This window comes from Andrographis paniculata, unplaced genomic scaffold (assembly GCF_009805555.1).
Source record: "Andrographis paniculata isolate CXL003 unplaced genomic scaffold, ASM980555v1 Contig76END, whole genome shotgun sequence".
Taxonomy (NCBI): Eukaryota; Viridiplantae; Streptophyta; class Magnoliopsida; order Lamiales; family Acanthaceae; genus Andrographis; species Andrographis paniculata.
The window spans coordinates 1,248,981-1,367,625 of NW_026137613.1; the positions used below are offsets into that span (position 1 = coordinate 1,248,981).

General features: G+C 31.0%; 10 protein-coding genes and 1 non-coding gene across 18 annotated transcripts; 4 read left to right on the plus strand and 7 right to left on the minus strand.

The window, feature by feature from the left end:
* The first annotated feature begins 5,828 nt into the window (after window positions 1-5,828).
* LOC127266532 (calmodulin-like protein 11) lies at window positions 5,829-8,588 on the plus strand. 2 transcript variants are annotated; one of them, XM_051296793.1, is made up of 4 exons: window positions 5,829-6,041; window positions 6,179-6,342; window positions 6,457-6,537; window positions 8,177-8,588. In XM_051296793.1, exons 1-4 carry the CDS (start codon window positions 5,966-5,968, stop codon window positions 8,312-8,314), a joined length of 459 nt encoding a protein of 152 aa, XP_051152750.1. In that variant the 5' UTR covers window positions 5,829-5,965; the 3' UTR covers window positions 8,315-8,588. The 2 variants fall into 2 exon arrangements, with proteins under 2 accessions (XP_051152750.1, XP_051152752.1); XM_051296795.1 differs by having other exon boundaries at window positions 5,833-6,041; window positions 6,185-6,342.
* Window positions 8,589-11,698: 3,110 nt separating this feature from the next.
* On the minus strand, window positions 11,699-12,112 carry LOC127266490 (EPIDERMAL PATTERNING FACTOR-like protein 5). The gene is made up of 2 exons (XM_051296746.1): window positions 12,007-12,112; window positions 11,699-11,922 (listed from the first exon to the last, which is right to left on the minus strand). The coding sequence occupies exons 1-2, from the start codon at window positions 12,110-12,112 to the stop codon at window positions 11,699-11,701; spliced, it is 330 nt and encodes a 109-aa protein (XP_051152703.1).
* A 13,857-nt stretch (window positions 12,113-25,969) lies between these two features.
* On the plus strand, window positions 25,970-31,436 carry LOC127266564 (heat stress transcription factor A-6b-like). Its single transcript, XM_051296840.1, has 3 exons — window positions 25,970-26,483; window positions 30,387-30,590; window positions 30,676-31,436. The coding sequence occupies exons 1-3, from the start codon at window positions 26,172-26,174 to the stop codon at window positions 31,252-31,254; spliced, it is 1,095 nt and encodes a 364-aa protein (XP_051152797.1). The 5' UTR covers window positions 25,970-26,171; the 3' UTR covers window positions 31,255-31,436.
* A 3,577-nt stretch (window positions 31,437-35,013) lies between these two features.
* LOC127266548 (VAN3-binding protein-like) lies at window positions 35,014-40,221 on the minus strand. The gene is made up of 7 exons (XM_051296816.1): window positions 39,912-40,221; window positions 39,648-39,737; window positions 38,024-38,441; window positions 36,476-36,685; window positions 35,891-35,940; window positions 35,670-35,727; window positions 35,014-35,372 (listed from the first exon to the last, which is right to left on the minus strand). Exons 1-7 carry the CDS (start codon window positions 40,116-40,118, stop codon window positions 35,152-35,154), a joined length of 1,254 nt encoding a protein of 417 aa, XP_051152773.1. The 5' UTR covers window positions 40,119-40,221; the 3' UTR covers window positions 35,014-35,151.
* Window positions 40,222-52,036: 11,815 nt separating this feature from the next.
* On the minus strand, window positions 52,037-54,556 carry LOC127266423 (uncharacterized). The gene is made up of 2 exons (XM_051296669.1): window positions 54,302-54,556; window positions 52,037-52,334 (listed from the first exon to the last, which is right to left on the minus strand). The coding sequence occupies exons 1-2, from the start codon at window positions 54,428-54,430 to the stop codon at window positions 52,233-52,235; spliced, it is 231 nt and encodes a 76-aa protein (XP_051152626.1). The 5' UTR covers window positions 54,431-54,556; the 3' UTR covers window positions 52,037-52,232.
* A 685-nt stretch (window positions 54,557-55,241) lies between these two features.
* LOC127266630 (armadillo repeat-containing protein LFR-like) lies at window positions 55,242-58,508 on the minus strand. Of its 2 annotated transcripts, none has more exons than XM_051296950.1 (8): window positions 58,293-58,508; window positions 57,708-57,877; window positions 57,490-57,629; window positions 56,908-57,167; window positions 56,304-56,409; window positions 56,080-56,218; window positions 55,781-55,908; window positions 55,242-55,669 (listed from the first exon to the last, which is right to left on the minus strand). In XM_051296950.1, the coding sequence occupies exons 1-8, from the start codon at window positions 58,498-58,500 to the stop codon at window positions 55,426-55,428; spliced, it is 1,395 nt and encodes a 464-aa protein (XP_051152907.1). In that variant the 5' UTR covers window positions 58,501-58,508; the 3' UTR covers window positions 55,242-55,425. The 2 variants fall into 2 exon arrangements, with proteins under 2 accessions (XP_051152907.1, XP_051152906.1); XM_051296949.1 differs by having other exon boundaries at window positions 55,242-55,681.
* A 1,057-nt stretch (window positions 58,509-59,565) lies between these two features.
* LOC127266625 (pentatricopeptide repeat-containing protein At3g23020) lies at window positions 59,566-62,428 on the minus strand. The gene has a single exon (XM_051296943.1). It carries the CDS (start codon window positions 62,369-62,371, stop codon window positions 59,789-59,791), a length of 2,583 nt encoding a protein of 860 aa, XP_051152900.1. The 5' UTR covers window positions 62,372-62,428; the 3' UTR covers window positions 59,566-59,788.
* A 14,833-nt stretch (window positions 62,429-77,261) lies between these two features.
* Window positions 77,262-85,942, minus strand: LOC127266533 (phosphatidate cytidylyltransferase 1-like). Of its 2 annotated transcripts, XM_051296797.1 has the most exons (13): window positions 85,780-85,942; window positions 85,562-85,650; window positions 85,071-85,283; window positions 84,047-84,300; window positions 82,651-82,802; window positions 81,400-81,541; window positions 80,071-80,227; window positions 79,775-79,822; window positions 79,598-79,684; window positions 78,524-78,652; window positions 78,337-78,393; window positions 77,667-77,750; window positions 77,262-77,578 (listed from the first exon to the last, which is right to left on the minus strand). In XM_051296797.1, exons 3-13 carry the CDS (start codon window positions 85,152-85,154, stop codon window positions 77,486-77,488), a joined length of 1,287 nt encoding a protein of 428 aa, XP_051152754.1. In that variant the 5' UTR covers window positions 85,155-85,283; window positions 85,562-85,650; window positions 85,780-85,942; the 3' UTR covers window positions 77,262-77,485. The 2 variants fall into 2 exon arrangements, with proteins under 2 accessions (XP_051152754.1, XP_051152753.1); XM_051296796.1 differs by having other exon boundaries at window positions 85,562-85,935.
* A 2,786-nt stretch (window positions 85,943-88,728) lies between these two features.
* LOC127266524 (uncharacterized) lies at window positions 88,729-97,798 on the minus strand. 2 transcript variants are annotated; one of them, XM_051296785.1, is made up of 7 exons: window positions 97,179-97,798; window positions 90,412-90,577; window positions 89,977-90,153; window positions 89,780-89,863; window positions 89,585-89,666; window positions 89,001-89,480; window positions 88,729-88,893 (listed from the first exon to the last, which is right to left on the minus strand). In XM_051296785.1, the coding sequence occupies exons 1-6, from the start codon at window positions 97,628-97,630 to the stop codon at window positions 89,002-89,004; spliced, it is 1,440 nt and encodes a 479-aa protein (XP_051152742.1). In that variant the 5' UTR covers window positions 97,631-97,798; the 3' UTR covers window positions 88,729-88,893; window position 89,001. The 2 variants fall into 2 exon arrangements, with proteins under 2 accessions (XP_051152742.1, XP_051152741.1); XM_051296784.1 differs by having other exon boundaries at window positions 88,729-89,480.
* A 4,055-nt stretch (window positions 97,799-101,853) lies between these two features.
* Window positions 101,854-106,204, plus strand: LOC127266633 (probable ribonuclease P/MRP protein subunit POP5). 4 transcript variants are annotated; one of them, XM_051296957.1, is made up of 6 exons: window positions 101,859-102,202; window positions 104,173-104,360; window positions 104,459-104,596; window positions 105,336-105,518; window positions 105,625-105,685; window positions 105,761-106,204. In XM_051296957.1, exons 2-4 carry the CDS (start codon window positions 104,183-104,185, stop codon window positions 105,482-105,484), a joined length of 465 nt encoding a protein of 154 aa, XP_051152914.1. In that variant the 5' UTR covers window positions 101,859-102,202; window positions 104,173-104,182; the 3' UTR covers window positions 105,485-105,518; window positions 105,625-105,685; window positions 105,761-106,204. The 4 variants fall into 4 exon arrangements, with proteins under 4 accessions (XP_051152915.1, XP_051152914.1, XP_051152912.1 ...); XM_051296955.1 differs by having other exon boundaries at window positions 101,860-102,202; window positions 105,602-105,685; XM_051296956.1 differs by having other exon boundaries at window positions 101,860-102,197; window positions 105,602-105,685.
* LOC127266658 (small nucleolar RNA Z102/R77) lies at window positions 102,350-102,430 on the plus strand. The gene has a single exon (XR_007842191.1). It is a non-coding gene; the product is annotated as a small nucleolar RNA Z102/R77 (small nucleolar RNA).
* Window positions 106,205-118,645: the final 12,441 nt, after the last annotated feature.

The following is a 118,645-nucleotide window of genomic DNA, read 5'->3' on the forward strand; positions in this document are numbered from 1 at the left end:
TATATATATATTTAATATTTAATATTTAAAATGGAACAAAATTATTATTATAAAAATAGTAAACACCCAAAACATGGAAACAAGCTGGCTTTGAAACCCCTCCCAATGTCCCCTCGGAATCAAACCGTACAGCTCATCTCTTAATATTTACAAAAATACTATTCCTTCCGTTCAACTGTATTTTAGGTATTTTAAAATAATAATTTATTAATAATAAATAATGATATATTTTTTTATTATTTTTTATAGGGATAATGTTGTTAGTATTTTAAATATTTTTAGTATTCTATTTGTCCTATATTTATATATTTATTTATTTTTTGTACGAAGTTTTAGAAATATTAGTATTATATTGAGATAAAGTAGAAATAAAAGTAAAAAGACTAAATTAACCCAATTAATATTGTATGATATAAAAATAATGACATTTGTGTAATATATTGTAAATTGAAAGGATATTTGTAATGTTAAGTAGATAGTACAATTACTAAGAAAAGGAAATGAATACTTTGTTATGAGACGGACTAAACTGGAAAAATTGTTGAGGGACGGAAGAAGTATTATATTTCAGTAAAATAAATATAATATGTATATCATTTTATAGATAATAGAATTTTATATAATATAAATAAATAAAAAAATATTTATTTTATTTATTTATAATTAATTTCAAATTAATTTTATAATAAATGAGAAATTATAAATACAAATAACAATATTTATATATTAAGGAGAGAAATAGAAATAAAAGAGTTTTGAATGAGTCCATAGATTTATATTTGTTAAGTATATTTAATAAAATAAATAAATTTATTAAATATAGAAAAAAATTATTTTTTTATGAAACTGACAAAAATATTAAAATGAGTCATCAGTGCCGAAATGGAGAGAATATTTATTTTAATTTTAATTTTAATGTATCAAATATCTTTTTATTTTATTTTAATTCAATTTAATTTAATTTATTTTTAAAAAGAAAAAAAGAAAAACGAAAAGAGATATACGATGGAAAAGTAGATGTGAACATAGAGATTAGGTTGAGGATAAAAATGGCCAAGAATTTAAATAAGGGTTGAAAAGTCAAAGCATGAGTTGGCTGAGGCTCTCTACTGCTACTGCTATATACACTTATTAATAATAATAATAATAATAATAAGTGACAGAAGGACACTTCCTCACTTTTGACTATTTGACTTATTATACTCACTTGTCCCATAAACTGTAGACACGATATTTTTGTAGGAATATAATTAGTAGATAATTAAAAATTTATTAGTAAAAATAATTATCGTATAACATAAATAATTATAAATTAAGATTAAGATAATTAATTAGTTTAATTAAAATTTTAAAAAAAATAAATTAAAAGTTTAAAATGAGATTAAAGTGTAATCATTTTTCAAAAAAGAAAAGTGACATAAAATGTAGGACGAACAGAAACGACAACTTGGACATGGTATATGGGACGGAGAAAGTAATATTTTTATTTGTTTCGATGTTTTGTTTTTCTTCCTAGCAACAAAACATCATTTAATTGTAATTTATGAATATATTTGTGTATTTATAAGATAATAAATAATTCCTATTTTTAAAAAATTTAGAAATATAATTGAGATAAAAAATATATATATATATATATTGAAGAAATATTAGTAAATTATATAACTCATATTCTCCAGGCATGAAATTTAAATGAATTCTGTTAAGTAGGATAATTTATAAATTAAATAATGTGATAAGAAAAAATAGTAATTTTACTTTTATTCAGAACAATTATATTAATATTATAAATCAATGATATAAATTAAATCAATGATTTTTCATGGAGAGATAATTAATTTATAGATTTTGCTTATTATTAAAAATTATTATATTCTTATGTTAAAAAATTATCACCTTACTACTTACTTTTGTTTAATTTTTATTAAGAAAATAAAATATAATTAATTTTTTTTGAATGCTATCCCATGTTATTTTTTTATATTTTAAATAAATTATACATGAAACTGATGAAGTATCTCATTTTATTAGTTAATTTATAATTGTTTATTAGTAATTATGTGTTCATTTCGTGTTTCTTAGATTAATTTCTTTTTTCTAATGTTAGATATAAATAATTTGTAATACAAAAAATAAAATTTTATGTTAAATTATTTATTTTTTATGAATGAATATACTTTATATATATATATATAATATTTATGAGGAATCATGCTGCTAAAAAAAATAAATTGGGTGAACAAATTCAAATATTTACAACAAGCTAAAATTATATGTATACACTATATTTACAAGACATACATAATTATAACATATAGACATAAGACTATTAAAATAGCATTTTAATAAATAAAAATATTGTAATAACAACAGTGACCTTTGTTATAAATAAGTATCATATGAATAATAATAATAATTAGTAATAAAGGAAATTTAGCGGATGAACTAAAAACAAAATTTGACGACCACAAGAAATATTTCAAAATATGTACCTAAACATATACTCCTTTCGTCCCAAAAATATACTCTTATTGTGTTGGACACGAGATTTAAGGAATATTGATATTATATTGGTAATTGGTAAAAAATAAGGATAAATGATTTTTTTGCCCCTGTGAGTATATTAATGTAAAAAGTAGTGACAATTGTGTAATAATAATGAAAAAATATGAATAGTTTTATGGTGATATGATTATTTATGGAAATCAGACTATTATTTTGGAACATACAAAAATGGTAATAAAACTATTGTATTGGGACGGATGGAGTACAAAATATACATAGAAACCATTCAAAAATTCTACTCATATATATCTCTATATATGTGCGTATTCATGAAAATTTTGATGCAAAACAAATTATGTGCATATTTTAAAAAGATAAATTTATTCATATTTTTTGTAGTATGTTTAATATTTTAATTTGAATTTTTTTTTTTTTTTTTTGTAAACTGTTTTATTAGTTCGGTAACTGGATCCCTTATCATTTTAGTTTCGTAAGTGGAGCCTGTCGCAAACTAGTCCCATAAGTGAAAACTTTTCGCTGTTTTAGTCCTCCGACGTCGGAGATGCCCGCGTGGCTCGCCGGAAGTGGCGGACACGTTGATTTTTTATTTTTATTTTTCATTTTTTAATTTTTTTTAAAACTTATTTTTAATTTTATTTGTATTTTTTTTATTTTTTATTTGGTCCAATTAAAAAAAATAAAAAAATGAACAAATAAAAATAAATCAACGTGTCCGCCAGGTGTCGCTGACCTGGCGGGACACCTGGCGGACACGTCACGTCCGGCGAGCCATGCGGGCGTCTCCGGCGCCGGAGGACTAAAACAGCAAAAAATTTTCACTTATGAAACTAGTTTTCGACATGCTCCACTTAGAGAACTAAAATCATAAAGAGACTCAGTTACAGGACTAAAAAAACAGTTTACTTATTTTTTTTTTAATATAATGTACGAAAAATTGTATTAATAATATATTAAAAAATATTTTGTATTAAATTATTGACGAATATAATATAAATTTTATATATATTGAGAATATTTAGAAAAAAAATTTAATTGAAAAAGAAAAATCTATGACTGTATTTAGATTTAAGATAGAACCATTTCGGTCATTCGGCACTATTTGGCTTTGGAACTTTCCATCAAATGAATTTTTTAATCAAAATATTAATATATTTAATCGGTGAAGTCACACTATTATAATATATTTTATATTAATAATAAATATATATCATATATGCCTTGTATTATTATGATTTTTTGACATTAATAATAAATAATTTTTATTTTTTTGTATTATGTAAAATTTTATTTTTACAAAAATAAGATAGTATATTGATTATACTTATATATTTCACTTTACTTTATTTTTATCAAATATATTAATCAATATTTTATTTTCATATCATCAACCTTAATAGTATCATTTATTGTAGGGTAAACTGTCTTTTTAGTCCCGTAATTGGACCCCTTATTACTTTAGTCCTGTAAGTGGAATCTGTCGTAAACTAGTTTTATAAGTGGAAATTTTTTGTTGTTTTAATCCTCCGGCATCGGAGACGCCCGCGTGGCTCGCCGGAAGCCAGGTGTCCCGCCAGGTCAGTGATACATGACGAACACGTGGATTTTATTTTTTATTTTTTATTTTTTTTAATTTTTCAATTGGACCAAATACAAAAAATTAAAAAGACAAATAAAAATAAAAATAAAATCCACGTGACACGTGGCGGACACGTCTCCGGCGAGCAACACGGGCATCTCCGGCGCTGGAGAACTAAAACAATGAAAAATTTTCACTTATAAGATTAATTTACGACAGACTTCACTTACAGGACTAAAATGATGAGGAGGTCCAATTACGGGAATAAAAAATAATTTACCCTTTTATTATATAATATTGATAATAAAAAATTATTCAAAACAATTCAAATTCAAAAAAATCTTGTCTAAACGAACTACTATTAATTTGTAAAAAAATAAAAAACATCTTTACTTTCTTATGCTTACCTTTATAAGTATTTTATTACATATCAGGAAATTATTTAAGTTTTTAATAGATTCATGGGTTATTGCTAATTTTAATTAAAAAACTTGAATATCTTGTACGGGCTGCTTTTTTTTTTTTATAATGCCAATTAATTTATATATAATTAATGTGTTCTTATGAACCATCAAATTAAGAGTGAAAAAAAAAACATTAATAGTAGTTCGTTTTAAATTATATATAAATTATTAACAAATTAAAAAACAATTCTTATGAACCCTAAAAAATACATTTAGGGTGTGTTTGTTTGGGGGTTTGGATTTTGAGTTGAGATTTGAATAGTAAAAATTTTAAATTTGAATAGTTGTATGATGTGATATAAATAGGTGTTGATGTGATGTTTTGAATGTAAAATTGATCTTTAATATAATATAAAAAATGAAAAATAAGTGTTTGATTTGATGTTCTTGGGGGAGAAAATTGGATGAATAGTGTAAACTCAATCCAATCCCCCAAACAACCAGTGTTTCTTTAGGAGAATTTGAGAAAATTGGGGTATGAATTTGATTTTTATTTGAATTTTGAGGTGGGTTTGAAATTATATGTTTGTTTTGCATTTAGGTTTGTTTTGAGTTTAGAAAGTTTTGATGTGTATTGATTTGATGATTATGAATATAATAATATAAATGTGTATTAATTTGTGTAATTAAATTATAAATTTATATTATATCTACGTATATATTTCTAATTTTTTATTTATGTGTATTATAAAAAATTTTATTCTCTAAAAATAATACTCTATCCCTCTAGCTAGAAAATATATATATATATAATTTTTTGAGACGTCCAATTACAAAGTAAACATTTCATTAAATATTTCATTCTTTTATTAAATTTTACATGTTATAAAAATTTTAATTTATATTTATAATTTAAATTAAAAAAAAATTAGAAAAAAACAAAAAAACAAAAAGCATGTCAGACGCCACCTATCCTGGTATTTGCATATACTGCTAATTTATCAATTTACTTTTTTTGTATGTTAATATTTAAATATTAATTATTATATTAAAATATAGTATAAATTTAAGAAAAATAATAAAAATATTTTTATCATTGTCTTATAGTATTAATAAAATAATATTTACATAAAAAATTATACAAATATAAAAATATTTTTAATATTAAAAATAATAACGCCAAATATAAATGGATAAATTGCCGGTGACTAGAAATAATATTTATTTTAACGCAAAACTAACAAAATGGTGGAGAAAATAATTTAAAAAAAGTTCAGGATAGGCAATTCTCTCTCTTCCTTTCTCTCTCTATATATACGTGTATACTTGAGGAAGCCTTGGCTGTCCCATTAATTCTGCATATATATATATATATATAAAGCCAGCAAGGATTGAGCTATATTTTCTCCACAGCACAGCTTTCTTTCTGTTTCTCTCTGATCAGAGATTGTGGCCGGCAATGGCGGAAACCCTAGACGAAGAGCAGATTGTTGAGTTTCAGGAAGCCTTCCGTCTCTTCGACAAAGATGGAGATGGTCAGTCTATCTATCTATCTATATATATATCACTAATCAATTTCATATCTACTCTCTCTCTCTCTCTCTCTCTCTCTATATATATATATATATATATAAAATTTGGGTGTAATCTAATGTAATGTAATGAAATTAAGGTGCAGGTTGTATTACAGTGGAGGAACTGGCGACAGTGATAAGGTCGCTGGATCAGAATCCGACAGAAGAAGAGCTCCTCGACATGATGAACGAGTTCGATTCCGACGGCAATGGAACCATCGAATTCAACGAATTCCTCAACCTCATGGCCAACAAAATCAAGGCATCTCTCTCTCTCTCTCTCTCTCTCAACCAAATTAATTACATGTTCTTTTCTTTCTTAATTTGATTGTAATTTAATTTAATTAGGGTTAGGGTTTTGTAATTTTTATTTCAGGAAACTGATGGAGAAGAAGAGCTTAAAGAGGCTTTCAAAGTATTCGACAAGGATCAAAATGGATACATCTCAGCCACTGAGGTAATTAATTTATTTTATTTTATTTTATTAATTAAATACACATTACTAGCACTCACCACTTTCATTTATTTTATTTATTTAAAAGTATATTTTATATATTAATTTATCTATTTGTGAGATTTATTGATATATATATATATATTTATTTATTTATTGTGTTAATTCAACCAACCAAATGGATCAACTCGTGGATTCACAACACCCACTTGTTACTAAAATAATATTTCAATATTCTAACTTATCGTTTTAGGGATGATTTGATTATGTGTAACCGTAAGTAATGACTTGCTTCTTACCATTCCGATTCTTTGTTTTTTTTTTAAGAATTATTCTCTCCCTCTCACGTAATTTGTTTCTATTTTTTATTTTCGTCTGTCCCACGTAATTTATTTTTTACTTTTTTTGAAAAATTGATTATACATTTTAATATATTTTCAAATTTAATTTTAAAATTTTTTTAATTTTAATTAAACTATTTAGTTATCTTAATCTTAATCTATAATTACTTTTACTAATACATTTTTTTAATTACTTACTAATTATAGTTTACCTAAATTCTTATCGAGGACGGAGGGAGTATTATTTTTATTTTTAACTTTTTCAATTTTATATTCCCTCCGTCTCACATAATTTGTCCCTGTTTTCTATTTATTTTTGTCCGTCCCACATAAATTGTCTTTTCCTTTTTTGAAAAATTGATTATACATTTTAATCATATTTTAAAATTTAATTTTAATTAAACTATTTAATTATCTTAATCTTAATCTATAATTATTTTTATTCTTTTATAAAAATATTATGTTAAATAATTATTCAATTAAAAGTATACAAAAATCTAAAAGGAAAAAAAAAAAAAAAAAGTTCTAAATAACTGCTTGTTTATTGTTCATTTATTTAATACTGTATAAAATTTATTTAAAATTTTATAATAAAAATACTTTCCAAAGATGTATTTTAATTTATTAATATCTACATTAGATATCTATTTTTATGAAAAATATAATGTATTAAATAGATCTATTTTTAATAGTTGGTTTTCAATTCATATTTATTTCATGATACATATACAGTGAAATAAATATCAATTTATTTATTTTTTATTTAATATTATCTTTTTTTTTTTTTTCCAATGCGGTTATTTAAGAAAAGGAAAAAAGAGCTAAAAATTAATTTTTTAGAAAAATATTTAAGAAAATTTAGTAAAATTCAATAATTTCTGCTAAAACAAATTAAAATCTAAAAGTATAAATCAAAAAAACTACAAAAATTTTATTATTTTTTACACTATAACATAAAAAAAAAATTGAAAAATAAGGGAGCAAAATAATAAAAAAATATATAATTTTATTGTTTTTTACACTTAAAAATTTTTTTATATTTTAGGGGTTAACTGCCCTTAGTCCTTATGTAGTTCCGTATCTGTATATATATATATATATATATATGATTTCAATGTTAGTTAGATTATGAAACTCAATATGTGAAAAAAAAAAAACCTCTAAGAGGGTTCAATGCTCCTACATAAATATATTTATCCATCCTTTGTGTATCGATTTACATATTTTCGTACCATATCGAAGTATTTTTATTTAAAATTTTTTATTTATTTTAATTTTTAATTTTGCAACGCGACTTGCAGCTTCGTCACGTGATGATGAATTTAGGGGAAAAATTAACCGACGAGGAGGTGGAACAAATGATAGGAGAGGCAGATTTGGATGGCGATGGCCAAGTGAATTACGACGAATTTGTGAAGATGATGGCGACCATGGGATAGCTCGAGAGGATCACAACTTTGAAAAATAACGATTGCAGATATTCGTCTTAGAATAATTAAAACCCGGAAGATAATTATTGATTAAGATTTAAGATTGTCGAAATTAATTTCATTTGTGTTTGCTTAGTTCTTGAAAATGTTTTTATCTAGTTTATTTCATTTCATTAGTATTGTTCAATTTGTTACAGAAATAGGTTGGGTTTAATTAATTGTTGAACAAATATTTTGTATTCTTTTATTATTATTATTATTTTTTGTCTCGATTTATTACATTCGAAGCTTTTTTAATGAAAGAAGTCAACCTTTGTTAACATAGCTATATTTGCTACTCCCTCCAATTAAATTTATCTTTTGCGTCATTGTACTTAACAGTAAAAATATTTTTATATTTGTATAATTTTTTGTACAAATATTCTTCTATTAATATTATAAGACATTAATGAAAATATTTTTGTAATTTTTTTTTTAAAATTTGTATTACATTTTGATATAATAATTAATATTTAAAGATCAACACGCAATTGGTAAATCTCTTCCGATTTGAAGGCGTTTGAGGGATTTTAACTCACAATTTTGCATTTACAAGTTCATCCTTATATAATAGAGTTGACAAAAATAAATACGGTCCGAAAATTTGATCCGAATCCAGTATAAAAAAAAAAAAAAGAAATCGTATTTGGGCTTTAAAAATAGATCCGATTTTTTTTGAGTCATGCGTGCCCCGGCACATCAATAAACCGAGCTATGTCCGCGCCCATTAAAATTGAGTTGCGTTTGACCCATCCCGATTTATTAAAATGAGAATTTAATATTTAATATTTTACATGTATATTAACTAATTAAATAATGTCTAAAATCAAAACGTGGCTTCATGGTGAAATGCTAGTTGTACTTTACATTTGTAGGTTCAATTTCATAAGATCATTTCTTACAAAACTACACAATAACTATATATATATATATATTTTGATCGAAACAAATCTGATAAAATTTAATTTGAAAACTATTTTGATAGTTATTTAATTGAAAAAGATATGTAACTTCTCTCAGAATGGATCACTTATACAATTGAAAGAAGAAGCTTTAGAAAATCCTTGTAAATGGTCATGGAACAACTTAAATTCTTAACAAGAAATTTTATTCAAATTAGCATTTTGTTAAGATAAAAAATATATAGGGTTTGTTTAGATAAGAGGTTTTTTTTTTTGTTTTTTGGGAGGCTTTTGAAAATGTAGAAGTTTAGAAAAAGTAAAAAATTAGTATTAGTTTTGATGTTTTGTGAGAGAAAAAGTGTATTTGATGTGAGTTTTTTTAAAATTGAATAATACCAAATGAGTGAAAATGTATTTTATAAATAGAGCTATGGAATCCGACGACGAAGTCTGCATTTAAAGATGTGCTCGACTAAATTCATAATGTTACAATTTTCCAATTCTACAAAGCTCATATCTGTTCAAACCCAGTACACCAGAGACGGACTCAGCCCAATATTGCATACCGTTGGCCCAGACCCACCCCTTGACCCCTCGATTCGCTGACAGGGCAGCGAGATCCCCGTAAAAATTTACCGAAATGATAAACTAAATTTAAGGCATATCAAGTATCAACACAATCAATTGAAGCTAAAATTAATCAACAATTGAATATATTCGAAAACTAGTAAGGTTTTTTTTTTGGTTGAAGATTCACAAGTATAGAATTTGTTAGAATTATAAGGATCGAACACCAATTAATTCCCAAACAAAATCACGCAAGTCTTCTTATTTTTGTCCTACATGAATGATCTTCGTATTTTCTCTACAAGGATTATCTTTTGATGATGACGATAATAGCTTGAGAATTGTCAGTCTAAAAATATTTAGGTATGTGATGGCTAACTTCTTCTTTTTTTTTTTTTTTTTCCTGATGATTTGGAAATCCGCAGCCGTTACTCGAAAGTGCGCATTGAGTAAACCCCCGGACGAACCTAATACCCTGCAAATTAATTTTTTTTTTTTTTGGCTTGTGCATTTAGAGGTTTGTATCCGTCTTTTATATAGACAATAACACAAAGAATATTCCCTTGATCGTGTGAGATTAGATTTGTATCCAAATCAATGTAGACGTAATTTGTCTGATGTTTATGCACAATTTTTTTGGATGAATTTGTCGTGTTTCATATAATCTTCTCGTTGGTTGATATTCGGATAAGCCAAAATACAAACAAAACATGGTCCAATTTTTTACTTGCTTGTTCATTTTTTTTGTTCGAATAATCCTTGTGAGCTAACACTTTTTTAGTTTGTCTACGTCATTATTCGATGAGTAACAACATAATGCACAACATTCTAACAGAATAACTATACTTCAATATTCACCAAACTAGTATTCAGTTATATCGATATACTCTAGAAATTTTCCCATGAATTCACCAAATTTGAAATTATTACAAAGCTAACTCATTCAATTTTAGAGCTATTTACGATGAAACTAAAAAAAAGAAAAAAAAAAAAAAAAAGAAGAAGTTCGACATAATTTCAAACCCACCACAATACAATATCTTCCTAGCATTCATCGTGGAGTTGGAAAATTTACGAATCATATAATACTTCTGTGTACACAACCATTCTCGATTAGTTCCTCAAATGTCGTCTTTGTTGCCCTATTCGAGTTCTTGCCTAGTCGATTTTCCGGTTGATGTATATTTACTTCTTTCAACTTGAAAATTCTAATACTTCATCTTCACTTGTTAAATTTCCTTAAATTTATTTCTATCTTCTTAATTATAATTCTTGATTTTTTTCTATATTTCAATTCTACTTTTTCACGTTGGAAAATAACTTCGAGATATATATATATATATATAATTGCATGTTGAAAATTTATCAAATTGGGAACAGAATATCAATATCAAAATCGAAATTGAAATTTTTCTTTAAAAATAAATATAAATTTATCATTTTTTTTTTAAAAAAATATATATATATATATTCATTTAAACACTTGAAATAAATACTCTAGACTTTAAGTTACAGTCTGTCCCATAACTTATTCATATAATAATTATAGCCTGCATTAATGCAACTCATTAATAACCATACCGAACCAATCAATGCATGTCACAGAAGAAATAAATTAATTATATTTATTAAAATAAAAACTATAACACACCCTCCACATAACAATAATAAGGCCCATTTTTCACACTACTCAATATAAATTGGCCAACCAGCTAAGATAACAATCTTCATCACCTAAATTGGCAAAATTTTAGAACCCAAATATATATATATATATATATAGATATAAATAAAATTAGGTTCTTATAAGTACATACATCTACACATCAATGATTTTTTTTTTTTTTTTTTTTTTTTTTATATATATATATATTCTCAAAATCATCTAAGGCATGAAGATTTGATCTCCACACTTGCACCTCCACGCTTCAGGGTAGTACTCTAGCAGCAAATCGAATCCCGGCCGGACCGGGACGCGAACGGGCGTGCATGGCGCGCACTTCCCGCACTTGGATCTACAAGTCGGCGGCGAAGATCCTATGCTGTTGATTTTTTGCCATGTTTCCATTGTCGTCTCCTCTCTCATCTTCCTGGCGCAAATCTTCCTCGCTGCGCCAAAAACTTGTTGGTAAATTTGAAAACTCGATTGATCCACGATTAATTCCTAAATTGAAAATTAAATGGTTTACTCACCGAATTGGCGACTTGGGACGAAGCCAATAGTAGTGGAGATCGATCCGAGGAGAAGAAAAGTTACGGCGGCGAAAAAAAGTGTAAAGGGGCCGCGAAGTCGAGCCATTATTTTGAGGCGACGGAGAAATTAAAGGGATTGTGACGATGGAAGAAGCTAAGGGTGAATTATAAGGGTAAGTTGAGAGATGGGAGTGAGTTGAATGATGATAATATTATTGGTAGGGTGTGAATGATGAGTGAGTTAATGAGCGAGTCGAGAGCGAGCGAAGTAGCGCGAGTCAAAGAGACATGAACATTATTACATTGTAGTAACATGGAGGGTGTGTGGTAATGAGTGTTGTTTAGATGCGGGTTTATTTAGGGAAAGTTGTCGATATGTCGAAGAATATGTACATATTTTATAAGATTTATGAGATAATTTCATGTTGTTATAGTCGTGTAATTAGCTTTAATTACTTCGTTTTTAAGTGAGAAATGTAAGTGAATAGTTGTAATTGAGGATTAGTGTGACCGAACTAAAATTTGTTACTATCGTACGGTAAACTTTAGTAAATAGTCGAAGATTTATAGGGGTAATTTGTTTAGTTATGTTTTCAATCAATTTTTTCATTGTATATTTGTAATAACTTGTTTTTTTTTCTTTTTTTTTTTTTTTTTTTTTTTTTCTAAAAAGATCATATTAAATATATATTTATATCATATTAATATATCTATTTTAATTATAAGTTTTTAAGATTAATAAAACAAGACAAACAAAAGTACTAACCATAAAGAGAATGTTACAATAAAAATCTACAAAAGTGTGTTTGGACATTGATAGAGTACAAAAGCTTTAGTCAAAAAGTTGGATTCCAACAAGATTGGAATGCTTTCTAAAAATACTAACCAAAAAAAAAAATTCTTGTATAAGGAATCTTTTTGTGATTTGCATAAAATAGAATAAAAATAGAATAAAAATAGAATCAAGAAAGAATCCGAGAAATATTATTTCAATACTGATATATATGTATAAATATATGTTGGTCACCCCTATAATATATATTGACTGGGTCAAATCAGCATCATGCTGACTTAACCGGATCAGTAGTAGATCAATGCCCAATATTATTGTTATTATATGTTTGATATTACCAAAACCACAATCTTATATCCACATTACTAATATCTAAATAATAATTTAGAAGTCTACTAATAAAAAAAAATAAAAAATTAATATTATAATTACAAGAAATGCAAATGTATACTCCAAATATATAATAACATAATCAAACAACTTTCAAGATTATAGGTGGCGTCTAAAAGCTACTATCCACAAAAGGGATTGATAATCCAAAGTTAAATTGGGAATATTTTTCCTCAATTTAACAAATTATTTAAAATAAAAAATAAATAAATTTCTTGATGAGTACTATTTTTTCAAGATGTGAGAATTTACCGTCGTTATTTCCCGAATATACGTTGAGTAAATCCTTGTGTCGAACATAATAACATGTAAATTACACCCAAAAAATAAGTTATACTATGCAAATCTATATAGCAGACAAAACCAAGATGCGTCGGGGATTTTGATAGTTTTGAACCATGTACTAGTTTTGAATAAAAACATCTTTGACACAAATCTAGCTAGAATCAAATCTATTACAATGTCTGTTTCAATTTCTCTACTATGTTGTAATTAATGTACATGGGTTGCCCCTAAATGTGAAAAATAAGAAATTATATTGCTATAAAATAATATATGTTGAGTTATAATATAATATATATTATATTATAAATATACTAAATATATGTTGGTCATCCTTATAACATATGCTCATTCGGTCAAACTCAATATTAATAATAAAAAGTGCTCTCTCCATTCAGGATGCTAATGCCATTTTTTTTTTTTTTTTAACTTTTATATAGATTAAAAAATAATGATATTTTATTTTAAAAGTGATGTATATAAAAAAATTAAAAAAATATAGTGTGATAAGTAGAAAAAAAACAGTGAAAAACTGGCTATAAGTGTTAAAAGTAAAAGTAACAAAAGTTTAAATAATTAAAATTATTTTTTATAAATAAATTATGTATAAATTTAACCAACAACTAAAAAAAAAATCTAACATAATAATAGCAGATGAAAAATATATAATTATTAATCATAAATACAAGCACAATTAAAATGATTTTTTTTAAAATAATTTGTTACTGTCAATAAATATATACTTTTTTAAAATATAAATACCTAAAGTGTAATATTTTTATATATTAAATAAAAATTTGTATAAATATATTATAAAAGAACTTGAAAATAAATCTAATTAGACCTTGCACAGTCAGACTGTAATCCCTAAATGGGCCGTCGTCCATTGGGCCTAGTGAAGCCCAATAATTGATATATACCTCAATTAAATTATTTTTCTTGTCTCGTACATTTTAATTACCGATTAATAGGTTATTCGACATTTCTAATCAAATTATATAAATTACTTATGTTTCAATAACCCTGTCCATTTGTGTGTATTTGTTACTTTCTTTTTTAAAAAAAATTATAAAATTTAATCTCATTTAAATTTTTTAATTTATAAATTATTTATATTAATTTTAATTTTTAATTATTTTTATTATACGATAATTATTTTCAATACTTTTTTAAATTCATGTATTTACACTAAAATTAGAGCCGGTAAAAACTGACCAGACACGATAACCCGACACGAACTCGACACAAAATAATTGAGTTTGGGTTAAAGATTTCAACCTGATTATGTATACGGGTTGACACGAACTTGACACGATAATAAATAGGTCGGATTAAGGTTGAGGCTCTCAACTCGAACCCGACACGACAACTCGATTATAATATATTAGTATTGATTAATATATTTATTATACATGTAAAATAATCATAATTTAATAATTTTCTCATAAATTAATTTAAACTAAGTTAAATTTTAAATAATTTAATATAATTTATGCTCAAACCAATAAAAACTAACATAACACGACAAAAAATAATTTAATTTGAATTAAAGATTTCGACTTAATTATGTATACGGGTCAACACAAGTCAACCCGAACCCGGCACGATAATAAACGGGTCAACACGAACCCGATACGATAATAAACGAGTTGAGTTATAATTGAATAATTTAACCCGTTTAAAGTATTCAACTCGACACGAATCGATCCATTAGCAGCTCTAACTAAAATAGACATCGTAGCCGCGACGGAGGAAGTATTTTTTTTCGATTAAAACCTTGAAATTTTTAATGGACTAATCAATTTTGACTTGGGCTTAAGTATCTGTCTCTTGGGTTGGGCCTTTTTCTCCATTAGACTTTGATATGTGTTGTCTTTTATTGGCTTGACTTCTACAAGGGTTTGTTTGTATCTATTTCGGTTTAGGGTTTCCTTTTTTTTTAAAAAAAAAAATTATTATTTAAATTTAATTTATAAAGTATTTTGATAAAATGATTTACGAAAAAAATATTGTATTTTTGTTATTAATATTATAATAATTATATGGTAGAAAATAAAAATAAAATGGAGGATTAGCATTAAATAAACATATCTCATTGGGTTTGAGTTTGATTTCTATTTGAATTTTAGAGTGAGTTTGAATTTACGTGTTTCTTTTGTGTTTGAGTTTGGAGAGTTTTGATATGTATTGATTTGATAGTAATGAATATAATAATATAAATGTGTATTAATTTATATAATTTGATTATAATTTTATTTTATATCTACATATATATTTATAAATTTTTATTTATTTGTATTATAAAAAAATTTATTTTATACAAAATGGCATATATATATTATATATATTTTATTGAATTATAATATTGTAAAATTTTAATTTGAATAATTAAAAAAAAGAAAAAGAAAAAAGAAAAATCAAACCACGAGGCGCTTGCAATTGTCTCAATTTATTGTCTCCCAAATTGAGACAAGCTTGGTCTGGGAGTTTTACTGTGCAAACAGTATTTCCTATATTCATATTTTTAGAAGGTGTGATGTATTAGTTTATGTACTTTCCATTTTTTTGGAATTTTATAATAAATTAAGAAATAATTTTATTATATTAATTAGTAGAAGTGTGTAATATGTATTTGATAATTTGTTATTTGATTTTATATATAAAGTAATTGTACGTAATTTAAGTTAAATTAATGTTATTTTGGTATTGATGTCTGATTATTTTTCTTAAAATAAAAAAATGAGTATGATATAGTAAAAATAGTAAAAATAGTACTTTGATTTGGAACGAAATGAGTATTATATTAGGCGGCAATTAGGGTGCTGACTGGATCAAATCAATATTATGCTGATTTGATCAAGATAGCACACTAATTTGAAATAATTAGTATTTCATCACATGATACACACCATATGATTAAGTTAGAACAATGAGCATTTTCGAGTAGCGGCTGCGGGTTCCCACGTCCTAGAAATAAAATAGTTAAAACACTAACTTGAAACAATTGGGTAAACTATTTTTTTTAGTCCAGTAACTGGATCCCCTTATCATTTTAGTCCCGTAAGTGGAGTCTGTCGCAAACTAGTCCCATAAGTGAAAAATTTTTCGCTGTTTTAGTCCTCCGGCGCCGGAGACGCCCGCGTGGCTCGCCGGAGGTGACGTGTCCGCCAGGTGTCCGGCCAGGTCAGTGACACCTGGCGGACACGTGGATTTATTTATTTTTTCAATTTTTTTTTTAATTTCTTTTAAATTAAATCAAATTAAAAATTAAAAATATATAAATAAAATTAAAAATAAATTTAAAATAAGTTTTAAAAAAATTTTAAAAAATATAAAATAAAATAAAAAAATCCACGTGTCCGCCAGGTCAGCGCCAAGTGTCGCTGACCTGGCGGACATGTCACCTCCGGCGAGCTACGCGGGTATCTCCGGCGCCGGAGAACTAAAACAACGAAAATTTTTCACTTATGGGACTAGTTTGCGACATGCTCCACTTACGGGACTAAAATGATAAGGGGATCCAGTTACGGGACTAAAAAAATAGTTTACCCTGAAACAATTTAACATTTCATCACAAGACATATAGAATATCTTGTATTATATAGAAACATGTGTTTTGTTTGTTATATTTTGTGCTGAAATCAGTATATATTGTGCTACATTGAATTATATAATATATTATGCTATATATTGTAGCAATATTTATTGTTTATGTTATATATTATATTTTATTGTATAACATCCTTATTGTGCTTTTAAAATATTTGCTTTTATATATATATATATATATAAATATACTTATTGTGCTTTTAAAATATGTGTTATTTTATATATAAATATGTGTTTCTTGGTCATATTAGCACTACGTTAATTGTTGATTTAACTCAATCAACATGATTATCGAAGCGATTATATTAATATAAATAATTTACTATTCTTATATCATATGTTATTTTTTATTATATAGTATTCCCTCCGTGTTAAATATCCTATAATATTTTTTTTTTATGTAATATTTTTAAAATAAAAAACAATTAACTATGCTTATATCATACCAATGGATTCATTTTTAAAAAAAAAATACTAAAGGAGGGGATATTTACTCCGAACATGTCTGCAAAGATGTTGGAGAGATATTATACTTTTGTTACACCGAATATATATAATGTATATATGTATTATATATGTAATTTATATTTTTTTTTTATTAAATTTTAATTTTGTAATTTTTTTAATTTGTGAAATATTGTATTTTATAAAATTATACTAATATTGAATATATTTTATTAATTTAAAACTTAAAATATATAAATTCAAATGTTTTTTTATGTTATTATATAAATCAACATTAAAAATTAATAATTAAAAATTAAAAATAACAAAAATTAAAAAATATTTAAAACGGGTTTATTTATTGTGGGTATAAAATTCAAAAAAGTATCTTGGAGATACCCACTTCTTTGAAGATGTTATTAAGAATTTACATCACTTCTCTCTAACTTTCAGAAAAGATTTTCAAAAATTTGAAACACTTGGGTGTGTTTGTTCATGGGTTTGGATTTATCATCGCTAAAACGTTTGAATTTAAATAGTTGTTTGATGTAATATAAATAAATATTAATGTGATATTTTGAATAATAAAATAAATTTTTTAATATAATATAAAAAAGAAAATTAATTGTTTGATTTGATATTTTGTGGGGAAAAAAAATCTAAATGATAAAAATATATATTTTTCTATATTTATATATATAAATATTATATATATAATATGAACCTCCCAATTATATTGGGCTCGGGCGGGCATTCCTCTGGTCAGGTCAGGACAGACTCTGGTCATACTATATTCAACTGGCATTGTTTTTTTTGTTGAGTTTGAGAAAATTTGATTTGAGTTTGATATTAAAATAATATTTGATGAAATGTTTTATAAAATAATTTTTCTTTTTCGAGAAATCGTACAATTCAAATAGTAAAATTTTAAAAAATTAGTCTAAAAAAACAGACCCAAGTCTTCAATATTGGTGAAATGGTGCTAAAATATACAATTATTAGTGTAGTACAATAGTAAAAGTGATTAAAAATACATTTGCAAGTATTTGAAGATTATAAAATACAATATATAATAATAATAATAATAATAAATAATAATAATAAGATTAGAACTGAACAAAATTCGTGTTCGTTCGTTAAGGTTTCGAGTTCGTTCGTAGTGTTTGAGCTCGGTTCGTTAAAAATTTTTGTTGTTTGAGCTCGTGTTCGTTCGTTAAGGTTTCGAGCTCGTTCGTAGTGTTCGAGTTCGGTTCGTTAAAAATTTTTATTGTTTGAGCTCGTGTTCGTGTTCGGCTCGTTTAGACTCGATTAAACCCGTTCGAATTTGTTTGTCTTATTTTTTTAAATTTATATATAAATTATAAATAAAATTTAAAATTATTTTATTTATATATTTTAAATTAATATTTTATTTATTTATAAATTATAATTTTATATGTATATATAATATTTATAATAAATATATTATTTAAATGAACGTTCGTGAATGTTCACGAACAAAGTTCGGACTCATTTGTTAATCAAACGAATCTATTTATGTTGTTCGCCTCGACTCGTTAACATTCGCAAATGAACTTTAACCAAGCCAAGTAAAGTCGAACCTAGCCGAGTTTACGAACAGCTCGATTCGTTTATCTACTCTAAATAAAATACAAACCCTTGAATTGGGACCAAGTCCACGAAAAATGATTAGGATGGTGAAATGATTCCATCAAATATGAATAGTATATGTGACGTGTCCCTTTGTTTATTCATGCTTGCATATCATTGGCCCAAATTGACCCTCACTACTACTACTACTATTATTAGTATTATTATTATTTTTCTGGTCAAAATAAAAGTTCAAATAAAAATAAACTAAAATTACAAATCGATGCCCCGATTCATTTTTTTTTTAAAAAAAATATTAAAATAATACTCTGAAAATACTATTATATATAATGTCATGTATTTAAAATATTATTTATATTTCTAAAATATGCAAATTCAAAGACAATAACACCATACCCAAATATGAAATTAAATACTCTCTCCGTCCCATTGAAAGGTTACTATTTTTCATTTTCGTCCGTTCCAATACAAGGTTATCATTTCCTAATTTAAGAATTGTACTAGCTACTTAACATAATAAATACTATTTCAACTTACAATATATTACACAAATATTATTACTTTTATATTACACCATACTAATAGGGGTATTTTTGTTTTTTTTTACTATAATCCAATATAATACTAATATTAAAAAATATACGTGTAAAAAGCAAACGTCACCCTTCCAACGAGACGGACGGAGTATATTAGCAGTACCAAACCATGAATTACATATCAAGCAATATATAGGTATAATAAAATAAAATAAAATAAAATAAAAGGCATTGATCACTTTTGTCTCGTGCACTTTCTGATACACTAATAATGTCTGGCCAACAAAATATTATTTAAAAAAATATATATTATTATTATTATGCAAATTGGGAGTGGACCACGTACACCTCTTTTTAAGGTGACACGACTTCAATAAAATAAAATAAAATAAAATATATTATTATATTACATAGGAAACCAGCCACGTATTAAATAAAAAGTTCATTTTTTTATTATATATCTGTCGAGATATTTGTAGTGTGTCTTCCCTAAAGCCTAAGATATTTTTGGAGGGAGCCTTTGCACTTTGCAGCGTGCCTTACTACACCTCACTATCATTTTATTTTATTTTATTATTTATTATTTGTTGTTGCTGTCTATTACTATTTATATATTTATTTTATTATTTTTGAACCCTTCACAATTAATATTTATTCGATAAATATATTTTTATGCAAATAATCTTCTTTCCGTTCCACATAAAATATTACTATTATTTTCTAATTTTTTTTAAAAAAATATAATTATATATTTTAATTACATTTTAAATTTCATCATTTATAATTTATAATTTTCATTATATTATGTAATTATTTTAATCTATTTACAATGATTTTTTATTGTATAATAATTTTTTTTATTAATATATTTCTTAATTATTTACTAATTATATTTTATCTAAAGTGGTCATATTATATAGAACGAAGGATCTAGAATATATTTGTATTTTATTTAAAATTATCAATATAGCATTATTTTTTCTTATAATTTATTCATTATATTTTATAAAATATTTTAATTAATATATTTTACATATTTTATTACTTATAAAATACTAATATTTGTTAATTTATATAAATATAATATAATAGAGTGAAAGATCATTATTATTCTTATAGTTGTTGTTATTATAATTATTATTGGATCTTAAATATATTGCATTGTGTTGAAAGATTTGCAATAATTGAGTGCCACTTTATTTTATTTATATAGAAATTAGACATTATTGTTCCAACGAAATTATTTTTCATGTATATTATTGAAGTTGATACATATTATTTTATTTTTTTTATGACGTGGGAATCTGCAGTCGCTACCCGAAAGTTGATACATAATAATAATAATATTATTATTATTATTATTATTATTATTATTGTTGTTGTTGAGTATATATATATATATATCAAAGGCTAATGGTTTGAAATAAAATATAAAAATAACAAAATGCAGGTGAACAAATAGAGAGTTGTTTATTTACAAATTTCTATAAAAGTATAATATAATTTTTTTACATAAATTTTAAAGTGACGTGTACTTTCTTTTTTATAGTAAAAAATATTATAATTTTGTACTAAATAAAAAAAATAAGAATATTAAATAACACGCATAAATTACGAAAATAAATAGGCGTAAATTTATTGAATGGAGGAAGTATATATTTTTATGTTATATTTTTTAAAATCAATTTTATAAAGGCACTTAATAATTTCTTGGGATATACTTTTTAATAATCTATTTATATTATCAAACATATTTCCTTATTCAAAAGATCAAAATAAGTTTTACTTTTCATTAAATTGACATATAGTTTTGTAGAAAGAAGAAAAAAAAACAAAAAATTGAATATGGTAACTATATTTATATTTTATAAAACTTTTACAAGAACTTCAAAATACATTTAACGTACAATATATTTCACATGCTAATATTACTATCGACATCGGTATGTTTGGCTAAATAAAATCTCCAATTTAAGTTGCAACCATATGAAGAAACAATAGAGATTTGTTCATTTTGAATTTATTTTTATTTTTTTACCATACAATTTCTATATTCTCTAATAATATATATATATATATATATGTATATACATTTTTTTATCACAAATAAATCTAAGCTCATATCCTCAAATTCAAGAAAATCAATTTGTGACTGTGATATCGTAGATTTAAACTTTAAAATTCTAATGTAATTTACAAAAGAAAAGAATACAAATTACATGCTTCTTCCGTCCTATAACTAAATATTCATTTGTTTTTTGCATGTAATTTTAGAAATATTAGTACCCCCTCCGTCCCAAACATAGTCCTACATTTAAGTTGGACACGGAATTTTAGGTGAAAAGTATTAAGTAGGATAATTGAGTAATTAAGTGATGTGATAGAGAGAGAAGTGTATATTTTATTTTTTTTATTAGGGTGATATGATGGGATAAAGTGTAGGGATATAGATTAAGTATAATTAATTATTTCTTAATTTAGAAATATTGCAGAGTGTTTGAGACATAACAAAAAGGAAATGTTGCACAGTATTTAGGACGGAAGGTGTATTATATTTGGATGTAGTAGGAATAAAGTAGAAATGACTAAAATAACTTTATTAGTCCGCGTGATATAAATGTAATGACATTTGTGTAATATATTATAAGTTATAAGGGTATTTGTAATGTTAGGTAGATAGTACAGTTACTAAAAAAAGAAAATAGATACTTTGTTATGAGACGGGCTAAAATAAAAAAATGAATACCTTGTTATGATACGGACGGAGTATAATTTTAATTAAATATGAAAAGAGGATGGCAATTTATTTATCAAATAATAATGACTAAATATAGAAAAATGATAATTGAAATTAGAATAATAGTAAATCCGAGTAGGTACTAGGGATGTCAACGGGGCGGGTTCGGGACAGGTTTTGCAGGCTCGGAGACCCGCCCTGCTAGAAAATATTAGGTTCCGAGACCCGCCCCGCCCCGCTTCCACCCGGCCCCAGGACCCCGCTTCCGAGACCCGCCCCTGCCGGGTTCGGGGCCAACTCGGCAAACTCGTTTTTTTAAAAAATATATAATAATAACTATTTTTTTTAACAATCGAATACTAAAACAAATAGCATTAAAAGTACAAAAAAAATCTAAAAACAATCAAATATTGATCCATAAAAATAAGATAAACAAATAAATAATATATTTTTATTATATAAATATACATATATTAGGTATAATAATTTTAAAAAATTATTTGGAGCATGCGATTAATTGAATTTTATATTTAAAATTATTTAAGTAAATAAATAATATATTTTTATTATATAAATGTACATATATATTAGTTATAACAATTTTAAAAAATATCCGACTTCGGATCCGAGTCCGGGTTGGAATGAATTTTTAGTAAAATTCGTAACCTACCCAATAAAATTCATAACCCGTCCAGAACCCAATCGGGTTTAAAATTTTAAATCCACAACCTGCCTCAAACGTATTATTTAGACCCGAATCCGCCCCATTAAAAGTGGATCCGGGTAGGTCCGGGGCTAACCCGTCCCATTTGACCTCCCTAGTAGGTACGAATATATATTATTATATTTATATTTAATATTATTTAAATTGTTTTGAATTGATTAATAAAATTAGTTATATATATATAGTGTGTGTGAGTGTGAGAGAGACAGGTTCCTTCCCAAAAGGAGAAAGAGCGTGGGGCACCTTAAAATATCTTATTGCCTATTTTGAGGCTGCAAATTCACCTTTCCACCTGTCCTTTATTCCTCTTTCTTTCAATTTTTTAGTATTGGATTTGCCACTCTATATTACTACTATTATATTTTCGAGTTTTATTTTATTTATTTTTAGTACATAAATATAATATATTTTTTTTTATAAAATAGTACTCTATCCGTCCTACTCTCTCCATCCCAGATAATATCAGATTATTACTATAAATACGAGAATTTAAATAGTGTATAATTAGTAAGTAATTAAAAAGTGTATTAGTATAAATAATTATTATATAATAAAAATAATTATATATTAAGATTGAGATAACTAAATAGTTTAATTAAAATTTTAAAAATTTTAATATATGATTAAAATGTATAATCAATTTTCCAAAAAATGAAAGGACAAATTATGTAGGACGGATGAAAATAGAAAATAAGAACAAATTATGTGGGATGAAGGGAATATTATATTAAAATTATTATTTTAAGTAAAAAATCAAAATAAAATCAAAAAAACATAAATAGGGTTTTTTTTATACTATGGTGCTTTTAATAGAAAATAAAAATATTACTTCATTCTATCATCCAATTGTGTGCTCATCTGATCGGACACAAATTTTAAGAAAAATATATAAAATTAAAAATTTTTACTTTTTGGGTAAAAAAAATAATAAATAAATGGTATTTTGTTATTAAAAAAAAATGAATATAAATTTAAATGGCAATAATAATAATAATAATAATAATAATAATAATAATAATGAATATAGATTTGGACGATGGAGGGACTACTATTTATTAATTATTTTTTTAATATTTTAAAATTATCCTTGTATATATTTTATATTAAATAATTATAATTATTTTTATTTTTATATTTAATTCAAATTTTTATTATTTGCAAACCTTTAAACCTCGCTACAAAATCCACGTGGAAACAACTTTTCTTAAAGTCAAGATCCAATTCGATATGGCCATTTATTACTTGAATTAATAGTTTGCTAGCTATGTATTAAGTATAGTAAAATCTATATATTGTTGAAATAAATAAATAAATAAATAAATAAAATGGTATGTTGAATATTTAATATAATATTTTATAAGAAAAAGTAAATAATTGATAAAATACATTTTGAAAAAAAAAAAAAAAGTTCATAAATATTATCAAAATTTTAAAATATATCTATGTAAATAGAGTCTTAAATGATCAAGGAATTCAATATTTGGCATTAAACATTTAATATTGAGCAACGAATTTTATAAATTAAGGAAGTTTTGTTTACATATATATATTTAATTTTTTTTTTGGTATTATATATTAATAATTATTTTTTTTAATATATATTACATCAAATATTTTTGTTTCTTCTACAAAATACTATGTTCATCCACACACAAAGTATACATTTACTTTGGCGCAGTGTTTAACAAATAATAGTATTTTAATTATAGTGGGTAGTTAAAAGTAGTGTAATGACATTTTTGCTCTTATTTTTTTGGTGTAAAAGTAATGATGTGATGTAAAGTAAGAGTATTTGTAGAAAAAAGTAAAGTATTTAATAAAATATTTACTTTGTAATTAGACGTCCCAAAATAGAAATATGTATACTTTCTAGCTGGACGGGGGAGTATCATATTCCCTCCTTTCAAACACCCTACAACATTTCACTTTTTGTTTGTCCAAAACTTACTGCAATATTTTCATATTTAGAAATAATTAATTATACTAATATATTTATAAATATGCATTTCCTTTTATCCCATTACATTACTTAAAGGCAAAATTGCCCATAACTCACTTGTGGTTTCGAAACTCAGCGTAAATTCCCCCTCTACTTTAAAAATTGCATGATATCCCCTTATACTTTAAAAAACGTTGCATGAAATTCCACCACCATTAAACTTTCCTCATGTGATAAGAAGATGATTTCCTATCTATATGTTTTGCATGACATGGGAGTTTTATGCAATATTTTTGAAAGTATAAGTGAGCGTCATGCAATTTTTTAAAGTAAAATGGGGATTTATGCTGAGTTTCGAAATCACAAAGTGGTTTTATGCAATATTTTTTAAAGTATAAGGGGGTACCAACCAATTTTTAAAGTAGAGAGAGAATTTATGCTGAGTTTCGAAACCGCATGGGAGTTATGGAGAATTTTGCCTTATTTAAATAACAAATAAATAAATAAATATGCATTTCTCTCCCAAATTCTATAGTATAATATTCAAATTATCTCAAATTATTGTCGTTAACACTACCCACTTAACATAATTTATCTTTTTATTTTTAAAAAATAATCATACATTTTAACCTTCATAATTTATATATATTTTTAAAATTTTAATTAATCTAATTAATTATATTAATCTTAATAATTATTTTTACGAATATATTTTTTAATTATTTACTTAAAAAAGGTTATGTGCTGGTCCAATTAGCTTCCTAACTTGGCCTACAAAAAATTAAATAAAAAACACAGTCAAATGTATGGTGTCTTATTGGGCAATAATTTAATTTCTTTTTCGACTAATAATAAGTCATAAGCCACCAACAAAAAAAACTCATATGCTCATAATCAATTCCACAAATTTACTCATAACAATTCATTTCCAAGATCCGATTTTTAATTAAATATCAATTCTTCATCTTCTTCCCTAAACCCCAATTTCTCTCCCAATCTGCAGAACTTTCCAAACCCTAATTTCAATCTCTGCAACCAATCAGAAAATTCAATTTTTAAACCCCCTCCCCATTGTTGGACAGAAGAAATTCGACAGAAAGATGAATAATTTTGGTGCAATAAAGCAGGAATATTGGGGGCAATCGAATTTGGATGAGCAGCAGCATCCGCCATTGATGACGAGCTTGAGCTTGCAGGAGATTAATCCCGCAATGGAGGTGGGGGGGCCCACGCCATTCCTGAGCAAGACTTACGAGCTGGTGGAAGATCCGGCGACGGACGACGTCGTCTCGTGGAGCAGAAACAGCAACAGTTTCGTCGTCTGGGACCCCCAGAGATTCGCCATGGATCTTCTCCCTCGCTACTTCAAGCACAACAATTTCTCAAGCTTTGTCAGGCAGCTCAACACATATGTATGTAAGCTTTTTTTTTTTTTTTTTTTTCAATTAATTATTTATTTCTTTTGTTGATATTCATTATAATATAGATTTTTGTTTTTATTAGAAAGGTAGAAAATATTTACATTTTATTTATTTCATAAAATTAATTTTTTCCATGTAGATGGTTTTCTATTAATAAAAACAAATAAAGTATTCATGGGTCCCATGTAAAATGCTCATTTTAGTTAGTTTTACATTATGTGTTTTTTTTTTAAAAAAAATAATTATGTATTTTAAATTTTATAATTTATAATTTTAATTAAATTATTTATTTATTATAATTCAATGTATAATTATTTGCATTATATTTGTACTAATATACTTATTAATTATTTACTAATTATATTTTTGAAATAATACAATATACTCCTATACAATTTTATCCAATAAATACAATATAGATATTTTTTTCTGTAATTATAATGAAATACAAAAGTCAATAGTATTGTAGTTTATGATAATTTATTGGTATTTTATTTTAATTGTAATAATTTTTTAGAGGAAAATAATATATGTATGTTTATATATATATATATATATATTTTAACAAAACAATATTTATTTCTTGCTATCTTTATATTCATGTACACATTTAAAGGTTTGTTTGATTGTGCTTGAAATTGATTTGAAATATAATGTTAATTTAAATTTTTATTCAAGTAATATTTTAATGTGATTTTTATGAAAAAAAATTATATATTTTTAATTGAATATTCCCTCCGTCTCATGTAATATGGGTGTATTACTGTAGACACGAGAATTAAGATAATTTATAATTAATAAGTAATTAAGAAGTGTATTAGTAAAAATAATTATTATTTAGTAAAAATAATTATAGATTAAGATTAAGATAAGTAAATAGTTTAATTAAAATTAAAAAAATTATAAAATTTAAAATGCGATTAAAGTGCATGATTATATTTTCAAAATAAAAAGGACAAATTATGTGGGAGACGAAAATAGAAAATAGAGACAAATTATGTGGAACGGAGCGAGTATTATATATAATGAATAGTGGTAATTTTAATCAAATGTGTATGCATATATTAGTAGTGTTGGGCCTGTCAATAAATTAATTTATATTTTTTCTATCTTGACTACGGTGTGTATTTTACCATAGACAAAGAAATCTAGAAGTAGTATAATTAGTAAATAATTAAAAATGTATTAGTGAAAATAATTATTGTATAATAATAATATATTAAAATTAAAATAATTAATTAATCTAATTAATTTTTTTTAAAAATATATAAATTAAAATAAAATGAAATTAAAGTCTATAATTTTTTTTAAAAAAAGTAGTGACAAAATAAGTTGAACAGATGAAAATAAAAAAATAATTATGGTAAGTGGGACGAATGAAATATTAATTATTTACTTAAATTATATAATATTTCCCGCGTTCACCTATAAAGTATATATTTTGAATTTTAGTTTGTCCAATTGCAAAGTAATTTTTAAAAAATAGCTTATTTATTTTTTTATACAAATATCTCTACATTATCACCACATCATTACTTTTACACTAAAAAATAAAGACAAAATTAATTTGACATTATTTTTAACTACACATTATAATTAAATACTATTATTTTTTTTAATCATGTGTCAAAAATAAAAGTATATTTTCAAATTGAACGAAAATAGTAAATTATTTATAAATAAAATATAAGATATTATATGAATTAAATTAAATCATAGAATTTGTTGTGGTTTGGTGTAAAATTAATTTGTAATAAAGATTTGATTTGAATTATTATTTCAATAGTATTTTGTGCTATGTTATGTAAAAAAATTATGTATTTTTTATTGAAAATATGTTGAATATTAGTATTTATAATTTCAAATTAAAAAAAAATACCCATAACTTTTAAATTTTCGAAATATATTTTAAATTATTTTTAATGAAATAATTTAGTATTATCTTTTTATAATATGAAATACACTGTTACTACTCCTTGAGTTCATTCCACACCATCAGACTATCTTTTACCCGACTTAATTGCATTGTATTTATCATTCTATTTACTGTACATAGCTGAATCCATATGGTCACCTTTCAAGTTCTCTATATTCCCTTCGTCTCATAATTAAATATTCATTTGTTTTTTGTACGTAGTTTTAGAAATATTAGTATTATATTGAGATATAGTATGAATAAAATAAAAATGACTAAAATATCCTTATTAGTATGTGTGATATAAAGGTAATGACATTTGTGTAATATATTGTAAGTTGTAAGAGTATTTGTAATGTTAGGTAGATATTACAGTTACTAAAAAAAGAAATGGATACTTTGTTATGAGACGAACTAAAATGAACAAATAAATATTTTGTTATGAAACGGAGGAAATATAATGTATTCGTAATTTAAATTTAAATTTAAAGTTATTTTAATTATCATAAAAATATCTTTTTTATTAGTGTTATTATAAAAAAAAATTAATTATTTTATTTTTTTTAGTAAAACTCGTGCTCAATTATATCTACATAATTTTTTGGGTAAACTATTTTTTTAATCCCGTAACTGTACCCCTTTATCATTTTAGTGTCGTAAGTGGAGCCTGTCGCAAACTAGTCCCATAAGTGAAAAATTTTCGCTGTTTTAGTCATCCGTAGCCGGAGACGCCCGTGTGGCTCGCCGGAGGCCACGTGTCCGCCAGGTCAGCGACACCCGGCAAACACGTGGATTTTATTTTATTTTATTTTAATTTTTTTAAAATTTATTTTTAATTTTATTTTCCTTTTTTTATTTTTTTATTTGATCCAATTGAAAAAAAATTAAAAAATAAAATAAAATCCACGTGTCCGCCAGGTGTCGTTGACCTGGCGAGACACGTGGAGGGCACGTGGCTTCTGGCGAGCCACGCGGGCGTCTCCGGCGCCGGAGGACTAAAACAACGAAAATTTTCCACTTGTGGGACTAGTTGGCGACAGCCTCTACTTACGAGACTAAAATGATAAGAGGTCCAGTTACGGGACTAAAAAAACAGTTTATCCTAATTTTTTATAAGAGAAGGAGTATATATATGATAGATCATTGGATTCTTTTTTATGTAAATCAGGTCATGTATGTGACACATGATAAAATTATACTTCATCCATTTCGATTTTTTTAATAAAATTTTACTTGAAGAAAGTGTTTATAATTTTTTTTTTTTTTTTTAAAGTTCCAAAGAATAAGAAAATGTCTATACTTTTAAGTATTATATAATGTCACGTAGAGAATCGTGTAAGAATTGTAGACAATAATACTTTTTTTTTTTTTTTCATAATTTTGTTAACTTTTATTATTTTTATTGTACCATAATTTTTTTTAGTAACATTTTGGGTGAATTGTTTACAGTATAAATGAACACATTCAAAATATTATATGTAGTTTACCTTTAAAGAAAAGAGGTTAAATATAAGAATGGTTATGGCGCTTATTGTGGCTAATAATTCTATACGAAAATATAACAGATAATACATGAAAATAAAATAGACAACATATGCATGTATTGTTAGCATGTATTGTCTATTTTATTTTATATGTGTATTGTATTAATATACTTTGTGTATTAAAATGTGTTATGTGAACTATTTTTATATATTGTCCGTTCAAATAATATATTTATATTTTATAAATACATAGCTTATATTTTCAATTTATATTTCATATGATGTCAGTATATATTATACATGTTGTCATTATTGTGTTGATTAATTATAGTTAACACAGAACAACAATTGTTATATATATATATATATATATGTATATATAGATAGATAGATATATTTCTAATTATGTATTTTGCATGGATAACTTTCCTTTTATTCTAGTTAATACATACAATCGTTGTCAAATATAAAGCAATTGATATGTACATTGTGAAGGGTTTTAGGAAAGTTGACCCGGACAAATGGGAGTTTGCGAACCAAGGTTTCTTGAGGGGACAAAAACATCTTTTGAAAAGTATAAGAAGAAGAAAAACATCGAATAATCCACAATCTTCTAGCCAAGGAGGCATAGAGTCGTGCGTTGAAGTTGGGACCTTCGGATTGGATACAGAGATTGAAAGATTAAGGCGCGACAGACAAGTAATTAATTTATGACCATCTTATCTAAAAATTTAAATTGATTATATATCTTTATGTTGTTTTAATTAGTTTCTCGAATGCATAGGTTTTAATGGCTGAATTGGTGAAGCTTCGACAACAACAACAAACGACTAAGTTCCACATCAATGAAATGGAGCAAAGGCTCAAAGGGACGGAGCTCAAACAACAACAAACGATGAATTTCTTGGCGAGGGCAATAAAGAACCCCACCTTCTTACAACAATTTGTTCAAAACAAGGATAGAAGAAAAGAGATCATGGACGTGCTTTCAAAGAACAAGAAGAAGAAAATAGATCATGGCTCAAGAACTTATAACACTTATAACACGGATAGTTCATACAACATTGGTATTCAAGAATTCGGGCAACTTGATGACATGAGAATGGGGGGTTTTGAAGACATTAAGGTAGAAGAATCCTTAGGGTACAGTGAGACTAGTGGATTAGATCATATGATGAACATCGAGAACCAAGTCTTGGACAAGAATTTTGATGGTAATACTGCAAAAACATTCGATGGAGGGCTTTGGGAGGACTTGACCATAAATGAAGGGATTGGAACATTCGGTTGCTTAGACGATGAATATGGTGAGTGTGTTTTGCCTCATCAATTAGGGTTCTTTAGCTCTAACCCGTCGATCTAAAGAAAAATGTTTGCTCATTCGATGAAGAACACTTAGGGATGGTTTTTATTGTCATCCAATAGGCTTTATGAAAAAGTTCTTAGGAACATTTAGAAGTCTCAAATCTCCATATTTTCCTCCTTCTTCTTCGTATTGATATTTCTATGAGCTAGCCATTTGTTATTGTCAATTTTCATTTGGTTAATTACATTTCATGTGTTTTAATTCTTTTTTTGTTATGACATATCATCTTATGTTTAATAATTTTCTTTAGATTCCAATTTATAATAAAGAAGAAGAAGAAAGAAGAAATTTGAACTTATTATATTTTTGCTCGATCAATTTTATTTTAGTTGAGCTAGTCATTGTCCCCTTGCATTTCAATTCCATTAAAGAAAAAAAAAATAAATAAAAGTAAATATATTACTAACTAGAAAATTGAATAATGGCCTTGGATATATGTTCAAAAAAGCAATCCGGAACAATAAAATTGTTGGTAATCGGTTATTAATCTATGGTTAAAATTTAATTTGTGTAAATTAAATTTTTATTTCTCAAAATTAATTAATATGTGTAAACAAATTCATAAGATATACATTTACTTTTGATACGAAAATAAAAAATGATTAGTATTTAAGTAGTGAATGATAATATTTAGTTGTGTAAAGACTTTCATATCTTTATAAAACTTGTGTAAAACAATGTAATATATGAATATAAATAAGTATAAAAATATGAGTATTTTGTAATGACTAATGAGTGATAGAGCCACATTTTTATTTTTTTTTTATGACGTGGGAACCCGTAGCCGCTACCCGAAAGTGTGCACTGGGTAAACTCCCGGTCGAATTTAATATCCTGCAAACCAGGTTCGACGGGAAAGTCACATTTATTAATATACATATATACCTTGTATTTGGTCAAACGAAAATAACAAAATATGTATTTTACATAGGAACCAAGAAAGTACATTAATGGATCAAGAAAATAATTAATTGATTGAATCATCTACTAATTGAGCTTAAATAACAACTGAGTTAACTATATGCATCATTGGGCCAAATTTTGGTCCAATACTTGGACTATAAGTATTTGCACCTTTGGAATTAATTAATTCAAGGCAAGTTAACTAATTAAGGAGAAAATTGTAAGAAATATTATCCATGTATACTCAATTATATTTTTGTCATTTATTTATCTCATTGAAAAAATACGTTCTACATATTTACAAAAGTCGCTATTTATGTTTTTTTGGCCGATATTCACACAACTGATGTCCCACGTACAGCCAAAGGATAAGGACATGAATTACGGCTATTGCAAGCGTATAGAATATATTTTTCTAGCGAGATAAACAAAGGATAAAAATGATCGGCAAATTGCTCGATTGGCAAATTGACTCTTGGGCATGTCCTCTCTTATTTATTTCCGCATTATATAATTTATACTCAAATTTTTATGTTTTCATGATCATCACCTATTATTAAAACTATGGGAAAAAAAAAAAAAAGTATTTAGAAGCTTCCATGTAAATTTTCTAGGAGATGATTGTGGTTGTTCAGTGAAATAGTTTGAAATGATGTTTTTTGATGTAAAATATAAAAAATTATGTAGATAATATAAAAATAATAAATATGAGTAATATATTAATTTTTTTGAAAAAATATTTTGAATTGAAAAAATACTTCTTTTAGATACCATTTATTTAAAAACAAAAATACAAAATGCATCGAAGTGTTGGAACTACTTATACGTCGTCACATGTTAGCCACACATGCGAATCCTGTGGAACTACTTATGTCATAATTTTGAAATTGAAGGACTAAACATGCAATGTCTACTAATGATATGGAAAAGATAAACGAATCATCGTGATTAAAAAAAAAAACTAGTCTGATTGATTGATGTTTCACTGTCGGTTGACACTATACTTTCAATTCTTTTCTAAAATATTAGTATATTATATGGACCTACTAAAAGCTCATTCAAAATCTTTTATTTCTACATTTCTCCTCAATAAATAAATAAATTTATATATATTCAAAACTTTTCATTTATTTGTCAAGTTAATTTATGTTAATTATTAATAAATATTTATATTTTATTTATTTATTTGTATTATGTAAAATTTTATTCTTTACAATATGATATTCATATTATATATTTTATTAAAATATAGTTATTAAATAATTAAATACACATTATTTTTTTTTAACATTGCAAGAACAAAATAAATAAGACTTGTTAAAGTGGTACAAATGTGTGGTTAGAAAAGTCATTGTAAGTTCGTATTTTCGAATGGGCCTGAACTCGAACTTGGCTTGCGCTCGGGATTGGGCTTGGGCTTAAGCCGGATTAGAACAAGATTGTGGGCTTATAGCTTGATAAATGCTTGGTTTGATCGATCCAAACGAGAGCCCATACATGCATTTGAATTTTGGTAAATGGAATAACAATAAAATAAAATAAACTCACAATTCAAAAATCATATATTGAATTAAGGGTGTGTTTGTTTGGGGGATTGGATTTCCAATCCACTGTTCATCCCATTTTTTCCCTCCAAAAACATCACATCAAACACCTATTTTTTATTTTTTATATTATACTAAAAATCAATTTTACATTCAAAACATCACATCAACACCCATTTATATCACATCATATAACTATTCAAATTCAAAATTTTTACTATTCAAATCCCAACTCAAAATCCAAACCCTAAACAAACACACCCTTTTGATTAAAGCTTAATTTGTTCTTATATTGCCATAGTTGATTTCAATTATCCAAACAACTATACAAATGCTTTAAGGTTCTTTTTTTTTTTTTTTTTTATCCCAATATGATGTAATCTAATCGGTTTTAATAAACATATATATATATATATATATATATAAAATTCATATAAAATATTACACTTACCAATGATTTCACCTAAACCAATAAAAATCAAAACTTTATAAACATTTCCAAAGCATGATTGGTATAATAAAGCAATTCAAGATATTATTTTTTAAAAAATCTAAAAGAAAAAGAATGTATTCTTTAAAATATAAATAAATTCATGACATTAAAGCAAAGTGCTAAAAACACATCAAATTCACTTCACTTCACTTTATATATATCCAAAACTTCAATAACTAAAGGGAAATGGTAACCCCCACTTTGTCCCAAATCTATTCCCAACTCAAAATGAGATCTCCTCAAAACTTTTTGACCAAACCACCATGTTCACAAATAATAATAATAATAATAATAATAATAAATAAATAAATAAATAATAATTTGTTTTACTCAGTATATATATTTATCTTTTTATTACTCAATTGTTATGATTCATATAAAATATTCAAAATAAAAATCAAAATAAAAAATCTAAACACATCTAGATTCAGTTCTTTGTTATATATATATTTTTTTCCAATGTTTTAACTATATAATCTCTATGATTTATTATAAAAAAGATAAGATTATCTTTACAAAATATCACATCTAACTATTATTTAAATAACAAAACACAAATATAACTACAAACCAAGCACACCTCAAATCATTTTTTTAGCACAATTCATAGCAGCTTAATGGATTGGGTCCCATCAAATTTTGTAAGCCAAGTTTCAACAAAATTAATATACTAAGATATGTGACCTCTTATAAATTATCTTGTTGCTGAAAAAAAATAATTTTTTATAATACAATAATTAATTTTTTTAAGAAAAAGAAAGGAAAGAAAAAGATCAATATAAAATAATATATTTTTATTAAAAATACAGACGGAATAGTAAAAGAATATTTGAAACCCAAACATTTTGCTCGGTTGCATGCATACAATATACATTACAAAATCTATCATAAACACTTACACTTATTACACACAAAAAATGCATATACATACATATATATATATATAGTTTTAGTTCAAATAATATTGTTGTTGTTGTTTTTATATGTTGTTGTAATGGCGAGCAACCTCGAAACCCCTTGAGTCCATATGTCATACTCCCTTAGGTTCATGCACTCGAACTCAACTACACCTCGTGCAACTGTCTTTAGCGCAAAGTATCTCCGTTGCTCGCCATCCTCCACGACTTCACGGCCAGGCCACGCCGGAATATCCTTCAACACCTCGACCACAATGTCTTCAAATTTCGACCGTGAAAAAGATTACAAATGTTGCTTTCATAAACCCCCAAATTAGAAGAAATGCTCATTAATCCTATTTTTGGTCCCTATCTTAAAATATCATACAAAATAAATTAAGTAAAAAAATTATATATATAAATGCGACCAAAGATCCTCAACCCCTATTAGAAGTTTCTCATATTTTCGAAAATATTGCACAAAATTATCATTAAAAAAATGTGAAATATATTTTAAAATATAAAAAAATGTTATGCAATTTTTAAATCACGAAAAAAAAAATAAAAATGACTTACTCTTTTTCTTTTTGGTGACTGTCCCAGCAACATGTCTACTCTTCATCTTTAGCATCACCTAATCAATTAAATTATATAAAATTATTTTATTGTGTCACACTTTAATATTCATATATATTTCCTCAAAAGCAAATTATTTTTGTAACTTTAACTTTTAATAATTCACTCCAATCTTATCAAATAATTTTTCTTCAATTATATATGAAATCTAAAAGCCTTACCTGTCCCAATTTGTTGATGTAAACTGACACTATTTTCCAATGTAAATCACCTGCACTCACCATTCATTACACCCAAATTATTATATGGGAAGAACATGTTTATTTATTTGATATATGAACAAAAATATTAAATCCTAAATTTACATAATTATTGTTTTTATTTGTGATACTCTTTTTAATGATTATTTCAGTTTTTATTTTTGATATAAATAATAGAATTTACATAATATTTTGTGAGAAAAAAAATTAATTATATTTTTACATAAAATTATGGGAATTGTATAATAAAGCAACCGGAAAGAATGTGATATTTTTTTTTAATGAATACTTAAGTTTTTGTTTTTGATATAAATAATGGAATTTACGTAATATTATGTGAGAAAAACTAAATATATTTTTACATAAAATTATGAGAATTGTATAATAAAGCACCAAAAAGAATATTAAAATAAATAGAATTCAAATATTTGTCGATTGATTTATTATTATTATTTTTTAGTATTAATATCTTATTTGAAATTGTAATTTAAGTATAGTAATCTCTCTAAGTAAATATATATTTAGGGGACTCAAAATTAAAGTTACCCTTTCGAGTTCGCTTAAGTAGCTCGCCTCCGCCGGCAAGGAGCTCTCGACTACAAATTCCAAGGAATTTTTCTCCAGAGGCAAATTTTTCGTTCAAATTGTCATTCGAGCATCCATTGTTGCTCGTCATTTTGTCTTCCAGGATAGTCGATGCAACATTGGATGCTTCCTTTAATGCCCGAGCCTTTAATGTTGCGACACCCCGAAGAGCTACAATAATTTATTTTGAGATCATTTTTATCGAAAAATTTTAATAGTTCGAACTCATCAAACGATGATTTATCTCATCTTAGAAATAATATATTCATTTTCTAATTTAGCATATATTACGAGAATGCTGTAATAAAATATTATTACAATTTACTTTTAAGATATTTTAATTAAGGGAAAACTATTTTTTTAGTATTGTAATGGACTCTTTTATCATTTTAGATTCGTAGCTATAACATATAAAAAAATTGTTTAGTATGTAATTTTTTTTTTTTACACAATCGCCGAATTATCAATTGTGCCAAAAAAATCAATTACAAGATCATTTCTATAAAAAAATTGTTTAGTATGTGATTTTTTTTTTTACACAATCGCCGAATTATCAATTGTGCAAAAAAAAAAAATCAATTACAAGATCATTTCTACACAAACTTCAATTGCGAAACTAAAATGATAAGAGAGACCATTACCGGACTAAAAATACAGTTTTCCTTTAATCAATACATTTTTGCATACTACCTATCACACATGAAATATTTCTATTTCTTAATCTAAATAAGAAAAATAAACGGATACATAAATCACTAATACACCAATCTTTCATCCAAAAGTATTTATACTTTTTTTAGTAAAAAATTATATTACATCTGTCCGGCTCTAAAGATCTAATTTACTTTTTGCGTGTTAATCTTTGAATATTAATTATTATATCAAAATGTAGTACAAATTAAAAAAAAAATTACAAAAATATTTTCATTAGTGTCTTATAATACTAATAGAAGGACATATGTACAAAAAATTATAAAAATATAAGAATATTTTTAATGATAAATACAATGATAAAAAAAGGTAAATGTGACCCTTAGAAGCTGACGAAGCGAATATCTATTAATTGTCCATTTTGTATATACTATTCTTTTCTTGTAAAATACAAAAGTACCAATTATTATCCATCAACATAAAAACACATGCCTAAAACATCAAATGAACATATTTTTAGATGACTGATAAAAAATACTCCCTTCGTCCAAGTAAAAAGTATACGTTTACTTTTGACGCGGAGTTTAAAAAATAATAGTATTTAATTATAGTGGGTAGGTAAAAGTAATGTAATGACATTTTTGTCCTTACTTTTTTTTTATAAAAGTAATGATATGATGTAAAGTAGGGATATTTGTGAAAAAAAATGGAGTATTTAATGAAATGGTTACTTTGTAATTAGACGTCCCAAAATAAAAATATGTATACTTTCTAAGTTGACGGAAAGAGTATAAAATATTATATACGGGACTAAAATTGTAAATTTTCCGACTCAATATTTAATACGAACGTACGCACCTGTAGCGGCGGCAGCCGTCAAGGTCATGATGTCGTTGGGCGACCGGACATTGACAGCCGAGGTCACCACCGAAGTCAAGTGGTCGCGCTCCGCGCCCAATCCCTCGGCCGCTTCAACGCATTGTGCGGCAACCAATGTGGCGGCAGATGCAACAGCCATGTCGGTCTTTGTAATTTGCTCGCCCTTTCCCGTCCGGGAAGACGACGCAGCCGTGGCTGCAACAATTGCGGCGACTGCGGCAGCCACGCCCGCCACAGAAATGGCGGCGTGGAGCTGCGCATTCTGCATTCTCACTTCTTCTTTCTTCTTTTCTCTCCGCTCCTTCAACCACCGCCCGACTGTTTTTCCGCTGGAGACAGTCGCGGCGGTGCAACTCTTCGATTGGTTGTTGCCGGTCGAATTGCTTAACAAACAATTCTACGACACGAGCGACGAGATAGTAAAAATAGATATTTTTGAAAGTTTTGATACTAATAATTTTTTTTTTTAAATATTTTATCACATAACTGTTTCATAGTTCAAGATATTAAATCAAGTATTAATTTTTAATTTATTATTCTTAAAACAAATCTTTAAATTTTCAAAAATCACTGTATAAATGGAGCTTTAAATTAACAATTGTCTGCAATTTTTTCAATATTCAATCTATTCGTATATATTATTCTTTTCATCCACCAAATTTGTTTTTATTTTTTTTTGTTTGTTCATTCGTTAAATTTATCGAATTACTAATTTGGCAAAGTCAAATATTCAACATTTAATTATCCTTCATTCAACACTTAATTATCATAATTATCGTTACTTTTATTATATATATTTTTTATTTTATTTAATTACTAACTAAATTTTCAAAAATACCCTAATTACTTTTTTATTTTTATTACTTTGTCAATAAAATATTTATTTTTTAAAATTATGCGCCAACTTCAAAATATACTAATTTTTGGTAGAAAAAGGGAATATATGTAATGCTTTTTTTTTTTTTGGTTAAAATAAATTGTAATTGTTTTTATTTTAAAAGGATAAAACATAAAAAATTGAATGAACTACATTGAACAAACTACTTTGCATGAGCATTTATAATTGTGTTATACTTTATAATAATGCAAAATAAATGGGTTTGTTTCCTCACCTAAATTTTTTTTTATGACATAATTCTCAATATGTATAGTATCTATATCATTTCTCTCACAAAAGTATCAACAATTCAATATAAAATTATTATTTTTTATATTATCGATATAATTTTTTATACTTGCCCAAAAAAAAATATTTCAAACACAACAAATCATGCATATTATAGTATTCATTATGCAAATATATAATAATATATTCACATGATTGCCATCAATATTCCTAATAATATTTATATGTAAATACCTTTGAATTTTGAATATTTTACTATTATTTTTAATTCAAAACATATTAAACTTTTTGTAATGTTGTTTATATATATATATATATATTGTTTGTATTTGTAAATATATTTTATAAAAATCATAGGCAATATGGGAAAAAGATTATTAAAATTATATCTTATCAGAAAAAAAAAAAAAAGAAAAAGAGGTAAACAAAATAAAGCAGAGATTTATAATAGTAACAATAAAGAAAATATAAAAGTACCTTATGATCTTCCAATATATCAGCAGAGGGGGAAACAGGAGGGCTGTCCGACAAAGATTGTCTTCCTGAAGTGCGTGGTGATACCTCGCGCTACACATGTTGTACCCGCCAAAGCAACAATTACAGTTTGACATACACAAATTACCAAATAATAATAATAATAATAATAATAATAAAACCATGTTTATTACAAGTGATTAATTCTTTACTTATTATAAACTTGATCTAAACTCGGAAAAAAAAAAAAAACTTAATTATACTTACGGATTGTGACATAATACGGTCCAAGACAAGCTTGGAAGTTTCGGAAGAAGCAAAGGAAAAGGGGTTGCCGGAGATGGGGAGGGTGGCCGGAAAGTCATCGTTTGAGGCTCGGGTGGCGGCCACATTGTGAGGAAAAGCCGGCTTAGAGACTCCGAGGGATGAAATTGTCCATGTGCGCGACAAAAACTCGATTTGACCACTCTCCATTGACAACACTAGAAGATTGTTGAGTAGGATTCTAATGGTTTTGGATTTAATATTGTATTTTTGTTCTTCTTCTTGTTCTTGTTTTTTTAGAGAGAGAAAGTACGAAAAGAAATGTGATCAATTTGAATTGCGAAATGTGTATTATTTATAAGAGGCTTTAGCCTTTGTTTGTTTACATATTTTGGAAATTTTAACTTTATTTATCTATAGTAATATTTTAAGATAATAACATATCAAATATTATACTACTATATTTTATTTTATAAAATATTATTATTCTTGAAAGTTTTCAAAATTCTTAAACTTCAAAATTTTTTATCTAAACAAATGTTTAGAGTATGTTTGTTCAGTATTTATAGTTTTAGAGATTTTTATTGTAATGTATGAGAAATTATAAAAATATTTTAGAAAATAATATTTTATGTATTTTTATTGATGTTATTGTTATGTGAATATATTTTATATTTTTATAAAATCAGATATCCTTAAAATAAAATAAGTGAGCATATTCTTATTATATTGCATCTATATAATTTTATCATTTTAGACTTTTTATCTCACTCAACAGTATCTATTTCTTGTTATAGTAAAAAGTAATTATAGATTGATACCACAATATCGTTTAATTTTTACATAAATTACAAATATATTATTATACATACAATTAATTTATACATAAAATACAAATGATAAAAATATCAAAATTATCTTACATACTATCACTCACTAATATAATATTATTATTTTTTAATTTACTATAAAACCCTCCAAAAACACTTTTGGATGGGACTGAATGAGTATTTTAATATAAAGGCATAAAATAATCTTGTATCTGGTTCATAATATAATTTAGTAAATATGGTCTTCATGCATTAAATATCCTTACAATATTTTATCAAAATTACTAGCATATCATTATTTTTATTTTAAAATAAATACAATTAACAAATACAAATAATACATTTTGTGTTAAATAATAATATGTAGATATATTGTATGAATGTACTAATTGTGTTGAATTCAATTGTAATTGTACTATTTTTTTACTATGAAATGTGCTAACTGTTTTATATTAATATAATACAAATGCTAACACATAAACGATAAGCACATATCCTAGTCAAGTAAAACACAGTCAATAATTGAATTCATACGTGTATTCATACAACACATCTATGTATTGTTATTTAACACATAATATGTTGTATTAAATAAACAATTGTATTAAATCTATTTCACTTGTGATGAATAAAATATCAACATGGTATTGATTTTTCAATCAATTTTCAAAATTCAGAACCAAACCCTAAGAATAGATATTATTTGAACTCATATATTCTTTAATATCTCTCTATCTATAATTAATAATTCATATTCATGATTCTCTCTCTATATATACAGGGAGAAGTTCAATAAAAATATTTTTATACACACTGGATTTTTTAATAGCAGTGTCTTCTTCAACTATTATGAATAAAGAGACATCTTCTTCGACTACCATAGATAAAGAGGAATTCAGAACCTAATAATAGATATGATTTGTAATCATATGATTTTAACTATCTCTATATCCGTAACTAATAAATTATATTCATAATTCTCTCTATTCACAAAGAGAGATTTCATAAACATATTTTTAAACACACAAAGGTTATTTAATGACAGTGTCTTCTTTGACTACAGTGAATAAAAAAGAATTCAGAACCATACTGATAGATATGATTTGAAATCATATATTTTAACTATCTCTATCCATAATTAATAAGTCATATTTCTAATTCTTTATATATATACACAAAGAGAGGTTTAATAAAAATATTTTAAAACACACGAGGTTCTTTAATAGCAGTGTCTTCTTCAACTATCATGAATAAAGAGAAATTCAGAACCTAAGAATATATTCTCTTCGTCTCAATTCAAAGTACTATTTTTGTCATTTTCGTTTGTCTCTCTTCAATGTATTCATTTCCTATTTTAGAAAAAATAATTATACACTAATACCAAAATATCTTTAATTTTTACTTAAATTACTAATATACCGTTACTCATACAATTCTTTTATACATAAAGTTAAATGACAAAAATATCAAAAACTCTTACATATTTCTACTAACTAATACTCCCTCCGTCCCAGGTATTATGCCAGTGTCACTGTATACACGAGAATTTAGGAGGTGTATAATTATCAAATAATTAAGAATGTATTTGTAAAATTAATTATAATATAATACAAATAATTATATATTAAAGTTAAGATAACTAATTAATTTTATAAAAATTAAAAAAATTACAAATTAAAAAATTTAAAATGTAATTAAAGTGTATAATTCTATTATATAAAAAAAATTACATAATATGTAGGACGGACTAAAATAGAAGATATCACATTATATGCGGGACTGATAGAGTAAAATACTATTATTTTTTAATATATTATAAAACTCCAAACAGCTTATTTAATTTGGGATGGAGGGAGTATATGATTTGAAATCATCTAATCTTAATTATCTCTCTATTCATAATTAATAAATTATATTTCTAATTCTCTCTTTATATACGCAGAGAGATGTTTAATAAAAATATTTTTAAAAATAGAAGGTTCTTTAATGACAATGTCTTTTTTTTACTACCAGAGATAAAAAGGCATCTTCTTGGACTACCATAGATAAAGAGGAATTCAAAACTCTAAAAAATTCCGATGGAAAAGAATTCAAGATCTTCACATTCATCGCTCATCGCAAATTTACTCAATTTAGAGGAAGAAGACAAAATCGACATAATTTAACTCCCTGAAATCGACGGAATAACCCTCGATAGAATAATTAGTTTTCTCAACATGTACACAGAAGAATCATTTCAGCAATTCACTCCCGAAAAAAAAAAAAAGATATTGTGACGATTTCTTTGTCAAATCTAATATTCATGATTTATTTGTCCTTGTCTCGACTGCAAATTATTGGAAGCTAAAAAGCTAGTAAAAGATCAGCTGAGTGATAAAAGTTTTTAAAATATAAATAATTTAACACCTAATGAGGGATACTCATGATATTCTTTTTTTTTTCTTGTTATCTTTGTTCCATGTAATTAAATTTTGACATTTGTGCTGATGTGGAATAGATCATACATATAGTATTATTTATTGATATTTTAAAGTAATTTTTATAGTTAGAATATTTATTATCAAAATTTATAAATCAACTTACTATCTTTCAAACATAACCGTCCTTTCAGATTTCAAATTAACACAACGTTCAAATTCGATGCGAAGAATTCTCTCGTTGCTCTTCAATGAAGATTGCAGCTCAACCTGTCCATCTGACAACATACAAAGTTCATTATCTATTTTATTAATTATAATTTCATAAGTAAGTTTTCGTCTCAATTTTATCTGTTTTTTTTTTTTAATCTCTATTTGATTGTGTGATTTTACGGTTGATAGACTTTCATAGGATTTTTCAATTTTGATTTCGATAATTTGATAGATGATTTGTCTTTTATTTTAGTTGAACAATAGAGTAATTTTACATACAATATCAAAAGTTTGTACATTGCCGAGAAATTTTGAGTTTTTTTTTTTTTTTTTTTTTTTTTTCTGTTGAGGAATATAAAAGAAAAAAAAATAGTGTTTTAGGTGGTTCACTATCTATATTATTTTTATTTTTTTCTTTGAGAAGAAAAAACTCAATCAATTGAGTTTTATAATTCCTTTTTTTTTTAGTTTATTTTATCAAAAAAATATAGATATTTTTGTACCGTCTGTGCTATAATTTATTTCTTGTGATTAACTTTGAGATAATATAAGTTTACAAATTGATAAGAAATAAATATTGTTTGTTGGCATTTCATATGAATTTTAAGATCCACTTGTTAGTATAATTTGATCAAGTTATTGTAATAGTAAAAGGTGCTAATCTAGTCGATATAACAACATAACTACCAAAATGAAAGTGACGATAAAAATTAGGTATTTTAATTTTAATTTTAATTTTTTATATTTGTAATTTTTTTAAAAAAAAAAAATACTTTGAGAAAGACATTGAACAGTTTGTTCTAAACAAAATTTGATGTTTTCTTAGGAAATTCCTGTAACTAATGAGAAAAGTGATGGTCAAAATATTATCTGCACAATTTTAATTATAATGATTCACTGGATAATTCAATCCCAAATGAGGATATTCCTCAAATAGGTATGGAATTAGATAATAAAAATTTGTTAGGGGAATATTATTTTGCATATACTGGAAAAAAAAAGGTTTGATGTTAGAAAAAAGCTCGACATAAAAAAATAGAAAACTTGTCGATAGATTATTTTGTTGTTGTGCTCAAGGTAACTGGAAACCCGATAAATAAGATGTTAATGTGAAAAATCCACATGTTGAAACTAGATTTTGGTGTTTAGCAAAAAAATAAAAATACATTTGAATAAAATTGAAAAGTATAAAATTGTGAAATTTATTTCAAAATGTAATCATTATTTGTCAAGAGGGGATGAAACTCACATGTTTAGATCACATAGCAAAATAATTGAAAGTTATGCTTTTGAAATTCTAATAGCAGATAGTAGGTATTCGACAAAAGTATTTCATAATTATATAATTAAGCAAGCTGGCGATTGTGATAATTTGGTATTAACTTCATAAGATTAGAAATTATTTGCGATCAAGGAGAACCACAGATATGAAAATCAGAGATACGAGTACAGTACTTGGATATTTAGAAGAAATGCATGTAAATATTCAAATTTTTTCCACTCAATTCAAGTTGACGAGAATGATACAATAGCTAATATTTTTTGGATAAATAGAAGAATGAAAGTTGATTATGCTGTTTTATTTTTTCAAATTAACACAACGTTCAAATTCGATGCGAAGAATTCTCTCGTTGCTCTTCAATGAAGATTGCAGCTCAACCTGTCCATCTGACAACATACAAAGTTCATTATCTATTTTATTAATTATAATTTCATAAGTAAGTTTTCGTCTCAATTTTATCTGTTTTTTTTTTTTTAATCTCTATTTGATTGTGTGATTTTACGGTTGATAGACTTTCATAGGATTTTTCAATTTTGATTTCGATAATTTGATAGATGATTTGTCTTTTATTTTAGTTGAACAATAGAGTAATTTTACATACAATATCAAAAGTTTGTACATTGCCGAGAAATTTTGAGGTTTTTTTTTTTTTTTTTTTTTTTTCTGTTGAGGAATATAAAAGAAAAAAAAATAGTGTTTTAGGTGGTTCACTATCTATATTATTTTTATTTTTTTCTTTGAGAAGAAAAAACTCAATCAATTGAGTTTTATAATTCCTTTTTTTTTAGTTTATTTTATCAAAAAAATATAGATATTTTTGTACCGTCTGTGCTATAATTTATTTCTTGTGATTAACTTTGAGATAATATAAGTTTACAAATTGATAAGAAATAAATATTGTTTGTTGGCATTTCATATGAATTTTAAGATCCACTTGTTAGTATAATTTGATCAAGTTATTGTAATAGTAAAAGGTGCTAATCTAGTCGATATAACAACATAACTACCAAAATGAAAGTGACGATAAAAATTAGGTATTTTAATTTTAATTTTAATTTTTTATATTTGTAATTTTTTTAAAAAAAAAAATACTTTGAGAAAGACATTGAACAGTTTGTTCTAAACAAAATTTGATGTTTTCTTAGGAAATTCCTGTAACTAATGAGAAAAGTGATGGTCAAAATATTATCTGCACAATTTTAATTATAATGATTCACTGGATAATTCAATCCCAAATGAGGATATTCCTCAAATAGGTATGGAATTAGATAATAAAAATTTGTTAGGGGAATATTATTTTGCATATACTGGAAAAAAAAAGGTTTGATGTTAGAAAAAAGCTCGACATAAAAAAAATAGAAAACTTGTCGATAGATTATTTTGTTGTTGTGCTCAAGGTAACTGGAAACCCGATAAATAAGATGTTAATGTGAAAAATCCACATGTTGAAACTAGATTTTGGTGTTTAGCAAAAAAATAAAAATACATTTGAATAAAATTGAAAAGTATAAAATTGTGAAATTTATTTCAAAATGTAATCATTATTTGTCAAGAGGGGATGAAACTCACATGTTTAGATCACATAGCAAAATAATTGAAAGTTATGCTTTTGAAATTCTAATAGCAGATAGTAGGTATTCGACAAAAGTATTTCATAATTATATAATTAAGCAAGCTGGCGATTGTGATAATTTGGTATTAACTTCATAAGATTAGAAATTATTTGCGATCAAGGAGAACCACAGATATGAAAATCAGAGATACGAGTACAGTACTTGGATATTTAGAAGAAATGCATGTAAATATTCAAATTTTTTCCACTCAATTCAAGTTGACGAGAATGATACAATAGCTAATATTTTTTGGATAAATAGAAGAATGAAAGTTGATTATGCTGTTTTTGGACATGTAGTATCTTTTGATATGATTTATAGAAAAAAATTCTGAAATCGCCCACTTGCATTATTTGTTTGTGTAAATCCTCACAAATAAACTATTTTTTTTGTTGTCCACTTTTATATGATGAAACCATGTTGGAGTGACTTTTGACATATTTGTTGTAGCATATCATATCAGGTAAAAAGTCAAATACTATTTGACTGATGAAGATGCAACAATAGCAAGAGCCTTAACTTTAAAATGGCCAGAGACATACCACATGTTATGTATTTGACATATTTATCAAAATGGTGCTAAACATTTCAGTGGAATTTATAATAAATTTAAGGGTAAATTGATTTTTTACTCCCGTAATTGGACTCCTTTATCATTTTAGTATCGTAATTGGAGCATGTCGCAAATTAGTTCTGTAAGTGGAAAATTTTCATAATTTTAGTTCTCCAACCGGAGATGCTTACGTGGCACCCACGTGGCTCTCCGGATGACACGTGTCCGTTAGGTCAGCGATACCTGGCAGACACGTGGATTCTTATTTTTCAAAAAGAAAATAATTTTCAATTTTAATTTTTTTAAAATTATTAATTTTTACAAAAAAAGACAAAATAAATAAATAAATTTTTTTTAAAAATTAAAAAAAATAAATAAAAATCCATGTGTACGCTGGTTTCACTAACCTGATGGACACGTGTCATCCGACAAGCCACATAAGCATATCCGGCGCTAGAGGACTAAAATTGCGAAAAATTTCCACTTACTAGACTAGTTTGCGATATGCTCCAGTTACGGGACTAGAGTTATAAAGAAGTCTAGTTACATGACAAAAAAATCAGTTTACCCTAAATTTAAGATTTTGCACGTGATTTTAACAAGTGTAATATGATTTTTGAAGATGTTTATTTTTTTTTTTTATAATTAAATGGAACAATATGCTTGAACAATATAATCTTTAAAATAATAATTGGTTGAAAAGATTATTCGGTAAAAAGGAAAAATGAGTCTTGGTTTATGATCGTCAATATTTTAGTGCTAATATCACTACGATACAAAGAAGAGCATGAACAATATTATTAAAAGGTACATCAATTACAAGAACAGTTTACATCAATTTTTTGAATACTTTTAAAATTTGATTGATGATCGTCGTTACAAATAATTAAAAATTGAATTTAAAGCAAATACAAATACTCATGCATCAGTTTTTCTACTTAATTATTAAAAAATACATCAAATATTTATACATTGGAACTATTTAAATGGTTTCAAAAGGAATTGTGCAATTCTTATGATTTTTTTTTTTTTTTTTTATGTTTTTAGACGATTGAAGTCGTTTCAATTTATCATGATACATCTTTTCGAAAAATAAATATCATAGTGTCACTTATGACTCTTTGAATGGCACGATACATAGTAGAAAGAATTTGAATTTTGTGAAATATTATGTTCTCATGCTTTGAAGATTTTTAGTATACATAATGTTGTTAAGATTCACATTAGGTGATGGGAGAAAAAAAAATGAAGATTGGAGATTTTCATAATACAACGATATATGACAATATGAATTATTTGGATTCTAAAGTACTGTAAAAAAATATAATACATAAATTTGTGTAATATTTCTAATCAACTTCTTACTAGAGAAGTTAGAACAAAAGAAACATATGAAATGGTAAAAAATAGTCTTAAGGAAATATATGAAAAATTAATGAAAAGTTGCACATTATAAAAACTATTTAAAAAAATAATAATTTCAAAAAAGATATTTAAAAGTGGACTAAAAAAAACTTTGGGGAAAAAAGAAAAAGTTATATGTCCGAGCCTCAGATGCAACTGAAGATGTGTTAATTTTTGACATTTCGATTTCTATACAACTATATATTATATGTTTTCTATATTTTATTGTATTATTTTTTAAAAAAATTCCAATTGCATCAAGTTAGTTTACACTATATTTGAGTATTTATATTTTTAATACTTTAATTTTTATTATATTGTTTTTTACATAAAATATCAAGGTTTTGTGCAAAATTAAATGAATTCATTTTTACCATTTGATTTTTCCGGCGAGCTACAAAATCCTATGAAATTCACGGAATTGGTTTACGTATTTATCTTTATTAATTTTTTTTGTATATTATTTGTCATCAAAATAAAATAAATTATATTGACTTGTTTATTTTTATATATCTTCAAGTTCAAACTAATCACAAGGCAAATCAACGGAATATTGAAGGTTATACATCCTCTAAATGACAAGTTATTTTGTCTATATTTTGATTGTAAAATTAAAACATAAGAATTCTTCTTTTCAAAACTGTAAACAACAATCTAAAGTATCCGTCAATATAATATTAATAATTTTTGAATTTGAAAATCAATTGTTGTTTGTTAAGAAGAATACTTACTCCATTCAGCTCTAACATTTAGATTTATTTTTTGCATGCGGATTAAAAGATATTAGTTTTTAATAGTAGTTGATAGATATAATAGTATAAAGACCAAATTACTCTTACTTTTATATATAAATGTATAATAAAGTGATTGTAAGATGGTAAATAAGTGTAAAAAGAAAAAAATATTAGGGCATCCACAACGGGAGACGCTTGTTGAGAAGCGCCTCCCACGTCATCATTTATTAAATAAAAAAAAAATTAAAACACCAATTAACATAAGGAACGGTACATTGCGAGTGTACCGTTTCTTCCAATTTTTGTGGGCCATGGTCCACTTTTTTATTCAATAAATATTAAAAATAATATTTATAATATATACTTTTTTATTTATATTTATAATAATTTGTTTTATTAAAATATTAGATTTAAATTTTATTATATGAGTTTTATTTAATATTTATTTTTTTATTAAAATAATATTGTTAATAACTATAATTTTTAATATAATATTTTTATATTTTATGTAACTTTTTAATGCATATTTTTGTAAAATATTTAATTAAATATCTATTAATTCAATTATAACATTTGTTTAATTAAAATTACATGCAATACAAATAATAAATAAAAATACATAAAAATATTCATAAATTTAAAATTAAATTTACATGACTTAATTAAATTATACACACTACAAATATTAATTGAAAATACATTAATGTACTTGATCGATCTCCGGTATTTAACGACGTTTTGAATGGTAGAGCTCCAGAGGTTAATTTTGTTATCAACAACCATCAATATAATATGGGATATTATCTTACTGATGGAATTTACCCTCCGTGGGCAACCTTTGTTCAATCGATTCGTCTCCCTCAAGGTTATAAAGCACAATTATTTGCGCAACATCAAGAAGCGGTTCGAAAAGATGTGGAACGTGCTTTTGGTGTATTACAAGCTCGGTTTGCCTTCATTAAAACTCCATCACTTATTTGGGATATTAATTTACTAGGTAAAATAATGAGAGCATGCATCATATTACATAATATGATTGTAGAAGATGAAAGGGACACTTATGTGCATTATTACGATACATCTCAATATGATCAAGTGGAGACAAATGATAACTCGAATTGGTCATACAACAACACGAGACATGCAACTATGGATCAATACCTACGGAACAGAATGCGACTCCGAGCTAGAGAAACACACCACCAGCTCAAAGCGGATTTAGTTGAACACATTTGGGAGAAATTTGGTCAATCGACTAATTAATTTATTTGAAAAATATATTGTAATATTATGTATTTTTTATTAAATTTAAGTTTGAATTTTTAATTAGTATGTGGGTGTGGAATTATTATTTTTATTTATTTTATTTATTTATGCTAAATAATTATTTTATTTTAATTAAATATTATAAGAATAAAATATAATGAAAAAATATAAGTTTATTTTATAAATAGATAAAATATTTAATGAGGTGGAAAAAGTAAAGATTTTAAGGGATTCTTTGATGTGAATGTAAAATATAGTTGGAGTTCTTCGTGACATGGCGGAGAGAGAAACTGACGTGGCACAGGAGAGAGAATGGGAAGAAACCTTGGACGGGTTTCTGTGTTGTGGATGGCCTTAATAGTCAGTGATAAGATCCACAATTACTAAAAAGTAAAATACAAACCTTTAAATTGTCTAAATAAAAATAAGTAAATATTATAAGTGAACAGAGGAAGTAATATATATCTTGATGATAATATCTAAATTGTTATATTTTAACCATAGTATTTTATATGGTTTATTGGTTATGGTAAAATGTTATTGGAGTTGTGTTCGCCATTATGAATTCCCTATATACAATATGTAAGTGTAATTTGAGTTTCAATAAAATAAAAAAAATAAAAAAAAAAAAAAAAATTGACATGATTGTGCAGTGTTGAAAAAGGAAGTTTGGGATAAACAAAATATATGATTTATGGATAGATGTATCGCACTTACATTAATTAGAGAGACAATGCCGTAATCCAACAATATGACATAAAGTAGTATACAATTAAGTGAGATGATATAATCCAAAGTGAAGTAAAAAAAGATCATCCAATCAAATTCAATAAAAATAACATATTAAGGGCAATCAAGCCAAACTAATGATAACAATTAAGCAATACAACATTCCTCTTCAACTTAAGCAATACAACAAGTACTAAATATATTTTTAGACCAAGAACTTCTAAGATCCTGACATAATTGCCAAATCATAAAAAAAGAAAACAAGGAAAAAAAAAATGGGATTTCCAAGAATAGAAAAAGAATCGTTCTTGGTCTTCTCTCTGCTTCATGAGGAGAGAGAGAAAAAGATATGTTATTTTTTTCCTTTATATATTATATTTAATATAATTTAGTGTATAATTATAATTTTTTTTTTTCATGAAGTTAATAATATAGAATTTAATATTAATTATTAAATTATTCATTAATTATTGTTTAAAATAATTTCTATTTTATTAAAAATAATATTAGAATTTAATAAAAATAAATGCATAAAAAAACTTATACTAATTTTAAATTTTACAATATTACATTCCTTAGATGACTAAAGAAATCTAACGCGCTATTCATTTTTAAAAAAACATCACATTAAATACGGTTTTTCTTTCACAAACATCAAATCAAATACTACCTCCGTCCCATTGAAAGATTACTATTTTCCATTTTCGTTCGTCCCAAAACAAGGTTACATTTTCAACTTACAATATATTACACAAATGCTATTACTTTTATATTACACCATACTAATAAGAGTATTTTTGTCTTTTTTATACTACAATCCAATATAATACTAATATTAAAAAATCTACGTGCAAAAAGCAAACTCCACCCTTGTTGCGGGACGGAGGGAGTACTAAATTTTTACTTTTTTTCAAACTTTCAAATTTTCAAAAACCTCCAAAAATCCCTATCTAAACAAATCCTAAATCTCTCACGGTGTTCTTTCCGCACAATTTTAATTGATTAATTTTGATAGAAATTATTTTAACTGAAAACAAATGATAAAATACAACAAATAATACCATATGTAGAGTCCAGCACAAGTGTCTGAACGAAAAGAGGGAATAAGAAAAGGCAATTTATCTTTCAGCCCTTTCCGGGGGCGACACAGGCTTTAAAGGGAGTTTATTTTGCGAATTATCTCCGATTCAACGACATATTATGTACAGATCAGTTTGAAAATCAGTCATATAGTTTCGACAGGATTATGAAGAAAATACCTGTAGAGAAATGGGGGCGATACATTATTGCCTGCCTCGGCTACGAGCTAATTCGCGTGCCATCTCCCTCAGTTCCTCAGGTGATTGAGGTCGTGGCCCTTCAGGTGGATACACCACGTATTGTCGCTTCATAAAAACAAATCAAATTATCAACAACTATATACATATATGGTATGGTCCATAGGCGACTCACAATCATTCAATTCATAGTTTTGAACAGATCATTTACAAGATGAAGGAAATATTAGATGTCGACTGTAGGTGTGAAATTCGAAATTCAAAACACAACGATACAAAGCAAATTTCAGTTGCAAGCATAGTTTAATAAGTTTGATTCGTCATTTCATCTTTTTTTAAGTTCATTCATGATATAACATCTTATTTAAACCAAAAATTATACTATAAAAACTCCAAAAAGAAAATCACTAAGTATACGCACCTCCAGTTTCACATAAAATCAACTTCATTCAGTTACAAAATTCAAACACATCTAAATATTGAGTTTGAACAGTTGTCGCTAACATTCATTTATAATAATGCTATGCTATCGCTTAAAGGCATTGTTTCAATTTCTACTAGAAGAAACATTTTTCCGTGCTCAGAATCATGATTATTTTGGTTAAACAAGATTTGAAAGTCTTTAATCTGACTCAATCCTTTATCAAGTTAAGCTCAACCTTGAATCAATATTTATACACATTTTTGAGCCATACAAAAATTATACAATACAAAAAAAAAGGAAGGAAAACCTTAATGAGTCTTATCAAACTGATGCGACTCATCTCGAATACTAGTGCATTTTTTTGTATACAATTACTAAATATTTAATATAATTAATGACTCGGGATAGAGCGTTATTGAGCCAAATGGAACTTCCATGGAGCTCAATCTGTTAACCAACCCCCAAAAAAATTCATGTTTGTTTGACGAATAAAATTGAAGGGTGTTTGGTTTTGGTTGTTTCGCTATTATCAAATTTTTCTCCCCCAAAACTATCAAATCTAACATCTGATTTTCTTTTAAAATATACTCCCTCCGACCATTAAAATTAGCATAATTTTGTCCGGCACGAAGATTAAGAAAAATAAATATTTTATTGAAAAAATAATAGATAATTGAGGGTATTTTTGAAAATTTAATTAGAAATTAAAGTAAATGAAGAGAGAGAAGGTAACAAAGTTAGCAATAGTTTTTGTAAACAAGTGTTGAATGGAGAGTAATAATTAAATGTTGATTTGTTTACTTTGCCAAAATTAGTAATGAGATAAATTTAGCTTGACACACTAAAAAAAAGAAAAGTAAGAATAAATTTGGCGGAGGAAGTATTAAACAAGAAATAAAATTTTCATTCAAAACATCAACTCAAATATCTATTTATATCACATGAGACTATCTCAATTCAAATTTTTACAGCATAACATACCCCAAACCCAAATACAAACACCCTAACAAATTCCACCTCCTTCGTACTGGAAACTTTTACACACACTTATACAAGATGAGGTTTTTTCATTTATTTCTCCGCCATACTACATCATAATTTAGAAATTGGTTAAGCTCCCTTGTGTTTTAGAATTCATTCTAAAGAATTGCTTAGATATTGCACAGAAACCTCTAAAAAATGAAAAATTTCGCAATATTTTTTAAAATCAGACAGAATGTCGTGCAGTTCTCAAAGTGAATGAGAAACAAAGGAGCAAATGAAATCATGATCAAATCAAACAATGAAGTTCAACTCTAATTCCAGAATAATCTAAGCCCACATATTTCACATTCAAAGGTTTGCCCTAATAATCCGAACCACGAAATCAATTCGCACATTGTTTAATGAAACCCTAGCCTCAAATCAAGCAGAATAACAATCTGCCCTAAAACCTGAGCGAATCCACCTACTATTCCACTGATCAATATTGACGTATTCCATTTCAATCATCCTTTAACAAACGCCGAACATTCAACCTCAAAAATCGAACGCTTCGATTTCGGATTGATACTCGTATCGAACACGAAAAATAAAAATTCTTCACATAAGCACAAAAGGTAAGCAGGTGTAAAAGCAACAATACTGAAAAAAAAACACAACAAATTCTTACATTTCCCATCACTTTCTGGAGATTTTTGGTGTTGCTGGCGAAGAAATACATCAGTCCAATCGGAACAGTGACATACACTGCAAATTTCGCAATTTCCAAAATTCCTTTCGATGTGCCCAACGACGACATCTCTTCGATGCTTGCTTTACCCTTCGGCAGCGGAACTTTTAGAGAGATCTGCAGATGTTGGTGAGCGCAGTGAAGAACTGAGGGACCGCCTGAAGTGAAGAAGAAACAAATGGATGGGAAGTTCGATACGTGTGTAGCTTTTGGATTATGCATATTTTGTGGGCTTATTTAAATATTAAAACTGGGCTCGATTTTAATTAGTAAAAAATTTAGGCCCAATATTAATTTGTCTAAAATTTACCTGTAACTCAGCCCAATAGGAAGTTTAAATAATAATAATAATAATAATAAAATAAAAAATCACTAACTAATCAGAGGTGGTCACAATTGGTTATGTGCAAATATCCACATATTTGATAGGAAAAATAATCGCAAACTGTATCCAACGAAAAATTCGAATAAATTTTTTATTTACAATACATTAAGAAATAATTAAAATTCTAACTAAAAAAAATAAAAAATATTTGCAAATATTTCAAATAATCGAAACCGAATTGAATATAAATTTTAAAGTATAAATATATAAATATATTCGGTTTGGTTCGGTTAACTAAATCGAAAAAAGTACAAAAAAATCAAAACCGAACAGCTATCAAATATACAGTATTTGTATACGAACCAAATTTGTTCAATTAACCGAAAATTCGATTTCGATTCCGCAATTCGAATAGGTTCGGTTTTTTCAACCACCCCTATTATATTACAAGCTAAGAGCAGCAACATTAACTCTCGAAACGACGTCTCAAAAATGTCTCCTTTCCTTCGAATAAAAATCAGCCTGTATTTGTTATATTTGATTCGACTCAGACGGTGAGGACAAATGAAACGTCTCTAAATTTGAGTGATGGAGGGAATATTTGATTCGACGAATTTGACATAATTCTAAAGCTATTAAATATATATCTGCTTAAATACAACAGCCGAGCTATCGGCACAATCTGTTAAGTCAAACACAGCTTTACATAAAACTAATGAAGCTAAGTAGTACAACTTCCTTACATGCCCCAAATACCGCGAGCAGATGCTACTTTGTTGCCCGGTCGGGAAGTCAGTTCATGTAATATCCGGGCGAAAGTATCGGCGTACCTTGTGTCCGAGAATAACATGTCCGCAAACACATTCTCGTAGGCTAACAATAGGGGCTTGTTCTGTGGCTCCGACACGAGATTCTCCAAAATCAGCGCCGCTTTCCTACAAACTTCTGGCACTGGATGCGGGGCTTTAATCACCTTTAACAACCTATCAATTGCCCTGATAAAATTAAAAAACAAAAAAAAAAAAAAAGCATTATCGATGCAAGTAAGGCTCAAGATTTTGTTGCTTGGAAAAAAAAAAAAAACTTTAACTTACCATCTCTCGCTAGCGAGTTTTAATCGACAATCCATGTTAACCTCTACTAAGTTGTATAATGCGCCGATTGCTGCGGCTTGAACATCGCCGGCTGGATAGCTCATAATATCAATAAGCCGTTTGAACATCTGCAATTCGAATCGACCCGTTGGCGAGAAATAATTTCATGAGTTATAGAGGTAAAATTTTAAGAAAACTACCAAAAGGCATAATTATTTATTCAAACATTTTGTGTCTCCCATAGATCTTCCAAGTTATCCTAATTATACACATAATACCATATAAGGGTAGAAATAGACCTGCGGAACGAATGGCAGAAGGAAAGGCTCGTTATCAGGGTTAAGGATCAAGCGACCAAGCAGATCCGCAGCTGCACAATGCCAGCTTCGGACAGCAGATCCCAGAATTCCCATGATGGCTTGCACAACACGTTTCTCTCTGAAACAGTGATTAAAATCGAAATTGGATGTTAGATCGAAATTTCCAGTAATATAATGGAGAAAAGATTAAGCAAAGGCATTACGTGATTTTGATGTATGAAGGCTTTGATGAGCTGAATGTACGAAGATCAATCAACGGACCCAAGTTCATGATTGTCTCCAGGCAATTTGTGACGAGTTCTTCATCCTCTGTTAATATTCGAGCAATTCAGAATGTTAGTAAGGAATTATGAAAGAACGAAGAAAATTACAGGAAACTAACAGAGTATCATAATCTGCTCTCTCCGAAAATTGCCTACGCCAAACATAAATTTTAAAATATATGAGCACACAAACATAATTATTTTCGTAAATAACATCATATCTCTCTTAGAAAAGTAAGAAAAATGAATAACAATCTAACAATTTTTCCACTATTACCTCAATAGAATTTAATACTGATCGTCACTTGTATATAGAACTATATCAACAATTAGTGTTGTGTGCGTGCACATATGTACGTACGTACATATATATCTATATATATTATTCTTTTACATCCTCAGAATTAAATACAAATGATATAATGCATCGTACACATAATTAACATATAACACAGTCCAATCAAAGATATCGGATGTATTGCAACGAAGTGTAATCCAAGTGCAATATTAAATTCTGGAGAATGTATTCAAAAAACTTTCAAACCTGTAATATAATCTTCTAAACACTGGAACATTGTTTCAAGACAATGACGATTTTGGCCCATTGCAATTTCATTCTCAGCCATAAACGAGAAGTTTCTAATAATATTTGAAGCAGCCACTGCACATTGCTGCTTTTCCGCTCGCCCTTCCTCGTCCAGATTGAAGAGGCCATCTTCCTCAAACCACCAACCAGAAGGGCGAGGCCTGGCAGCAGTCTTCTGTACAACAGAGACCTCCTTGTTCGCAAAACCAGAGCCACCACTATCACAGAAACATGACACGTCAACTTTCAATACCATCTCTAAGATACAAAATGTTCAGACATCCCGATGGCAGGGAAATTTTCATAAATATCCCTCTTCTTTTTTTAAAAACAAAAAAACAAATAGTGCAATTAACAAATCATAGAATTTGATTCATTTTTCTTTTGTTTTTCTTTTCGGAGGAGGGGGCGTGTTTTTTTGGAGTTCTTTTAATAAAAACACAGGTTTTTAACAAATTTCACAAATGGTATTGCAATTTATTCAAGGTATAAACATTGAATATATATAAAAAAAGAACTGAGACATAAACACATCCTTACTTAGGATGCAGGGTATCACTCGAAGTTAAGGACTCATATTCATTTCCAAACCCCGTAGCTACAGAATTGTTGCCCAGCAATCTCACCCTTGGCGCCTTTGTTAGAACCCTCGGCAGGGCAATATCACGCCAATCATCAATCTGCTCAAGTCATGAATACCTCACATTAAGAAAAATAAAACAAAAACACAGCAACAAATCAATAGAATCTCAACTTACAATCTGAAGTAGAGCATCGAGTAATCCAGGAATCTTGGCAAGAGGAGTTGAATCCCTTCGGACTTCATCTTTCTCCTTGAATGAAAGCAACGTGAGAGCGTTAAAAGCCCATGTCAACTCACTCTTCAGACCACTTTGAAGAGCCATTACTATCCTTTTGTTGTTCTGCTCTGGAATGGTTTCAGGAGAAGAAATAAAACAATAACTCATTTTCGAATACAAATCAAACTGGCCATTAAACCCACTGAAAAAACAGAAATACGTCCCCAAAATTGCATTTCATCACATATAACAGGAACTCTCTGCTGATACATTTTACTCTTCATAAATTATGAAAGTTGAAACATCCTCACATCCTCCAAACACAACAGAATAGTCATAATTTCCGACTACAGTTATTTTCGCAGTAAAAGTTAGATTCTACAGCAGAAACCCTCAAACCTGAGCAGATAAACCCTATCAGCGAGAAGAAATGCTTAGAATTTCACAAACTCTCATACATAAACAACATTACAACTCATACGCTCAAGGATCAATAATTCACAGATAATACGAGAGAAAATTCGTTTGTCAGCAGAGAATTACCGGCGAAAGCGGAGTAGACCTGCAGAGATGGACCGAAAAGAGTCGAAGGGGAAGCGGAATCTGAGGCGCCAGCAATCGAAGCTGTAACTGCTGCTGCGACGGCGCTGTTGCTTCCGCTGCCGATTGGGCGGCCACGCTTGGCCGTGGGAGGGGCGGAGCCGCCAACAGCTCCGCCCTGCTTGCTTTGGTCCCTCTCCCTCTTTTGCATCACTCACTGTAGACTCACAACTGAAATTATTTTCCTTTAAAAATAATAATTATAATAATAGTTGGGCTTAACTCTACTGAATTTGGGCCCAATTAATTTGGCAGGACGACCTATTGTTTATACATATACAAACATTTTTTTTTAAAAAAAAAAAATAGTCACATTGTCCAAAGAATAATTTTGTCTAAAACAAAAACATGTATTTTAGCTTTGTTTTAAAATTTTAAATTTAACATATTTATATCATAAAACTAAGGTTGTATTTTTTGAGGATTTTACTATGCAGGATTTTCTTTTATCTAAAAATATCAAATTAAATAATTATTTTTTTTATACTATAAATTTATTTTATATTCAAAACATCACATTAATATTTATTTATATCATATCAAACAAATATAAAAAATTAAAATGAAAAGGCTAATTTAAAATATTAGCATATATAACATTTCAAGAATTAATTCTTTTAAGCACAATAAATTATTTTAAAAAATTAATTTATCAAATACTAAAATTAACTAATTTATTTATTAAACGATTAAAAAAGTTGTTTGTCAATTTTTTTTTTATTTTCGTATGTCCCTTAACAATCTATCCATTTTTTTAGTAACTGTATTATCTGACTAACATTATAATTATAAATGTCCTGATATAGTACGGAAGGAGTATTAAAAAAAAAATATTACTCCTTCTGTCCCATAACAAAATATCAATTTTTCTATTTCAGTCCGTCCCATAACAAAAGTATTCATTTCCTTGTTTAGTAACTGTACTATCTATTTAACATTATAAATACTTTTATAACTTACAATATATTACACAAATACCATTATCTTTATATCACACATACTAATAAGGTTATTTTAGTCGTTTCTACTTTATTCCTATTATATCCCAATATAATACTCTCTCCGTCTCATAACAAAGTATCTATTTTTTCATTTTAGTCCGTCCCATAACAAAGTATCCATTTCCTTTTTTAATAACTGTACTATCTACCTAACATTACAAATACCCTTATAACTTACAATATATTACACAAATGACATTACCTTTATATCACACATACTGATAAGATTATTTTAGTCATTTCTACATTATTTCTGCTATATCCCAATATAATACTAATATTTCTAAAATTACATGCAAAACTTAATTTGGAGACGAAATGAGTACTAATATTTTTAAAACTACGTGCAAAAAGCAAATAGATATTTAATTTCGGGACGGAGGGAGTACTATTAAATAGTGTCAAAAGTTCTAATAGAACACATATGTACATGCCAATCTAACCACCCATCTCGACAACGGCGGAAAGCGTCGAAGCCCACGCGCGTAGGCCATTCTCGGCGTCCTTTCTCCGCACAACGTCGAGCATATCGACGGCACTCTTCGGCATCCCACATTTTAGTAGAATAACTCCGATCGACCGGAATGTCGACTCGTCCGGCCGCACCCGAGCCTCCATCATCTCCCGGAACGTTTCCGTCGCCTCCTTGTACCGTCCGTCCGACGCGTACAATCCGAGCACGTGATTATAGCTCAACACGTCCGTCATAAACCCAAGCTCCCGCATCTTTCTCGCCACCCGAAAAGCTTCGACGAACATCCCGTTCCTCTTGTACATACAGAGCATCATCGCGTAGGCGAACTCGTTCCCGCCGCCGTGCACCGTCAATTTTTCGAGAATCGCTTCCGCCTCCGAAACCATCGACCGCTCGCCGTAAAGATCGATCATGCAATTTGACGAGTAAACGTCGAGACCTGTCTCGAGCAAGTGGAGCGCGTCGTACGCCTCCCGTGCTTCGGTTAAGTACCCGACTTTCGTGTAGAGCTTGATCAACGACTTGCATATAACGGCGTTCCTCGCCAAGCCGTGGCTCGTCATGGCGTTTACGTAGTGCATCGCTTCTTCGACGTTCCCCGTATCGGCGAACGCATTTATTAAAACGCCGTAGACGACGATATCGGGCTTCACACTGTTACGAATCATCTCGTTGTATAATCCGACCGCCTCGTCGATATCGCCGATCTTCACGTAACTTGAGATGACAGCGCAATACGGAACACAATCGTCGACCAATCCCGACTCCTGCATTCGCCGTAGGTAAAACAATGCGTTGCTCGGAAGGTCCGCGCCGGCGAGCATTTGTACGAGGGAATTGTAGCCGCATCTATCAGGCGATAAACCATGCTTCTCCATGCTATCGAACAAGCCGCACGCCTGCTCGAATTTCTTCCCGACACCGTAAGCTTTGATCATCACGTTAAACTCGACGACCGTGAAGTTTCCCGATTCCAAACACGACTCGAAAACTTTCTCCGCTTCGAAAACGTACCCTCTTTCCCCAAAAGCGTCGACATTCGCGGAATAGCAATCGGGCGTCATACCCCCTCGACGATGAAATCGCTCGAACCATGACAACGCCGTTTCCAACATTCCGGCTTCTATATACATTCTCGTCAGAGACGATTGCGTGAACTCGTCGATCGCCATTCCCTTCGTTTCAATCTCCGAAATCAGCTCCTCGGCTTCGGCAACCATTTGCCTAATCGAAAAAGCGTACAAGAGCGTTCGATAAGTTACGACGTCGGGTTCGAGCGATAATTCCTTCATTTCCGCCAAGTATCGAGCCGCCGTTTCTATATTATCGTGCTTTGCGTGTAGCGATATGAGAATATTGTACGTTCGGGTATCGGGGGCGCATTTCGCCGCCTTCATTCTTTCCATCAACGACGCGACTTTATCCAACTCTCCATTATTACCGTACATATGTATCATCGTATTGAACGTCACCGTCGTGGGCGATACGCCGCTTCGAACCATTCTTTCGAACGTTTCGCTCGCCTGCAACACCTTCCCGCCTTTCCCGTACGTGTCGATCAACGTATTATACGTATAAGCGCTGAGACAAAAACCATCGATCGAAGCGGCATTACGGCCTTCTCTAACGGCCCCAATACGCCAATTCTTGAAAAACTCTTCGGCCATTTCGAAATTCCCGGCCGTCTTGTACATTTGAACTATGATCCCCATAGTCACCTCGTCCGGCTCCATTTCCGATCGATTCATCAAGTTTAAACACTCCATCGCCTTCTCCGGCAAACCTCCTTTGCTATAGGAGTCGATCAATGTACCGTAGGTCGAATTGATCGGTTCGATCCCTTTCTTCACCATCTCGCCGCAGAATCTCTCCAACTCCGGCCATTGCCGAGCTCTTCCGAGAATCCTCAGCATTATGTTGTAGTGAATAACGTTGAGTTCGTAGCATTCTTTCCCTTTGAACCACTCGAAAATTGACAGCGCCTTCTCCCAATTCCGCTGCTCCTTCAGCAGAATGCTCCTCTCCTTGTTGGTTAAGGTCATTTCCCATGGCTTCAACGCCTCGTCCAAGTCCTCCACCGTCTCCACCGCCGCCAGCATCGCCGGAATGCTCCCGCCGTATTTCAGCCATTTCGTCGAACACTTGGTGTGCACTTTTTCAACCTCACCTGCTGAATTCCTTTCGCCGATGCTTTGGAAGGTTTTTCGTGTAGATTTTTTCCCCGAACTAATTTGCGTCGCTTTCTTCCTCCTCGAATCGCTGTTCTGATAAAAATTGCAATCAGGTGCTTGCTCGAGAACGCCATTTTTGGTCGGAGAAAAACCGTTATTAATTTTTTCCGGACTTCCTAAGGGGCATCTGACAGAGTCGTCGCTTCGCTCCGAAATCCGGCGGCCGTTTGGGAAGCGGAGGACTTGCTTCTTATGGTTAGGTTTGGATTTGGGCGGTGGAGCGATTAAAACCCCAACTCTTGGAGGCGGCGTGGCTTTCGCGGAATTGAAGATGCCGATGCAATTGGAGTCGGAATGCTGGAGATTAACCAACATTCTTTTCTTTTTTTTTTCAGAAGTTGAGAGGAGGTCTAATGGCGGAAACGCAGAGATACTGATACATACAGCAGCGAGACGACACCCATTGCAAAGATGTACGTTTATAATAATATATTTTAATTTTTTAAATCTTAATTTATAATTTTTTCGATTATATAATAATTATTTTTAATAATACATGTATATTTCTTTAGTCATCAAATCCTAAAATTGTACTATTTGATCTTTATATTTCTTGAAAAAGAAAATTGGAATAAAATCAAAACAAGTTTCAATATAACTAAAAACAAATTAATTTTGTTCTGTAAGGGATGGTCTGGTGTAGAAGTTATATTTGTGACCGTCCCGATACTTCAGGTCATCTCCCACACATGATTCGCAAAGTGTGATTTTTCTTTAGGACTATCAAGTACGCACTTTCATAAGTACTCTCTCCATCCCAATAATAGTGTAGGATTACCGTAAATACAAAAATTTAGCACTGAGTATAATTATTAAATTATTAAGGCTTTGTTCTTTCAATAAAAATTTTCATTATATTTTTCTAAAAAAATTAATATATTAGACATATTTTTTATTTTTATATTATCTGTACATATTTTCCATATTTCATATAAAAATATCCAAATATAAAACAAACACACCTAAGAATATATTAGTAAAATTATATACAACATAATATAAATAACTATTATTGATGTAATTTTTCAACAAAAATAAAGTAAAATTCAAAGATATAGAAAATATCCTTAAACTTGATTAATTAGTGCCTGAGATTAGGAATCTCTAAACACTGTATGGTACAGAAAATAAACTGGAAAATAAAAGACTGAAATTTAAAGTGGTGATCCCCAAATCTGACTTTGCTTTGTTGAAGTTGATTGAAGATGCCTTGCCAAATGATGATCCAAATCCTTAAATATTCTTTGAAGAAACTGTACTGAAAACCGTCGCCCGAACGGTTACAACGTCTCCTTCCCAACCGTCTTCCAACCCTTCTCCTGCTGACACGTGTCCTCAGCAGACCAAAATTATCCCTATATTTCACTCTTTGAGCCGACCACAGACCTTCCGCCCTTTTGGCCCGACTTCGTCCTTCGCCCGACCTGCTTCTTCGCCCGACCTCACTTGGGCCGACCTCCGCATCAGCCGCCCTCCGTCTTTGACCGAAGACCTCCGCGTCTGTCCGTACCTCTTCCTTGCCCGACCTTCCTCTTGACAGACCTCCGCGTCTGCCCGACTTCGCCTTCTATCCGATCTACGGTTTACCCGACCTGCGGACTTCCCATCCTGATGGCTTTCCGTCTTGAGGACCTACCGACCTGAAGACCTTCCGCCCTTTAGTCTTTCCGTCCTGAGGACTTCCCGACCTGAGGGCCTCCCGACCTGCGGACTTCCCGTCCTGATGACTTTCCGTCTTGAGGACCTCCCGACCTGAAGACCTTCCGACCTGAGGTCTTTCCGTCCTGAGGACTTTCCGTCTTGAGGACCTCCCGACCTGAAGACCTTCCGACCTAAAGTCTTTCCGTCCTGTATTTTCCTTGATTTCCACATGGTGTCCTTCAGCCAGTTCAATCAACTCTATTGCCAGGCCCATTCTTCTTTTTACCTTGGGCTTTTAACCTAATTCTAAATTTCGTACGTAACAACTTGCCCGCCGCCAAGGGACTTTCAAACGCCATTTAACAATCGATGTTTGGAAGTTCATAAATCACCACCCTCTTGAAAAATTCCCTTAGCAACTGCACCAGTTACCGCAACACTCCTGATTAACTTCCTTCTCCGCAATACGAGCTTTTGTGAATCACAATCCCAAAACACTCTAACCATGGCGAATCAATACATTCCTGCCCTTCCTTTCGACGGAACCCTCCCAGAGGGCCCGTTTTCAGCCTCGAAAGTACTAACTCCGACGATCCGCCCATATTGCACTACTCCTGAAGACTCAAATCGGATGAGGGAAGTTTTGGAATCCCGAAATTCCTTGGCTATCAACAACCCTAACTACCAAGCAGTCCGCATTCGAGATAGCATCAAAACCCATCTCACAGACCCAAAAGATCCTTACCGCTCTTGGTATCGACGGGTAGCAGAACACTTCCAGGCCCAATGGCGATCTCAAAAAATCGACCAAGCAATACTATTGTCCACCATGCCGATCAATCTGCACGAGAAGGTGCTCCTAGCCATGTCTGCCTTCTGGAATGCGGAAAATGGGACTTTTCTTCTACCATCGGGCCCCTTTGGTCCAACTCTTATGGATGTGGCAATGATCGCGCATCTCCCAGTCGTGGGTGAAGACCCTGTGATGGGAGCCCTAGATGGGCAGGAGCCATCAGAAGACCATCCAGGGTGGTCTTTACAAGGTGTGAAGGAATGGGGCTGGACAAAGTTCGCAACCGATCAGCAAGGGGCTCCAGGGACCCCCGTGACCGACTGGGAGCATACTGCTTTTATCCTTTTTTGGCTTTGTAGGTACGTCATTGTTTCCCCTTCCAAATGTGTTCTTCCTTCTCATCTCGACCTGGCCATTCATATCGCGTCAGGTCGGTTCTTTTCCCTTGGCACCCTGTTTTTAGCCAATCTGTTTGAAGGCCTCACCAGGGTTAGCCTTCGTTTAACAGATAATGATAATAGAAAATTAGATACTGCCGCATCGGGTCCTTTTTGGTTTTTAGAACTTTGGTTCCGTCTTTACTTCCCCAACGCTTTCAACTTAGGATCTCCGCCCACTATGCCAATATCCGAAAAACATTTGGGATTAGCCCTCAACCGACTCTGCTCAGGACGCAATAAACTCCAATCTTCCGATCCAATAATAACCACAATTTTAACAGATACCCGCAGTAACTCTCGATTTTCTATGTATAAAAAGTATGCGGGTTATGCTCCCGACCACTTTTGGCCCTTTCCGGCACCAAATCCTCTTCCGACTCCTGAGCCTTGTCCTCATCCCACCTATCCTTTTGCCTGGGACGTTGCCCTCAAACCCAGGTCTCTTTTTAGCAGCAAAAAACTTGATAAAAAAGGGCAGAAAACTTTTTGTACCTTTAATTATGAACCTCAATTCATGGCGCGCCAGTTCGGCTGTTGCCAAGGTATCCCTGGACCCGTCGCTTGTCCGCATATAATTTTTCAAAGTCCTGACCGACGAGTCCTACCTAATTCAATCCCTTCTTATATCTCCCAGCTCACCACGTATATAATTTCCAATTCTTATATTCCTTTCCGCTCCAACCCTGAGACTGTAGATACATTCAATGAATGGTGGTCGGTTGTATGGCCCCTGATTTCCCCTGATGAGGATCGGTTGCTGAACATACTCCTTCCCCCCCAAGGATTGGTTCTAGGGGCGGCTAGACATACTAGCACTCAGCAACAAACAGCCGCCCCGGGAATCGGATCTAGTGTTCCAATGCGAAAAAGGAAAGCTTCCCAGCTGCAAACACCCCCGACCTCTGGGGCCGACCAGCAAGCTCCAGCGGACTTTGGAACTACTAGGACGTCAGCAAGGACCCGACCCCGAATATGTAATTTTTCTTAAAACCGTGAACCAATTCACTATATCTTAACTTTGATTTCACTTATTTCATTCACCAGAACCGACCTTGGTGACACCGACCACACAAACGACGCCAGCCCCAGCCGACCATTCAATCGGACCTTTGGTCCAGACCAATTTGCCAATGAGCAGTCGGGCGGAGGACCCGACGAGGAGGCAAACCCTTCCTCCCGTACCGAGGAGTGGTCGGGCCAGGCACCCGACCAGGAGGCAATCCTTACCAGCAGTGCCTATAGAACCAGTAAGTTCTCTCATCAGCAATACTTAGGATTCTAATGATCAACCTTGATATATTTAACAACAACATTCCCATGATTTTTTACAGACACCTTCACCCATCGCATCAGCAGCAGGGGTCTCTTCAGACAGTGAGGGGACTACTTCCCAGATGGGTCGACCGCCATACATGGCATCAGACTCCTCCATTTCGAAGGAAGAACCAACTGCCCCTGCCGAAGCGGACCCCCACAACAACATCCCTGCTGCTGCTGATCCCGAAACAGTCCAATCGGATGCAGCCGCGCTGGGAACCGAAAGTGCCCCAGCTGCGGCTATCCCAGTTGCTCCAGAGATCCCGGCTGCAGTGGCTCTAGATGCAGCCGCCCAACCTGCAGCCGCCCAGCCAGCAGCGGCGTTACCTCCAGCAATCGAGTGGCAGGCAGAAGAACCACCTGTGGCAGCCCAACCTCCAGAAATAGAAGAAGTTTCTTCATCCGATTCGGAGACTTCTGTGAATTTGGTAAGATTAAACCAATCCATGCCATAATGTTTCTTTCGGAAAAACACTAACTGTTTTATATACTACTTTCCATAGGGACCCAGGTCGGCACCTCAGCGACCATTCGCAGCAGCCGACGAGTCGGCTGCTGTTATACCAGCTGTCCGCCCTACTCGACCGACCTCATTGCTGCCCCCCTCACTGACAGCAGTTCGCCCAGAGGTGACACATATCTTATCTGAATAAATTTGCACCTCCCTTGGAATACTTATTGACACTGTAAGACTTGCAGGGGCCTTCGGACTTAGCTATCCTATCGACTGTTCCGGTTCCAGCGGAGGCCCAAACAACATTCACTGAGGCCATTAACCATCCCCTGTCAGAATTAAGATCCGACTTATTGGACAAACTCATTCAGACGGTTGGTGGCCTTCTTTTTTACACTCCGACGGAATCGCCAGCCGTCCCCATTCTGCATCGGCTGATGGAAAGACTTACGGAGCTCAAGACTGAAGTGTTAGTTATTGGACTCCTGTCAGCCGAAACCCCCCAGCCTGTCTTCGATCAAACAACGCTGGAGAATTCTTTGGCTAAGACCCGAGAATCCCTTCAGCAGACTACTGGAAGGCTGGGCGGTCTCCTTAGCACGAAGGCTCAAGTTGATGAATCTATTCAGAAAAAGGAGGCAGAATTGCGGGAGCTAAGGAAAGAACAGTCTACCCTGGATAAGCAAATTACCAATTAGCAGCGTCTGCTTGAGAAGTATACAAAAAACGAGGCCGAATTGGATCAAGAGCTGAAAACCCAAGCTCGATCCCAATTCATCAGAAGATATCAGACAGCTGCTAATACCAGAAGGCTATCCAGGGATGAAGTCAAATGGACACATATAAAAACTGCCCTAGGGGCACTTTTGTAACACTTCCCCCTCTGTAACAACATTTGACTTAGTAATATATTTTTCCTTCTTCTCTCAAAACAAGGATCACCTTTCAATTTCCAACTTTATAGGAACCGAAACAAACTCCTTCCTTTAAAAAACACTGTTTCTCACATTTTAAGAAACACATTCTAAGGCATATTTTGAAAACCAAAACACTTGAAGTGTTAACAAACATGGCGAATGACCGACCTCATGTTCCATCAAGCAACTGGGAAGGTGTTCTTCAACCCTTCTTTGTAGGTAATCACCCTATTGGAGGCCATGCAAAAGACTTGTTACATATACTCAAGCAACTAGACTTCAAATTCCGATTCTCCCAACGAGGTAGAAGAACCATTCATCGCGTCATCCGCCTAATGGAAAAAATCATTGAGGGGTATGAACCTCTTCGTGACATCCTTGGTCGCATTCCTGATCTCCATCATCACATGGAAATGATTGAAAATCACGCAGCAACCATACTTCCAGACCTTGGTTGGGATAATATATTTTCCAATCAACGAAAAGTCTTTTCAAGATTGCGTACCATTGTTGACCGTGAATATCAAGCCATAACAGACATGCAAGCACGTACCAATCAAGATTTAGACGAAATGCAAAGCCAATGGGAGAGGTACCGACCAGATTTGGAAGATCTTATTGAAGAAGAACCAGAACTAATATCCACTCACTGGGATGAACATTCTGATTCAGAGGCAGAAAATTTCTCACAAATACATGATGACTAACAGAAATGAACCTTTAAATAGGTTCGAACCCCATAGATGGGTTCTGAACAATATTTTGTTTCATGCAGTTTTGTTATCTGAAAAGGCAGGATAATACCTCTTCAGATATTTAGCATTAATACAATCATGTACTCTCTTACCTTCATGATTTACAATAATGAAAGCGCCATTCCCAATATCTTTTTGAATAATGTATGGTCCCTCCCAATTCGGTGACCACTTTCCCAATTGGTCAGTTTTCTTATATGTAGGAAGAATGGTCTTCCAGACTAAGTCTCCTTTTTGGAATGTCCTGTGAAGAACTTTCTTTCCGTAATTCTTTGCTCTGTTTTCACTCTGTTTCACACTTCGACTTATTGCCTGAAGTCGGCTAACATCCAAATCCTCCAACTGTTGCAACATAAGTTGTTGGTATTCTTTTGTAAGATCACCATCAGTAAATTCTGTTCGGCCAGATGATACTCGAATTTCGGCTGGTAAAACAGCATCTTGGCCAAAAGTGAGTTGGTAAGGTGAGAACCCTGTGGCCGTATTTCTGGTATTCCTATGTGCCCATAAAGCCTGAGACAATAACAAATGCCACTTTCTTGGGTTCCCTTCAACCATCTTCTTTATAATCCCAATAATAATCTTATTTGCTGCTTCCGCTTGTCCATTGGCTTGGGGATAATAAGGTGAAGAATGATGTAATCGAACACCGAATTCTGCCAAGAAACTAGAGAACTTTTCCCCTGTGAAAACCAGGCCTTGGTCGGTTGTTATAGACTGAGGAATACCATATCTGTAAATAATTTGATTCAAAACGAAGTCTATCACTTCTTTCTGATCCACATTTTTCAAAGCAACTGCTTCTACCCATTTGGTAAAGTAGTCAGTCGCGACCAATATGAAACAATGATGTTTCGATGAAGCAGGATGTATTTTACCAATAATATCCATAGCCCATGATTTAAAAGGCCATGGTTTTGCCAAGAATTGCAATTCGGTTACTGGCAAATGGTTTAAATTTCCATGTCTCTGACATTCCTGACAGCCTTTGGCAAATTGTATGCAATCTTCAAAAATCTTTGGCCAGAAAAAACCCAAACGATGAATGGCCCATCTCATATTCAGACCTGCCCGATGAGCTCCACATATCCCACCATGTACTTCTGTCATTACCTCTAGAGCTTCTTTAGACCCCAAACATTTCAAAAGTAAACCTTCAAATGATCTCTTATACAAAATTCCATTTATCAATTGAAAACGCAAAGCCTTCAATCGTGTCGCAACTGAAACACTTGCACCTGGATTCTGTAAATACGTGATAAGCTCTGTTCTCCAATCGGGCACTGTTTCACTGGTATCTTTTTGTCCGACCGTAACTAAGCCGTCGGGCTCCTGTCCGACAGTAACTACGCAGTCGGGCTCCTGTCCGACAGTCTCCTGCCCGACCATAACTTCGCAGTCGGGCTCCTGTCCGATAGCCTCCTGCCCGACCGTAACTTCGCAGTCGGGCTCCTGTCCGACAGCCTCTTGCCCGACCGTAACTTCGCAGTCGGGCTCCTGTCCGACAGCCTCTTGCCCGACCGTAACTTCGCATATTGGGTCTGTCTTTCCTTCTATGCCCGACTTGACCTCCGACCACATATCCTCCAGAATTCCTTTACAGGCCCTTTGAGCCAACCCATCAGCACGTTGGTTTTCTTTCCTCGGAATGAACTCAATTATTACTTCTGAGATTTTTGTCAGTAACCGACCCACAATATCCCTGTATCTGCGAAGATGAGGATAATTGCAAACATATTGATTGTTTACCTGGTTGATTACTAATTGAGAGTCCCCCCTTATGATTACAGACTGGACCTTCCTGGCTATTAAAGCCTCCAAACCCAAAATTAAAGCTTCATATTCTGCCGAATTATGGGTCATGGCTTCCAATCGTAGTTGTAAGTTGATCTTTTGACCGTCAGGTCCTTGCAAAAAGACCCCTGCCCCTGATTTGTTTCCAGAGGTAGAACCATCAAAGAACATCAACCATGTTCTGGTACTTATATAAGGCACACATCCGACCTGTAGATTATTCAAATATGATGAACAACTAAAGGGTCGGACACTATCACAAAGAGAATACCCGACTTGTGAGAATTCTGCTAAGAAGTCGGCTACTGCTTGTCCCTTGATTGCCCTCAAAGGGGAATGTTGAAGATCAAAAGGAGCCAATTTGATGGCCCACTTCATGAGTCTGCCCTTCATAGTAGGTCTCTGTAAAATCAATTTGATGAGATCCACCTTTGATATGACCTCAATTCTTCTGGGCAGCAAATAATGCTCGAGTTTAGTGCAAGCGAAAACCAATGAATAACACATTTTTTCTGGCATAGTGTAATTCAGTTCTGGTCCTGTAAGGGTTTTACTGAGATAGTAGATTGCCCTTTCCTTCCCGTCATCACCATCCTGTGCCAATAAACAGCTAACCACTTCATATGTATTTGCCAAATAAAGTTTGAGTGGCCGACCTTGTTTAGGAGGCATCAAGACTGGAGGGTGAACCAATGCCTGCTTGATAGCATCTAAAGCCGTCTGTTGATCGGGACCCCATTCAAAAGCATGTCTTCCAGCTTTCAACAATTTAGTAATGGGTCTGACCTTGCCAGCAGCATTAGAAATGAAACGCCTCAAATAGTTCACCTTACCCAAAAGACTTTGGATTTCTTTAACCGTCTTGGGTGGCCGACTGTCAAGAATGGCTTTAGCCTTATTGGCATCAATTTCAATTCCTCTCTCATGAACTAAAAATCCTAAAAAGCTCCCGGCTGATATTCCAAAAGCACACTTGGTTGGATTCATCTTCAACTTGTACTTCTTCATTCTTTCGAATGCCTCTTCAAGATTTTTCAAATGTTCGTTAAAACTGGAGGATTTAACAATAACATCATCAATATAAACTTCCATAGATTTGCCAATTAAATCATGAAAGATTGAATTCATGGCTCTTTGGTAAGTTGCCCCTGCATTCTTTAACCCGAATGGCATGACTGTCCATTCATAAATACCTAAAGCCCCTGGGCACCTAAATGCTGTCTTAGGAATGTCTTCTTCTGCCAGAAATATTTGGTTATAACCTGCATAACCATCCATCAGACTAAGGACTTTATGCCCTGCTGCTGCATCTATCAACATGTCGGCCATAGGCATCACATATTCGTCCTTAGGGGTAGCTAGATTCAAATCCCTGAAATCAATGCATATCCTTATCTTACCATTTTTCTTGACCACTGGCACAATGTTAGCCAGCCACTCCGCATAACGGCAAGGCTGAATGAAACCCACTTTGAGAAGTTTTTGGATTTCTTCCTTGATTTGAGGCATCAGATCCGGGCTCATTCGCCTTGGAGGTTGTTTGTAAGGTTTACAACCTTCCTTGATAGGCAATCGATGCTCTATTAGACTTCTTGTCAAACCAGGCATCTCTGAATAATCCCATGCTAAACAATCAATGTTGTTTCTAATAACTTCGAGCATCATTGTTTGTTGCTCTTTAGACAAATAACCACTTAACCTGATCACTTTTGGAACCAATTCGGTTCCTAAATTAAACTCCAATAATGGGTCTTGTGATGAAGCTGTTGGTTCTGTTTTTTCTAATAAATCGGGCCAACGAAATTGTTCATCTTCTTGGAGGTGAACATCAAGAATCTCTTTACTATTTTCTGCTTTATGTAATAACTGCTTTAAATAGAACTTATTAATAAGAGAACTACATACTTCTAAACTTGTATCATCCATAACAAACAAATTATATGGGAATGGGTGTGGCTTTATCATGAGCCATACAATAAAGGTGTTCTTTTAATAGAACATCGAGTTCTGGCCAGTGACTTTATAACCCTTGTTTGGGTATTCCCTGGCCATATACAATTGAGACATCGGAGCCAAATGACTGGAATAAAACACTGACTCTTCAACTTGTTCTGATACATCGAATGGGTTGTCATTTGCTTCCATTTTGAAGACCTGATTTCCTTCCCAGAACATTAACTGCTGGTGCAGTGTTGATGGTACACATTGAGAAGCATGAATCCAGTCTCTTCCTAGTAAGAGAGAATATGTAGTATCTGCGTCCACAATAAAGAAAACAGTGGAGATCTTTTTTGGTCCGACTTCAATTGTGGCAACCATCATACCTTCAGGCTTGGTCGGCTGCCCCGTAAAGCTTGTCATTTCGAATTCCACAGGAGACAGATCATGAATTCCTTTCCCTAGCTTCTTGAGAGTCTTCAATGGCATAACATTAAAGACTGCCCCATTATCCACAAAAACCTTTGTGATTGGTTTCCCGCAAATGTGAGCATTAACATACAGAGGTTTCAAATGGGAGATCGCACCCTCTGGAATAGGAGGAAACACTATCGAAGGTGTTTCCGACTGAGGCTCGGAATCTGAAGTCTTTGCCCACTCTGTTTCCTCTAATTCATCATCTGCCAAGAATGCCCATAAAGGTTCGTCCATAGTATCATCTACCAGACTCGCCCACATCGGTTCATCTCTCATCTGATTAATCTCTGTCATTCGACAAGGGATTCGTGGTCCCAGACGAGATTTAACAGATCTTGAACTTTCCTCTGTAGTTACAACTTCTTCCTTTGTCTTATCCCGAGATTGAACCGTCAAAGATTCTATACGGAATTCTTCAGGAGATGGATTGATGTTAATCCGTTCACAATGTTGGCATCTAAAACCTCTAATTATTTCATCTGCCATTCCTTTACCTTTCCCCTGTCCCGACGAACTTCCTTTGGTATAGTCGGAAGCGCCTAATCCGTCGTTCGGTTGCTTTCCTGAACAGACCCGACTGGACCGACTTTTTGGAGATTGCATGGCTGCTCCCTGCTCGTTGGTCGTTTGTTCTGTAAAGACTTTAATGGACTGATCTCCTGCCAAGTGGTCGGCTGCTTTTTGTTCGTCGGTTCGTTGTTTTGCTGAAGGAACTCGTTTCCCATACTTTGCAGCATACCTGCGTTTGGCGTTGCGAATCTGTGTACGATTCATACCTGGGAAACGAGGATCTATATCAACGGGTAAAGGCTTTTTATTTCGAGCCCAATTGTTCCCGACTGGACCTGTTTTTCTGGTCGGATGGTCACGCACTAAAACCTTTTCTTTCACCTCCACATTAAAAGAACCGTCTGGACGGTCCCATTTTTCAGCGACTGGCCTTTCAACAACTTTGAGTCGTTCTTCCGGTCGGCCACTGTTTGGCTGACTTCCTTTTTTTGTTCCGGGGCTTGCCTGAGTTCGTTCCCCTGTTTGTCCATCATTGGCCGAACTTTTCCCTGTTTCCGAACTTGGTTGGATGTCAACCATTGCCGTTGTTACTTTCGGAAACGGTTGCTGGTCTACACCTAGAGTGATGTATTTGAGCCGACCTGTCTTGATGGCCTTTTGAATTTCCTTCCTGAAATGAGTACACTGACTTGTATTGTGTGTGAAAGAATTATGCCACTTACAATATGGTCTCCCTTTGATTTCTTCTTTAGTGGCCAATCTTTGCCCCTTTGGAATACGGATCTGCCCATCAGTCAGTAGGATATCAAAGATTTCATCAGCTTTCGAACTATCAAACGTCGGTTGCTCCTTTCCTTCAGATCCTGGTACTGGCTTCAATTTAGGGCATACATAAGGTTTTCCAGAAAGGATTTCGGCTGCCATCTCTTCTGACTGATTAAAATCAAAGTCACATGTTTCTGTTCCCATACTCGCCATATGTTGGCCTCTATTACGCCTGTTATGCTGATCTTCCTCTCTGAACAAAGACTCTAAACGTCCTGCCTTGGATGCAAGACTTGCCAAATCCTCAACATCCAGGGCAGTGAGTGCCTTTCTTAAGCGAGTATGCATATTCCGGACCACTAAATTGGTCATCTCTTTCTCACTGATTACCGTAGGACATCGTCCCTTCATCAATCGCACCCTTTCTATAAACTGTGAAGCAGATTCTTCTGGATACTGTCTCAATTCTAGTAAATCAGTTAAAGAAACAGTTGGTAAAGGATTGAAGAATCTGGCATGAAATGCCATCTCCAGTCCTTCCCACGTCTGAATTTGTCCAGGAGGCAGACTTGCAAACCACGAAAACGCTGTTCTAGTAAGAGATAAACCAAACAGCTGCAACTTATAAAAAGGGTTATTGCCAACTTCTCCTAATTGTGCTGTGAACCGACCAACATGTTCTATGGTGGAAGATCCGTCCTCCCCTGAGAATGCATGAAAATCGGGTGGTCGATAATTCCTTGGGAGAGGGTGTTCATTAATGATCCTTTCTGGGAAAGGTCTCTGATATGCAGGGCGGTTAGCCATCTGAGGAGTTAATCCATACTGATCCCTTAATATATGTGCAATCTCATCAGGATCTACATGAAAGCGTTGATGATCAGGAACATGGAACGGATCCTGCACAGGAATATGAATAGGATCATGTATATATCCTTCAGGCCTGTCCTCCCTTGTATTGTTCGGCTGCGGATTGGTAACCCTTGGTCCCAGTGGAACAGTGTTGGGAAAAGTCAGAGGAGATTTTCCCCTATCCATTCGGTTGGGATTTGTGGCACTTGGGAATGTACTATCCACGAATGATGGCCCTGCGAAATTTGTCTGTAGTCTGGATGGTGATACTCCTGGTGGAGTTTGAGTAGGTTGAAGACTAACCCTTGACAGTGCTTGATCTATCATGTTCTGCATCAGGCTCTGTTGCTCACGCAACATGTTCGTTTGTTGCTCACGCAACATATTCTGCATAACCAAAGTTTGCTGGTTGTTCATTTGTTGAACATAAGACCACCAATCAGTTGGTGGTTGTGGGATTTCCCCGGAATTTGGCACAATAGGTGGTGGAACGGATTCTGCCACCGGTGCCGAAGATGATTGAGGTTGTGAACCTGCCATATGGACCCTTCCGATGATACGGCCGGATCTAAGACGTATGAAATTATCGCCGGAATTGGAATGAGCAATTGTGTCTTGCTCCCACTGTGGTCGCCAATTTGTTGATGTAATTTTTCAACAAAAATAAAGTAAAATTCAAAGATATAGAAAATATCCTTAAACTTGATTAATTAGTGCCTGAGATTAGGAATCTCTAAACACTGTATGGTACAGAAAATAAACTGGAAAATAAAAGACTGAAATTTAAAGTGGTGATCCCCAAATCTGACTTTGCTTTGTTGAAGTTGATTGAAGATGCCTTGCCAAATGATGATCCAAATCCTTAAATATTCTTTGAAGAAACTGTACTGAAAACCGTCGCCCGAACGGTTACAACGTCTCCTTCCCAACCGTCTTCCAACCCTTCTCCTGCTGACACGTGTCCTCAGCAGACCAAAATTATCCCTATATTTCACTCTTTGAGCCGACCACAGACCTTCCGCCCTTTTGGCCCGACTTCGTCCTTCGCCCGACCTGCTTCTTCGCCCGACCTCACTTGGGCCGACTTCCGCATCAGCCGCCCTCCGTCTTTGACCGAAGACCTCCGCGTCTATCCGTACCTCTTCCTTGCCCGACCTTCCTCTTGACAGACCTCCGCGTCTGCCCGACTTCGCCTTCTATCCGATCTACGGTTTACCCGACCTGCGGACTTCCCATCCTGATGGCTTTCCGTCTTGAGGACCTACCGACCTGAAGACCTTCCGCCCTTTAGTCTTTCCATCCTGAGGACTTCCCGACCTGAGGGCCTCCCGACCTGCGGACTTCCCGTCCTGATGACTTTCCGTCTTGAGGACCTCCCGACCTGAAGACCTTCCGACCTGAGGTCTTTCCGTCCTGAGGACTTTCCGTCTTGAGGACCTCCCGACCTGAAGACCTTCCGACCTAAAGTCTTTCCGTCCTGTATTTTCCTTGATTTCCACACGGTGTCCTTCAGCCAGTTCAATCAACTCTATTGCCAGGCCCATTCTTCTTTTTACCTTGGGCTTTTAACCTAATTCTAAATTTCGTACGTAACAACTATATATTAAGACTTAAATAACTATTAATTTAATAAAAATTAGAAAAATTATAAATTATAAATTTTAAAATATAATTAAAATATAAAATACATAGTATATTAGACGAAAAGAGTATTATTTATAAGATATGAATTTATTAAATAAATAAAAGAAAAATTGATATATCTAAGGGATCAAGTCTTGCCTCCTTTTGAAAAATTATGGCCGGACAATTTCGTTTTGCTGGCTACATAAAGTCTAATAGTGATGTGTTTTAACAAAAATTTGAGCTTAAATAGTAAAAATTTTGAATTAATAATAATTACAATTCAGTGAACATAAATAGGTGTTATAATATTAATTTTTAGTATAATATAAAAAATAAAAAATAAATTTTGATTGATGTTTGTTAGGAGACTGAAAAATTTGATAGATACTAAAAATTTGATAAATTACTAAATAAATTACATTACTAAGAAACATAACAAGATAAATTGCCTATTGGCTCTATTCGTGTCAAGGCATCTTTATTCTAATGACCAGTCCAACATTTCTTCTCTTGGTGAAAATCTCTAAGGCAACTAACTCAAGGACTACATTCTGCAAATAACAACCCAAATATCATCAACTCCAAAACCATTACAACTTCTGTTTTTTTGCCACAGAAAACCTCAAGAAAACACATCTTCCCAAGGAATGACCTACTAGTTTTCTTGCCAATTTAAATGCATTCTTACAATACTACATACAACTATCCAAATATTCGATCTAACAATGCCAAAGATTGCTTCTAATCTTGACAACCCTTTCAACTTCAACTACGGCCTACAACCTTGTTCTGTAGAAAAGGATCGTACTCACCGTCTTTGTCGCCATATGACTTACCTCTCCTTTCATGACACAAGCGCGCTTATACAGTATACGCCAGTGGCCCCAACCTGATAACTACTATATATACATACGAACAGACATACAGAGAAAAACAAACTTAATTCTATAACCAAAAGAAAATAAAATATTCCGAGTATACGGCAGGAGAGACTCAAACCAAGTACACACTATACAATGCCAAAAACAGAGAATCTTGCTTCTAAGATTATCGTACATAATTTTGCACGCGGACAGAAACGCAAGAGTAGAAAGAAAGAAGACAACAGAACAGAAAATGCACATACATAACAGAGAAGATTACATAATTTTCAGGACTCCTCCCCTAACTGCCTTTCCATAACAATCTCCCCAAGCTTCATGTACACGTCTTGCAGCTCCTCGAACGTGAGGTTCACCAATATCTGTTCGCCATAACCAAAATCATTAAATTTCACCAAATTACTAGTGAACCAACTCTGAAATTAGTCATCAGTTTGCAGGGTTTGTCACCTGGTCCATGATCATCTCGACCGATAAGCTTTGGGGCACAACAAATGATTGGTGATATATGTACGCAAAAACAGCCATAACCATCTGTGTACATATATATGAGTACGTGTATACCAACAGTTAGCAGGCTCAATAATAAAAGGCACGAGCATTAAAAGTTCGAAGAATTACAAATAATCAGCTTTTTTTTTTCAAGAAAGAATATATAAATATCCACTACAATGTAATTATGGATTTTGAAGTCATTCACGGTTGGTTCATACACCGGCCTGCAGACCTTAATGTATATCTATTACAGCTACATATCCAAGTTACCCATACAAAATGCGACTGCATATTTATCCTTCCTCGAATAATTTTTCTTATCTTAAATTATCTATCATATTGAAGTAAGGATTGAAACATATAGAATCAAGGCAACGTGCATTCTGATTAGATATTTTAATTGATTTATATATAAACAGCATGATTCTTTTGTAGACTCCGTGTATTTCTTATGTACAAAAATAGATATAAAACTCGTGCAAAGATTAAGTGTGTCCGTTTTACTAGTAACTATAAATTTTTCATTATATACTTCCAACGGTCCTATATATTAGAGTATGGCAAAGATGATGCAACATGCTTACGCATGCATTTCACATCTAATTAAAACTCATATCTTATTCACCTGGCAATCCATTCTATCAGTGATCCCACCATGTCCAGGAATGCTATCACCGAAATCCTTCAAGAGAAGGATATGTCGTCAGAAAAAAAGGAAAAAAAAAATGATATTTAAGTGTGAACAATTGATTATACCATACACATGTGCATGGGTGCAAAGAAATGAAGATTTGATATTAGTGATTTCATACCTTAACCTTGAAAGCTCTTTTAAACCCACTGGCAAAGAAGCCTCCAAAAGGTGCGATGATCGATGCAAAGAGACCAAGGCACAGAGCATGCCACTGTACAGGCAAGACAGAAATCTCCCTCCAAGGGAACTGTAAAAATAGCCAAATCAATTGAGCACACGAGGAGCATTCTAGATGAGACTGCCATTGTGCAAAAACAATAGAAAGTTTCAAGATAATGACACAGTAGCTTCCACGATGCAAAAGCTTTCATAGTATAGGAACATCTACCCTTTAATTCAGACAAAAGTATACAACTGTTATTCTAACTCAATATTTTCCCCCACATTGTTGATAAAAATGGAATGCACATTTCATCCACACAATTCCCAACCCCAATCATAAGCTGTAATTTCATGTTTAAAACATTGGGTGTGTTTGTTTGGGTGATATTTGATTTGTTTTCCACTATCTATAAATTTTTTCCCCAAAAAGTATTAAATCAAATATCTAGTTTTTTATATTTTATATTACACTAGAATTAATATTACATTAAAAATATTGCATGAATTCCTATTTATCAGATCAAACAACTACTCAAATTCAAAATTTTACCATTCAAATTAAAACCCAAAATCAAATCAGCCAAACAAACACACCCATTGATTTTCCTCTCCTAATCTCCAAATAGATATTAGGTAAAAAGATGTAACGGTATTCCCTTGCACAAAGTAACAAAAATATTGGGATGGCAGTGAAGAGAGAACTAATGCCCAAGCACTGCTTGCTACGAGGTATTGAGTTCAGATATAGCTTCCAGAGGCAGCAAAGGAGGTTTCTTCCGCAATGTCACTTTAAAACGTTAACAGTGTCATCGAATAGAGAGATTGTTGGGATCTCTACAAAAACATTATTTTCTCAGATGCAAAGTTCCTACACTTCTAGAACCCGCCTCACCACCCAAGTTCAGTGGGATGAAATGAATACATGAAAAACTTACTCTTAGCCATAGACATCTACAGAAAGATTATGCTGAATTGATCAACATGATCTGAGATATGCTTAAAATATAATTTAGAGAAGAATGCTATTTACCCATTGTGCAAACCACAGCGGAACAGTGAAACTTTCTGGCTTAAACAATGAGCCAGGATCACAGTGAAGCCAACCAGTTGACAAGTCCTACTCATAAAGCATCAAGAAAGTATTTAGCTTCTTATGTTAACAAATAATCTCTTTCAACAGAGAGGAGAGGATATAAGCCATCATTACCTTTCTAGGGCATGTCAACCATTGAAAGCGACCCAATACATTTGCAAGCTTAAAATCATATAAACAAAGTCATCAATAAAACCCAAAAGTCACATATCTACCAAAATCACTAATCAGTTCCCCATTGCTAATAGAATCTCATTACCACATAAGTGGGAACCCATTTCTTTAGAAGCAAAATAAGCAAACAGAAAAGCTACCTAACAATTTAAAGTATTATACTAAGCAAACTGATTTTGACAGGCAATATATAACACCTAAACTCTACACTGATTATCATAAGGCAATTTGCTTACCCAAAATGCAGATATCATGGTAGTAACAGACGCCCCAATGAAGCCCTCCCATGTTTTCTTCGGTGACAGCTTGATCAGAGGAGTTTTCCCAAAGAAAAATCCGAAAATGTAAGCAGCAATATCATTGATAACAATAAGTGATGCTGGAAGAAGGAACCTGCGATATTGGAATCAATATTAGAGGACCTTAAAATTTCAAAATGGAACATATTAGCATCAAATTCTTCATAGCATCTTCTAATTAATGTTGTATAACCTTCAGAACAGCCAACAAATCCAACAGTGAGAAAAGTTTATTAACATTAAGGAAATGCTGTCAGATGGGGTTCACATTTATGGCTCTTATTCTCAACTGTTATAGACAACATCTTATTTCTCAATTACCTATATTTTAAGTATCCAGAGATCAGTTAAGTATTTTATTGGACTCACATCTTATATTGAATTCTATGTTTTTGCCATTAGTGTGAGTCTCCCCAAGCCACTCAAATGGGAAAGTCACTAATGGTACATGAAGCATTATGGTTCAAAAGTTCCCTTGGAGGCATAGTGCATAGTATGCCCTATAAATCAAAGTGCGAAATCACTTGAATACATAAAATATTATACTATATATAAGTCTTAACAGAACAGAAACACATGGAGATATTTTAATACTAAACAACATCGATGATAAGCTACTGCTGAAATTTTTAGGTTGAACGTAATTTAAAACATATTTTATAGCACTGCATTAATAATATGAAGATGTATTAATTATTTCTCAAACTTCTAAATTAATCCATTTTTGTAGGTAAATTTGGAGGAAAAAAAAATAAAAAGACAAGTGCATAAGCAATATACAGATATATATATATATATGAGACAGAGAGACTAATATATTAACTAATTATAAAACTTCTAAAATTAATCAATTTTTGCAGGTAGATTTGGAGGAAATTTTGATAAAAACACTAGTGCATAAACAAAATAAATATACGAGGTAGAGACTAATACGAAGGAGACAAAGGAATTAAAAAGGTAAAAGAAAGAATCTAGATTACTAGGCAAAACACTTTACAATTGTACTATGTTTTCAAAAGAAAGCACACACACACACACATAAAAATATGTATATATACAGAAATATGATTAGCACTCCCTTGCATCACCATTGCCCCTAACTATGCCAGAAAGAGCCTTGAGCAATTACATACACCATATGAACTATCATTATAAATTGAACTCCACAAAAACCATTAGTTCAGAAAAATAGCAGAGGAGGAAAATGAAGAGAAGGGTGATCAAAGGGACTACTAATGGTAAACACGAAAAGTGAAGTTGTATTACCAGAAAATTCCTTCAAAAATGTTTGCCACAGTAAATGATGATTGGGCGAAAACCACAATCAGAATCATATGCGTCCAAGCATATTGGCCAAATTGATACTTGTACATCTTCTTCTTCAGTGTCAGAATGAACCACATGAAACCTCAATTCACCAAAAGAAAATAATCAGTTCAGCATTTGTTTGAACAAGCAGCATCCTGCAGTCTAATGTTGCCAGTTAATAATAATAATAATAATACACTTTCATCAAATTAATAGGCATTGTGAGTCATCATGATTAAATGTGATTCATCAAGAGACTCACAGCAATGACTCAAAGAAAATCTTCATCCATCATGAGATCAAAAAAAAAATTTCAAAAAAAGATAAAAGAAAATTGAAATTTTTTATTTTACCAATACCCAGTTATTAGCCTTCATTCAAATCCCTAGAGATAGGTGAGGAAGAATCCTTAAGAAACTAACAGGAAACATTATTTTTACAGCATATGGCTAATCATATGATTTCCAGGGTATGTTATGGAACTTGTCAAATGAAGGAGATTTTAGTGTTTAAATGAAGAACTGTATCAACTTGGAAAGTTGTGGGGAATACAAATTTGAAATTTAACAAGAAACTCCCAAAATATTAAAATTTGGATTCTTGAACGGGTTGGTGAAAATTGAACCAGAATGAGGCAATTACATGCAACCTACAAGGTTTGCAGCACCAGATGATTAATCCAAGATAAGCAATTGGAATGGGAATTTCGAGGAAATTGGAAGTACAATTATTATAGAAGCAGAACTTCTTTCCCTTCGAAATGTATCAATACTTGCATCAGAAAGAAGAGTGACAAACAAAAATTTAATATGAATCAGTGGTTGTATTCAATCTAGTTTGAGAAAGTGGGAATTCCCCCTAGAGTGTATTTTAGATGATTACATGAGCTTATGGAAAAACAAAGGGGTCACCCTCCCACATTAAGATAAGAACATTAATTCTAATGCTTTTGAAAAGAAGTTTGCTCAACATACAAAATGATTTGAACTTTGGAAAGAGCTGGAAGAGGAAGCTCATTATGCTTTAATCAATTATTTTAGTGTGTGAAGCTCCTGATGAATAAATGTAATATTAGTAGTGTACTCATAACAATGGGATCAATAAGATTTTAAGGGAAGCATTTTGGATTCAAATCTAACCATGAGAGAGTTCACTCAAAATCCATAAGCATCAAACAGAAGAAAACTAAATCAACACATAATAGCTAACCTGCAATATACAAGAAATAACAGGTAACCATATGATATTTGATAAATTTGCTCACGAGCTTATACAAAACTTTGTCTGTGGCCACAGTGTTCACAAGCCTCTGACTGAGAATGCGACCATATACAAATAACATTGCTGTGAAGAAGAAATGCCTGAAAACAAAAGAACAAAATTAGAAAAACAATTGATAAATTTGAGAAACTCAATAGTTGCACAGGTTGATATGGCTTCTAAAAAAAAAATAAAAATGGCAAGAGCAGTAACAGAAGAGACTACTGACTGCTCTGTAGAGCAAGCACATCAAGAAGCTCTTCGCAAGTGCAAGTATTAAGTTGTAAGCAATGAGGTTATATATATTTAAATTGATTTCTCAGGCTTTGCATAAAATTAAAATTAAATAATCCATTATGTGATGCACTACACTATAGTTTGTATACCTCTCATAACATACAATACGAGTGTATATTAAATCTTCCATTACCTCAGCAAGAAAAAAGAAATCCTAACTTTTGTTGTGTTCAACAAAACAAACTATCTAAAGCATTTTAACAGTCAGAAAATAAAAATATTTCAATCATCTAAAGCCACAACTATTAAAAAATTCTAGAATTGACACTTCTATAATTTATACACCCCATTATATCCTTTAGACTCAGTATAAAGTGCACATTCCACACAACTAACATGTCTAGTAAAGCAGGAGTATAATAGGAAGTCGAACATGGTTTCAGCTAGCAAGTGTGGGCAAGTAGAAGAAAATGTAGAAATTACAAACACTAAACTGAAATAGTATAGCAATGTAACACATTGTCAAAATACGATGGTATGGATTCAGCCCAAAATGAAAAAGCCAAAAGCCATGTAAACAAACATGCTTGTGGAAACAAACAATATTTGCAATAAATAAGGTAAGCATTAACTAGATAATATTTCCAATTTTGAAAGCACTAAATAGTAATCAAGAACAAAATATTATTGTCCGCACACAAAGATGCCATTAACTAGAAATCTTTTTCTGGCACGAGCTGGTATGGAAGTAACTAAGTCATATTACATGCATACTTAGTATTTAATCAAACCAAAAAGAGATCACTTCCAGGAAATAAAATGATAGAACAGAAAAATGAAAAGTTTGTTGTTATAGAAATGACGTGAAAAAGAAAAAAAAGAAAGATAGAAGAACTTCATTGAAAAGAACAAGCCTGTAGCATTCTATTAGGGGCACAGAGGCATAAAATTCCGATCGCCAGAGGGAAAAATTAAGAAACATCTATTTCTTTGAGAGAATCCAAAAAATTACCACAGCAAGTATGAGGGGATCGACAACAAATGTCCAAGGAGTGACAGAGAAACAAGAGCACAAAGTCGAAATATGTTAACAAACTAAATGACTTACCAATTCAAGAGTCTAAATCCAGGGAGGCGCCTTTCCTCATTCGCTCTCCTAAGTAAATTGAAGAGCTCCTTGGCCATGAATATTTGGATAATAACCACCATAGCCCAAATGTAAAGGTGACCCATATATATTACAAAGGCAAATCCTCCAATCATCCAAAAGGTTGAATATGCACGGACCAGCATCGACTTGTACTTGTTATTATCATTGACGAGTAAATGGCCCCCGTTAGCTTTATTAACTTCTGGAGAAACCTAGGGTATTAGAAATGAAAGCATTTAAGAAATTTCAAAACCATCATATGTACACTCTTTAACTTTTGGGATTGGCTTATCAACAAGAAAGAAACAAAAGAGTAAACAAAAATTCTGCCTGAATTTATTGCTATGGTTCTCCATAAAAATAACAGTAATAAATAGTATTTACTGAGTTCACGGAAGGCTTTCAGTTGGATTAATTCCACCCCTTAGTTGTCACTAGAAAATGGCGCAGAATGATGCAAACCATGCCAAATTACAGCTATAAATTCATAAAATAAAATACAAATACAAATATACGTGCCATGTATTAAGTATGAAAACATCAATGCTCAATGTAAATTACAAATATCATATAAAGTCTCAACCATTAGTATAAATACTAATCACAGGAACTTTTAAAAACAATATTTTGACAAAGGACCTTTGTTAGCAAAATCACGAGCAAGTACAACAAAAATGAAAGGGTACAATATTAAGACAAACAACGAATCATGAGTTGGGGTTCACAACATTTGGATAATATTTCAATATTATGGTTATAATAACAAAACTAATGAAAATCAGGTGGACAATCTAACAAGAACATCTTTGCAACGAAATGGGCAAATGGCACACAGCTCATTGAAGAGGTGTGTCATGCCTTGGCGAATGGGCCGAGATTTTGCTATACACCATTTGAACCATAAGGAACAATTGACAACTACACTCCACCCCATATGATGTCTCGAAAGAGCATCACAGTAAGCTCAACATCAATAACTAACCTCATTTGATGCTCTACGCCGACGTATTCTTACAGTAGGACCCCCAGGAGTCGACGGGCCACCTGAACCAGTATCCTTTTGCATAGTTTCTACAATCCTTAGTCCTAGCAGGAAAAAGACTTACCCAATCATTCACATTCCGAGGAACTAACTGGCAACCAAAGATTGCTTGCAGGAAGCTCTCGTACTACTTGAGTTCTTCTGTGGCTAGAACTGGGAAAAACATACATACATATATATAGGAAATGGAATCTCAGTAGTCAATAACATTAATACATCCCATTTAAAAACATTGAATAACAGCATCATAGAAAATTTGGATATATATATATATATATATACACACATGAAAGGGTTGGTTTCGATTTTTTGATTGAGCTATCAATTAAAGATACAGAGAGTGGATTCAGAGAAGTCAAAATCATCATAAACATTTAAAGTAGACAAATTACGCTACACATAAGCTTCAAAATTGGTTACTGCAATCTGACCTGCAACAAGCATGTAACAAAATCCCGATTTCAATCCAGCCTGCCTCGGCACGCAAAACAGTGAGAGGTTTCAACACCGGGCGGAGCCCCTGAAAATCAATTTGAATTCATAAATTGAGACGACATGACACAAACACGCAGCCGAAAAGGATTGAGTGTGGAGCCCTTTTGGAGGAGAGAGAGGGAGAGAGGGAGGGATCTGATTCTTGAGTCTTGACCTTTGCTTGGGCTGTGGTGGGCGTGGCGGAGTGGAGTGGAGGAGTTGAAAAGCGAAGTTTGTGGAGGATCAAAACTGATTTTGATTTTGATTTTGTCGATGATATTCACAATTTGAAGCTCAGATTAATGATTGATTGATTGGAGATTCTTTTTATGATCATAGCTAAAATCAAATCACCAGCTACTCGAATCTATCAAGAAAATTTTATTTATTACTACTCCTTTCGTTATAAAACAAATTTTGTTTTATATATCGTGTAAAACACTTTTTAAATTAAAATTTGTACTATAAAACAACAATTTCGTCCATATTTAGTATAAATACAAATAGAAGATAATAAAAATATCTTAAATAATACTTTTAATAAAATAAATAAATAAATAATCAATTATTTATTTATTAAAAAAATTTATTTGAAATAGATTAAGTTTTTTATTTGTATAAAACTTATTAAATTCGTATTTACACTCAAATATTTAAATGAAAGAAATGTTTTGTGTATTTTTATTGAAACATCGGTATTATATAATTTATCCATAAGTTTATATTTAGTTTTTACTCTTTCTACTTAACATTAAAAATAAAAAATATTTTTATACAAATATTATTATATTTATATTATAAAACATTAATATAAGTACTTTTGCTATTTTTTCTTTTAATTTATTTTACGTTTTAATATATAATTAATGTTTGAAGATAACACTCAAGAAATAAATATAAATTTTTAAAATGAATAAAAGTGCTATTTTTTTTTGAAGTTTTTTATTTTGAATTTTTCAATTTTTTTATTCATGCATATTAGAGTGAAGTTCATATACATATATTGATAATAATGAAATGAATTTTTTTTTTAAAAAAAAAATTATTATATACAAATAATAATTAAAAGTTAGTTGGAAAAACAAATAGCAACGTAGAATTAGAGCATAAGCAGTGGCTGTCTTCTTCATCAACGGATTTTCGGCGCTCAAGGGCTCTCCTTTCCCACGTCAAAAAATGACACAAACATATCTATAAATTTCTTACAATATAAATACAATGATATTTTTTTGAATAAATTATACAAATATCAAAATATTTTTTAATATTAAATAGAATTATACGAAAAACAAACGATACCATATGGGACAGAGGTAGTATTAGAGTTGTGGTCATAACAACCGAAAAAAATAAGTCAAATAATCTACTAAAATGAGAAAAATTATGCCAAATAATTTTACAAAAATTGTCTATAACAAAAGTAATATATATTTCAGGCGTAGGTTTTAAAAAATTACAATTCTTATTTCCTAACTGTGGTGGGATTTTGAGATTTTATAATTTATTTACACATAATTTTGATAATACGAAAATTTATTATCGTATTTTTAATTTAATTTTAATTATGCTAAAATTAACTATCGTATTATTTTTATATTAATTCTATTATTCTTAGGGGCTGTTTGGTTCAAAGATTTGATGGGATTCCATGGATTTGGATTTTAAAATCCTATGAAATCCATGTTTGGTTTGGTTAAGAAAAAGAAGGTGAAATTTAAAATGATAGGATTTGAAAATGGTGTCTAAAATCCTACAAATAAGGAATTTTTTTGTAATTGGATACCCTGTTACCTTTAAATCCTATTCTTAAAATTTTAATTTTTACATTTATATCCTCTTATAAAAAAAAATAATAGTATTATATTTATATAAAATATTAAATAATTTTAACATTAATTATTATTGGAATTATATACTTAATTAAATTTATATTATTTTTTATTGTACAATATTTTTTAAATAAACTAATAAATTCATTGTTTAAATTATTATTTATTATAAATTTTTTGAATTATAAAATTATAAGGATAAGTCGGGTTCAGTCGGAACTGATATTCATCCCAAATATATATTGTTAAATCCGAGATTCAAATTGGATCCGATTATACTAGATCCGACCGAGACTATACCCGGTAAGACTTGATGAATCCGAAAAATCCCTTTTTTTTTATAATTCTTAAATTTTAATTTAAAATTACACATGTACCGGATCCAATGTATATTAAAATTTATGTATTTTATTAGAAAAATATTATAATAAAATAATGAATACGTTAAACTCAAAAAATATTTTTAATATAATTATATTATTCGAAATTATTTTTTGATATGTATGGTTGATATATTATTATTATATTACCCTGATCATGATCCGGATCCAGGCCTAATACTCAAATAATTGGACTCAACTTCAAATAAATAGGTCGGACTCGGTCGGATCTCGAGTTTATGCGAATCTATTTTCATCCTATAAAATTATTAATATCTTTTCAATTTATATTAATAATAAATTAGAGGTTTAATTTGTCAAAATGAATAAAATTTATAAGAGGAATTATGTCATTTAGAATATAAAAATCCAAATCCACAAAATATAAATCCCACCACATTTTACCAACCAAACATAATATGGGATTCCAAATCCTAAATATAATAAATCCCATCACATATAAATCCTACCATGAAATCCCAATCCCACCAAACAAGTCCATGAACCAAACAGCCCCTTAGTATTTTATATACTCCCTCCGTCCCAAATATTAATTTGTTTTGTAGTTTTAAAAATATTAATATTATATTGGAATATAGTAAGAATAAAATAAAAATGATTATATATATATATATATATATAATATTTGTGCACTTTTCTTTATACATAATATATATTTTTAATTAATATAATTTCAAATAATATATCATATTTTTTTTAAAAAAATGTACGTAAAATTTAAATATTTCGATTAAGAAAAGTATCAAAGAAAATTTATACAATAAAAAGCATAGTAAATTTTAATAAGTAAAAAAAAAAAAAATTTAATTCCAACTTTTTTAGGTGTAGTCTATTGGCGACGGGAGTTCGATTCACCCGACCCACTGTATTAACAGTTATATTTGAACCATATAATAAAACAAAGGAAACATATTATTGTGAATGGTCAAATTTCCATATGAATAATATGTGAAGGCGAAAAAACAATCTCCGAAATTAGCAAGTCAACATATACACACAACTAACTTCAAGTACATACCTTCATCAACAGACACAGAACCTCAAATTCATCACATAACACTGCAATCACACATATATTATATATATATATATCGTTATCAATAGCTTTTTTTCTCTTTTTGATCGATTATGTATGTTAAAGAAAGCCGGTATCGATAAAAACTCACCTCACCTAAGATTCCCGCGTCTCCTAGCAATCCTATGCCCGGCGCCAATCAGCACAGCTCTTCCGATCACCCCTGTTTTCAGTCCACAGGCGAGGGCGACAGCTCCACCAATCGCCACCCATTTCCAGTCGATCCCACCCCCACCCCCACCCCCATCTTCTCTCTGCTGCTGATTGCTCGTTACAGCAAGCTCCTGTTTCTCTTCTCTGTCGCACTGTGTTTCCTCTGCTGCAGCAGAGTTGGTCGCATTGTCGAGGGCTATTTTTCCTGCAACTCTTGCCATGAGAGCGCACCTGCTCGGCGTCGCATCCTGTTTCCAAGCGGTCTGATATGTTCTGAACCCGGCGTGCAGCTTCTTGACGGTGCCCCACATTCCGTGCCGGACCCCCAGCTTAGCGACGTCCTTAGGGATTCCCATGTCTTCGTAGTGCACGAGCGTGACCTCACAAGCAGACGTGCCATCCCCTTTTAGAGATTGGGCTGCAAGATAAGATTAAAAACACGTTTTAGTCGAAGAACAAGAAAAACAAAAAAGGTGTAATATTGTTGCCAGGGTAGGGTAGGGTAGGGTGGATGAGACTTGCCTGGCCTGATCACCCAGCTTGAAAAATAAAGATCGACGCGCCTAGGCTTGTCCCGTCTTGGTAATGATGGGTACGGCACACCCTGCAGCCAAAAATAAATTCAAATTGAAACAAGATCAGGTGACAAGTACACCAAAATCGATAAATGGAGATCTAAATGGTGAAAATCTTCGGTTTTTTTTAATTTTTTTTTACCTTTGTTACACAATAGTATGTTTTCCCTTCCTCCCATATCCTCCTACCGATGATATATTCACGGTCGCTGCAGAAGAAAGGGAACTGTACAGGCAAGAACAGTCCAGATAACATCAGTCGGCAAGTTGTAAATTAAAGATTAGAACTTATGCACATAAGTGACTAGCAGTAAATTTGAGCTTATATTTGTTATTAACCTTTTTAATCCAGTGAATAATCATCATCCCTGTGTTAGGGCATTCTTCGAGTATTTTCACATGATACAGCATAGGATCCCATTTAGGTCGAAACTCGTCATCCCAGAAAAAATCTCTGACTAGCTCCGGAGTTGCATCCTCAAAAATGGTTTTGCTGCGCAACACTATTGGGCCATTCTGTATCGGAAAACATATCCACAAAAGTGCAAATCTATAATTGAGACATCCTAATTTTCTTAAGAAGCCAGAAATGGAATTGTAACAGAGAACCTAATTACTAGTCATAAGAATTTTGAAAGATGAATCAAAACATAAGCCCAAATACCCATTTGGATGTAAAAAGTAATGACTATCTGATATTTTAAAATTCATAGAACAAATCATTATTATCTCCCACAGTGAAAACTTTCTAAAGAGGCAAGATGGAAGAATAACCTCAGGTTCATGTCGCCACGCCTGGTATGTCATGTTTGAAGTGGACCGCTCCATCATGTTTTGCCACGTTATTTTCCCATCTTTCCCATCAAGAAAACTTAACAGGTGCTCCAGGTCTTTTTCTGTGACATTAGCTGTCTCGCTATCGGCAGCTCCCCTAACCAACCTACAGAAGACAGCCAAAAATGAGCGCCATATCTCGGAAAGTGAATATGTATCTGATCAAAGGTGACATCGTATGAAAAACATAATCAGAGAGAATTTGCTTCTTACAAATATAGAGAACATCGACAGGAGCCACTAAAAAGGTTAATACAAACCATTCATGTATATATTAACCTGAGCACATAAGCCTCAAATTTTGAAGTGAATCTAAAATCTATATTTGTTTGCCATGCTAGAAATTAAAATAATTCTGAATGCAAGTGCAGTGCATAAACATTGATACTTTTGATAGCATCTTATTTTTTCAGAGTAAAATCATGCAACCTCAGCCTCTCTGTCTCAACTACAAAAGATGTAATAAATGTTTTAAGAGAGAAACATAAGTTTTTCTGTTGGATCATCTAATAAAGAACTCAATTTTTTAATGACTGTATAACATTAAAAATTTAGACAATGGGAGCAAATCATAACTTAAATGTAGAAATTCAGCAGCAGCTATTGAATCAGTAAAAATAAATAAATCAATTAATACTTCATAAAAAAAAAAAATATTACTATTGTATTTTTATTCTTATATAAATTTGTGATCACTTCCCCTAAATTAACATCAATTATTATAATTAATATTTAATTAAATTAGTTTATCTAAAAAATTTTATATCTATTGTTATTTATATATAAAGTTAATTATTTATCTATATTTAAATTTCAATAAGTACTTTTACAATCACTTTAAGTATATTTTCAAATATTTTAAATAGATAAATAAATAATTTTATATACAAATAACAATAGAATAATAAAATTTATATAAACTAACTCAATTATAAATATTAATTATAATAATTGATGTTAATTTAAATATATTTATTTGATTAAATTAATTATAAAGCTAAATCCATTCATTTAAAATTAAATTAATTTAAAATTATTTATTCAAATAAATTTAAATAATTTTTTAGTATTAATATAACTATATACTAGTTTATATAATTTTTTTTTTTAACAAATATATTCTAATTAAACTTGATTACAAAATTTAAATAAAAATATTTCTAAAAATATAATATAATTTAAATATATGTGTACAATATATATATGTTAATATCTATTTGATATTATTAAAAATAAAATAAATAAATATTAAAGTTTTTGAAAATGTTAAAAAAATTAGTAAAATATTTTAAGGGGTATAATAAGTAATTAGAAAAAAACAATTTTAATAAAAATCCCTCCCATCCAATTAATTTATTCATTTATTCATAAAATGTGTGCGTTTGGTTGATATGGAAATGAAGGAATGTTAAGAGAGAAAAAAATAATATTTTTGTATTTGATTAAACAGGCGAGGGAAAAGAAAATATAAATATGATAAAATAAAAGTATTTAACAAAATTTTGTTAATAAAAACATCAATTTCGATATAAGAATAATATATAGTGTGACATAGTTTGTTTTAAAATAAACACATATATACTTATATCATATAAATAAAACAAGCATATATATACTTATATCATATAAATAAAACAAGCATATATATACTTATATCATGTAAATAAAACATAAATAAAATAAAATTATATGTAAGAAAATTGAATAATTTAATAACAAAATAATTATTCTAACATAAATTTTATTTATTTAGAATAAATTATAAGATAAATATCATTGGCAGCAGTGTTAAATAAATATAATAGATATAAATTTATTTTATTAATTAAAACATGATCTTTAACCGGTTAATTAAATAACTAAATTAAAAATAATTTAATTTGATTAATATAAAATTCTACTTTATAATTTAATTACATTATATAATTTAAAACTAATTTTTAACTATAAAATACGTATAATATATTTTTTATATAATTAAATACAAATAAAGTAATATAATATTAAAAGAATAATAGTAACTTTACAAATTAAACAAACATAATAAAATATTAAGGACATAATAAAATGAGCTTAGTTTGCTTCCCCTCAAAATTGGAGGAATTTGGAGAGGAAAACATGTTTGTTTTTTTAATTTAAAATTACTATTATATCCTTAATATTATATATTACTATATCAGTATTTAACTATAACATAAATTATATTATACTTATTTTATAGTTAAAAATGAGATGTAATATTTTTAAACTATATAATGTAATTACATTATGGAATAAAATTTTATATAAATCAAATTAAATTATTTATAATCTAGTCTATATTGATCTCGTAATTTATTCTAAATAAATAAATTTTAAGCTAGCCTGATTATTTTGTTATCAAATTATTTAACTTTTTACATATAATTTCATTTTTATTTATGTTTTATTTACATGATATAAATATATTATGTTTATTTTAAAACGTCACACTATCTATTGTTCTTATATCAAAATTGAGGTTTTATTAATAAATTAATAAAATTTTATTAAATATTTCTATTTTATATATTTATATATATGAACAAAATAGTAAAATTATTATAGTTTTTTCCCTTCCCGACCATTCCATTCCTTTATTTTCATATCAAGTATCAACCAAATACATTATTATAATTTTAATATTTTCTTCCATTCTTTTTCCTCCCCTCTCCTCGTTTGAACCAAACAGACCCTAAAGATAAAACCTAGGAAGAATAAGCATTACTGCGTAAGATGCAAACAGAGTGAAACAATAGCCAAAAAGGCTTTTGGAGTTCAAGAGAACAGCTGATTCGAAGAAGAGTGAAAAATGCATAGTAAAATGAAGACATGACACAATGCAGAAACCCGAGCTTTATCTAACAAATGTTGCAAATATGCAAGATACAGCATAGGGCCTATTTGGTTGAGCTTATAGGCTATCAAAACAGGGACTTATGAAACAATTAACTTCCTTTTAAATAAATTTAAATATAAAACCTATGTTAGAATAGAGTGAGGCACCAAGACTCACATGAAACATTGGAGCCAAATAGGAGAAAAGGCTCAAGGAGAACTCCATCAAATGAAGGCTTTATAGAGGGAATCAAAGAAACTGATCCATGCAAATATTTTAACAAATAAAGAGAGGAGTGGCAGGTAGTAGTATTGCAAAGCTTGGATAAACCAAGCTCTGAAGATAACCAATGATTTTAAGCAGTGATTGGATGAGAGGTGTCATGCAGAGTTGATGACATTTCAAATATAAACTTCTAGGGAAGTAGGTTTTAAGTTTTAACTGATACAGACAAGTTACTGGGAATATTTTCAAAAGATTATACAGCAAAGGAAAATTAGTAGAGTGGGACATTGGAGAAAAGTGTGAAATAATACCATATGGAAAACACTTATAGGCATATATCATATTAGAAAGGGTTAATTATCCATTTAATGAAATAATGAACACCTCATTATAGAACAATTTGAAAATGATAAGTTTAATCTCAAACTCACCATAACCATAGTCTAAAATAGTGGTGTAAAAATGTAGTTTAATCATAGTCAGGTATTATTTCCCAGTGTTAAATTTGTGTAAACCTTAAATGCAAGATATTTGGTAGCTGCACACTTCTTATCCTCCCAACTCAGGTGCCTTATAGAGACCTTGGTAAATTTTAACATATGCAAGAGGGATTTAATGATTTCCAATTTTCCAGATGTACATGGTCATACAACCTTCTTTAGAAAGATTGCTACATAACACGCATTCGTCTGTTTTGCTAGGAACACACTCGATGATGCAGCATCTCCCTTTTCAACAAGTAGGGTGGATAATTTCATTAGTTGACATTGTTGCTTACATACAATATCAGCGAATACTGAACATATTGATGCATCACAAGCACAGTGGAAAGTAAATGACTGGTGACTTGTTCCCATCATTGCATTTTGCATTCAAAACCCCCAAATTGAAAGCCTGGGGAATTGAATGAAACAGACACAAAAATTGTGGAATAGAGCTATAATCCACATCAGTGGATTGGGATTTGGGAGGCCATGAATTGTAGACAAAAATATCTAAGGCTCAAATATATACGTGAGATTTTTTATTCTGTGAGGATAACATTCAGCAAGAATTCTTGATCCCTCGGAGAATGTATGTGATTAGCACAAATAACATCAGAAAATTTTAGTAATTGAGAACAAGTTCTATTGTGGTCAATGAAATATTAAATAGGAAAAGGAAAAGCTAAACAACCCCAACATTATTCTAAATCCTAATCTATTTATATCTAACTCCTAAACGTGACATAGACATAAACTGAAACAAAAATAATCATATTTATGTTAGGATGTAAGCGCTTGCTAGAAATAAATTTCAGTATTTTTGGAGGACTGACCAATTAGGACTCCATTCACTCACAAAAGATTCATCCTCTTGTAAAAAACATTATTCTCAATGTGATGAATCCTCCAATTTATGCTTCATATGGTCAAACCTCGCTCTCCAAAATTTTTGATACAATATTTGATAATATATTAGTGCATCTAGAATTAGTTTGTCAATTAATTGATTTGCTTCGAATTTCAATCTATAAATTAAGGTAAACAAATATTCTAGTTTTGACTTTATTTTAATTTCAAATCAACAAGGTAATAAGTCTAAAACAAGCACTCTGATTTTCAATCCATCAATGTAATAAGTCTACAATAGGAACACTTATTTCGATAGAAAGCATCATGTTCGTTGATTTTTAACTTAATCAAAGGCCCATACAAAAAAAGTGCAAAAGAAAGTATATGGACTGCCATTTGGTCATAGAAGTGGAGTGATAGATAAACGTCAAATTGAAGGCTAGACTGAACATTTCAAAAATATTCAGGATCAATCTGCGAAGGAAAATAACTAATTTACAAAGATGACATGTAATTATATGAAACATATTTACAACCCCACATCATGGGATAGAAGTTGTGATCAGACACAGGATACACAATTATCTAGAAGGAATAATTTCATAATCAGGGAGATGTGTAACTTGTGATGAGAACCTATAAAAGAAAACCACAACCAACAAAGAAACATGGAGGGGAGGGAGGGGAGGGAAAAAAAATTTATGTATGTTTCTAGAGGGTTGTTGTAAATAATGTTTCTATTTATTAGTTTTAGAAAACTGGGGAATTTTCAAGTTCTCTTCCACCCTAATCACAACCTACATTGAATAAAATTGACAGAATCGATCATGAGTTTGGCCACTTATTTTTCCGGTGAATAAACTTGATGTCATAGTCATGATTGGTAGCTCAATGAAAAACATTTTAGAACCATTTTCTTTCCCTTCCACATTCCACGAATTTGGCAGGCAAGGAAAATGGACGCCTCCCCTTCAAAAATTTTCAAACCAACACACATTTTAAAATACTTTCCCTCACTTCAAACCAAACAGAGCCTAAGAGTGCCTAAGAAAATCCACTGCCTTATGTGAGAAGGTGGAGGTCATAAGTTCAAGATAATCCACTGGTGATCCAGTGGGAGAGAGACAGACAGAGAAAACAAGTAATCAAGAAAGTGGACATTTCTCAATCCAAGTGAGACTACTTCAAACATGATACCTGGGATATTTTACATCAGTAAGGAAGAATAAGAAGGTAAGTCAACATAGGCAGAAATTTTGGCGGTATGAACAAGTGCAAATTGTGGGGTGTTAGGTGAGTTCTTGACAAGGCGGGGATTGTTAAGTTTGATGCTCATCTCGTTCAAAATCAATTCATTGAGGACATTAAAAGCAACTTTAACACTAGTTCGTTCTCCTAATCTTAGTCGGTTTCTGATCCATCTAGCCAACATTTCCCACTTGGATTTCTTTAAGTGAATTGAACTATTTCATTTCTACGGGATACTATCTACCTCGCCTGGTCAGCGTCAGGTAGAATGTCAACTTTGTCACCTTTTTCTTGTGCTCTGTGTAACTGTACTTTTTATCTCAACTGTTAACCCTTTTTTGGTAGGACAATAGTACAATACTAGCAAAATAATGACAGCCAAAGCTCTGTTTGCAATTTACTCTTCACATAAAAAAGAGAAAGAGCTCATGTATATCTTTAGAGATAGTGGTTTACTCAACAACTAAGTGGTAATCATTCTTCACTGTCCTGGTAAATTCTGCAGCTCTGATCACTGTAATTTTCCTCAATTCTCAATTTCCCCATCGTCTCCACTTACTACACTTTGCACTGTTATTTACATTTTTATCTCCATTAAAATACTCCCTAGTTTATAAGGCTTCTTTCTGGAAATACTCATCAGTGTTGCATTTTCTGTCTTCACTACAACAACACCTAACTGAATTCTGATTTATTCTCACAGAGACGAAGAAATAGATTCATCATTCCACTCCAGTGGATTCAAGAACGTGCGAACAAACTAATGTTCCCTATCTTTAATTAACTGTTCATTCACTCTGTCAGCACCAAATGACTCAAAAGGGAATTAAACCACAAACCCTAAATCATGTGTCATAACATCAATAGCTACACTATCATTTGCATCTTAAGGATATCAAAGCAAACAATATCCAACTACTTCCTTCATTCTTCTATATTCCGAATAAACTACTAAGGATATCTTCACAGGTAAATGAACAAGCATAATCAATAGGCAAACATTCAAAACAAAGTTATAAGAAACACAACAGCAGCAAGTATACCTGATATCCCTAGGGTTAACATCGTCATCCCCCAAGGACTCATGACCGGCGGCCACAGGCTCCGAATCCGAACTCGAGGCCTGATCAATTAGCTCCTCCTCCTCCGCCGCCGCCGCCGCGGACTTTTCCAGCTTCCGGCTCTTGCCACGAGACCGAAACCACAGACCGCGACAAAGCGAAAACGCCGAGAGCGCTGTAAAAGCGAGCCAGAACCTCCTGGCACCAAGCCCCGGCGGCAGCGTCCACACGAACCGGAACTTAGATCGGAATCCAAGGAATACCAATCCCGTCCACCTCGGCCGCCACGACCACCCGATTAGCAAGCCGATCATCACCGCCAACCAAATCGGAACCGCGCAGATCAATATGTCGACGAGTGCTTCCATCAACGCAGGGTTATTAACGAATCCCCCAAGCGCACCGTCGTTCAATCCAATCCATCCCCCTTCCATTTTCAGCCGCAATTACCACGCCCTAGAGGTAATTCTACATCGATTTGGCCGCACCTGAATCGAATTGGGTTCGTCGCCGATGAGAGAGAGAGAAAGAGAGGCGAAAGAGGAGCGAGACGCGGCGGAGATAAACCTATTTAACGAAAATTGGATAAAACTAGTTGCCTAAAATTCTGTCAGTTAGAATCTTCGAGGAGCATTCGAAGGAATAAATGCGACATATGCAGTAACCGTACGAAACCGCAGGAAAGGTCACTGCAGAGAAGCGGGCGGCTGGTGAGTAGGAGGTGACGTGGCGCCATCACAATGGCTAAAGTGTTTTTGGATATTTTGACTGTCACGTGCGTTAAAGAACGTCCAAACAATCGCCCAGTTTTGAGGGAGTTTTTGGATAAGTTCAGAGATTTTTTCGATCAGTGCGTGAGACTAACGCGCTTCCACCTCCGCGTGGAATAATAGCATTTATTATATGCTTTCATTTCGGCCATAAGGCCCACAGGCTACCCACAACTAATACTCCTTATTTATTTTATTAATAGAAATATATATATATACATTTGTTCTCTATATTTATTAGATTTGATTAATTTAATTTAATTTAATTCTGAATAAAATTAGTTATATTTAATTCTATTGGTAATTTTATTATTATTATTATTGTAATATAACATAGCTAAGTATTGAAGAAATTGAACGATACAAGACAACCAATCGATTTAATAGCAACAGCTGTGTATCTCTCCAACATGTGTTGCTTGCACCGACATTTTCAACCACCAACGGTGTGTTTCCTTTCATTTTAAATTTTTATTTAAATACTACTCACTCCGTCCCATCCCATCTAATATGAGTGTATTACCGTAGACACGAGAATTTAGGTAAAATATAATTAGTAAGTAATTAAAAAGTGTATTAGTAAAAATAATTATTATTTAGTAAAAATAATTATAAATTAATATTAAGATAAGTAAATAGTTTAATTAAAATTAACAAAATTATAAAATTTAAAATTCAAAATACGATTAAAGTGTATAATTATATTTTCAAAAATATAAAGACAAGTTACGTGGGACGGACAAAAATAAAAAATAGGGACTGTTACGCACAAAAAAAAAAAAAAAATAATAATAATAATAATAATAAGGTATCCAGAGTCAGTCGGTGGGTTCTCAGTCGGTTGGTTCTCAATCAGATAAGCAAGTCAGATGGTCCGCGGTCGGGCAAGCAGGTCGGATTATCCGCAGTCGGATAAATGGGTCGGTTGATACAAAGGTTGGCTGCTATGGGGGTCGGTCGAAAAAGGAAGTCGGGCGAAGAAAGGTCTCTTGATAGGTCAGACGATTGAAGAGACCAAATAGTGGTCGTTTGATGGGGCGACCAGTGAGTCTTTTGATCTGGCGACCAATTATGTATCTAGATTGGTCGGTTGGTCGGTCGTTGGGTTATGCGGTTGGCGAGGCGGTTAAAGACATGTGTCAATGAAAGAGGCAGTTCTGAGTTCTGTAACTGGTGGGAACGGTTGGTGAAACCGTGCGACGGTTCTGAACGTTTTCTTCAAAGAATATTTAACGATTTGGATCATCATTTGGCAAGGCATCTTCAATCAACTTCAACAAAGCAAAGTCAGATTTGGGGATCACCACTTTAAATTTCAGTCTTTTATTTTCCAGTTTATTTTCTGTACCATACAGTGTTTAGAGATTCCTAATCTCAGGCACTAATTAATCAAGTTTAAGGATATTTTCTATATCTTTGAATTTTACTTTATTTTTGTTGAAAAATTACATCAACAGGGACAAATTATGTGGAACGGAAGGAGTAGTAGTTATTTAAGTTGGTATTTTATGAAATATAAATAATAATAATAAAAAAATCTAAAATATATATAATAACATTAAACACATTGTAAGTAGCAATGATATGTCAAGCCCTTGTAAATTAAACGTAGGGAAAAATTCAAATTCGATTGCGAGTGGTGAGTGTAAAAGATTATTTTCTCCATCCGGAAAATTAGCTTATTTTGGATATTAAATAATAAATATTTTATTAAAAATATAAAAAATGAAAAGAAAAATTAAATAAAGAAAAAAATGTAATAAAATAGTAACAATTACAACAAATAAATGTTGAATACTACTCCCTTTGTCCCAAATACCGTGTCTGCTACGGTATTCTAGCTAAAGGGGTGTAATTAGTAGATAATTAAGAATGTATTAGTGAAAATAATTATCCTATAATATAAATAATTATAAATTAAAATTAAGATAATTAATTAGTTTAATTAAAATTAAAAATAAAATAAAATTCAAAAATTCAAAATGAGATTAAAGTGTGTAATCATTTTTCAAAAAAAAAAAGAAAGTGACATAGTATGTGGGACGGACAGAAACGGCAACGTGGATATGTTACGTGCGATGGAGGGAGTATAAGATAATTGTTAAACGATGAATATTTAACTTTAACAAATTTAATAATATAATAAATTTAAGTGAGACAGAACTATTGAAAACACTCTTTTTGAATTAGTTAGTATGTGCCGAACTCATTGAAACCCAACAACAGCAAGTCCAAATATTTGAAAGTATTATATATTATATTATATTATATTATATTATATATCATATAAATACGAGTTTGTACGGATCTGCCACTTGAAAAGTCTATCCTGCCCCTCATTTCGAAAATGACAATTTAGTCCTTACCTATCTTTGTACTGGCTTGAAAAGACGAGATTGTACGGATCTGCCACTTGAAAAGTCTATCCAGTCCCTCATTTCGAAAATGACAATTTAGCCATTAATCTACCTTCTCTAATTCCTCCTTTATTGACACGTGCCTTGCACCGTCTCGCCAAACGCTTCCACCAGTTCCCAAACTCAACTTGCCCGACCGACCATTCCAGAGACCAATTGCTAGACCAGCCGACCTACTTTATCCGACCTGCTGACCATCAGACCTGTCTGTCCGACCTGCTGACCATCCGTCTGTCCGACCTGTTGACTTCCCGACCTAAGGACTTCCCGACGTGACCAATTTCCGTCTTGAGGACATCCCGACCCGACCACTTTCCGTCTTGAGGACCTCCCGACCTGAGGACTTCCCGTCCTGACCACTTTCTGTCTTGAGGACCTCAAGACCTGACCACTTTTCGTCTTGAGGACGTCCCGACCTGACCACTTTCCGTCTTGAGGAAATTCCGACCTGAGGACTTCCCGACCTGACCACTTTCCGTCTTGAGGACTTCCCGACCTAAAGACTTCCCGTCTTACCACTTTCTGTCTTGAGGACCTCCCGACCTGAGGACTTCCCGTCCTGACCACTTTCTGTCTTGAGGACTTCGCGACCTGACCACTTCCCGTCTTGAGGAACTCCCGACCTGAGGACTTCCGGACCTGACCACTTTCCGTCTTGAGGATTTCCCGACCTAAGGACTTCCCGTCCTGACCACTTTCCGTCTTGAGGACTTCCCGACCTAAGGACTTCCCGTCCTGACCACTTTCTGTCTTGAGGACTTCCCGACCTGACCACTTTCCGTCTTGAGGACGTCCCGACCTGACCACTTTCCTTCTTGAGGAAATCCCGACCTGAGAACTTCCCGACCTGACCACTTTCCGTCTTGAGGACTTCCCGACCTAAGGACTTCCCGTCCTGACCACTTTCTGTCTTGAGGACCTCCCGACCTGAGGACTTCCCGTCCTGACCACTTTCTGTCTTGAGGGCTTCCCGACCTGACCACTTCCCGTCTTGAGGAACTCCCGACCTGAGGACTTCCGGACCTGACCACTTTCCGTCTTGAGGACTTCCCGACCTAAGGACCTCCCGTCCTGTCCACTTTCTGTCTTGAGGACCTCCCGACCTGAGGACTTCCCGTCCTGACCACTTTCTGTCTTGAGGACTTCCCGACCTGACCACTTCCCGTCTTGAGGAACTCCCGACCTGAGGACTTCCGGACCTGACCACTTTCCGTCTTGAGGATTTCCCGACCTAAGGACTTCCCGTCCTGACCACTTTCTGTCTTGAGGACTTCCCGACCTGAGGATTTCCCGTCCAGACCACTTTCCCGAAAGTTTGTCAAAAATTTTATTATTAATTAATTATATTTTTTAAAAAAATATCAAATCAAATATACATAATTTTTTTATATTATAATTAAAAATAAATTTTATATTCAAAATATCAATAATATCTTTATTCAAATCACTGACTCAAAATAAAAGGCCCAAGCAAATCCACCCTGAATCTAACAGCCGCCGCAGCCCTAAAACAAACCTAAAAATAAAACCCTAAATCAACCGCCCGGCGCCGCCGCCCTAAAACAACCCTAAAGAAACAACACGCACAGCCCCAAAACCCTAAATCAACCGCCCACCGCCGCTCCTCTTCCACATCCTCTCTTATTAAATCTTTGTTCTACCTCTCTACTCATTCCTCCTCTCTTCTCTCCCTTCTTTTTTTTTTTTTTTTTTTTTTTATCCGTCTTCCTTTTCTCCGGTTTCGGCTTCGTCTTCATCGTCCCCTCCGACGTCGCCGTCGTCTTTGTCCGGCCGTCGTCTGCCATCCGCTTGCTGTAAGGTTCGACTTCTCCTCTCCTTCTTCCTCTTCTTCGGCGGTTGTGTCATTTTGTGAAACGTACAAATAGTTTATTTAATTTTTTCTTTTGGGCTTATCTGAGAACCCCTGGGATTTTGATGATTGTGTTCATCCGTAACTGGTGTGTTAGAATGAAGTGATGACTAATAAAGATGGATCGATAGCCCATATGATGGCTGTTTATCATGTATTAGCTCTACCTGATCATTCTTATCGCCCCTTTGTTACATTTGGATTTGGATTTTTTCATTGAACTTGAAGTATCTATCTTCTTTCTCTTGCGCCTGGTGGATTTTGAATCTTATTATGTCCGGCTAGGTGATATTTTATTTTTTATTTTTTTATTTTTTGTAATTGATTGTTTTGTAATTTCAGTTCTTCTACAAAATTTGTAGGACTTTGTATACGTATGTGTGTTATGTGTGTCTGGTGTTGGTACATTTACCGTAATCCAATGATGAGTGCAGATAAAATTGCAAGTGCCGTATGACAATTCGTTGAACCAACGAAGTGTTTGATTTGAACTTTCATGGATATCTGAGGATTTACGGTCGCTCTTAATGCCTATGCGATGTTATAATTGACTCTACAGCAGTTTAGGTGTAAAAATATTTGAACCTTCACCATTAACCATCCATTATATTTGAGTTATCGAGTACCAACGCTTTTTCGGATACACATTCAAATGTTCTCGGAGTTTTCCCAAATTTGAATTTTTTTTTGTTTTTTTTAATTTGATTTTATGGTGTCAATGAAAATCTTCTAATTTTGAAATCCATCTACAATTCATTTTCTTTTGTCAAAATTATTTTTCAAGTTTGCATCCGAGTTCAGCCTTTGATTACTACAAACATTTAATATAATACAAATACTCCCTCCGTCCCACCACAATTGACATTATTTCCATTTTTGTATGTCCCGTAACAATTGACACATTTTTTATTTTTGTAAAAATTATTAAATCTAAACATATTTAACAAATATAAATATATAAATCAACTTAACATATAACATCATAAATGAAGTAGGACTCACTCAAAACCCTTTTATTTCTATCTCCCTCCTCAAAAAAAATAAATATTTTTATCTATATTTAAAACTACATAAATTTATGTTAATTATAAATAAACAAAAATATTTTTTTATTTATGTATATTATAGAAAATTTTATTCTCTACAAAATAATATTCATATTACATATATTTTTAATTGCTATATAATTTTTAAATATTTAAACATATATTTTGATTTTTTTAAACATATATATTAAATTTACTTTCAAACTATAAATATTATTAATTATATAAAAAATAATATTAGAACTAATTATTATTACCTAATTAAACATCTTTATCTTAAATACCGTGTCCCTAATCAAATGATTCAATTTTGGTTGGATGGAGGGAGTACCAACACTAGCACACAACATACTTTTATACAGTATACTCCTTCCGTTTCGGAACTATAGTCTTGGTTGTGTTGGGCACGAGATTTAAGGAATATTGATATTATATTGATAGTGGGTAGAAAATATAGGTAAAAGACGTTTTTGCTCTTGTAAGTATATTAGTGTAAAAGATAATGACAAATGTTTAATAATAATGAAAGAGTAAGAATAGGTATATAGTGACATGGTTATTTATGGAAATAAAATTATTGTTTTGGGACGAACAAAAATAGTAAACAAGACTATTGTATTAGGACGGAGGGAGTACTAATTATGTTGTGTGTAATAAAAACGTATGTTGTTTGTAGGCCAAGGTCCAAAACATGGAAGGAATTAGATTAGGGTTTTTTTTGCCTTATGTTTTGGTTAAATTTATAATCGGATGTTTCTGTGTATATAATCTTCAATGCAACCAACTGTCTACACAATTAACAATGAGTACATTTTTGTTATAAAAAAAGAATGTGTAGAACTTTGACAATTTACATTTTGATCGACTTTGAAGGTGAAGCACCATGGTAGGATTTAAGAATAGATATATGGTGATGGAGGTTTTCCTGGATCCCAATAAAGATCTTTCGGCGGATGACCCAATTATAATCACTCAATTCAATTTATCGAAAGCCGTCAAAGATAGCATTCTCTCAAACTTTGGGGAATGTGGTCTAGCATCGTCGACAAACTCATTCCAAGGTGAGACTACTTCTTGGGGCCACTTATCCCTTTATCACTGTATGAATTCACTTGTCTGCAATGTGTTGTGTTTGATGCTGCGACTTTGATATCTGCAGTGAAGTATGTAAATCCACTTACAAAACTCTGTATATTCCGAACTTCAAGGGAGGATTACCAGAAAGTATGGGCAGCCGTTACCTTGGTTAGGACTATTGGAAACTGTCCTGTGGTGTTCAACCTTCTTGACCTCAGTGGTAAGCCAATGTCTCTATTCCATTTTATTCTAGTTCTTGGCTTCCAACCTTTTCGAAACTAAAAGTTTTCCGTATATGGGTGTTTAATTATATGGGCTACTCATAATATGCTACATTGATTTGATGGTTCTGATGTTGATCAGATAGGGTCTATGTTGATCAGATTTGTTTGTTTGAGGGTTTGGATTTGGATTTTTGAAATTGAAAATTTTGATTTGATATAAATAAGTGTTCGATATTATGTTTTGAATATAAAATTGATTTTTGGTATAATATAAAAAATGAAAAATAGGGGTTTGATTTGATGTATTTTTGAGAAGAAGATTATTTGAATAGTGAAAATCTCAAAAAATCCACAAAAGAACACAACCATAATGTTTTCAGCCACAAATTTTCAATTCATGTGAGGTTGATGCATTCTTCATGTGTTAGTTTTAGTGAGGTCAAAATTCCACGGCATGGCCATTGTTGTTTTTGTATTTGGGAAATTTATTGCCTCGATGTTTAGGAATTGCATAACAAGAAAAGTGAATCTGAGTTGTGTTTTTAAACTCCTAAGTTCCAGCTTTCTAATTTTACATGAAATGTGTTTCTTGGAATTCTCGGTGTTTGCGGGTTCTAGGGTTTATTGTTATTATTAATTTTCTGATCTTGGAAGTTTCTAAGCTTGCTGTGTCTTACGATATGATCCTATGCTTTTGTTTCGACAATTTTCTTATATGTTCATTCTTGCTGTTAGGAAGCATCAAGGCTTGCAAAACTGCTGCGTTGAAGTGTGATGAGATGAAATTCGAACAATATAAATTATCAGCCGCAGATCGCCTCCCTGCTGATGCCCACCAAAGAATGCAAAACTTTCTTGAGAAGATAAAACACTTGGAGCATTAAAACCAAATGGATCGAAGAATTTAAGCAGCCTCTGGTATGCAACATAAAACAATTTTCTTGATTCAATTCAACAATCCTCTTGCGTGTTCGAATAACGACAGGAATCTCCAATTACAGTTTTGTAGCATCTTCTCACACAGGAGCCGGGCTTTTGCCAAACAGATGGATATTTTGCGGATCAAACAGCGCAGAATCATACTGGTAAGTGCTCCGTTAGTCAAGATTAATTTCTTTAAATCCCTTGTCACTACGCTTACAAAAATGTCATCTTTCCAGGCACATGATACCCCAAATTGCCCCTCTCTTTGTTGTCTCCTCGGACAAAACACAAGATCCGAGTATTGCCTTAAATCCGTTAATGGAAGGCTTCTTCTCCATCGGACAAAAATCTTGTAGTGAGGCGATTTCGAAGAATTAAACACTAAATCGACCCCCAAAAATTTTGTTGTGTATTCGACTGCCAGTAAGGTTAATAGGCTTTGGTTGTTGGAATTTTGTTAACGTATCGACTCTTTTCGGGGTTGATCTGATTAGAGCATTAGCAGGCCATTGCATCGTACCAATTTGAATCTGAGTAGAGATATTATTGCAGGCAACAGCCAGACGAGTTCTGTCGAGCGAAACTTTGGTAATTCATATATGTATGTTTTAGTGGTTTTTGGAATAGAACAGATGTTTTAAGTGATTTATGATTGTTTAAGGATTCTTTTTTTATGTTTATATCTGTTCCATTTAAATTATTGCAAAGTGTTAATTTTTATTAGATTAAGTGGTGAATAAAATATTACTCTCCTGAAATACTTCATTTGGTTTATATATATATAATAAGGGAAAATAGTACTTTTCTTATAGTTTGACAAAAATAAACAATATTTCGAAACACAAAAATTATTGTGCTCAAGTATTTAAAAAAGGAGTGAGTAGTTGGATTTCCTGCGATGCACGTCGCGGCCAAAAGTTGCAAATGATCGTTCACGAATCTGTCGTTCAGCCGTATATTGTGAACGGGGATTCACACACGAGTGTCGGCGAACCTGCGAAAGGATCATTGTCGATGTCTGTCCCGGCAGACAACAGCGAATTCGTGACCCGACGTACGAATGCCCGACAGACAACAACGAATTCGTGACCCGACGTACGAATGCCGGTCAGGCCGTCCATCGAGACAGAGTGGGCGCCCTTAAAAACTCCTGCGCGGATTTTCGCGAATATGTAGGCAGCAAAATGGATTTCCTGCGATGCACGTGACGACCAAAAGTCGTGAACGACGACCTTGTCCGCCGTTCACGGATCCGTTGTCCGATCGTATATTGCGAACGAGGATTCGTGCACGGGCGCCGACGAACCCGCGTCAACGCGAGAAGACCAGTAAGCCTTATCGTTTAGAGAAAAGAGAACACATAACAAGGATGCTATAGGCGAATTTGCGAAAGGATCATTTTCGATGTCTGTCCCGGCAGACAACAGCGAATTCGTGACCCGACGAACGAATGCCGGTTAGGCCGTCCATCGAGACAGAGTGGGCGCCCCTAAAAACTCCTGCGTGGATTTTCGCGAATATGTAGGCAGCAAAAATGGATTTCCTGCGATGCACGTCGTGACCAAAGTCGCGAACGACGACCTTGTCCGCCGTTCAAGAACCCGTCGTCCGACCGTATATTGCGAACGAGGATTCGCGCACGGGCGCCGACGAACCCGCGCAATGCGAGAAGACCAGTAAGCCTTATCGTTTAGAGAAAAGAGAACACGTGTGTTGTTCAAGTTTTTATTTAAATAATATTTTTATGTGATATTTTATGAACGAGAGAAAATAGTGTAGTTTTATTAAATATGCCCTCCATCTCATGCATATATGTAAGTTTGTTTGGACGCAAAGACTAAGAAATAATGATACTTTAATATTAAAATGAGATAAATAAAAAATAAAATTAAGGATATTATGACATATTTATTAAAGAATAAAAAGATGAGGGAATATAAAAAATAGTGACAAATTGATTATTATTTGTTAAAATAAAAATATAAAAGAAAAAAAATAGTTTACTATAAATGGAATAAGCATCACTTTAATAGACAGAGAAAAAATAGTAATTACAAATTTTAGCGGATGTAGAGAGTACTTGATTATCAATTTCATTTTTTTTTATATTTTTTAATATTAATTTGAATTTATAAACTATCATATTCACTTATTTTAGTAGGCAATATCTGATATTATAATCAAGAAGTGGCATCATTCTCGAAAGCATCTTCATAAGCTCTTGCCTCCTACTTTTTTCGAGTTTGAGATTGCGTTTGCAAGGATTGAGCCAATTCAATGCTAGCATGATTTTATTTGGACTTCTTCCAAAAGACTTCATACTAGTGAAATTCATGTGAAACTTATAAATAATCCCCCCTCAAATCAAAGATCATATAACCTATGGCCTCTCCCCTCCAGTAATATTTCGTTGATTTGTCATCTTGCACCACCTTTATCAACATAGGGCCTCACTTCCTGACCACACATGTCGGTACCACCAACCGACCATCACAATGCAAGAAAGACTTTCGACACAAAGCATGTGACACCCCGGCTCTCAAGCCACGCAAATCCGGGGGTGTCGGGATTATAGACTGACCCCACAGGTCAACACGAGTCCTTCTAACGTATTTTTATCCCCGCTCACACGCCCCCTAGAAGAGGGGGTCACCCATCTTTAAATTATTCTAGGGAGAATTCTAAAATTCTATCACTAGGGCTCCCGAAAAAAAGATGTAAACATTGTTGACATGAATAGTCTATTCAATTCATTTAACCTATATTCAATCTTGAATGACTTAGCACCAACTCATCCACGGGAGTTGGCCTAGCAGACCCAACTTAGGCGGTATTACAAAGCACTACCGCAGATTCTAATCACGAGATCAACAAGGGCCTCCCACAACCACAACCAATGTCCGATACATCCAGTCCATTTCGCCAACGAACTCCTTCAAACCAGGCTCTAATATGAGTTGTTAGGATTGAACCAGTTCAACACTATTTGTTTTTGGATTTCATGTAAAAGACTTCATACCAGTGAAACTCATTTAATACTTAAAAGATACGAGTTCTTCTAATTTCTTTCTATACGAGACTTGGATTTGCACTACAACACACTTTGCATTCAATTTTCTTGTGAAACTCAAGATGATTTGTTCTCTTTTGAGTTTGAGAAAAAATATTATGATATGTTTAATATATATTGTATTTATGATAATTACATTATTTAAGAGACTTTTAATTTTATATTTCAACAATAACATCTTGTAGATGGTATATATATCATGTTTAAATTAGTTTATAGTAGCTTTTCTAATTTATTAATTATATATCCATGTATTATTCTAGTATGCCATTGCAATTCAATTTTATTATTGAAGATATAAAAGTAAAGACTAATTTTGGACATATATATTTTTTGAAATTGATCCGAAGAATAAATTTACTTTGGATGTATATATTTGAAATTGATATGAAGACGTGGTTTTTTTTTTAATAATAATTAATATTATTCAGGTTTCTAATAAAAATATGTCATTTTTTCAAAAAAAAAAAATATCAAATTAAAATATTAATTAAACAAAATTTAAAATAAACTATTATTCATGTTGCTAATAAAAATATGTCATTTTGTAAAATTTGATGATATTAATTTGATCTAATAAACTACCATTTTTCACTTATTTTCATAATATATGGTTGCCACATGATGATTTACGACCACAAAATCAAAATCAAAATACAATCATATACATATAGCAGTAAAAAAGAAAAAGAAATATAATAAATACATACATCTATATAATCAAAATTATAAGTATTTAAAGACATTGCAAAATGCTCTTGATTTACTTATTGAATATAATTTCCGCAAGTACCCAAAAAATTTTTTTTTTTCACATTCAATCTATAAGATATTATTAGACTATAATCTATCATCTATAAGATTTGGTAAAAAAACAAATGAACTGTGAGACATATATATTCAAAGAAGTGGTAAACTTTATTGATCATATGTGGGCAAATTAAACTTGTTCATTTATTTTATAGACAAGAACAAGACAAGAACAAGTATTCATGATTCATACATATGTTTGTTAATCAGAAGTGTGGTGATTTTCTTGAAATGATGTAGTTACCTATAAGAGCCGCTAGGCGTCTTGCATTTTCGTAATTAACTAGATCATATCTTTGCATATATTCACTAAAGCTCTTGGGTGCCGATTTATCATTTTCGTAATCAGTTTCACCACGGTTCAAGGTTCCTCTACCAATAGGAGGTGCATATCGAATATTGTCATCAAGAAGTGACTTATCATTTTTGTAAGGAGCTTCACCATGGTTTGAGGTTCTTTTGCGAGGAGGAATGGCGTCAAAAATTGATTTATCATTTTCAAAAGCATCTTCGCCACGGTTCAAGGTTCCTCTACCAATAGGAGGTGCATATCGAATATTGTCATCGAGAAGTGACTTATCATTATGAAAAGTATCTTCATAAGCTCTTTCTTTCTTACTTTCTTCGAGTTGCCGAGCTTCAATGACAATCGATGTTAGGCTCAATGCAACTAAGATAAATAAAATCTTACCAACAAATGAATTGTACCGGGAATTCATTCTTGTCATAAATCTAGTAACAAATTATGAGTGGTGTGTGCCGATTTCTAACATTTCAATCGCTATTTATAAGAAAAATTTATATTTTAGTTAAATAATTAAGGGGCTATCAACTTCCTAAATGAACAATAGTTATACAATATTGATAAGTCAGCATCTATGCATATATATTGTAGTATAAATAGCTGACTCTAAGCATATTGTAGATAACATGGTTTCAGTTCATAGTTATAGATCTACCAAATTATTAATTATATATCTATTTTAGTTTGGCGTTGGAATTAGATTTTATTATTAACAAATAAAGAATAATTTTGGATATATATTTTTTTTTCGATTAAATTGATCCGAAAAATAAAATTACTTTGGAAGCTATGGAAACTCCGAGACTTTTTGAATTATAGCGCAAGCTAGCGGCGTGTTGGCAAAAATAAAATTACTTTTGTCTAGTGGTGTTGGCAAAAATCGTCATTGTAACACTAATCTATTTTTTTTTGTTGGTTTCAACATTGACTTTACTATTCATCAATTTCCTCCCTAAAAAAATAATTTAATTTTTATTTTTTATACTGCACTAAAAGTTAAGGTTACATAAAAAAAAAATAAAAATAAAAATAAAAATCTCAGTAAATAAATTTTCAATCTAAAATTTTAATTTACTATTTGAAACCCTGAAAACAACTCCAAAACCTAAAAACAGACCACACCTCTAGTTTGCTTGTGAGGTAGTTTGATTATCACGAATGCATATATACTTATATATATATATATATATTGCATGTTTAACATATTATAAATTTTCAAATAATTCCAAATAAGTTGGTATGATTCAACTTATCTTGTACTTGACTAATTAACTTTTTAATTACTCGATCACTTTGGGAAAATTTCCAATCTTTCATATATATACTTGTCTTTTTATCATGTTTATTTTTAAAATTTGTGGTGTTGTATTTTGGCATTATGTATAATTCAGATATTACATTGTCATATTTTACGACCATAAGAGCTTAACCATATTAATCTATAAAATAGTAAATGGTAATATAGATAGAACCAACAATATATATAAAACTCAATAAATTTTTCTAGGCTGATTACCCATGTCTATATGTTATAGTTCATGTTAAATATTGTCCAACATTAGAATATTGTGGGAATTTTCTATTACTTTTAACACCTATTAATTTTAAGTTGGAATCCTGAATCTATTCTTAATCGCTCAAAAAGGAGAATCAATTTCCTTTAAGGAATAATTATGAAAAAACTTTTGATATTATTTTAAGGAATCAATTTTAAGGAATAATTTCCTTTCTAATTTTTTATTATTTAGGAAAATTACTAACTCTACTATAAAGTTGTAGATAATATGTTACTTATGTCACTTTGCTTGAAAAGAAAGACTAAGAAGTAATGATATTTTAATATAAAAACTTGATAGGTAAAAAATAAAAATTATAGTGTGGTATTACAAAAAAATTATTAAAAACTTGATAAAAGGCGATGGAATAAGTAGAAAAAGTAGTGACAAATTGATCGATTTTGTTAAATAGAGTAATAAATCTGTGAGTAATAATAAAGATGACAAACTTTATTGATACGTGGGCAAATTAACTTGTCCATTTTATTTTACATACGGGAACAAGTATTCATACATTTTTTTCCACCTATTTATTCATTAATATATTAGAATTTTTAACCATTTTCTTGTTCCGATCCTAGTGAATGAAGTTTTATAGTGAATCACATCATGCCTTTTTTCCAATAGGCTTGAACGGAGGCAAAGGCGGATGTATAAAATCTCCTGTAAAAAGTGCTTTATCATTGTTGTAGGCACCTTTATCAGCAACCACGACTTTGCTTTCACTAGATTTTCCAATTGACTTATGCGGAGGATGAGGCGGATGTACAAAATCTCCTGTAAAAAGAGCTTTATCATTGTTGTAGGCACCTTTATCAGCAACCAATACTTTGCTTTCACTAGATTTTCCAATTGACTTATGCGGAGGATGAGGCGGATGTACAAAATCTCTAGTAAAAAGAGCTTTATCATTGTTGTAGGCACCTTTATCAGCAACCAAGACTTTGCTTTCACTAGATTTTCCAATTGACTTATGCGGCGGATGAGGCGGATGTACAAAATCTCCTGTAAAAAGAGCTTTATCATTGTTGTAGGCACCTTTATCAACAACCACGACTTTGCTTTCACTAGATTTTCCAATTGACTTATGCGGAGGATGAGGCGGATGTACAAAATCTCCTGTAAAAAGAGCTTTATCATTGTTGTAGGCACCTTTATCAGCAACTACGACTTTGCTTTCACTAGATTTTCCAATTGACTTATGAGGAGGATGAGGCGGATGTAAAAAATCTCTAGTAAAAAGAGTTTTATCATTGTTGTAGGCACCTTTATCAGCAACCAAGACTTTGCTTTCACTAGATTTTCCAATTGATTTATGCGGAGGATGAGGCGGATGTAAAAAATCTCCTGTAAAAAGAGCTTTATCATTGTTGTAGGCACCTTTATCAGCAACCAAGACTTTGCTTTCACTAGATTTTCCAATTGACTTATGCGGAGGATGAGGCGGATGTACAAAATCTCCAGTAAAAAGAGCTTTATCATTGTTGTAGGCACCTTTATCAACAACCACGACTTTGCTTTCACTAGATTTTCCAATTGACTTATGCGGAGGATGAGGCGGATGTAAAAAATCTCCTGTAAAAAGAGCTTTATCATTGTTGTAGGCACCTTTATCAGCAACCACGACTTTGCTTTCACTAGATTTTCCAATTGACTTATGCGGAGGATGAGGCGGATGTACAAAATCTCCTGTAAAAAGAGCTTTATCATTGTTGTAGGCACCTTTATCAGCAACCAAGACTTTGCTTTCACTAGATTTTCCAATTGACTTATGCGGCGGATGAGGCGGATGTAAAAAATCTCCTGTAAAAAGAGCTTTATCATTGTTGTAGGCACCTTTATCAGCAACCAAGACTTTGCTTTCACTAGATTTTCCAATTGACTTATGCGGAGGATGAGGCGGATGTAAAAAATCTCCTGTAAAAAGAGCTTTATCATTGTTGTAGGCACCTTTATCAGCAACCAAGACTTTGCTTTCACTAGATTTTCCAATTGACTTATGCGGAGGATGAGGCGGATGTAAAAAATCTCCTGTAAAAAGAGCTTTATCATTGTTGTAGGCACCTTTATCAGCAACCAAGACTTTGCTTTCACTAGATTTTCCAATTGACTTATGCGGAGGATGAGGCGGATGTAAAAAATCTCCTGTAAAAATAGCTTTATCATTGTTGTAGGCACCTTTATCAGCAACCAAGACTTTGCTTTCACTAGATTTTCCAATTGACTTATGCGGAGGATGAGGCGGATGTACAAAATCTCCAGTAAAAAGTGCTTTATCATTGTTGTAAGCACCTTTATCAACAACCACAACTTTGCTTTCACTAGATTTTCCAATTATGTCCCTAAGCGGAGATAGAAGCGGATGTCCAGAAATTCCGGCGAAAAGTGTCTCATCATTGTTGTATGGACCTTCGTTAGCATCAATGGTCTTGCTTTCACATTTTTTGACAATCAATGTTAGACCCAATACGAATAAGACAAATGAAAGCTTACGAATGAGAGACATCTTTGGAAGATTCATCATTTTTTACACAATGAACTTGTAGATCTTTAAAGGAAATGTTGAGTGGTGTGTTTATTTCATGTTTCTCAACCTCTATTTATAAGCAAAAAAGTACTTAAAACTTTATTGTAGCTTGAATTAATTACATACTAGGGCTTAGTTTTATGATTTTCTATACCATTTTAATTTTTTTTTTTCAAATCAATGAAAATAAATATACTGTAATAAATTGTTTGAACTGAAAAACCACAGAATCTAACAAACTTTGTGCTTAGAAACAAAGCTTTAAATAGTTGAATTTTGCTTTCGTAGTTTTTATGATTTTACTTGAACTAGATATTTAATTTGTTAACTGTAATTTTTTGGGGTATGATTTCAACTTTTTTTTAACTATACAACTACTATAAATTTCTAAAATAGTTAGACCATTTTATTTGACAAATTAAAACATCACATCAAAATTAGAAATTAAACCAAAAACAAAATTACATGGCGAACCATGTTGCATGCAAAATCCGGTGGTGTCGGGGATTTGAACTTATAATCTCACGGTCACAAGTTCATCTCGATCCTCCAGGTTATCCTTACGGGCCGCTTTTTAATATGAGAAATGGTAATTGAACAACTGATGTGCAAGGAATAGTTTTCACTTGGGGATATCAAATTTTTGCTTACTTGATATATTTGTAAACATTGCAATATTTGATTTGAATATGTAATTTATTATCACTTTACCTTCTAATTTTAGATGATAATGACTTGATTTTATAAATTACTATTTTTCCTTACTTTTTTACTTTATGGCTGTTGTATGAAATTTCATAATGATATAAGAAAAATAAAATAATTTATTTTATCAAAATACCCCTAAATAAAATTTAAATTTGTATAGAAGTGATAATAAAAAATTACTATATATATGACCAATGATATATTTCTTTATTAAGTGTATAAAAGTTGAAACTATGAAATAAAAAATCAGTAATTTGATTAGGTTGGGTAGCCAAACCTACTATATTAGAGTTTAAAACCTTCAACCAATTAGCTTTAATTGATATTTCCTCCACCTCATAAAATTGGTCCAATTTCTTTTGGTACAAATATTAAGAAATATTATATTCCCATAAAATTGATCCAATTTCTTTTGGCACACTTCTTAAAATATATTATATTTAGTAGTTAATTTATTTGATTAGGTGATCTAATATTTTTAAATTGTAAATATTTTTTATTTGATGAAATAATGAAATAAATGTTAAAACATTTTTATTCTATTTTGTTAATATTAAATATTTTATGTACTGAAATTTATTTTTTTTCTAAAAAAAAGTATCGATTGTAAATCAATATGTGCAATTAGATAATAAGAAATTAAATTGAGTTTTATAATTTAAATGAAATTAACACAGTAAAAAATCGTAATTATAAAAATTTTAAAATAAACAATAAATCAAATATTTCGAATTTGATTGTTCGTAGAAATAGTTCTTTATGACATATTAAAATTTATACCGCATATCATATATCCAAATTTTGGTTTAATATTCTACCATCCCGATATCATATAAATAATTTGGTTTACTGAATTTATGGATGAGAATATACCGAATTAACGAAATAGCGCGCATACGGTATAAAAAACATACCAAAAATTCCAATTTTTCAGTATGATATGATACCATACTTTTTCGGTATTGTAACAATATACAATTTGATAATTTTTAAAATATAACCAAGTTTCGCTACAATATCAATAAACAAACCAAAATGCTCCGTACGGTATACAATATAACTGTTTTTTTTTATATTGTATCGAATAATTTCTAACTGAATTGCATATATGATATCAATATATAATATTTTATGCTGAAATACTAAAATAAAAAGTAATTTTATTATTTTACACGGCATATGAATTTTTTTTTGTTTTTTATTTATCTTTTTAAATAAAAAATAAGTTCAAAATTAAATTTCACTATTGACTAATCTTTCAATCATAAAATACCAATCCAAACATTAATTTTTTTTATATTATATTAAAAACTAGTTAGAGATTTTAAGCATTACATAATATCTATTTATATTATGTTAATTATATATTTTAATTTTTATTATTCAAGGTTCTGATACAATTTTTAAATTTACAATCAAACAAACAATAAAGTTAAAAATATTATTAACTTATTAAATGTAACGAACTTTTTAATTTTAATTATTACTATGTTAGAAATGTGGACTAGTCTTGTAGGACGACTAAAAAATAAAAGATGAACTAGTTTGGTGTGACGGAATGGAATAATTAATAATCTTCAAGAATCATCGACATGGGTTTTTTTAGGGGATAAAATAGCAGACTCTGTGAATAATTAAGTTGTAGATATAATTGTTTATATCATTTATTAGAGGTGCGCACTGTGATTTATAGTTCGGATTTTGACAAAATATGAACCAAACTATTGTAAAGAATAAATCAAAACTAAACCAAATTGCTCGAAATAAAAAATTAGAAAAATAAAATTTGAACTAAATCGAAAAAATTATAAATTTCATACCATATTAAAAATTCAAAATCTGGTTTTTTGTTGTTCTTTAATTTCATAAATTTACTAATTAAAAAATAATTGCCCAACAAATCAAAGAACAAACACAACACAGGTTTATCTAAAATTTTAAATATGTTCAAATAAATATTAAATACAAAATCCGCAAATAAGAACCCAAAATATGAAAGATGTGTCCATTCTCCTTCAAATATATTTTATCGTTTACTTGGTTCCGGCATAGAGATTAAAAAAATAAATATATTATTGTAAAAACAATAAAATAAAAACATAGTTGGAGGGAGGTATTTTGGAAATTTAATTAAAAATAAAAAAAATAAAGAGAGATAATGTAATAACTATAGTAACAATATTTGTTGTAAAAAATAATATTTAAAAAAATAAAAACTAAATTAACAAATTAAATTTAAAATTTTATATTATTTTTTATTTTATTTTAAATTTAATAATATTTATTTATTATATTTTTAATTTAATTTTAAAATTTTTTGTATTTTTTATTTTTAAAAATATATAAATAGATAAAAATTATTTATGTGTCCGCCAGGTGATGCTGACTTGGCGGACACCTGTCTTCCCGCATACCGCACAGGTGTCACGCAAGACTAAAGATACCTTTCAATTACGACACTAAAATTATAAAAGGTTTTGTTCATCCTTTAACATATTTAATAAAAATAAATTTATTTTGTATATTATATTAATATTAAAAAAAATGATACATTTAATCTATTTCGGAAGAGATGCAATTCAAACAAATAAATATATAAAAATTTATTTATAATTAGTGTAAATTAAATTAGAAGTTTTAAAGATTTTATATATATATGTTTAATTATAACTATACTTATATAAAGAGCAGATGACAAAGAAACATAGAGAGTTCAATTGAGCTCAAAACAAACCTTTTGGTATATACTAATAAACATTTAAGATATACATATCATTTAACTCATTCATAACAAATTTGAGTTTTAAATGATTTCCATATTCAAATGAATGTGATTTACATTAAGGAATTTTCGTAATGTCGATTATCTGAAAAAAAATAAACAAATAAATTTGCATACACTTGAAAAGAGAACATACATATTTTGAAAAAAATTATTTCTTACACGCTTCAAAATACTTATTTTTTTATTTTTTCCCAAAGCATGAAACATACAGTATTAATTCAAAGGAAACGACAAACTTCATTTATATGTGGAAAATTAAACTTATCCATTTTATATTACATACAAGAACAAGTATGTATACATTGTTCACATATTTATTCATCAACTCGATAGAGTTTTACTAGTTCGGCTTGCACAAAACGGTTTTATCGTGAATCACATTGTGGTCTTCCACTTTAATGTTCTGGAAGAAGAAATTTATAATGTGCATTAAAAACTGACTTATCATTGTGGTAAGCATCTCCATCAGTATCAACGATCTTGCTTGCTTCAAGTTTTCCAATTGTCTTAGTTGGAGGGGAAAATTTATAACTTCCGCTAAGAAGTGTCTTATCATTGTAGAAGCACTTTCATCGGCATCTACGACTTTGTTTTCTCCAAGTTTTTCAATTATTTTAGTTGGAGGGGAAAATTTATAACTTCCGCTAAAAAGTGCCTTATCATTGTGGTAAGCACTTTCATCGGCATCTACGACTTTGTTTTTTCCAAGTTTTCCAATTGTCTTAGTTGGAGGGAAAAATTTATAACTTCCGCTAATAAGTGTTTTATCATTGTAGTAAGCACATTCATCGGCATCTACGACTTTATTTTCTTCAAATTTTCCAATTTCTTTAGTTGGAGGGGAAAATTTATAACTTTCGCTAAGAAGTGTCATATCATTGTCGTAAATACCTTCACCATTATCGACAAGCTTTCTTTCTCCAAGTTTTTCTATTACATGACCTCGAGGCGAAGACCCGTGACTTCCGGTGTAAAATGACTTATAATTGTAGTATTATGCACTTTCATACAGATTCGCCACCTTTCTTTCTCCAAATAGTTATTGAGCTTCACATTTTTTGACAATTAAGTGTGTTTGTTTGGGGGTTTAGATTTTGAGTTGGGATTTGAATAGTAAAAATTTTGAATTTGAATAGTTGTATGATGTGATATAAATAGGTGTTGATGTGATATTTTAAATGTAAAATTGATTTTTACTATAATATAAAAAATGAAAAATAGATGTTTGATTTAATATTTTGGGGGAGGGGGAAATAGGATGAATAGTCTATTTAAAAATCCAATCCGCCAAACAAACACACCCATGTAAGGCACAATACAAATAGGATAAATGAAAGCTTACCAACGAGTAACTTCTTGGG

Excerpts from the sequence above, each read along its gene's own strand:
- LOC127266532 (XM_051296793.1), top strand. The coding sequence starts at position 5,966 with ATGGCGGAAACCCTAGACGAAGAGCAGATTGTTGAGTTTCAGGAAGCC. Across the intron at positions 6,042-6,178 it reads CTTCGACAAAGATGGAGATG|GTGCAGGTTGTATTACAGTG; the intron begins GTCAGTCTATCT and ends AATGAAATTAAG. Across the intron at positions 6,538-8,176 it reads GATACATCTCAGCCACTGAG|CTTCGTCACGTGATGATGAA; the intron begins GTAATTAATTTA and ends CGCGACTTGCAG.
- LOC127266490 (XM_051296746.1), bottom strand. The coding sequence starts at position 12,112 with ATGGCTCGACTTCGCGGCCCCTTTACACTTTTTTTCGCCGCCGTAACT. Across the intron at positions 11,923-12,006 it reads CGTCCCAAGTCGCCAATTCG|CGAGGAAGATTTGCGCCAGG; the intron begins GTGAGTAAACCA and ends TTTTTGGCGCAG.
- LOC127266564 (XM_051296840.1), top strand. The coding sequence starts at position 26,172 with ATGAATAATTTTGGTGCAATAAAGCAGGAATATTGGGGGCAATCGAAT. Across the intron at positions 26,484-30,386 it reads TCAGGCAGCTCAACACATAT|GGTTTTAGGAAAGTTGACCC; the intron begins GTATGTAAGCTT and ends TACATTGTGAAG. Across the intron at positions 30,591-30,675 it reads GATTAAGGCGCGACAGACAA|GTTTTAATGGCTGAATTGGT; the intron begins GTAATTAATTTA and ends TCGAATGCATAG.
- LOC127266548 (XM_051296816.1), bottom strand. The coding sequence starts at position 40,118 with ATGGAGAGTGGTCAAATCGAGTTTTTGTCGCGCACATGGACAATTTCA. Across the intron at positions 39,738-39,911 it reads ACCGTATTATGTCACAATCC|CGCGAGGTATCACCACGCAC; the intron begins GTAAGTATAATT and ends CAACATGTGTAG. Across the intron at positions 35,728-35,890 it reads ACATCAACAAATTGGGACAG|GTGATGCTAAAGATGAAGAG; the intron begins GTAAGGCTTTTA and ends TTAATTGATTAG.
- LOC127266423 (XM_051296669.1), bottom strand. The coding sequence starts at position 54,430 with ATGTCGTCGTTGGGCACATCGAAAGGAATTTTGGAAATTGCGAAATTT. Across the intron at positions 52,335-54,301 it reads TCCAGAAAGTGATGGGAAAT|CGACAATACGTGGTGTATCC; the intron begins GTAAGAATTTGT and ends GTTTTTATGAAG.
- LOC127266630 (XM_051296949.1), bottom strand. The coding sequence starts at position 58,500 with ATGCAAAAGAGGGAGAGGGACCAAAGCAAGCAGGGCGGAGCTGTTGGC. Across the intron at positions 57,630-57,707 it reads TCGATGCTCTACTTCAGATT|ATTGATGATTGGCGTGATAT; the intron begins GTAAGTTGAGAT and ends TGACTTGAGCAG. Across the intron at positions 55,682-55,780 it reads AAACTCGCTAGCGAGAGATG|GGCAATTGATAGGTTGTTAA; the intron begins GTAAGTTAAAGT and ends TAATTTTATCAG.
- LOC127266625 (XM_051296943.1), bottom strand. The coding sequence starts at position 62,371 with ATGTTGGTTAATCTCCAGCATTCCGACTCCAATTGCATCGGCATCTTC.
- LOC127266533 (XM_051296797.1), bottom strand. The coding sequence starts at position 85,154 with ATGCAAAAGGATACTGGTTCAGGTGGCCCGTCGACTCCTGGGGGTCCT. Across the intron at positions 79,823-80,070 it reads CCATGATATCTGCATTTTGG|CTTGCAAATGTATTGGGTCG; the intron begins GTAAGCAAATTG and ends TATGATTTTAAG. Across the intron at positions 79,685-79,774 it reads GGTTGACATGCCCTAGAAAG|GACTTGTCAACTGGTTGGCT; the intron begins GTAATGATGGCT and ends CTTTATGAGTAG.
- LOC127266524 (XM_051296785.1), bottom strand. The coding sequence starts at position 97,630 with ATGGAAGGGGGATGGATTGGATTGAACGACGGTGCGCTTGGGGGATTC. Across the intron at positions 90,578-97,178 it reads GTTAACCCTAGGGATATCAG|GTTGGTTAGGGGAGCTGCCG; the intron begins GTATACTTGCTG and ends TGTCTTCTGTAG. Across the intron at positions 90,154-90,411 it reads CGTGGCGACATGAACCTGAG|AATGGCCCAATAGTGTTGCG; the intron begins GTTATTCTTCCA and ends TTTCCGATACAG.
- LOC127266633 (XM_051296957.1), top strand. The coding sequence starts at position 104,183 with ATGGTAGGATTTAAGAATAGATATATGGTGATGGAGGTTTTCCTGGAT. Across the intron at positions 104,361-104,458 it reads GTCGACAAACTCATTCCAAG|TGAAGTATGTAAATCCACTT; the intron begins GTGAGACTACTT and ends TGATATCTGCAG. Across the intron at positions 104,597-105,335 it reads CAACCTTCTTGACCTCAGTG|GAAGCATCAAGGCTTGCAAA; the intron begins GTAAGCCAATGT and ends TCTTGCTGTTAG.